General features: G+C 44.1%; 5 protein-coding genes and 2 non-coding genes across 9 annotated transcripts; 2 read left to right on the plus strand and 5 right to left on the minus strand.

Moving 5' to 3' along the window:
- Window positions 1–35,628: 35,628 nt before the first annotated feature.
- On the minus strand, window positions 35,629–36,741 carry LOC120035039 (dCTP pyrophosphatase 1-like). Its single transcript, XM_038981804.1, has one exon. It carries the CDS (start codon window positions 36,645–36,647, stop codon window positions 36,099–36,101), a length of 549 nt encoding a protein of 182 aa, XP_038837732.1. The 5' UTR covers window positions 36,648–36,741; the 3' UTR covers window positions 35,629–36,098.
- Window positions 36,742–36,918: 177 nt separating this feature from the next.
- gatb (glutamyl-tRNA(Gln) amidotransferase, subunit B) lies at window positions 36,919–55,326 on the plus strand. The gene is made up of 13 exons (XM_038981601.1): window positions 36,919–37,091; window positions 38,381–38,534; window positions 38,723–38,836; window positions 42,142–42,340; window positions 42,580–42,702; window positions 47,025–47,138; window positions 49,818–49,902; window positions 50,789–50,833; window positions 51,475–51,667; window positions 52,003–52,136; window positions 53,283–53,361; window positions 53,982–54,116; window positions 54,958–55,326. Exons 1-13 carry the CDS (start codon window positions 36,925–36,927, stop codon window positions 55,081–55,083), a joined length of 1,668 nt encoding a protein of 555 aa, XP_038837529.1. The 5' UTR covers window positions 36,919–36,924; the 3' UTR covers window positions 55,084–55,326.
- Window positions 55,327–56,521: 1,195 nt separating this feature from the next.
- On the minus strand, window positions 56,522–98,813 carry LOC120034915 (protein FAM160A1-like). Its single transcript, XM_038981600.1, has 14 exons — window positions 98,555–98,813; window positions 80,241–80,316; window positions 77,263–77,502; window positions 74,249–74,560; window positions 73,882–74,081; window positions 73,599–73,770; window positions 71,326–71,571; window positions 71,012–71,179; window positions 67,361–67,440; window positions 66,799–67,001; window positions 63,799–64,884; window positions 63,273–63,451; window positions 60,263–60,383; window positions 56,522–59,487 (listed from the first exon to the last, which is right to left on the minus strand). Exons 3-14 carry the CDS (start codon window positions 77,380–77,382, stop codon window positions 59,294–59,296), a joined length of 3,081 nt encoding a protein of 1,026 aa, XP_038837528.1. The 5' UTR covers window positions 77,383–77,502; window positions 80,241–80,316; window positions 98,555–98,813; the 3' UTR covers window positions 56,522–59,293.
- Window positions 98,814–104,118: 5,305 nt separating this feature from the next.
- On the plus strand, window positions 104,119–129,063 carry LOC120034673 (SH3 domain-containing protein 19-like). Of its 3 annotated transcripts, none has more exons than XM_038981273.1 (21): window positions 104,119–104,333; window positions 104,563–104,655; window positions 113,667–113,706; window positions 115,887–115,927; window positions 116,293–116,332; window positions 116,774–116,909; window positions 117,300–117,480; window positions 117,693–118,823; window positions 120,940–121,050; window positions 121,548–121,660; window positions 122,794–122,834; window positions 122,962–123,193; window positions 123,443–123,511; window positions 123,729–123,875; window positions 125,264–125,336; window positions 125,767–125,897; window positions 126,106–126,400; window positions 127,041–127,087; window positions 127,305–127,491; window positions 127,985–128,094; window positions 128,220–129,063. In XM_038981273.1, the coding sequence occupies exons 2-21, from the start codon at window positions 104,586–104,588 to the stop codon at window positions 128,328–128,330; spliced, it is 3,306 nt and encodes a 1,101-aa protein (XP_038837201.1). In that variant the 5' UTR covers window positions 104,119–104,333; window positions 104,563–104,585; the 3' UTR covers window positions 128,331–129,063. The 3 variants fall into 3 exon arrangements, with proteins under 3 accessions (XP_038837201.1, XP_038837203.1, XP_038837202.1); XM_038981275.1 differs by having other exon boundaries at window positions 117,321–117,480; XM_038981274.1 differs by lacking the exon at window positions 104,119–104,333 and having other exon boundaries at window positions 104,367–104,655.
- Window positions 129,064–130,198: 1,135 nt separating this feature from the next.
- LOC120034675 (40S ribosomal protein S3a) lies at window positions 130,199–134,081 on the minus strand. The gene is made up of 6 exons (XM_038981276.1): window positions 133,955–134,081; window positions 133,064–133,167; window positions 132,037–132,224; window positions 131,371–131,579; window positions 130,930–131,039; window positions 130,199–130,361 (listed from the first exon to the last, which is right to left on the minus strand). Exons 1-6 carry the CDS (start codon window positions 134,014–134,016, stop codon window positions 130,234–130,236), a joined length of 801 nt encoding a protein of 266 aa, XP_038837204.1. The 5' UTR covers window positions 134,017–134,081; the 3' UTR covers window positions 130,199–130,233.
- Window positions 130,778–130,909, minus strand: LOC120035203. Its single transcript, XR_005474125.1, has one exon. It is a non-coding gene; the product is annotated as a small nucleolar RNA SNORA17 (small nucleolar RNA).
- LOC120035202 lies at window positions 132,284–132,350 on the minus strand. Its single transcript, XR_005474124.1, has one exon. It is a non-coding gene; the product is annotated as a small nucleolar RNA SNORD73 (small nucleolar RNA).
- Window positions 134,082–144,179: the final 10,098 nt, after the last annotated feature.

Below are 144,179 nucleotides of genomic sequence, written 5' to 3' on the forward strand. Positions count from 1 at the left end.
AATTGAAAATTTCAATAAGCATTTCTCAACGGCTGGCCATGCCTTCCTCCTGGCTACTCCGCAGCTACTCGCCCAAGCCTCCCCAGCTTCTCCTTCACCCAAATCCAGACAGCAGATGTTCTGAAAGAGCTGCAAAACCTGGACCCGTACAAATCAGCTGGGCTAGACAATCTGGACCCTCTCTTTCTAAAACTATCCGCCGCCATTGTTGCAACCCCTATTACCAGCCTGTTCAACCGCTCTTTCGTATTGTCCGAGATCCCTAAAGATTAGAAAGCTGCCGCGGTCATCCCCCTCTTCAAAGGGGGTGACACTCTAGACCCAAACTGTTATAGACCTATATCCATCCTGCCCATCTAAAGCCAAGTTAATAAACAGATCACTGACCATTTCGAATCCCACCGTACCTTCTCCGCTGTGCAATCCGGCTTCCGAGCCGGTCACGGGTGCACCTCAGCCACGCTCAAGGTACTAAACGATATCATAACCGCCATCGATAAAAGACAGTACTGTGCAGCCGTCTTCATCGACCTGGCCAAGGCTTTCGACTCTGTCAATCACAGTATTCTTATCGGCAGACTCAATAGCCTTGGTTTTTCTAATGACTGCCTCGCCTGGTTCACCAACTACTTTGCAGACAAAGTTCAGTGTGTCAAATCGGAGGGCATGTTGTCCGGACCTCTGGCAGTCTCTATGGGGGTACCACAGGGTTCAATTCTCGGGCCGACTCTTTCCTCTATCAATGATGTCGCTCTTGCTGCGGGCGATTCCCTGATCCACCTCTACGCAGACGACACCATTCTGTATACTTCTGGCCCTTCCTTGGACACTGTGCTAACTAACCTCCAAACGAGCTTCAATGCCATACAACCCTCCTTCCGTGGCCTCCAACTGCTCTTAAACGCTAGTAAATCCAAATGAATGCTTTTCAACCGTTCGCTGATCGCACCCGCACGCCCGAATAGCATCATCACCCTGGACGTTTCCGACCTAGAATATGTGGACAACTATAAATACCTAGGTGTCTGGCTAGACTGTAAACTCTCCTTCCAGACTCATATTAAACATCTCCAATCCAAAATCAAACCTAGAATCAGCTTTCTATTTCACAACAAAGCCTCCTTCACTCACGCCGCCAAACTTACCCTAGTAAAACTGACTATCCTACCGATCCTCGACTTTGGCGATGTCATCTACAAAATAGCTTCCAATACTCTACTCAGCAAACTGGATGCAGTCTATCACAGTGCCATCCGTTTTGTTACCAAATCACCTTATACCACCCACCACTGCGACCTGTATGCTCTAGTCGGCTGGCCCTCGCTACATATTCGTCGCCAGACCCACTGGCTCCAGGTCATCTATAAGTCTATGCTAGGTAAAGCTCCACCTTATTTCAGTTCACTGGTCACGATAACAACACCCACCCGTAGCACACGTTCCAGCAGGTATATCTCACTGATCATGCCCAAAGCCAACACCTCATTTGGCCGCCTTTCCTTCCAGTTTTCTGCTGCCAGTGACTGGAACGAATTGCTGAAGTTGGAGACTTTTATTTCCCTCACCAACTATCTGAGCAGCTAACCGATCGCTGTACATAGTCCATCTGTAAATAGCCCACCCAATCTACCTACCTCACCCCCATACTGTTTTTATTTTATTTACTTTTCTGCTCTTTTGCACACCAGTATCTCTGCTTGCACATCATCATCTGCTCATTTATCACTCCAGTGTTAATCTGCTAAATTGTAATTATTCGCTCCTATGGCCTATTTATTGGCTACCTCCTCATGCCTTTTGCACACAATGTATATAGACTTTCTTTTTTCTACTGCGTCACTGACTTGTTTATTGTGTTATTGGCTTGTTTATTGTTTACTCCATGTGTAACTCTGTGTTGTTGTCTGTTCACACTGCTTTGCTTTATCTTGGCCAGGTCGCAGTTGCAAATGAGAACTTGTTCTCAACTACCCTACCTGGTTAAATAAAGGTGAAATAAATTAATTAATTAAATGCTCTACCAACTGATCATCACAGACCACTTGATGTCTCACTGTCCTTAGTTACTGGATTGGTCATTGTTTTTCCTTCATGGTGATGGAAAGTCTACAGGTACAAACGTATATGATCAGCTTATGTACATTTACATTAAGTGGTTTGTAAATATGGTAAATTAATACTGCAGAAAAAAAAAAAATCCATGTTATTTCATCAAGAAAATATTTAATTTGATGTGGATGTTTTGTGTCTTTGGATATAACTTTGCACCTTTTGATGTAGATGTTTGAGGACAGGGTTTAGTTCTTTCTGGATCCCATTAGAACAACAATTGCAGAGAAAGGGACAGGGCAACAACTCTTACAATTGCAACTATTAAGTCCTGCAAGATATTGTTCTTCATTATACAACTACCTTTTTGGCTAAAGCGGAGATGCTGAATAGTTTTTTCTTCTCCAGTCTATATCAGTCTGCTAATACTAGTAATACACGACTTTTGTGAAATATATATATTTTTAAAACCTGTTTTATTCAGGGGGTGCTGCAGCACCCTCGGCTCCCCTACTTCCCACGGCTATGGCCCTGCGGCCTTCACAGTGTTAGCCTAAGATTATAGTCTTGGTTTCTGCAGTTGGAGAGGAACGTTTCCCTTAATGTTATCACCAGGGTGAAGAGGAAGGGCTTTTGGCTCCTGTAACGCTGCACACACGCAAACACGCATACACACACTTCCAATCCATCTCTATGTGAAATTGCTCCGTCTTAATCACAGGGAGATAAATGATCAGTCCTGAACCTGCACCTCATTTGGCCCTGAGTGTATACTATGAGTGTGTACTGAGTGTGTACTATGAGTGTGTACTATGAGTGTGTACTGAGTGTGTGTGTCTGTTCATCTGAATGCCGAGTCGAGACCTTGATTCCCAGTATGTCCTCTCTTATTACTATCAATGTGGGAGCAGAGTGGAGGAGGGGAGGAGATGCCGGTGACTCTCCCATCCCGCCAGCACATCAATGGAGAGGGAGAGTACACATGGAAATGCTGCTCAGAATGAGATCTTAAATCACTCAATCATGCTGTACTCGCTGCCAGCACACACACAGTCACAGAGACAGAGCTGCTTCATCTGTCTCTGGAATGGGAAACATACCAAGTCTGTTTAAAATGCACTGCTGGAAACAACTATTTATCTAGCAGCAATAAGCACGGCTGGTTGGGGGGGGGGGGGGGGACACGTGTGATGTGGCTAATGCACCAACCGAAGTGTCACACAAACCCCTCTCGCCCTTCTCTCACTCCCCTCTCACTCTTGTCCCCCTCCTAGTTATCCAGGGCCTGGGGAGATGGTTGGTTGGAGGGGCGTTGGGAAGAGAGTTGTATCCCACTTAGGGTGCTGGAATCATGGGAAGACTGTGGAGATGTCATTTAGCACCATGCCTCCCATCTTTAATGTCCACTCATCCAAACAAACAGGCACTACAGCCACTTCCTCTCCTCCTCAACCAATAGCAATAACAGAAGACAGCATTCAGACCAATAACAATAAGGATAGTCAGCATTCAGCTGTAGTGATTTAATCAGAATTACATTTGGTGCCTCATATGAATATACACAGCCATCTATATGCAATGGTTTTTGTGCTAGTTTGTCAGTGTGTGTGTACCACAGAACCAAAGTCCCTCCACAGTGCCTCAAACTGGATTCCCTTTCAACTAACGACAAGATGGAGAATGGCGTTTTGTGTTGCGTAGCGGGGGCAACCTGGGGCAAGGATCCATCACAGAGACACCGGCCTGATAAACGCAACCTCGCAATCTCCACGGCCCACAAAAGAAGAACAGCAGCCCCAGAAATCATCTGACAGGATACACTGAAATGTTCTCTATCGCTCTCTCTTTATCTCCCTCTCTCTTCACCCCTCTCACTCTCTCCCTTCACCCCGCTATCTCTCACTCAGGGATATAATTCCATCCGCATGGTTCTAAATTGATTCTGCCCTGTCCAGCAGGATACCTTTGATAAAGACTCAGTGTACAGTATGATTGAGCAGCTTCTTAATGTATTCTCAGTGTCCAGGCATGGACCTGGCTACTTCTACCACCACAGGCACACACACACACCTCACACACCTCGGCAGGGAAAATCAGGGAGGGCAGGAGCCTCAGTGGACAGTTTAACAGGACTTTGAGCTCCAGTACCTCCCGAGGGGGATTACTACTGAACGAGCCTTTTTCGGCCGTGGAGAAGGAAATCAGATTCCTTTTCCAAAAGGGTCTCTTACAGTGCATGGGGGCATTTCCATCGAACAGGACCCATGAGCACCAATATGTGAAGTTCATAGGAGTATGAAATAGGGTGTCAAATGAAGCTAAGAGTCAATATATTTTGGGGAAACCAAGGCATAGATAGATTTTTCAACCATTTCCCACAATTTTTTGGGGCATAAGTAAAGATTTTGATTTCTGGATAAACAGATGGAAACAATGTCTTAGAAAACATCTACCAGAAAAAGTCTTCCATCAAATCCCAATAATGTTGACGTAAAGTCGCCTGCCAACACTTATATTTAGTTTGGGAGAAATTGTTTACCTTCTGTAAGTTTAACATCTAAGGGATGGTATCAAGAATATGCATATCCTTGCTTCAGGTCCTGAGCTACAAGCAGTTAGATTTGGGTATGTCATTTTAGGTGAAAATTGAAAAAAGGGTCATATTTTTAAGAGGTTTTTAAGAAATATTGCCTTGTAATTCCTTACCAAAAACCCTATCTGTAAGATATTTTCAAATGTATTTCCCTCGTGATGGAGGAGGATAATGAAAGTTCACAGAAGTAACAAGAAATGGTAGACCTACCAATTAAAGTGATTTTACTGATATCAAAATGAGTAACGGAATTACTGCAGCTGAATTGGCTACAATGGGAAATCATAATAGTCACCAACCACAGTTGTGCTACTGTCCTCCTTTTGGAGTGGCAACTTTTATTTCTCTTTCTTTTATAGGATGTTCAAACCAAGAGTCTGGACAACAACACCCCTCACCCTCCCTTTCTCTGTCACCAGCTCTTACAGACACCTACCCATCAGCCCCCTCTCTTTGCATTTACTGTAACCAACATCCTCACCCACTGAGCACCAACCGACACAGGACGTCGAAAAGTAGTTGAAATTTGGTCAGTCCAACCTGGCCTTGATGTTAACGTCCACAGACGGACTGGACCAAATCTGAACCTATCACAGACGTATGTTTCACAAGTTTGGATAGAACAGTACAATACAGTAGAACACAGTATAGTATATTACAGTACAATACAGTATAGTATAGTACAATACAGTAAAGTACAGTGTAGTATAGTACAGTAGAGTACAGTATATTGTACTGTATTGACCTATACTCTACTGTACTGTGCTAAACTCTACTGTACTCAACTGTGCTCTGCTGTGATGTCCAAACTTGTGAAGCAGAATGACATTCATATACATAATTATGCATTTCTGTGTAGTACAGATCAGGGACCCATGATCTAATCTAATCCATTTCGCTTACTTTAAATTCAATAACCAAAAGAGATATTTTCAAACTCAAGGTACCATGTCATACCCGACATCCCAGGTGGGAAACGTGGTAGAATAAAAACCTGAGGAAGATTTTACCGTAATTCTGTTACCAAAGTTTGCATCAGCACAATTCTTCCACTAAATTCGTTATTGTACATTTTTCAGTAGTCCTTGTGCATAGAGTTGTCTGGCTTGTTAAACTTTGAAATCAATGTTTTTTGTTTGGCATACATTTTAAAGTGAAATAAAAGTTTAATTCCATTACGGTGAAATTGCCCGTGGGTAATATATCTGGTCTGCTCTCTCCGATGTTGTCAAGATCAAACTGAGTATTTTTTCTTCCACAGTGACAAAAAGCTGTTTCCTCAAAAAAGTAATGTCAAAGTCAACGTACATTAATGTAAGAGCCTTGCTGGCTGCTTTGATGTAATGGCCATATGAAATTGAGCTCCATTAGACTGAAGAAGGCTCGGTGAGGCACGGGTGAGGAATGGGGGAGGAGGGACGACACTTTCTCCCCCTGCTCGCCTCTCCAACATTGCAATATGTGCTGATAAGTTTATCCTTGAATAAGCCCAAATTACTGCAATTAGAGTGCTGGTACATAGAGGAGAAGGGGAGATGGGTAGTATCGATCATGGAATAGAATGGCTTGAGGGACAGACGGTTGATCAGAAGACAGGGTTGGAGGGGTAGGCGAGGGGGTGAGGTGAGGTAGAGAAGTGCGGTGTAATGACTATCGGGGAGTACAGGATATGGGGCCAGTTACCAAGACAGTCAAATCATGTTGTAATGAGTATGATGGGAGACAGAGTGCTGGTGTCAAGCGCAGGGCGCAGCAGGTGTATATTTAGTAAAGGACCACAGGAGGAGGCAGGTAGCTGGGTACAGGGCCAGGCAGTAGGTCATACACAGGGAATCCAAAAAGGTAACAGTACAGGCAGGGGAAAAGGCTAATACCGTAGTCCGGGAGATCAGGCAAGAGGTTGATGACAGGAAATCTGACAAAAGTACAGGCAGGGAATAGGCAAAAAAACATTGTTAGTGAGGATGGGAACTAGTGAGAACTACAATACACGGGAGGACTAATATGGAAATAAATAGAGCTCTGAATAATGATATGGTGCAAAGAACTGAACTAAATAGTGTGTGTAAATGACATACAGGTGTGTGAACAGGTGATCAGAATTCAGGTGATTGGGATCTGGAGAGTGAGCTGCGTTCAGGAGATCTATGTGTTTGAGAGTGTGAGTTGGAAGCAGACGTTACACATGTAACCATTTTTTGTCCTATATTTTTATTTAATTTATTATTAATCCCCGCAGGAGATGTCTATAAGTCTTTGCTAGGTAAAGCTCCGCCTTATCTCAGCTCACTGGTCACTATAGCAACACCCACCCATAGCACGCGCTCCAGCAGGTATATTTCACTGGTCATCCCCAAAGCTAACACCTCCTTTGGCCGCCTGTCCTTCCAGTTCTCTGCTGCCAATGACTGGAACGAATTGCAAAAATCACTGAAGCTGGAGACTTATATCTCCCTCACTAACTTTAAGCATCAGCTGTCAGAGCAGCTAACCGATCACTGTACATGTACACAGCCAATCTGTAAATAGCACACCCAACTACCTCATCCCCATATTGTTATTTATCTTTTTGCTCTTTTGCACCCCAATATCTCTACTTGCACATCATCATCTGCACATCTATCACTCCAGTGTTAATGCTAAATTGTAATTATTTCACCTCCATGGCCTATTTATTGCCTTACCTCCCTAATCTTCTACATTTACACACACTGAACATAGATTTTTCTATTGTGTTATGTTTGTTTATGTGTAACTCTGTGTTGTTGTTTTTGTCGCACTGCTTTGCTTTATCTTGGCCAGGTCGCAGTTGTAAATGCTTGTTCTCAACTGGCCTACCTGGTTAAATAATGGTGAATTAAATTCAAATAAAAGGAGCCCTTTTGGTAGGCCATCATTGTAAATAAGAATTTGTTCTTAACTGACTTGTCTAGTTAAATAAAGGTTCAATAAAAATGTTCAATAAAAAAAACAGCATCTTTCCGTAATTGAAGATGTAAACTACAGCTGTAAAACTAGTAATTGGTGAGTATTACTCATCCTTACCTTGAGTCCATAGCCTGAAAGAGGTTGAGTGGTCATATCCATTGTCCTGATAGTTGTGTTAAGATGTGTACTCTTCCTCAATAATATAGCAACAAGTCATTATATTATTTTCTATCATGAAAGACTCCAAATGACACTTGTTTTTCTGTCCTGGTACATAACATAGTAGAGGTGGATGGAGAGAGAAAGAGAGAAAGAGAGAGAAAGAGAGAGAGAGAAAGCAAAAGAGAGAGAAAGAAAAAGAGAGAGAAAGAAAAAGAGAGACAATGACACAGAGAGAAAGAAAGAGAGAGAAAGAAACAATGACACAGAGAGAGAAAGAGAGGTAAATAGTATTGATGGGCTCTCAGGCTTGCACCCTCCCTGCTGCTCAGTCACATGCAGGCGGCTGTGCTCCCATAATTCAGTCTGATTTAAGGCTGTGATAGAGAGCTTATAGGGATAATAAGCAACATAATTTGCAGGAAGATGTGACCGGAATGGATAAATTAGGCAGTCGTTTTCTGCAGCACGCTTCTCTCCCTCTTTCTCGCTCTGTTTCTCCATCTTTCTCTAGTTGTGTCAATGTTTCTCTCTCTTTGTCGTTCCCTCGTTCTCTCTCTCTCTCTCTCTCTTTAGAAGAGGAGGGTTTCGTTGTGACAGAGAGTAATCACATCTATAACCTGTGTACCATATGTCTCCTTTCTTTCCCATTTATCATGTTTATCCTTATCAAGCCCCGTTGCCGTTTCTACCAGGAAGATAGAAGCAGCATCTGAAAATGGATCGACTGCATGCATCACTATCATCAGTCATACTGACTGATCAACAGGCTAAAACATGAGCTATGAAGTCAGCTAAAAGAACATGATTGAACAAGTCTGTGAGATCTTTGCCAAGCATCTCAGAAATTCATGAAGGTTCAAGATGGAACAGAAATTCCGCTCCAAAGGTCCTCCAATGGATTGTGTTTCTCTCCAAGCCAACTAGGAGCAAAAACAACAGAAAGCAATATTTTGTCAAATTAAATATTGATATTCTACATGTTCAATACTGAAAAAAGTGCACCTCGCCTTGGAGCCTTCAAACAACCATAAGAGACTTGCAGCCAGGCCAATCATGTATTGAAGCAGCCTCTCTACAGCCTGGTCCAAGATCTGCTTGTACGTGTTTGCCACTGCTGACCAAGACAACACAAACAGATCAAACAGTTATGGGACTAGGCCATCTCTCCTCTAGCCCTACAGTGCAAAGCTGAATTGCTGGTCATAAGAGGCACAACAAAATATGTCAACTTTTGATGAGTGTGGGGATGAATTCAAACGGTTAACAGAAGCCTGATGCCCAGTATAGCAAACATTTACTTTTATAGTTGCTGTTGGGTCAACCTACTCATGAATTGACAGTTATTTGTAAGACCCTCCTGACCAATAGTTAAATAACAGTTCAATTAAAAAGAATAACAGCATAACAGGATCAACAATGCTATGGGCTCCGGTCAAAAACAGTTCAATTTATAGGGAAATAGGGACGGAATCTTGGACGGAATCTTGAAAATCCAAAACACCGCACAGCCTCAAAGGAGAAACCCTCGTCAGTATTGTCTGCTTTAGTCCCCTTCAGAAATAAGGCCTACACTTGTAGAACAATATCACAACATGCAGCCTGTTGGATCAGAACGATTAGAGCTCACTCTGCACCATTCGACAGGCACACACACAAACACACTATTTGACAAGCAGGCAGCCCCGCTCGGTGGTCCATAATGAGTGCCCTTAAACTCTACAGTTGCCAATTACAGGGCATCATTAGCATCAAAATCTATTTCAAATCAGGCTCTTTTTGTTAACTAAACCATGGTGGAGCTCCTCGGCGGTGCACGCGCTCCTCGGCGGTGCACGCGCTCCTCGGCGGTGCACGCGCTCCTCGGCGGTGCACGCGCTCCTCGGCGGTGCACGCGCTCCTCGGCGGTGCACGCACACACAGTGTGATCAAGTGCACTGAACCTCACAGCTCGTTCACATTAATTAAGGGGTTTTGAGAAAACATTCCATCTACATTCATGGAATGTCTCAAATCTTTTGGGTTGGGGTTTGTTTGCACTTATGTACACTCAGGAGGACTATGTTACACAGCCACCCAGAACGGGAAGATTCCATGGTTTCATTACCACAGAGGTTTGTGCGTGTTGTGCATTCTTATGAAAAACAGCCGCCAAAAAGTTCCGGGGTGGAAGAAACTGACTGTCAAGGAATGCGTGATTTTAGTAGATCGGTTTAGGGGTTTAGCAGGAGTATTCCTAAAGAGAAGGTCTTGTTGTTCAAGGAATGTCAATCATCTAGGGATTGCAGAATATGCAGACATTTTTTGGGTGGGGCAGGTGGGGGATTAAGTTACTGTATATACTATGTCTGTGGTTAAGCAAGCATGAGGAGTTACACCAGACGGACAGACACACACCATTCAGGATCAGGGAATACATCTTCCTATTCAAGTGCCATCACTCATTCACCAATTAGGCAAGGAGAGAAGATAACGCACCATGAATTTACAGTCTTACAGCAGTACTCCTGTATACCAGGACACTGTGAATGTGTCGGTGGTGAGCTAACCAACACTGGCGCTGAGCGCTAACTGTGCTATAAGCCCTGTGGGCGTCACGCTGGGCTGGCCACACAAAGCCACTGTGTGAACAGGTATTTGGTGTTCAGAATCCTTGGGTCGCCTCCATGGGGAACCCTACCCCCCGCCTGGGCCATGTCTTTCATACAGGCTGGAGCATGTGAGGGAGGAGGAGGTGGTGGAGTAGGAGGAAGAGGAGTACTGTCTGTTTAGAATTTCAAAACTCATCTACTGAAGGAAGATGAAAAGCATAGGCATTAATAAAGCCAAGATGCTTTCAGAAGTCATTCAACCGCCGCTGAGTATGACTACACTGCATTCTACAGATATCCTGTTGGTTGTTTTCTTTCAGAAAATCAAAAAAAGAACCAAAAACAAGAAGACTATGTTATCATGGAGCCAGCTCTCTCCTTAAATGTGTGTGTGTTTTCTCTGAATATGTTGTCTGTGTTGTCATCTCAGTTCCCAGCACAGCAGCAGTGTGAGCATGTGTGTCTGCCTCTCGAGTGTGGAGCAGACATCCCCCCAAACGCCCTGGGCCGTGGACTTCTGAGTGAGGCTTAGGAGTGTGCGTGTGTATGTGTGTGCATACGTATTGAGATTGCATGTGCTTGATCCCCTCCGAGATGAGGTTACATCGACATCGTACGTAAGATGGTGGGTCGGGACACCTCGCCACCCTCCCCTCACCCTTCCTGCTCCTGACAGGAATGCACACGCCAAAATCACACGGTCACGCCAATGACAGGAGCCAATTTCAATGTGATCTGAGCAGGAGACACATTTAAAGAATGTTGTGTTGGGAGAGAGAGGAGAAAAGGAAAAGACATCCTCCAACCAGTCTTGCACATTCCAGAAGGTTCTGCCATATGCTTGTTGTTGAGGACACAGACACAGCTGCCCCGAGACTGATTTTTGCTGGGGTTTTGTGGTCCTGTCTTTAGGCGCCAGTGTGGTTCTGGGTGCTAATTACAATTCCAAACCAAAAAGGAAAGGGAAAAATGAAAAGAGGGAGATGGAGATGGAGAGAGAAAGACGGAGAGGAGGGGATCTTAGCTCAACAAAGGCTTCTGTGTAAGTGAGGATTGGGCCAAGATGGGGAGTTAGTTATCAGAGGGGAGATGGAGGCTGATTGAAACTATACTCTGTGGAGAAACCATTGTTAGGAGACATGGAGAGAAACTGACAACATTGGGATTGTTCTAGCGTTGCTTTTGTCCACCACGTCAGACGTCGATTTTCACACAAACTAAAAGAAACAGAAGCTCCTTATTGATATTCTACTGGTCAAACCTGAGCAACAATGGGAAAAAAGCCTCAAAAGATTGTGATGCAGAAGGGATACTTCCAATCATTCACTAATCTGACTATAGGCCTACAGTACCAGTTAAAAGTTTGGACACGCCTACTCATTCAAGGGTTTTTCTTAATTTTTACTATTTTCTACATTGTAAAATAATAGTGAAGACATCAAAACTATGAAATAACACGTATGGAATCATGTAGTAACCAAAAAAGTGTGAAACAAATCAAAATATAATTTTAGATTTTAGATCCTTCACCCTTTGCCTTGATGACAGCTTTGCACACTCATGGCATTCTCGCAACCAGCTTCACCTGGAATGCTTTTCAACAGTCTTGAAGGAGTTCCCACATATCCTGAGCACTTGTTGGCTGCTTTTCCTTCACTCTGAGGTCCAACTCATCCCAAACCATCTCAATTGGGTTGAGGTTGGGTGATTGTGGAGGCCAGGTCATCTGATGCAGCATTCCATCACTCTCCTTCTTGGTCAAATAGCCCTTACACAGCCTAGAGGTGTGTTGGGTCATTGTCCTGTTGAAAAACGAATGATAGTCCCACTAAGCGCAAACCAGATGTGATGGCGTATCGCTGCAGAATTCTGTGGTAGCCATGTTGGTTAAGTGTGCCTTGAATTCTAAATAAAATCACTAACAGTGTCACCAGCAAAGCACCAGCACACCTCCTCCTCCATGCTTCACGGTGGGAACCACACATTCAGAGATCATCCTTTCACCTACTCTGCATCTCACAAAGACACGACGGTTGGAACCAGAAATCTCAAATTTGGACTCAGTCCAAAGGACATGTTGAGATGTGTGTGTTACTTGAACTCTGAAGCATTTATCTGGGCTGCAATTTCTGAGGCTGGTAACTCTAATGAACTTATCTTCTGCAGCAAAGGTAACTCTGGGTCATCCTCTCCTGTGGCGGTCCTCATGAGAGTCAGTTTCATCATAGCGCTTGATGGTTTTTGCGACTGCACTTGAAGAAACTTCCAAAGTTCTTGAAATTTGCCAGATTGACTGACCTTCATGATGATGGACTGTCATTTCTCTTTGCCTATTTGAGCTGTTCTTGCCATAATATGAACTTGGTCTTTTACCAAATAGGGTTATCTTCTGCATACCACCCCTACCTTGTCACAACACAACTGATTGGCTCAAAAGCATTAAGAAAGAAATTCCACAAATTAACTTTTAACAAGGCACACCTGTTAATTGAAATGCATTCCAGGTGAGTACTTAATTAAGATGGCTGAGAGAATGCCAAGAGTGTGCAAAGCAGTCATCAAGGCAACTTTGAAGAATCTCAAAATATAAAATATATTTTGATTTGTTTAACACTTTTTTGGTTACTACATGATTCCATATGTGTTATTTAAAGGGACTATCAGCAGTTGCTCCATACTGTCACGACTTCCGCCGAAGTTGGTGCCTCTCCTTGTTCGGGCGGCGTTCGGCTTTCTAGCCTCCACCAATTTACATTTCTTTTTCCATTTGTTTTGTCTGTATTGTACACACCTGGTTCCCATTACGTTTGAATTATTTCCCTATTTAACCCTCTGGAGCCATCATGGTTTTGTGCGTGTTTATTGTTGTCAGTTGTCTCGTTTATGTGATTCTGGATTTTCGTTCTCCTTGTTGGAAGATTATTTTTGAGTAAAGTTACTATTATTACTCATCTCTGTGTCCTGCGCCTGACTCCGCCTTACCCACATCATCTAGACTCTGACACATACATTTTTTGATTTATAAATTAATGATATGTACCCATTAATTCTTGAAGAATATAACTTATAAATGCTTCAAGAGCTTAGTTCAACTGTCGTACCTCATCAGTACCCAACATATAAGCTTGTTTTACTCCCATGTTTGTAAACAAAGTCAATTTAAACAAACACTATATAGCCTCAAAACATGCTTAGAAGGATCATTTTGAAATAATGGATGGTCAGTCTTTGCATCCATAACTCGGTCTATGAATTTGAAAGTGGTTACATTTCTCCAGCCCCATCCCTCAGCTCTTACCGAAACAGGGACGGGGAGAACGCTTTGTTATTGTTTCTACTGCTGATTGACGCTTTACGTGAGATGTGTGTGAACGCATGTGTGTGTTGGGAATGTAATATTGCAGGAGGCTAGACTAAAGTCAAGGGCACACACTCAAACCAAAGCCCAGGGAGCCTGACAGAGTCCAATATCCCAGGAGAATAGTTATAGTTATGATGCCAGCCGAGTATCTCTCAATAGTGCCACTCACAGACTTTATCTCTCTCTCCTCTTTCCCATTAGTTTGAGTGAGCAAAGGCAACTGTTTGGAAAACACAAGGCCAGGCATGGCTCCTAAACGAACACACACACACACACACATACACACACAGAGTCGCAACAAGAATCCAATCTATGAGAATGATTGGCTGTGGGGTTAGAATGCAATTCACCACTTCAGAAAACAACACTGTAAATAAAGAGGCCAAACTCCTCAAATCACCTACACACAGGGTTGGGGAGTAACCGATTACATGTAATCAGTTAAAATGTTTAACTTGTTTAACTGATTAAACTTGTCAACTAATCATCAAGCCCTCAATGAGATAAATGAGGTGTGTTTGTCAGGGGCTACAACCAAGGGCTACAAACTGTGTACTGTTGGGGGTACTCGCGGACCGGGGTTGGGAAGCATTGAACTATACTGAACAAAAATACAAAACGCAACATGCAATAATTTCAAAGGTTTTGCTGAGTTCCAGTTCATATAAGGAAATCAGTCAATATAAATTAATTCATTAGGCCCTAACCAGGGGTGGGAAACTCCAGTCCTCAAGGGCCTGATTAGTGTCACACTTTTTCTCCATCCCTAGCAAACACAGCAGATTAATCAAATTGCATTCTAAACTGAAGATCATGATTAGGTGATTATTGGAGTCAGGTGTGTTAGCTGGGGCAAAACTGTGACACCATCAGGCCCTCGAGGACTGGAGTTGCCCATCCCTGCAGCCTAATCTATGGATTTCACATGAGTGGGCAGGGGCGTAGCCATGGGTGGGCTTGGGAGGGCATTGGCCCACCCATTGGGGAGCCAGGTCCAGCCAATCAGAATGAGTTTTTCCCTACAAAAGGGTTTTATTACAGACAAAAATACTCATCCTAATAGAAATAAGCTTTTTGGCATATGGAACATTTCTGGGATCTTTTATTTCAGCTCATGAAACATGGGACCAGCACTTTACATGTTGCGTTTATATTTTTGTAGATGATTACTTCTTGGATGACACTAGCTCCTTATGACACCTTTCTGTTTTCTCAAGGACATTCAATTAAGCCACAGGTGTCAAACTCATTCCACGGGGGGCCGAGTGTCTGCGGGTTTTCGCTCCTCCCTTGTACTTGATTGATGAATTAACATCACTAATTAGTTAGGAACTCCCCACACCTGGTTGTCTAGGGCTTTATTGAAAGGAAAAACCAAAAACCTGCAGACACTAGGCCCTCCGTGGAATGAGTTTGACACCCCTGAATTAAGCAATGAAAAAATAAGAAAGTTTAAGTTTGTTCCACCTGAGCAAGTCTAACCACAAGTCAGAGGCCGCTATGATGACACACAAAATGCGTGCCAAAGCACTTCATGTTTTTGATTTAACCGACCTGGAAGACCAGGTGTGTTGAATTTAGGCAATCACTGAACTGATCAATTAGCTCAGTTGGTCAGGTGTGCTGCCTAGTTGGAACAAAATCCTGCAGCACTCCAGGAACAGGGTTGCCTACCCCTGTTCTAATGCCTCTTAAGGGTGAAGTAATCAAAAAGTAACTGAAAGTAATCAGATTGTTACTGAGTTTAAGTAATCCAAAAGTTACATTATGGGCAATTCCACACAGCAATGTTACGGTCTTCTTAGAGAAGACTTACAGTTGAAGTCAGAAGTTTACATACACTTAGGTTGGAGTCATTAAAACTCGTTTTTCAACCACTCCACAAATTTCTTGTTAACAAACTATAGTTTTGGCAGTCGGTTAGGACATCTACTTTGTGCATGACACAAGTAATTTTTCCAACAATTGTTTACAGACAGCTTATTTCACTGTATCACAATTCCAGTGGGTCAGACGTTTACATACACTAAGTTGGCTGTGCCTTTAAACAGCTTGGAAAATTCCAGAAAATGATGTCATGGCTTTAGAAGGTTCTGATAGGCTAATTGACATCATTTGAGTCAATTGGAGGTGTACCTGTGGATGTATTTCAAGGCATACCTTCAAACTCAGTGCCTCTTTGCTTGACATCGTGGGAAAATCAAAAGAAATCAGCCAAGACCTCCGAAAAAAAATGTAGACCTCCACAAGTCTGGTTCATCCTTGGAAGCTTGTGGAAGGCTACCCGAAACGTTTGACCCAAGTTAAACAATTCAAAGGCAATGCTACCAAATACTAATTGAGTGTATGTAAACTTCTGAGCCACTGGGAATGTGCTGAAAGAAATAAAAGCTGAAATAAATCATCCTCTCTACCATTATTCTGACATTTCACATTCTAAAAAAAAAAGTGGTGATCCTAACTGACCCAAGACAGGGAATTTTTACTAGGATTAAATGTCAGGAATTGTGAAAAACGGAGTTTAAATGTATTTGGCTAAGGTGTATGTAAACTTCCGACTTCAACTTTATCTCTCACTTATAACTTAGCACACACACACACACCAGTACCAGTATCAGACCCTCGATATTTATTGGAAAGTAGCATCAAGATCACTGTGCACTTTCACCACCCTGTGAAGTTATTTAATCTGTAGCCTAATAAACTGCATGGTTTCCCGACTCGTAGTGGGAGGACCACACACCATATCATCGCCTGACTCCCAAGTTTACTTCGATATGTTGTATTTTATATCAATATTTCCATCGTCATCTCTCGCATAATTAATTTTACCAGCACAAAAAGATCCCATCATGTCGAAAGGAACAAATTACCGGTCGGCATTTATAAAACTGGACCGAAACGTCCTGTTTACATCACAGCTGTTGTGATGTTTTTTATTCGGTATGACTTTACTCAAATAAAAACTGTGGACGGAAACGTGGTTACTGGAATGGAACTTTTATATATTCTTTTAATCTCTACCTGACATAAAGGGACACTTCGAAATGAAAGTAGCTAGTTTCTATGAGACGATCAAACCCCCAAATTCACTGACATTCTTGAGCTTTGAGAAACATTTTGGCACAACTTACAAAGAGAGGATTCTTTTATCTCTGACTACCTTCCACCTGAAAGAGAAGCCCTCACTCCATTAATGGTTAGGAACAACAGGGCCAAGGGGGCCATGTTCTTTTGTATTCCCCTGAGTCGATACAGAACATCTCCTGCCTGTGTCGAGTCAGGGGAACACAATATAACACAGCCATGGTGTTCCTAACCATTAATGGAGTGAGGGTTTCTTTTTCAGATGGAAGGTAGTCAGAGATAGAAATGGCATTCCTCTCTTTGTAACTCGTGCCAGAAGGTTTCTCAAAGCTCGAGAATGGCACTGCAAGTACAGACGTGGCAAAAAGTTTTGAGAATGACACAAATATTCATTTTCACAAAGTCTGCTGCCTCAGTTTGTATGATGGCAATTTGCATATACTCCAGAATGTTATGAAGAGTGATCAGATGAATTGCAATTAATTGCAAAGTCCCTCTTTGCCATGCAAATGAACTGAATCCCCAAAAAACATTTCCACTGCATTTCAGCCCTGCCACAAAAGGACCAGCTGACATCATGTCAGTGATTCTCTCGTTAACACAGGTGTGAGTGTTGACGAGGACAAGGCTGGAGATCACTCTGTCATGCTGATTGATTCAAATAACAGACTGGAAGCTTCAAAAGGAGGGTGGTGCTTGGAATCATTGTTCTTCCTCTGTCAGCCATGGTTACCTACAAGGAAACACGTGCCGTCATCATTGCTTTGCACAAAAAGGGCTTCACAGGCAAGGATATTGCTGCCAGTAAGATTGCACCTAAATCAACCATTTATCGGATCATCAAGAACTTCAAGGAGAGCGGTTCAATTGTTGTGAAGAAGGCTTCAGGGCGCCCAAGAAAGTCCAGCAAGCGCCAGGACCGTCTCCTAAAGTTGATTCAGCTGCAGGATCGGGGCACCACCAGTACAGAGCTTGCTCAGGAATGGCAGCAGACAGGTGTGAGTGCATCTGCACGCACAGTGAGGCGAAGACTTTGAGGATGGCCTGCTGTCAAGATAGGCAGCAAAGAAGCCACTTCTCTCCAGGAAAAACATCAGGGACAGACTGATATTCTGCAAAAGGTACAGGGATTGGACTGCTGAGGACTGGGGTAAAGTTATTTTCTCTGATGAATCCCCTTTCCGATTGTTTGGGGCATCAGGAAAAAACTTGTCCGGAGAAGACAAGGTGAGCGCTACCATCAGTCCTGTGTCATGCCAACAGTAAAGCATCCTGAGACCATTCATGTGTGGGTTGCTTCTCAGCCAAGGGAGTGGGTTCACTCACAATTTTGCCTAAGAACACAGCCATGAATAAAGAATGGTACCAACACATCCTCCTAGAGCAACTTCTCCCAACCATCCAGGAACAGTTTGGTGACGAACAATGCCTTTTCCAGCATGATGGAGCACCTTGCCACAAGGCAAAAGTAATAACTAAGTGGCTCGGGGAACAAAACATCGATATTTTGGGTCCATGGCCAGGAAACTCCCCAGACCTTAATCCCATTGAGAACTTGTGGTCTATCCTCAAGAGGCGGGTGGACAAACAAAAACCCACAAATTCTGACAAACTCCAAGCATTGATTATGCAAGAATGGGCTGTCATCAGTCAGGATGTGGCCCAGAAGTTAATTGACAGCGTGCCAGGGCGGATTGCAGAGGTCTCCCCCAATTGCTCAGTTTAGCCAGGCGGCCAGCTATAAGAAGAGTCTTGGTAGTTCCATTTAAGAATGATGGAAAATACTGTGTTCTTGGGGACCTTCAATTCTGCAGAATTTTTTTGCTATCCTTCCCCAGATCTGTGCCTCGAACACAATCCTGTCTCGGAGCTCTACGGACATTTCCCTCGACCTCATGGCTTGGTTATTGCTCTGACATGCACTGTCAACTGTGGGACCTTATATAGACAGGCGTGTGACTTTCCAAATCATGTCCAATCAATTGAATTTACCACAGGTGGACTCCAATCAACTTGTAGAAACATCTTAAGGATGATCAATGGAAAAAGGGTCTGAATACTTATGTAAATAAGGTATTTACGTTTTTTATTTTTTTATAAATGTGCAAAAATGTCCTAAAATCAGTTTTAGCTTCGTCATTATGGGGTATTGTGTGTAGATTGATGAGGAATAGTTTTTTATGTAATCAATTTTATAATAAGGCTGTAATGGGGGGAAAAATGGAAAAAGGGAAGGGGTCTGACTACCTTCCGAATGCACTGCATGTAGGTACAACGTATGCCGACTTCAGGAGTGCTTCGGGGTGGCAGGGTGCAGCCGCCTAAACGGTGCCACAATGCGTTACAATTTTATATATCCTTAGAAGGGCTATGCTCACGTTCATTAGGCACCAAACGTAAGGAAACTGTCTGAAACTGGCTACTCAGCAAATTGGATACAGTCTATCACAGTGCCATCCGTTTTGTTACCAAAGCCCCATTTAGTACTCACCACTGCGACCTGTATGCTCTCGTTGGCTGGCCCTCGCTTCATATTCGTCGCCAAATCCACTGGCTCCAGGTCATCTATAAGTCTTTGCTAGGTAAAGCCCAGCCTTATCTCAGCTCACTGGTCACAATAGCAGCACTCACCCGTAGCACGCGCTCCAGCAGGTATATTTCACTGGTGACCCCCAAAGCCAACTCCTACTTTGGCCGCCTGTCCTTCCAGTTCTCTGATGCCAATGACTGGAGCGAATTGCAAAAATCACTGAAGCTGGAGACTCATATCTCCCTCACTAACTTTAAGCATCAGCTGTCAGAGCAGATTACAGATCATTGCATCTGTACATAGCCCATCTGTAAATAGCCCACCCAACATCCCCATATTGTTATTTTATTTTTTTGCTCCTTTACACCCCAATATCTCTACTTGCACATTCATCTTCTGCACATCTATCACTTCAGTGTTTAATTGCTAAATTGTAATTATTTCGCCACTATGGCGTATTTATTGCCTTACCTCCCTAATCTTACTTCATTTGCACACACTGTATATAGACTTTTCTATTGTGTTATTGACTGTACGTTTGTTTATTCCATGTGTGACTCTGTGTGTGTTGTTTGTGTCGCACTGCTTTGCTTTATCTTGGCCAGGTTGCAGTTGTAAATGAGAACTTGTTCTCAACTGGCCTACCTGGTTAAAAAAAAAGTGAAATAAATAAAAAATAATAACAGGGAGGGACTAGCCTACCACCTGGACTTGTCCAATTTGAAATGCCCGTTTTCCTTTTCCATTGCACAACATTTAAAATGTTTTCCATTGTGTGCCCTAATGAACATGACAACAGCAGTTTAGGGCAGCTTGGAACTTAAAGATACAATCTGGGATTTGTGTTAAAGCTCAACATTAGCCCACCACCAAATATTAAACAGCAAATATCCCAGATTGCACCTTTAAAATCAGAGAGAGTGCTGCGCTGAGTTATGAAAGTCAAAGCTGTTTGAAAAGTAAATACTTCTTCTCCAAACTGCTCTAACAATCAAGGGCTGAACATTTCATCAATCATTTAAAAGATGGATGAGTCATCGTGTGGATAATGTGTTCCGACTACAGACACTATGTCGGACCACATTCACTCTGTTTGTACATTCCATAGCACTAAATGTTTTTAACTGTTTTGGGAAATCTTGAATATTTAACGGAAGAATAATGACATAGTGCAATGCCACAGCGCTCTTGTTAAACCTTTGAAACAGGAATTAAATTAGGGGGAGTGTTTTTCTGTATTTGTTTGAATCTAGTTAAACATTCAACTGTTTTGTGGTCATACGGCTTTTTGCATTCTATAGCATACAGGCGTACGCTTGTGTTCATTCACAAGGAGAATAATAAAGAGATTCTGTACTCTCTCTATCCTACACACACACACACACACACACACACACACACAAAGAGAATACTGTTAATAAAAGCAGGGCAACTGAAAAAACTATGTTATTTTGAATCCTTTGAACTGATTGGCCAGGAGGGGAACCCCAATCTGTACATGCCCTTTTACATGGGCCTTTATATCGTTCTCTTCTCTACACACCATCTCATTCAGGGTTATTGACGGGGGTCGGGCTTCGCCTCATTTAATCAGAAAATCGGGCTGTATCCATGGCACCGGGAGGAGCAGGCAGAGTGGAGGTAGTCCTGAAACACAGGCTGGTCAGAGAGAGAGAGGAAAGAGAGAGAGAGGGTAAACTAGAGGAGAGCCCTCCTGTTCTGCTCTACCTTTCAGAAAGGAGTGTAAGGACCCCCCCCCCCCCCACACACACACACACACACATAATGCACCCCCCCCCCCACTGCCTGTGTGAAAGCAGCGGTGGGAACAGGCCCTCTCTGTGGCACGCCCTGAATAGGGAGCCTTCGCTCTTCAGCGCTCCTGAGTGGGCCTGCCAAAACAGAGGCTTTGGCCCTTCTCCCTCGCCTTCTCTCTCTCTCTCTCTCTTTGTCTCGGTCTCTCTCTTTCTCTCCCTTTCTCTCACAGGAGAAAGAGAATAGGTGTTTGGCTGAACAAGAGGTAAAGGGAGTTGAGGGGAGGGGACCCATCTGTATAGCCCCCCCATCACTGTAATTAGTCATCTCCTCCAGCCTCCTCCAGAGAGACCGCACTTTGTGGAAGGCTGGACTCGGACACACCGAGGTGGGCTTAGTGGTTTACATTCATCCCCTCTCTCCCCTCCTCCTGGTGGGGTTGCTATTGGGCTGGGCTGGGCCTGGGAAGGTCCATTATCTATGGTGATTTGTGTCCTAATGATGCTGGATTTATCTCCCTCTATAGAATTGGTTCAGCCCTGGCTCCACCCCCTACCACAGAAGGAGGGATGAGACACCTAATGGAGGCTGGGTAGGATACACACATTCAAGGTAGACGTTTACAGCATGAATCAAGAGAAAAGGAGCAAAACCGTGTACAAAGAATGGTAAAGTATTGGATACAGTTCTAGACACAACTGCAGGCCTCACCTTGGAGAAGCCCGCAGAGAAATGTTACCAAAAGAGAAACTATAGCCTGCCATGCTTTGCTCACCCGAGCTCCGTTCCCCCCATGCCCGTCAAGCAGAACAGATATGAAACAGCCTTCATCACAAATTCATTTTTCACAGACGAAACAGCTAATGAGGCCGCAGTACTCGGTCAACAGATCTTTGGCAAATGAATAAAAACAACCTCGGAGCGGCAAATCTGGTATTAAACAGAGAACAGGGAGATGTCAAGCTGAAATCGAACATGAAATGAAGGCGGGTAGAACAGCGTAGCCACACAACAACACATAGGAAAATAGGCCAGATGTGCCGAGGCATCATATATAAATGTTGCGAATGTTTTGTTTCTAATCCCACCTGAATCCATACCTCAATTACCTATGTACATTCATTATGTAGCCTGCATTCATTATCATTATATGAAAAGATCCACGGTTATTTGGTTGTCAGCTGATGATAGGCATGTTGGTTCTTTAACATATCCAGCTGTTTTCTTTTCTTTTGAAACTGAATTTAAAAAAGACATACTGTTTCTCTAAATTGATAGATCATAGTATTTAAGCCTAACGTATAACTTTTCCTTAGAAAATACCCCTTCCGGGTCTTCCTACTCTGACAGTATTTGCTCGGCAGCCCAATGAAGATGTATAATAATAGAAATCCTATGTTATCTACAGGGTTTTTTTCTCTCTATTTTGAAGCTGATGTCAGCGTACTGATAGCGCTTCGTGCCACGGGTGGTTACCAATCCAGGGGCATTATTAACGACTACAATCCCCACGAACTGCTCACTCGATGCCGCCTGGAGAACTACGGGATCTTCCCATGGTCCTCCTGAAATATGCATGGCGGGACATGGCTCCATACCGCAGGCTCCATCCATAATCTATGAGCTCACATGTAGGAATGAATTCACATGTTGGCGGCGTGGATTACCTCTGGCTAGTTGGATTGGCCTGGTGTAAGAATGGTTGTGGCATATGTGGGAGGGCTGCACCTGTTTTCCCCCAATGTAAATCTGGCATTTCGGCTGCACCTCAACTCTAAGTCAGTTTGGGCACTGCCTTTTTCTACAGACATGAATTTGGAGGATAGGAATCATCAGTAGAGGGAATATGATTTTGCATGTTAGCATCTTTACTGGGATGTGGTGCAATTGAGACATTCACATTGCAGTCCTAAAGGGCCTGTCTCAGTCCCTATCGGCCAAGACCCAGCAGTGTACCCAGGGCCTGTAATGTGGCAACACCACTCACTGGTGCTCCGTCCTAATCTATCCTAAGCAGACACTATTCAGGGCCCATTACTGTAAGTTCTGCTGGAACTTTCCTGGACCCGTGGCGGTCCAGAGAGAGGTGTCGTGTTAGTGGGAGATGTGAGAAGCTTCGTCCCTATAGTGATGGGGTAAGCGATGACCTGTCAGTGCAGACACAGAAAGGGATGGCGGAAGCAGCTGGACACTGTTACAGGCCAACGTCAAGAGACTCCGAGGTGGTAAGACAAGGATGTATAATGGGACGAGGGACGGAGTGTTTTCAAAACTGTAATGTTTACATGAATTCTGATTATTTCCATTGATACACAACATCCTGAAATACATGTATATGTAGATATCTTTGTTAGAAAGAATGCTATAGTTCCTTTGACTGGGGGATGCTGAATGTGGAAAATGGCTCAACTTACCCCGCTCTCCCCTACAGACATTCTAAGGCGGATCCACCTTCACTCTGTTTGCATATTCCAAGTCATTAAATGTTGAAGTGTTTTGGGAGACATTCTATTTCCATGAAATATTCAACAATTACATTGTACAATGCCACAGCACTCTTGTTAAACCATTGAAACAGCAATTCAATTAGAGGGAGGGTTTTTCTGTATTTGTTTGAATCTAGTTAAAACATTCAACTGTTTTATTTAGCTGTATGGCTTTTTCCATTCTATAGCATACAGGTGTATGCTTGTGTTCATTCAGAAGGAGAATAATACAGATTCTGTACTCTCTTTCTCTATCACTCTCACACACACGCTCACTACAGAATTAGACGTTTATTCACGTTTCTCCAAAAGTCACATTTCAAAGTGTTTTTGACACCCCGGGTTGACTCCTGCTCAGTATCGTTCTGTTTCTCCAAACATCTCATTTTGAAGTGTTTGACACCATGGGTGTGGAGGATAGGAATCATCAGTAGAGGGGATATGATTTCGCTTGCTAGCATCTGCACTGGAATGTGGCGCAATAGTCTTGAGCCATTGCAGTCCTAAAGGACCTGTCTCAGTCCCTATCAGCCAAGGCCCAGCAGTGTACCCAGGGACTGTAATGTGGCAACACCGCTCATTGGTGCTCCGTCATAATCTATCCTAAGCAGACACTATTCAGGGCCCATTACTGTAAGTTCTGCTGGAACTTTCCTGGACCCGTGGAGGTCCAGAGAGAGGTGTCATCTTAGTGGAAGATGTGAGAAGCTTTGTCCCTATGGTAGTTGGGTGAGCGATGACCCGTCAAAGCTGACACACGAAGGGATGGAGGGAGCAGCTGGACGATGTTACAGGCCAACGCCAAGAGGCTCCTAGGTGGTAAGACAAGGATGTTTAAATGGGACGAGGGAGGAAGAGGCTAGACACTGAAAGACAAAGGGGGACAGAGGAGCTAGGGAGAGAGAGAGTACACGTCAGGGGAGGGAGGGAGAGGAGATGTTCGACAAAGGGAGACATGGGGATCTCCTCTCCCAGGTTTGACTACTCTGAGGTAACCACAGACAAGGGAGGGGAGGACGTCGGTGGGATCATGGAGTACAACTCATCTCATCTATATTCTGGGTTCGTCTCACTAAGTGCACCAGGGGTTGTGTTCTGTTCATATGCAGCAGCAGGAGCAGCAGAGCCAACCCACCGCACCCTGTGAGTTATGGAGAATACACACACCCTTAGCAGGGCTTAATGGCAAACTACCGTGTGAACTGGTTTACTGCTCAGTTCCCTTTGAGTGCTGCTAATATGTGACACGAATGCAAAGACACACACACACACACACACACACACACACACACACACACACACACACACACACACACACACACACACACACACACACACACACACACACACACACACACACACACACACACACACACACAAACAAACAAAGGCATCTGTTTCTGACAGTTGGGCCTTAATGGAATTCGTGGAGGTTGTGTTCGCAATAAAGCAAAATTATTAGCATAGACAGTTTTACAATGAGGGCAAACCTGAATGACAACAAAAATCTGCATCAATATAAAACATTTCAAATGCTATGTTCTGCAGGTGCTGGAGAAAACCAATACTGTGGGTCTTCTCACACCGTAACTTTACGGCTTATTCTCAGAGTTAGACCTGCCTGTCAACATGAGTGTGACCTATTCAAAGCACAGAAAAACGGTACACTGAACGAATGCACCTCCAGGCCTGGTCCGAGCTGTTCCACACTCCATCAACTTACAGTTTCTCTACACCATGGCAAAGCTCAAACTGTGTTAAAGAGCTTTTCATAAATGTCTCCTCAAAATGGCACTGGGGAGTGTGCCTTCAAACCCCAGGTAGACTAGAGAGCTAGCTACGGGACTTGGAGAACAGAGCTCAGATCAAAAATGAAGAGAAGTGAAAAAGAAAAGCGTTTATGAAATCTAAAGGTCCTGGTAGTCAGTGACTCATGCAGAGGCCTTCACATTTAGAGTGCCAGTACTGTTTTGGAAGTTATGTAATCATTCACCAACGTCAACAGCTCAAAAGCACTGAACTCAAACAGACGTACTGACCGACGCGTCTTGGCATTTTCATCAAAACAACAGTCAAGTCCTTCTCGGTATCTTTCAATTCCGTTCTATATAAAACTCGGTTCCTTTATTCCTTTCTCTTCCCAAAGCCTGTAAGGCAGCATCGTTCCACCTGTGACGCTGTTCCGCGCAGGATGGACCCCATTGAGGCGAAACAAAGTCATCTGATTCACTTCCCCAGGTTAACCAACCTGATCCCAGATCAGTTTGTGCTGTATGGCCAAGCAGTTGACTATGCAGCACCAACAGATCTGGGAGCAGGCTACAGGCTACAGGTTTGACTTCAACTAGTACATAAAACAGAGAGAAAGGGCTCCTTCTAGTGGAAGAATTGAAGACCTGCAACTTCACTCAGATGACAAACAAGGTAGCGAAATAGTCAGCCTCTTCCATAGCAACAGCCCCTACATAGCAACAACTTCCTTGAATAAAAAAAAGTGCTATTATAGCCTTGATCTCGCTTTCAAAAGAGACAGCTCTTTGTAGCCATCATCCTTGGGCACAAAATTGAATTTGATCCAGTTGTTATGTGAACGACCTTGCGTGGCATACAGCACAGCCAGCATTTCAATGGTGCCCTATGCCGACCTGATATTTAGAGCATGGTGATTCCAATCTATAGTCACCATAGTCTCTCTATGCTCCATTTTGTTTTTCATGGATTTAAATCCACAGTAGCTATGAAGACAGAGGGTCTTATCGATCAATCCAATCTCATCTACATAACAGTGGCAAAGACAGAATCTATAAGTTAGGGAGATAAGTATTCTCCAAAATATAAAATGAGGCACACCACCTTCAAAGCATACCACATCCCTATTGATTTGCGCAACACTCCTGTCCACATTAGCATTTCAGTCAGAGAATTCTCTTTCCTCCGCTCCACTATGGACTTTTTACCCCATTACCACACTGGGATGTGTATGATGAATGTAGGCCTATGATGAATCCCTTCAAAGCCAGAGGCAGACATAATCTCGGGGGGGGGTAGCCTCGGATGGTGAGCCCATGGTGTCCAAACGGTCCAATTGCAGCCCCCACAATGCTGCACTTTGATCAGGGTCGGTTGAGGTACGGTTGATTTAAAACGCCCCTGCTTCTGGCTGTCACTACCGGCCCAGCAGGGAGCTGGCTGAGAATTCTGGGTATTGATACCTGGTGGAAATCAGTGACTGGATGAAACAGACTCCCCAAAGGACGGCATGGTGGAACGACTCTATTGCCAGCTTGTCTGGTACATACTCAGTATATATTAAGAGGAAAAACAGCAGGTGGGACGAAAATGCGGTAGAATATCATCAGGGAACACAAACAAGCAGACTACTGTCCATTTTCACTGGCAGTAAGCATCACCTTTGAATACAGTACAGGCATATGCTGGTTTCTAGAAAAGCATTAGTGTGCTAGGATGCAATTATGCAACTAGTGGCAATCTAATGCCTGTGGACTTGGAACAGTTTGATGCCACATTGGTCTGATGTAATATCGCATCTTGAAAGTGATGCACCCACCACTTCCCTCCGAGGGACCAGTGTTCCACCACAGGCACAGCCCACAGAGAAGAGGCTGCCACAGAGATCCTTATGACAAGTGAAGGCAACTGCCATCTTGTTGTCAAGTTTCCCCAAAACATCCCAGCGTTTATTACTGCGGTTGGTTTGATTTCAATTAGCATCAACCAACAGTTAGCTGCATGTCTTCCTGACTGTCAAAGAGTCTCTGGTAGCCTTGAAGTGTAGCAGTCCCAGCATTGCAGACATACAGTGCATTCGGAAAGTGGCCCAGCCAGAGCCTGGACTTGAACCCGAACGACAATCTCTGGAGAGACCTGAAAATAGCTGTGCAGTGACGCTCCCCATCCAACCTGACAGAGCTTGAGAGGATCTGCAGAGAAGAATGGGAGAAACTCCCCAAATACAAGTGTGTCAAGCTTGTAGCGTCATACCCAAGAAGACTCGAAGGCTGTAATCGCTGCCAAAGGTGATTCAACAAAGTACTGAGTAAAGGGTCTGAATACTTATGGAAATGTGAATATTGTAAATATTTCCGTTTATTATTTTAAATACATTTGCAAACATTTCTAAAAACAGTTTTTGCTTTGACTTTATGGGGTATTGTGTGTAGAAAACAATTCAATCCATTTTAGAATAAGGTTGTAACGTAACATAATGTGGAAAAAGTCAAGGGGTCTGAATACTTTACGAATGCACCGTAACGGCCCAGATGACAAGTTCTCATGGGTTGAATGTATGAAGAAATCGCTGTCCGACTTACACGGTAGTTTTGACTATGAGCTTCATAATTTTGTCAGGTGCGGTCAACATCAATCGTTACCATCATCAGCCTCATCAATCACCATCATCGTCATTATCATCGTCCTGACCTTGCAAAGGCAGGGGGACTAAGAACAAAGTAACCTACATAACACATTTTTTCAATAGAAACTCTTCAGTAAAACATCAGTAGTTTGTGTGCAAGTACCCACACACTTGCGTCACATCAGTGAACAAAACACTACCGGGGCTTTTCGAATTACCTGACATTATGTTACAATTTCCTGATGGAACACTGAATCACTTCTACGGTATAGCATCAATATCCCGACATTTGCGGGGGAGAAAACGTCAGGTTGTTTTAAGCAGAACATTGGTGTCAGCTTTTTAAAAAGAGGGAAAAAAAATATCTGGCTGCTTTGACATTTTCAGCGAGCAGGAATCAAAGAGATGATAAAGATAGTGTTTACTCCCAAATGGCACCCTATTCCCTTTATTCCCTGGTCAGAAGTAGTGCACTTCTATAGAGTATAGGGAATAGGGTGCCATCTGGGATGCACTCAGTGTCTGTCTCTGTCAGAGCCAAACAAACAGAGGAGAGGAAAAGAGAGGAGAGGTAATCACTGTCTGGCCATTAACAGGGTGAGTGGCATGAGAAATCGCTCTGTGTGTGTCTCTGGCTGGGCGATGTGCATCCTGGAGCCTGTCTGGGCGATGTGCATCTTGGCTGTCACCTGGGCACCCCTGCTGAGAAGGATCTGACAGAGGAGATAAAGGAGAACACAGGGGAGCAATGTGGGTGTTTATACAAATGGTAGGCATTCCTCACATCCAATTGTAAAGAAGGTTGTGTAGGTTGGTGCTATGTAGGTCTGGAAAGCCTATCCGCTTCAGCCCTGTGTACATATGGCATCATATGGCAGCCTGCATTGCATTTAAAAAAACATGTTAAAATGTATGGAGGAAGTCATACGTCTCATAATAATGGGGAAAGTCAAGACTTCAGTAAAAATCCCAAGGCAGACTTCAAATCAAATCACATTTTATTTGTCACATGCGCCAAATACAACAGGTGTAGACCTTACAGTGAAATGCTTACTTACTGTATCCCTTAACCAACAATGCTTTAAGACGTGAAGAAGAAAAACGTCAAGTAAAAAATTGATAAGTAAAAAGAAAAAAAGAAGATAAAAGTAACAAATAATTAAACAGCAGCAGTAAAATAACAATAGCGAGGCTATATACCAGTACAGAGTCAATGTGCGGGGGCACCGGTTAATCGAGGTAATATGTACATGTAGGTAGAGTTAAAGTGACCTTGCATAGACACCGCCTTGGGACTTGGGAAATAAGTGTGATGAATAGAAGAAAGATGCATTGCAGAGCCTACTTTTTCCCGAGTCAGAGCTGCATTGTCATTCAGCTGGGGTATTAGTTATAGCTTCAGGAAAGGGTAACAGAAACATTCATTTGCTCCTCATGATTACTCACTCATACCCAATGCTTTGGGGGTCATGAAGAAACAACACAAGGAAACCACAGTCAGTATACCAAATCACAACTATTTCTCAGTTTTACAAATGTAGGCAAGAGCTCTCCAAAACCTTGTCTCAGACAGAGAACTTCTCTTGCTCTGTCACTGTGGCCGCGGGTAAAGACCCAAACTCCCCAACTCTCAGAGAAATAACAGGTACCACAAAGCTGAGCTATAGGGGAGAGTGGGGTAAGTTGAGCCAAAGGGTTAAGTTGAGCAACCCGTGTTTCTAGGAAACCATACACAAAATTAATTAATTGACCAAAAAGGTAATCCTTTCATGGAGTCAATGAAGAAAGAAACCACATGGAAAAAGAGGTAAGCAAGTTAGGTCTAAAAAGTCAAACTAATTTATTGTGTTAGAGACTGCAGGTTTTCTGTTCTACCTGATAATGAATTGCACAAGACTGGTGTCTCAGGTCTAAATCAGTCCCTGATTAGAGGGGAACAATAATAACAAGCAGTGGAACTGTCTCCGAGGTCCAGAGTTGAGTTTGTTAGAGGTTTCATGACACTTTTATCTAAACCAAAGTAGATCATTTTAAGATTGTTCTATACAGCAGCTGGGGTCTCTATAAGCTTCAATATGAGCTCATAAACCTAGCATGAATGTGCATCCTTGTAGCTGTGTGGGCTAATATAGTCAAAATGTTTGCCTTGGGGTAAGTTGAGCCAATGGCCATGTGGTAAATTGATTTAAATTAAGTGTTTTCTTCCCAGGTGTAATGTAAGGCATTATCGCTGCGATATGAGGTAACAACTGGGCCTGGCATATGTTAAAAGTTTGAAAAATGATAAAGACAAAAAGTGATTGTTTTGAATTGTGTTTGGGAAATAGAGATAGACATGTTTTTAAAAAGGTAGTAGTAATATTTCATTCAGTACATACATTTGTAGGTGGCTTAACTTACCCTGTCCCTCAGCTCAATTTACCACATACCCAGGGTAAATTGTGCCAAGGCACCACTTTTTTTGGACAAGGTATATTTACATGGATACACAACCTCCTGAAATATATGTAGATATCTGTTAGGGGCCTCTCGAGTGGTGCAGTGGTATAAGACACTGCATCGCAGTGCTAGCTGTGCCACTAGAGATTCTGGGTTCGAATCCAGGCTCTGTCGCAGCCAGCCGCGACCGGGAGACCCATTGGCCGAGCATCGTCCAGGTTAGGGGAGGGTTTGGCCAGCAGGGATGTCCTTGTCCCATCGTTCACTAGCAACTCCTGTGGAGAATACTATATTTCCCTTGACAGAGTGATGATGAATGTAATTTTTTAAAACATTTAACCTTTATTTAACTAGGCAAGTCAGTTCAGAACAAATTCTTATTTAGAATGTCAGCCTACCCTGGCCAAACCCGGACGACGCTGGGACAATTGTGTGCCGCCCTATGGGACTCCTAATCACGGCTGGATGTGATACAGCCTGGATTCGAACCAGGGCCTGCGATGCAGTGCCTTAGACCGCTGTGCCACTCATTTAATCCCACTCTCCCCTAGCAGCCATACTGAATAGCAATGAAGGAAGCAATGTGGTCGAAGGAACATTACTTCCTGATTCACAAGAGACAACCCACCCCTTCGGCTGTGAGAGATTGATTCCACCCTGCTACCTGCCTGGGACATTTCCACACAAATTGAATAGTACTAGCAAACCAAGAATGTGTCAGCCAGGCCCAGGAGTTATGCTGCTATAGGCTCACACCATGCTAGAAAATGAAAATAAATTGTGCATCGCATCTCGGGAATGTTTACCTCAGGCTATGGGGAATGCTATGGTGCAGCAAATCAACACAGAGTGCCATGGTTTCAATTTGGTCAGTGCTATTTGGGATCCTTGGGAAGTCCCTACCCCTTAACCCTTACCTAACCTAACCTAGCACGGACCGTTTCAATATAGGCTCATCGAGGCTGAACACAATTTGTTTAGAGCAGTTGCTCTAAGGTGTATTATAAACTTCAGAAATCCATAAGTGAAAATACAGCCTGGACCCAGATCTGTTTGTGCGGACTTGGCGTGACTATGACTATAGTAGTTGGCAAGACGGCAGAAACAAATCAGGGACCAGGCTAGTCAAACTAGAAGCCCTAAATGTATTCATATCCTGAGCAAATACAGTCAATTATCAGTGTTGATGGTACATCAACATGTCACATCTGCAAAAATACAGTGTTCACTCTCTGTTCATGGGACTGTGCTCCCACCCATCCAGGACATCTACTTGAAACTGTGCCTGAGGATGTCTCGCAGCATCATCAAGGACCCCACACACCAGCTGTTCGCTCACGTCAAGCAGACGGGATTGGAGCATGAGGTCTGATACCAATCAGGCCCAAAGACAGTTGCTATCAACAAACCATCAGACTGCTGAACACTTGAACGGAACTGACCACCTGCACTGAGTCACAGCACCTTAGCACACATGCATGCACACCTCTTATTTACTATTACTAAATACTGCACAATTTAAACACTTGCCCCCCAACCCCCCCCCATCCCCAAAATGTGTAAATATTGTTATACAAATTGTGCCTTCCTGTATTATGCTTATGCTAGAATGTCCATTCTATTTTACTGAGCCATTTACTTTGTTTGAATTCTTATATTTTATCATTTCTTATTGTTGTTGCATTGTCGAACCTGGAACCTGCAAGTAAGCATTTCGTTGGACGGTGTATACGGTGTGTATCCTGAACATACGACTAATAAAACTTGTGGTTGGGTATACACTGACTTGACACAGACAGGCTGCATCCCAATCCTCCACCCTTTTCCCAAAGTTTGGAATTGTACACTTCTCTACTATTATTCTGACATTTCACATTTTTTAAATAAAGTGGTGATCCTTTACATATTGCGTTTTATATTTTTATTCCGTGTACAGTTGAAGTCGGAAGTTTACATACACCTTAGCCAAATACATTTAAACTCCGTTTTTCACAATTCCTGACATTTAATCCTAGTACAAATTCCCTGTCTTGGGTCAGTTAGGATCACCACTATTTTAAGAATGTGAAATGTCAGAATAATAGTAGAGAAAATGATTTATTTATTTCATCACATTCCCAGTGGGCCAGAAGTTTACATACACTCAATTAGTATTTGGTAGTATTGCCTTCAAATTGTTTAACTTGGGTCAAACGATCTGGGTATCCTTCCATAAGCTTCCCACAATAAGTTGGGTGAATTTTGGCTCATTCCTCCTGACAGAGCTGGTGTAACTGAGTCAGGTTTGTAGGCCTCCTTGCTCACACATGCTTTTTCAGTTCTTCCCACACATTTTCTATAGGTTTGAGGTCAGGGCTTTGTGATGGCCACTCCAATACCTTGACTTTGTTGTCCTTAAGCCATTTTGCCACTTTTGAAGTATGCTTGGGGTCATTGTCCATTTGGAAGACCCATTTGCAACAAAGCTTTAACTTCCTGACTGATGTCTTGAGATGTTGCTTCAATATATCAACATAATTTTCCTGCCTCATGATGCCATCTATTTTGTGAAATGCACCAGTCCCTCCTGCAGCAAAGCACCCCCACAACATGATGCACCAAAGTACGTTCATCTCTAGGAGACAGAACGTGTCTCCTTCCTGAGCGGTATAAAGGCTGCTTGGTCCCATGGTGTTTATACTTGCGTACTATTGTTTGTACAGATGAAAGTGGTACCTTCAGGCGTTTGGAAATTGCTCCCAAGGATGAACCAGACTTGTGGAGATCTACACATTTTTTTCTGAGGTCTTGGCTGATTTCTTTTGATTTTCCCATGATGTCAAGCAAAGAGGCACTGAGTTTGAAGGTAGGCCTTGAAATACATCCACAGGTACACCTCCAATTAACTCAAATGTCAATTAGCCTATCAGAAGCTTCTAAAGCCATGACATAATTTTCTGGAATTTTCCAAGCTGTTTAAATGCACAGTCAACTTAGTGTATTTAAACTTCTGACCCACGGTAATTGTAATACAGTGAATTATAAGTGAAATGATCTGTCTGTAAACAATTGTTGTAAAAATTAATTGTCATGCACAAAGTAGATGTCCTAACCGACTTGCCGAAACTATAGTTTGTTAACAAGAAATTTGTGGTGGTTTAAAAATTTGTTTTAATGACTCCAACCTAAGTGTATGTAAACTTCCGACTTCAACTGTATATACAAAAGTATAAAATTTGTGGATTTGGTTATTTCAGCCACACCTGTTGTGGCCTGTGCGACCGCCGAGTGCTAAAGCGCGTAGCGCGTAACAATCATCTGTACTCGGTTGCAACACTCACTACCGAGTTCCAAACTGCCTCTAGAAGCAATGTCAGCACAATAACTGTTCGTTGGGAGCTTCATGAAATGGGTTGCCATGACTGAGCAGCCGCACACACAAGCCTGAGATCACCATGCGCAATGCCAAGCATCGGCTGGAGTGGCGTAAAGCTCGCCGCCATTGGACTCTGGAGAAGTGGAAACGCGTTCTCTGGAGTGATGAATCATGATTAACCATCTGGCAGTCCGACGGGCAAATCTGGGTTCGCCGGATGCCAGGAGAATGCTACCTTCCCCAATGCATAGTGCCAACTTTAAAGTTTGGTGGAGTAGGAATAATGGTCTGGGGCTGTTTCCCAAGGTTCGGGCTAGGCCCCTTAGTTCCAGTGAAGGGAAATCTTAACGCTACAGCATACAATGACATTCTTGACGATTCTGTGCTTCCAACTTTGTGGCAACAGTTTGGAGAAGGCCCTTTGTTTCAGCATGAAAATGCCCCTGTGCACAAAGTGAGGTCCATACAGAAATGGTTAGTCGAGATCGGTGTGGAAGAACTTGACTGGCCTGCACAGAGCCCTGACCTCAACCCCATCAAACACCTTTGGTATGAATTGGAACGCCGACTGCGAGGCAGGCCTAATCGCCCAACATCAGTGCACGACCTCACTAATGCTCTTGTGGCTGAATTTAAGCAAGTCCCCGCAGCAATGTTTCAACATCTAGTGGAAACCCTTCCCAAAAGAGTGGAGGCTGTTATAGCAGCAAAGGTGGGACCAACTCCATATTAATGCCCATGATTTTGGAATTAGATGTTCAATGAGCAGGTGTATCTCAAGTTTTGAGGGAGCGTGTAATTGGCATGCTGACTGCAGGAATGTCTACCAGAGTTGTTGCTAGATAATTTAATGTTAATTTCTCTACCATAAGCCGCCTCAAGTCATTTTAGAGAATTTGGCAGTATGTCCAACCGGCCTCACAACCGCAGACCACGTATATGGTGTTGTGTGAGCAAGCGGTGTGCTGATGTTATTGTGAACAGAGCGCCCCATGGTGGCGGTGTGGTTATGGAATGTGCAGGCATAAGCTACAATGAACACAATTGCATTTTATCTATGGAAATGTGAATGCACAGATACCGTGACAAGATCCTGAGGCCCATTGTCGTGCCATTCATCTGCCACCATCACCTCATGTTTCATCATGTTAATGCACAGCCCCATATCTCAAAGACCTGTACACAATTCCTGGAAGCTGAAAACGTCCCAGTTCTTCCATGGCCTGCATACTCACCCACTGAGCATGTTTTGGATAGACGTACGGCAGTATCCAGCAACTTCGCAAATCCATTGAAGAAGAGTGGTACAACATTCCACAGGCCACAATCAACAGCCTAATCGACTCCATGTGAATTTGTTGCGCTGCATGACGCAAATGGTTGTTACGCCAGATACTGACTTCACGCCCCTACCCGTTAAAAAAAAAGGTATCTGTGACCAATAGATGCATATGTGTATTCCCAGTCATGTGAAATCCATAGATTAGAGCCTAATGAATTTATTTCAATCAACTAATATCCTCATTTAATTGCAACTCAGTAACATCTTTGAAATTGTGGCATTTATATTTTTCAGTATACTTGTAGCTCATTAAACCATCGGATGTGTCCAAATATACATTGGCTAGCCTTCATTTTGAAGGCTATTCATATTCAATTCATATTGGATCACTAACCATAGGCCTGGAGCCATGAAACACTACTGTTTAACAGACTGCTTATCAAAATGAACAGCTACAAGAGTAGCTCACTAATTTCCCCATCTCCCATAGTAACGTTGTGTGTGTGTGTTAATTTCCCCATCTCCCATTGTAGCTAATTTCCCAGGGAAGTAAATAAGGCAATAGTGATTAAATCTGATTGATAAATGCATTACAGAGTCAATATACATACATTTCATAGCATCTGCAGGACAGCAAGTATAGTTGAAGGCACTTTTACTTTTGGGCGGAAGACTCTCAGTAGCACACATGCATTAAATGTAAAGCAACAAAAGAACATAGGTTCCATCGATCATTGACAACAATATGGATTTAAGAGATTTAAATGTAGTTACTCATACTATGAAAAATAAAATGTACTTCTTACAAGGGCCTATACATTTGACTTTGGGGAACAGTTAAAATGACAAACCATCAGAGGGAAGTCCAAAGATGAATACCCATATAGTTAAAGAAAAACACTGGAATTAAAACGCACTTTATAAAACTAAAAGCAGCTAATGGCAGTTTGACCAACTATTGAGATACAGTAGTGCCCTAAATAAAAGATTGTATAAACATTCTCCATTGCCATTAACTGAAGTTGAACAGTATTTTTCAGTTCTTGTCTAATTTGTAAATGCAGGGGTGTGTTCATTACGCCAATTGGGCATGACAGCATGCAATCGCTCAGTCCTTGTATTCAGTGTACTTCTTAGACGAGCCATGCACCTTGCTGGCAGGGTACTTCAGCCTATTTAGGGCCATTTTGCGCAGCACTGCTTGGGGTAAATCGATATGACATTTCTCGGCCAGCTCAACTAGGTAGATGAGGACGTCGCTGAGTTCATGTGCCAGGTGCTCGCGCTCGGAGTCGGTCCAGCCGGGAAGTCCTTCGGTCACCTCGCCACGCCACTGGAACAGCTCAGATACCTCGCCCACTTCTCCGACCATAGCTAGCAGGAGGTTGCGGGGTTGGTGGAACTGGTTCCAGTCTCGCTCGTCAGTAAATTCCGCTTGCATTCGTCGTATGTCATCGATGGTAGGTTCGGCAGTGAAAGAGAACGTATCAGTTGGGGTTCTTCTCTTAGTTCCATTTTGCTTAGCAGCGTGGATTTCTGCCTCGCCGTTTTCACAGGCTATGTTTGACTTGCTAGGAGTGCCATTGGTGTGTTTAGTTTCAGATGGGGCCACCGTCTCTCCGTTCAGTCCATGCACTCCATCGCCGTTCATTGCCATGTCAATTTTACACCAAACTATTGCACGGATCAACACTTAATTCGCTGTTAAGAACCAACCTTGACAACAATATGGAAAAACTCCCGCCACAAATACGCTGCTCTTGTAGCCGGAAGGTGTAACATAAATCGCCGGAAATTCGAAACATGGGTTGCATTAAAATGTGTTACATTGTGGGGTGTTGAGTTTTCCTAAATGCACTTGCCCTCGGATTTTGTGTGAAACTAAGTTTACTATGACTACAACTACCATAATACCCTAAACAGAAAGGCTAAACATGGCAGGCTCCTCTGCAGGAATGACTGCACTGCTATGTAATATGAATAAACGAATTGCAATATTTTATCCAACGATTACTTACCAAAGGCACAATTGGTGTGTGATAAGGAGAATATGTATGTCTGTCTCCCGATGCCAGAGTCAAGCCCAAACAAAACGGAAAAGGTAGGTTCACGGAGTGAATGCTAACGTTAGCTAGCTCGCACTGATGTGCACTGTTTGTGTATCGTGTGCGCGCCTGTGCTAGTTAGCGAGGATGGCAGTCGCACATCATTCATGACCACATTCCCTTCCGTATTTAGACGTTGCAAACATTGCTGTTAGTTAAAAACCTTCATGCAGTTTATTTATAGCTAGTCGTCTGCATGATAGCCTCCTTTATAAATATGTAAATATTATCCTTCTTACCCCTCTCTGCCTTCAGAATATCCTCACAGGTTGTCTTGACAGGGGTTCTGAATGACTTTGATTAGGTATGATGATGTCACTAAAGTGTTGCTGATATGCCGCATTCAAAACAACTGGGAACTCATGACGTCAGTGATATTTAGGTCGGAAAGTCGGAGCTCTAGAAAGAGGCCCGAGTTTTTTTGTTTTTTTTCACCTTTATTTAAACAGGTAGGCTAGTTGAGAACAAGTTCTCATTTACAACTGCGACCTGGCCAAGATAAAGCAAAGCAGTGTGACACAAACAACACACAGAGTCACACATGGAATAAACAAACACAGTCAATAATACAATAGACTAAGTATATATACAGTGTGTGCAAATGAGGTAGAACAAGGGAGGTAAGGCAATAAATAGGCCATAGTGGCGAAATAATTACAATATAGCAATTAAACACTGGAGTGATAGATGTGCAGAAGATGAGTGTGCAAGTAGAGATACTGGGGTGCAAAGGAGCAAAATAAATAACAGTATGGGGATGAGGTAGTTGGATGGGCTATTTACAGATGAGCTATGTACAGGTGCAGTGAACTGTGAGCTGCTCTGACAGCTGGTGCTTAAAGCTAGTGAGATATGAGTCTGCAGCTTCAGTGATTTTTGCAGTTCGTTCCAGTCATTGGCAGCAGAGAACTGGAAGGACAGGCGGCCGAACGAGGAATTGGTTTTGGGGGTGACCAGTGAAATAGTTCAGAGTTGGATGACTGTTCATATCGATTTTTTTTTTTCCCGATCGGAGCTCGTTTTTCCCCAGTTGTTTTGAACGCACTGAAGTTGGAGATTTCCCGAGTTCCCTGTTTTGAACGCGGAAATAAGTCCAACAGAACTGTCTAAAATGCTGCACTGTAATTAGTGACCCACATCTAAACTCCTATAACAGACAACCCTGGCAGTTAGCTATTCATAAGTCCAGTCTATTAGTCAGTTCAAAAAATGAAATTGTGGAGTTGATATGGTGGCCTCTCATTTGTAAGTGTTCATTTCTCTGACTGTGATTGTGTGCTTCTAGTGCTCCCCAGGAGCTGGTAGGTGTGGTGGGTCTGGAGATCCATGCTCAGATCCACTCCAACACCAAGCTGTTTTCTGGCTCCCAGGTCGGGTTCCAGGCTCCACCTAACTCCCTGGTGTCCTTCTTTGATGCCTCCTTACCTGGAACTCTACCTGTAAGTTATGGTGCATCTGATGATAAACATGCCTCATGTCAATAAAGGCTGTTTGTCTATTCGTTGCATAATATTACAGTTGTTGTCCATCATAACATAATCTGGTCTATGTAACCTAGCCTACAATATGTCAGTGTACATAGGCCTACTCGGTCAAATGACTAAGTTCCTTTCCTCTTCCTCCTCAGGTGCTGAACAGACGATGTGTGGAGGCTGCAGTGATGACAGGCTTGGCCCTTAACTGTACCATCAACAGGAAGTCTCTCTTTGACAGGAAGCACTACTTCTACGCTGACCTTCCTGTAAGTCAACCCGGACCCCATCTATCCTTCAAGCAATCGTCAATCACATTTATTTCTAAAGCCCTTTTTAGGCTACATCAGCAGCTTTTACAAAGTTATTGAATACAGTAACCCGGCCTAAATCACAGAGGAGACAACTTACTCCCCCATTAATAAGTAGCTCTCATCGGTCAAAGCAGCCATCTCTCCCCAAATTAACTTTCCCATTTTACTTCCTCCATGTCCCTGAGCTAGGCTATCATTTAATAGTGACGAGTCTTGCTAAACCGGCAGAAAAGCTTATTGCCACCGATATCTAGCCAAATGACAGCTTCTGTTCCTGCAATCTGTTAGCTGTTAGAAGTCAAGTCGCGGCCAAGTGATATTCACCCTCACCTTGCTGCCAGGCGCTCCTGGGTAATTTTAGTGCCGTTATGACTGACATTTTATGACCTTGACATCAAGACATGTCATTGGAAGAGATTCAATAGCAATTGCCCAACAAAGCCTCCCAAAAAGTTTAATTTTACTTTGGAAAGAAGGGCAGCCCTAGCTTAATGTGACCTATGTAGAAAGAAATGACCCTGACATTACTCTTGACGAGCTTATGATGAGAAATTGTGGACTTAGAAAAGGATGAATTTGAATAATTTAAGTGCCTTAGCGGTATTATACCATAATGGGACTTTCCACTCTCAAGAAAATGACAAGACAGCTAGGAGATTTGTCTGTTACAGTGCAATCCATACCTTTCCTGTATTAGATGAGTGAAGAGTTTAAAAAGCTTCCCTAACTTTGTCCTATGGTCAAGGTCATTTCTAATGACCAATGGAGTAGCTTGTGAGGGTAATTTTGTGGGGTCAGGGAATGGATTGTTGATCGTCGGGTTGCCAGTGCAGTTGTCTTAAATGTTATGGTATGTCAATATCCTTTCAATTAAGAAATGAACTAGATGACATGATGGCCTAAGTCATTCTAGTTCTTTTGAATGAAAGCATATGATCAACACAAGGCCTGCCAAGCCTAGATTGTTAGAAGATTGAGTTGTCTTTCGAACCCAGCAGTCAGATTCATTGGTAATAATGTTATCGTGAGGCTACAGCTGCATAATCCTTCCTCACAGCAGAGGTAGATTATTGATTTCAAAAGCTCCGACATGTATCCCAGGGGTGAAATCCCAGCAGGAAGCCGAAGGATTATTCCCAAACCCCACCTCATCTTGTTTCCCCGTAGTAGATTTTCGGTCCGCTTACTGAGTGTTGCATCACCTCTCTCTTTGGGTTATGTTGAAACGTGCGCTGTTGAAACGATAGTGCCAGTTAAGATTTAAATGTTCACCATGCCCACAAGTGTTACCAATGCTTATAAATATGTTTTTGCTTACCCTGTAGACAACACTTGTGTTTTACCAGGCCCGGGAAATAGACAGGGAACAGGGATGGCGAGTACAAGGCCTGTATTGCATAATGAATCATGCTAATGCGTTTAATTCAGTTGGGAGGGATGTTCATGCTCTCTTCATGATATGTAGAGAGAGAAAATAATAGCCATGATGAGTGAAGCATTAAGCAGCACATTCTCCATGAAATTGTTTTACTAGCAGCCTATTGAAGTAGAGAGAGCGAGGACATAAAAAAAAACATGCATTTATTAAGAGCACATATATGGAGTTGTGCATTATTGATGTGTTCCATGATTACATGATCATTACATGATTTATGATGCGCTTGCCTGACCAGCAGCAGGAATGAATTGAAGTGGCAGGCAGGTGTTATAACAGCTAGCCTCTTCTTAATAACATGCACCAGCAGCTTCACACTAAGCTACTAGCGGATATGCATAATTATACTTTTCTGGAGTGTTTCCTGTGCAGACGTTATCCCTGACGACTATTTAATGACTCAAATGGATCTGTTTGTGGGACGTGGATGTACAATAGGTAGGGCTAGTTGAATCAAGGGTTGTAGAGGGGAATAGTTTGGTGCATCGACTCATGAATCCGTTGAAGGCAGCTTAGATTCAGTGAACTGAATCTGAAAACGACAAATAGGAGTCTATTTGGAGAGAGAGCTCTCGGGTTTGGATTTACTTTCCTGAACCGACCGAGTGCCTTAATACCAGACTGCTCATTAGGCTTTGGGGCTGGGGTGTGACTAGAAGGACCCAGAGGCTTCCAGTAGCAGTCTTTTACCACCACTGGTCTGCATCCAACTTCAGCTGCCCTTCATTATACAAAGCACCAACACCTCTTCAGTGATTATGCCGGAATTGCAAATGATCCACCATTTTGGTGGGTGCTAAGCTAACTAATGTAGCCTGTGTGTGAACAGCAATGCATACAGTATGCTAACTAGGCGGCACTTGCGCTAATGAATAACATTTGCATTGACACTGACAGAGCTCTATGAGAAAATGTATTATTCTAGAAAGGGAGAAATCAGCATCTTTTAATGCTATAATCCTGTATTTATAGTACACCGCAGAGATAAAATGGAATGTCTCCCGTGGTCCATTATGCTCGTGTTGTTGCCAATGATTGATTTGTTGATCAGGTACAGTACAACACACAGATGGTTACGGCTAATTCACTTTTTTCTCTCCTTTTTTTTTTTTGCTCATATTTATTCCTTCCCTTTCTTTTTCTTCGTCGGCATGCCAATAAGTATGATGAATGTTTAATCTTTTCTAGTGACGGTTGCCGTGGCAACGGGACATAGTGCTACCGTACTCACTTGTGGAATAGCGGTAGCCAACACAGTGGCACTTCAGAATAAGAGAACAGATAAAATATTAATTCAGTTCGCTTTTGTGACTTTGAACCCCTCTCAACGAAACAACAATAATATTCCAACCGCATAATAATGAGTTGGGGTAACCAGTTTTAGGGGCCTATTATCCCCCCTAAGTAACTAACTAATGGCTGAGTCTTAGCTCATGTTTAATGCATGGATTGTTATTTTGTTCATAACACTATTGACCCCTTCAAATATTTAAGGTTATTTCCAAGTTAATTGTAATGGGAAATCGTTGATTATGCAGGCCAAGTTTATTTCGGTATTAACCCCATGTTTTCCTATCGTGTCTATAATATAAATGACTTAATTGTATTATATAGTGGCTGTAATTAAATACCTAAGCCTGGTCCCAGATCTGTTTGCGAGGAGTCCTCTATAGGTAATACCTATAATCGTTGTCATGCCAAATGTCAAGTTTATACAGCATATGAGACCAGGCTATTACATATCTGATAAATGAGACACATTTAGACTGCTGAAGCAAGCACACAAAATTGACCTTTTCTAGTTTCATGTGTTTCCTCCATCCAGGCGGGCTACCAGATCACCCAACAGAGGCTGCCCATCGCGGTGGACGGCACCCTGACCTACAGTCACCTGGGGGGCCGTAAGAGGAACACGGTGGTCACCAAGAGTGTCAGGATCAAACAGATCCAGCTGGAGCAGGACAGTGGCAAGAGCCTCCACGATGACTACAGGAGCCAGACCCTTATAGACCTCAACAGAGCAGGTAGATGGAGATTAGCTTCCCATCGGTGTACCTCAACAGAGCAGGTAGATGGAGTTTAGCTTCCCATCGGTGTACCTCAACAGAGCAGGTACCATAGAGTTCAAACACTCATAGACTTCAAGAGGAGTCTACCACAGAGCTCCAACTAGTATATACAGATCTAGATAGAACAGGGACTGGCTAGCCAAATCCTATGTAGGCATATGGGGAGTGTATGTAACATGTCTCTCTCCCTCCAGGTGTGGGTCTGATGGAGCTGGTGATGGAGCCAGACATGAGCTGTGGAGAGGAGGCAGCAGCAGCCGTCCGAGAGATGCAGCTCATACTGCAGGCTCTAGGGACCTGCCAGGGAAACATGGCTGGTGGGGATGCCTGCATTTTACACACACACTCACTGACACACCAGGGAAACATGGCTGGTGGGGATGCCTGCATTTTACACACACACTCACTGACACACCAGGGAAACATGGCTGGTGGGGAGGCCTGCATTTTACACACACACACACACTCACTCACTAACACACCAGGGAAACATGGCTGGTGGGAAGGCCTGCATTTTACACACACACTCACTGACACCAGGGAAACATGGCTGGTGGGAAGGCCTGCATTTTACACACACACTCACTGACACACCAGGGAAACATGGCTGGTGGGGAGGCCTGCATTTTACACACACACACACACACACACACACACACACACACACACACACACACACACACACACACACACACACACACACACACTCACTAACACACCAGGGAAACATGGCTGGTGGGGAGGCCTGCATTTTACACACACACTCACTGACACACCAGGGTAACATGGCTGGTGGGGAGGCTTGCATTGGACACAGGGGCGCCATATTGGGGGGGAAAGTTAGGACGATTGTAAGGGCCTGTGACTGACGGGCTCTAAAAAAATATTAGAACATTAGGTTTAAAAAATATATATATTAAATTATTAACCTATCATCATAAATATAATATTTTATTTACAATGTACTAATACAACTAACAGTTTATTTTTCTTTTCTTGTTTTTGGCAAGAAGTAAACATCCAGAGAGCCTCTATATTGACAGCTGTCTCATACCTTCTCTCTTGCTATAGAGGGCCAGCTGTCTCATACCTTCTCTCTTGCTATAGAGGGCCAACTGTCTCATACCTTCTCTCTTGCTATAGAGGGCCAGCTGTCTCATACCTTCTCTCTTGCTATAGAGGGCCAGCTGTCTCATACCTTCTCTCTTCCTATAGAGGGCCAGCTGTCTCATACCTTCTCTCTTGCTATAGAGGGTCAGCTGTCTCATACCAAACAAACATCTTTCTGGTAAGAAGAGGGGTGGGGGTGTATGCCTTATGATTAACGAGACGTGGTGTGATCATAACAACATACAGGAACTCAAGTCATTCTGTTCACCTGATTTAGAATTCCTCACAATCAAATGTCGACCGCATTATCTACCAAGGGAATTCTCTTCGATTATAATCACAGCCGTATATATTCCCCCCCAAGCAGACACATCGATGGCCCTGAACGAACTTTATCTGACTCTTTGTAAACTGGAAACCATACACCCTGAGGCTGCATTCATCGTAGCTGGGGATTTTAACAAGGCTAATCTGAAAACAAAACTCCCTAAATTCTATCAGCATATCGATTGTGCTACCAGGGCTGGTAAAACCTTGGATCATTGTTATACTAACTTCCGCGACGCATATAAGGCCCTCCCCCGCCCTCCTTTTGGAAAAGCTGACCACGACTCCATTTTGTTGCTTCCAGCCTACAAACAGAAACTAAAACAGCAAGCTCCCGCGCTCAGGTCTGTTCAACGCTGGTCCGACCAATCTGATTCCACGCTTCAAGACTGCTTCGATCACGTGGATTGGGATATGTTCCGCATTGCGTCCAACAACAACATTGACGAATACGCTGATTCGGTGAGCGAGTTCATTAGAAAGTGCATTGACGATGTCGTACCCACAGCAACGATTAAAACATTCCCAAACCAGAAACCGTGGATTGATGGCAGCATTCGCGTGAAACTGAAAGCGCGAACCACTGCTTTTTACCAGGGCAAGGTGACCGGAAACATGACCGAATACAAACAGTGTAGCTATTCCCTCCGCAAGGCAATCAAACAAGCTAAGTCCCAGTATAGAGACAAAGTAGAGTCTCAATTCAACAGCTCAGACACAAGAGGTATGTGGCAGGGTCTACAGTCAATCACGGATTACAAAAAGAAAACCAGCCCCGTCGCGGACCAGGATGTCTTGCTCCCAGACAGACTAAATAACTTTTTTGCTCGCTTTGAGGACAATACAGTGCCACTGACACGGCCCGCTACCAAAACCTGCGGGCTCTCCTTCACTGCAGCCGAGGTGAGTAAAACATTTAAACGTGTTAACCCTCGCAAGGCTGCAGGCCCAGACGGAATTCCCAGCCGCGTCCTCAGAGCATGCGCAGACCAGCTGGCTGGTGTGTTTAAGGACATATTCAATCAATGCTTATCCCAGTTTGCTGTTCCCACATGCTTCAAGAGGGCCACCATTGTTCCTGTTCCCAAGAAAGCTAAGGTAACTGAGCTAAACGACTACCGCCCCGTAGCACTCACTTCCGTCATCATGAAGTGCTTTGAGAGACTAGTCAAGGACCATATCACCTCCACCCTACCTGACACCCTAGACCCACTCCAATTTGCTTACCGACCCAATAGGTCCACAGACGACGCAATCGCAACCACACTGCACACTGCCCTAACCCATCTGGACAAGAGGAATACCTATGTGAGAATGCTGTTCATCGACTACAGCTCAGCATTTAACACCATAGTACCCTCCAAACTCGTCATCAAGCTCGAGACCCTGGGTCTCGACCCCGCCCTGTGCAACTGGGTCCTGGACTTCCTGACGGGCCGGTAACAACATCTCCACCCCGCTGATCCTCAACACTGGGGCCCCACAAGGGTGCGTTCTGAGCCCTCTCCTGTACTCCCTGTTCACCCACGACTGCGTGGCCATGCACGCCTCCAACTCAGTCATCAAGTTTGCGGACGACACTAGAGTGGTAGGCTTGATTACCAACAACGACGAGACGGCCTACAGGGAGGAGGTGAGGGCCCTCGGAGTGTGGTGTCAGGAAAATAACCTCACACTCAACGTCAACAAAACAAAGGAGATGATTGTGGACTTCAGGAAACAGCAGAGGGAGCACCCCCCTATCCACATCGACGGGACAGTAGTGGAGAAGGTAGAAAGTTTTAAGTTCCTCGGTGTACACATCACGGACAAACTGAATTGGTCCACCCACACAGACAGCGTTGTGAAGAAGGCGCAGCAGCAGGAGGCTGAAGAAAATCGGCTTGTCACCAAAAGCACTCACAAACTTCTACAGATGCACAATCGAGAGCATCCTGTCGGGCTGTATCACCGCCTGGTACGGCAACTGCTCCGCCCACAACCGTAAGGCTCTCCAGAGGGTAGTGAGGTCTGCACAACGCATCACCGGGGACAAACTACCTGCCCTCCAGGACACCTACACCACCCGATGTCACAGGAAGGCCATAAAGATCATCAAGGACAACAACCACCCGAGCCACTGCCTGTATCATCCAGAAGGCGAGGTCAGTACAGATGCATCAAAGCAGGGACCGAGAGACTGAAAAACAGCTTCTATCTCAAGGCCATCAGACTGTTAAACAGCCACCACTAACATTTAGTGGCCGCTGCCAACATACTGACTCAACTCCAGCCACTTTAATAATGGGAATTGATGGAAATTATGTAAAAATGTATCACTAGCCACTTTAAACAATGCCACTTAATATAATGTTTACATACCCTACATTACTCATCTCATATGTATATGTATATACTGTACTGTATATCATCTACTGCATCTTGCCATCTTTATGTAATACATGTATCACTAGCCACTTTAAACTATGCCACTTTATGTTTACATACCCTACATTACTCATCTCATATGTATAGACTGTACACTATACCATCTACTGCATCTTGCCTATGCCGTTCTGTACCATCACTCATTCATATATCTTTATGTACATATTCTTTATCCCTTTACACTTGTGTGTATAAGGTAGTAGTTGTGGAATTGTTAGGTTAGATTACTTGTTGGTTATTACTGCATTGTCGGAACTAGAAGCACAAGCATTTCGCTACACTCGCATTAACATCTGCTAACCATGTGTATGTGACAAATAACATTTGATATGATTTGCTATAGTGGGCCAGCTGTCTCATACCTTCTCTCTTGCTATAGAGGGCCAGCTGTCTCATACCTTCTCTCTTGCTATAGAGGGCCAGCTGTCTCATACCTTCTCTCTTGCTATAGAGGGCCAGCTGTTTCATACCTTCTCTCTTCCTACAGAGGGCCAGCTGTTTCATACCTTCTCTCTTCCTACAGAGGGCCAGCTGTTTCATACCTTCTCTCTTCCTATAGAGGGCCAGCTGTCTCATACCTTCTCTCTTCCTATAGAGGGCCAGCTGTCTCATACCTTCTCTCTTGCTATAGTGGGTCAGCTGTCTCATACCTTCTCTCTTGCTATAGAGGGCCAGCTGTCTCATACCTTCTCTCTTGCTATAGTGGGCCAGCTATCTCATACCTTCTCTCTTCCTATAGTGGGCCAGCTATCTCATACCTTCTCTCTTCCTATAGAGGGCCAGCTGAGAGTGGATGCCAACGTGTCCGTCCACAGACCTGGGGATCCTTGGGGCATCAGGACTGAGGTCAAGAACATCAACAGTGCCCGCAACCTGGCCAGGGCCATAGGTGAGTGCTGCAGAGGGCTTTTCACAATAGTGAGCCAAACCAGAGGCGAAGCGAGAAGCTCCACTCGCGTCAATCTGTCCACGCGAGAATACGGCAATAAGTACACCAAGTGGGGATTGTTTTTGTATGGAGGTCTATGAGAGAGTGTCGGATCTGGTAAGAAAAAAAATGTGATAGCTAATTTTGTAAGTGAGGCTTATTTGACCTAATAGAAGTTGCATAATGTTTAGGTTGTTACGAATGTACTGATATACACTACATGACCAAAAGCATGTGGACACCTGCTCGTCGAACATCTCATTCCAAAATCATGGGCATTAATATGGAGTTGGTCCCTCCTTTTGCTGCTATAACAGCCTCCACCCTTCTGGGAAGGCTTTCCACTAGATGTTGGAACATTGCTGCGGGGACTTGCTTCCATTCAGCCACAACAGCATTTGTGAGGTCGGCACTGTTGTTGGGCGATTAGGCCTGGCTCACAGTCGGCATTCCAATTCATACCAAAGGTGTTCGATGAGGTTGAGGTCAGGGCTCTGTGCAGGCCATTCAAGTTCTTCCACACCGATCTCGACAAACCATTTCTGTATGGACCTCGCTTTGTGCACGGGGGCATTGTCATGCTGAAACAGGAAATGGCCTTCCCCAAACTGTTGCCACAAAAGTGGAAGCACAGAATCGTCTAGAACTAGAAGCGTTAAGATTTCCCTTCACTGGAACCGAGGGGCCTAGCCCGAACCATGAAAAAGAGCCCCAGACCATTATTCCTCTTCCAACAAACTTGACAGTTGGCACTATGCATTGGGGCAGGTTGCGTTCTCCTGGCATCCGCCAAACCCAGGTTCGCCTGTCCAGAGAATGCGTTTCCACTTCTCCAGAGTCCAATGGCAGCAAGCTTTACACCACTCCAGCCGATGCTTAGCATTGCGCATGGTGATCTTAGGCTTGTGGGTTTCCATGGCCATGCGGCTGCTCGGCCTGGAAACCCATTTCATGAAGTTCCTGACGAACAGTTATTGGGCTGATGTTGCTTCCAGAGGCAGTTTGGAACTCGGTAGTGAGTGTTGCAACCGAGGACAGACGATTTATACGCGCTACAGCACTCGCCGGTCCCATTCTGTGAGTTTGTTTGGCCTACCACTTTGCGGCTGAGCCGTTGTTGCTCCTAGACATTTCCACTTCACAATAACAGCACTTACAGTTGACCGGGGCAACTCTCGCAGGGCAGAATATTGACACAATGCCTGCCTTTCCGCCTTTCCGACATCTGCTCCCATTGTTAGGGCAGAGACAAGACCATCTCGTCATTATATAGACTATATTATATAGACTATTATAGAGTATCTCTGGCCAAACTGAGCCGAGCCATGCCAAGTTGTATTGAGCTGGCCTGGTTAAAGCCTTCACCATAGTTGCTGGAACCGTGCTGAAAAGGACCATGTGAATAGACAATATCTGAGCCAGAACAGTTTGGTTCAGGTTGGCACAATAGTGTGTGAAGGGTATATCCTCATTGTCATTGGTGGGGGTTAGTGGAGGTACTGAAGTGAAGCGGTCACGACCCAGTGGGTCTGGAATGAGCTAGTTGGAAGAACACTCAGGGAAATATAGACACACACACACAGAGAGAGAACGAGCGAACAGCATGGAATCCTTTTCATGGGCTGTCATCTTTCTGAAACAGTCGTCTGACGGAGGGCTGTGTAATTATGCGTGCACTGCAAGTCAAACTGGGAGTCAAAGATTAGAGACACCATGAGGCACAAACACACACACACACAGAAATTAGGCTCACACACACACACACACACAACCGGCCTTATCTGTCTTCGCCTGTGTAAATGTTCTCTCAGACAACTCAGTGAAGTAACTGCCAAAACTTCCTCTTGTCTCAACTTCATACGTCTTTCCATGATTTGTTCTTTCTGAGGTGTGTTTTATCCCTGAAGGCAGTCGTCACTCTCTCTGCCAGCAGGAATCAGAGAAACAGGCTTTCTGTTGACAGGAACTGAAGATGGAAAGGCTTCGGAAGAGACGTTTAGTGTAGCGGGATAGTTAACATTGACTAGAAAGCATGAGGCCTTTCCTACCCACACAAACTCAGGAAGATATAGAATACAACTTTATTGACCATTTGTTTCAGTGAACAACTGAGCACACAGTCTGTATGCCTAACTTAGGCTAAATTGGCTTTCTACAGAACAATAGATTTCCCATCAACACTAATTCCACTCCTACAGAGTTTCCCATCAAACTTTTTTCTTTTCTCTCCAACTTACTGGAGACAGTGGAGAGTCATAGGGGCCATTGAAATTCTTCACCAGGAGCAGCAGGCCATTAACAGTTCGTGTGATACGAAGTGACTTGGCCGCTTTCATTATTTATCCCAAGAGTAGACTTCCATTTTAGCTTAGTGCAGAGAAGTGATAAAGAGTTTATAAAAGTCAAAACTCCAGCTAGTCGTTTGTCACAGAGAACTAATGAAGCAGCAGTTAGGAGACTTCAGGCGTGGCCATGTGTCATGGCAGATGTTGGGAGGGTCTAACACCGTGCCAGTTGGCTGGATGCTTGCTTCTGATCAGGTGTGTGTGTGTGTGTGTGTGTGTGTGTGTGTGTGTGTGTGTGTGTGTGTGTGTGTGTGTGTGTGTGTGTGTGTGTGTGTGTGTGTATTTTCATCAACAGACTATGAGATCCAGAGACAGATGTTTGTCCTGGAGAGCGGCGGCACGGTGCAGAACGAGACACGGTCGTTTGATGGCAAGACTGGGTAAGAGGCTTATAGAAGGAACCCTCGAACCAAGTCAAGCCGACAAGTCCCATTACGTTACAGTGAGAGTGTTTCTGATAACATGTCAAAAATGTCTATTTCACAGGATACGGTACAATGTACGCAGGATGCGTCTCTTCAGAGTTTTAATAATTATTTGGGTCAGATATTCACCCCCCCATAATTCAACACTGTATTCCCATCTCCTGTGTGATATTTGATCTCAAGACATTCTCTCTTCTGAGGTTGACTTGAAAACGTTTTAGTAACTAAGGATGATGAATGAGGCCACTTGGAGTCAGTCAGTGTCTGGTGTTGTGGACCAGCGTGCTAGCGAGGGTTGTAAAGCCCATGAAATGAGCTGCTCTTCACACAGCTGGGGCCTGCCTCTAATGCGCAAGTTAGCGTTTTTCGTCATGAATCTTGTACTGGAGGCAGTTCTGCAGAGCGGTTAATAGCTGGCACAGCCACAAAGTCATAAAATCTGATTTTAAACCAAACCTTAACCACACTGCTAATATCCTGATGCCTAACACTAACCTTAAATGAAGAACAAAAAGCCCATTTTGACTTTGCAGCTGGCCTATCTAAGGGGAAATTGCTCAGTTCTGCCTCCAGGAGATTCATGACAATAAACGTCAACCTGCCCATAACACCATCGTGTGCTGGGCCTGATAGAGTGTATTTGACAGCAAAGGCCCACAGCTCTGTCATGGTCCAGAAATACACAGAATGACTGGGGGGCCCTCACCTCACACCTGTAGCCCTCGCCCATAGTTACAGCCTCTTCAACATGAACAATCTGCCGTAGTAACTGTTGTAACGAGCGAAACACTATCGTTATACAGTACCTCAAAGCCATAACACGTGTCCCTCTGTTTTACAGACACACCATTCCAATGCGAGACAAGGAGGGCCTTCAGGACTACAGGTGAGCACATCTCATATTCACTTCAGTATGTTCTAGCAGCACAGCCTCCAGCATGGTGTGTGGTATTATACGATCGCTGCTGTAGGGCCTGCATGGAGAGAAGAGGGGGAGCGAGACAGGAGGGAGAGGAGAGAGGTCATCGTGTCTAGGGGCCCAGTAGATGAACATACCGATAAACATGCGCCACCCCGCGGCCCTAACGCATCAGTTAACAAGAATTGTGACGGAGAGTAAGCGTGCGACGCAGTCACACAAGTGTGTGTGTGTTTAGTGTGTAGAGGAGACAGCCCTCTGTCTGACCGTGTGACACTGTCGTCTAAGAGGCCTGCAGAGATACAGCCAGCACTCCACTCTTATCTTTCTCTACTGCTGATAACAGCTCCCTCTCTATCTTCTCTTATCTCACTCCTGCCTCTCTTTCTCGCTCCCTCTCTCATCGGTTGTCTTTAACCGTGCTCGCTCTGGGTGCTCACTCTGTCACACATGCACTCCCACCTCTCTTCTCTCTCCCCTCGCTCTCTCTCGCTCACCTCTCTTCTCTCTCTCACCTTTTCTCTCTCCTCTCTCTCTCACCTCTCCTCTCTCCCACCTCTCCTCTCTCTTCTCTTGCCCACCTATTCTTCCCCCCCCCCCCCCCCCAGGTTCATGCCGGAGCCCAACCTGCCTCCTCTGATGGTGTACGAGGCGTGCTCTACAGCCCCCCCTGGTGTTGCCCCCAGCCAGGTGGTGGTTCTGGAGGAGGTGAGGGAGAGGCTGCCGGACCTGCCCAGCGTCAGGAGGCAGAGGCTGGTGGAGACCTACGGCATCCTCCCCGAACACAGCTTCACCCTGGTGGTGAGTGACTACTACAGTATGTAGGTGTGTCTGTTAACGTCCAACTGAGCAAGTTAATTATAGGAGATGGTAGGTATCTCACTCCATCTCTCTGGCTTTCATCTTCTGTCTTCCTCTCTCCCTCCCACTTTCTGCTCCTCCTCTCTCCCACCTCTTCCTTTATCTCTCCATTGTACTCTCTCCCTCACTGTCTCTCAATTTAATAACTACCCAAAGTAACCTATTCTTGCACAGCCAGTTACCCTGTCTGCACTTCTGCCTCTGTCCAGCAAGGCGCAGTAGATTGTTGTATATACAGTATTATCGAGTGTGTTTCATTGGGTCTCCTGTTGTAGAATGAGGACGGGCTGATGGACTACTTTGAGGCCGTCGTCAAGGAGACCAAGGCTGGACCGAGAAAGGTGATTGGCTGGGTGATGAAAGAGCTGCAGGGCCTCCTCCATCAACAGAACCTGAGTGTCAGCCAGAGGTGAGACACTCAGTCGTCCTCTTCCTCATCCTCTTCCTCTGTGTCCTACTCTAGCCTCAGTCATTCTCTTTCTCCTCTCCACCTCATCCCTATCATTCTTCCTCTACATCCTTCATCTGGTTTCGCCCTCTTCTCCCTTCCCCCCTCCCGAACTCCTATCATGTGTCTCTCCTCCCCTTCCTCCTCCTCTTCTGTTCTACTCTTTTCAGTCTTGCGTTGACTTCAAACCCCATGTTGAAGATCCTATCTCAGCATCCAACATCTTGGCTAGACGGAGGCCTGAAATCGTTTCCATACTGGAAGCATCATTGATGTGCTTTTTCCCTGCGATGTTTCCTATCCATCTTCATGTTGATACCTTCCGGTATTACTATGGCAGGCCATGAATGTGAATAGAGAATACATCTGGCCAATAAGCTGAGTGTTTTGAGTTGTTTTTCTATAATACTGTTTTTATCCTACACTCCAGACTGTTCTGAGACTGATCAAACAGAGTAAAGTGTGATGTGTTTTGTTTTATGTCTTTGTCTGAGAACTAGTGGATGGGTGGGTGTTTGTGTGCCTTTTTGTCCTTTTGAAAAAAGTGAGAGTGGATGTTGACTATGTGTGGATTCACGTGTTTGTTGTTTGTTTAGCCATATTTCCGTTCATAACTCAGTCAGTGTGTATGTGACTGTGTGTCTCTGGCTCAGTGTGTGTCTGACTCGGGGATTCGTGACAGCACTGTTGATCATGTGCCCTGTAGGTGGCAATGGGCTGTCACAGAGAGAGACGGGGCCAAATAGCCTCTCATTATAAGCACAGTGACTCCGGGGTAGATAGACACTGTCACACAGGAGAGGATAGACTGGGTCTAATGACATCTCCTGTGCCTTCTCTTCTCTCTCTCTCTCTCATATCTGTCTCTCGCTCTCTCTCTCATATCTGTCTCTCTTTCTCTCTCTCTCTCACACACATATCTGTGTCTCTCTCTCATATATGTCTCTCTCTCTCATATATGTCTCTCTCTCTCATATCTGTGTCTCTCTCTCATATCTGTGTCTCTCTCTCTCATATCTGTGTCTCTCTCTCTCTCATATCTGTGTCTCTCTCTCATATCTGTCTCTCTCTCTCTCATATCTGTCTCTCTCTCGCTCCCTCTCTCAGTCCGATCTCTCCTCAAGCTCTAGCCCAGATACTGAATCTCCAGGAGAATGGACAAATCTCTTCTTCTATCGCCAAGCAGGTGAGAGATAACAAAATGGCATAACATCCAAAACATTTAATGCAAAGTCCATATGTGTTACTACACTGAGTGTACAAAATATTATTAACACTTTCCATGACACAGACTGAACAGGTGAATCCAGGTGAAAGCTTTGATCCCTTATTGAGGTCACTTGTTAAATCCACTTCAAGCAGTGTAGATGAAGGGGAGGAGAGGTTAAAGAAGGATGTTTAAGCCTTCAGAGGGTGAATGGGCAAGACAATAGATTTAAGTGCCTTTGAACGGGGTATGGTAGTAGGTGACAGGCGCACTGGTTTGAACGTGTCAAGAAGTGCAAAGCTGCTGGGTTTTTCACACTCAACCGTTTCCCATGTGTATCAAGAATGGTCCACCACCCAAAGGACATCCAGCCAACTTGACACAACTGTGGGAAGCGTTGGGGTCAACATGGGCCAGCATCCCTGTGGAACGCTTTCAACACCTTGTAGTGTCCATGCCCTGTTGAATTGTAGCTGTTCTGAGGGCAAAGGGGGGTGCAACTCAATATTAGGAAGGTGTCCTTAATGTTTTGTACCCTCAGCGTATATTATATCATTTTCAATTAGGGTTTAACCTGAGTGTTTCATTGCTCCATACAGGTGTTCCAAGAGCTGTGGAAGACCCCAGGTAAAACGGCCCAGCAGATCGTCAAGGAGCAGGACCTGGGGATCGTCAACGACAGCACAGAGATCCACAGGATTTGCCAGAAGGTGGTGGACTCACACCCAGACCAGGTGAGGCCTCCCTGGAAAAGCGCTGCCACAATGAGGGCAGATAGTTTGCCCCTGGTGATGCGTTGGGCAGACCACACCACCCTCTGAAGAGCCCTGCGGTTAGGGGCGGTGCAGTTGCCGTACCAGGTGGTGATTCAGCCCGACAGGATGCTCTCAATTGTGCATCTGTAAAAGTTTGTGAGGGTCTTAGGGGCCAAGCCAAATATCTTTAGCCTCCTGAGGTTGAAGAGGCGCTGTTGCACCTTCTTCACCACACTGTCTGTGTGGGTGGACCATTTCAGATTATCAGTGATGTGTACGCCGAGGAATTTGAAGCTTTTCACCTTCTCCACTAAGTTCATGTGTCCAGAAGTCCATAATCAGCTCCTTCATTTTGTTGCCATTAGGAGAGAGGATATTTTTCTGGCACCACTCCTCCAGGGCCCTCACCTCCTCCCTGTAGGCTATCTCGTCATTGTTGGTAATCAGGCCTACTACTGTTGTGTCGTCTGCAAACTTTATGATTGAGTTGGTGTGCGTGGCCACTGTCATTGGTGAACAGGGAGTACAGGAGGGGGCTGAGCACGCACCCTTGTGGGGCCCCTGTGTTGAGGATCAGCGAAGTGGAGGTGTTGTTTCCTACCTTCACCATCTGGGGGGCGGCCCGTCAGGAAGTCCAGGACCCAGTTGCACAGGGCGGGGTTCAGACCCAGGTCCCTGAGCTTAATAATGAGCATGGAGGGTACAGGCTCATCGACTTTTTGCTAGTAGCCAGTCTTGATAGAATTCTGTTGATGATCAATAAATGAAATGCAAATGTAAGTATTTGTGACTTATGCTGCTGTTACTGTTCCCCCTACAGGTCCAAGCCATCCGCAGTGGGAACAAGAAGGTTCTGAACAAGCTCATGGGTCTGGTCCAGAAGGAGACTAAAGGCAGGGCTGACCCAGTCCTGGTACGGGCCATCCTGGAGCAGAAGACCAACTAACACTGTCTGTGGCCACCTTGACTGCCTCAACCTTTAAATGCCTGGTGGAATATCAAACTGGTCCAAGAGGCAGGAAACATGACATCTTTATGGCTTCATCATAGTTAACATGTCCTCTGGTGAAGAGGATTATTGTTGCTAAATCAACTGTCTGTCATGTTGTCTTCTGGCACCGTACCCGCCTTTAAGTTGTTGCAGTTGTATTGTAACTTTATTTGTGTACATAAATATATTCTAATTCTCTTTGGAGTGTGCACACTTATCCCCTCTCAAACACACACTTCATCTAAAACTGTCAAGGGAATGGCATACACATCCTCCATGATAATCACACTTTAAGCAGAGCCATTCTGGAATCCCTTTGCAGTTTGGAACACTCTGAACCCACCAATGGCAGAACACAGCTAATAAAGATAAGTCCCATTACCAGGCAGTTTGGGAGTCGTCCCAGAAGTCATCTTTCTGCTTTTATCACTGTCCTCTGGCAGCACTGGAATGAATCAGGAGAGCAGAGGACTATATGCAATGTATCTCCTGATACTCCCTCTAAAATGGATCGGATTAGGAATGATTTAGAGGTCAGTGTTCAGTCAGAGGAGAGAGAGGAAGTAGTCATGAGTAGTGAGCGCCCCCTTGTGGCTGTCAAGTGAAGGAGATACATACTGTAACCTGCAATACTGAGACATATTGGCCTTTTCTCTATCCTTTAGCCTTCTATGCTTGGCTCTCTAGAGTTAGGCATCTCTTTTACATTCAGATGGCTTGAATATTGGGTTTTGTCAAATCACGAGGTAATTCAATACTGGTTGGCTGTGTGCATGTGACTTCAGTTTGGTAACGTAGGTAGTTGCCTCCCATTCATCCCCTTTGTTCCTATTGAATGCCATATGCAGTGACCTATATAAGAGGTATTGTACATAACACAATTGGACTTCTTGATAAAAAAAAAAAAAAAAAAGAGGGTTTTGTGGCTGACTGCTATTTGAGTGCCTGTGAAGAAGACCTAGTTTTGAACAGAAGCTAGGTCACTGGATGAATGGCTGTCAGAAGCCCTGTTTATACCTGCTGTTAACATTTGTCCTGATCTTGTCCGTTTACACTTAGATCTGATCACAATGCGTTTTTTAATCGTCCAAAAATGTGGCCACAATCAGAATTGGACAAGATCAGGACAAAGGCTGCATGTTAGAACCAGGTATGAACAGGGCTAGAGGGGGGATTGTTTACTAAATGAGGCCAGAGGAGTCCACTGAACAAACCATTGAAAACATAACCACTTCTGGGTGAAAGAAGAGGAAGGAAAAATGTGTTTTCCCTGTGTTTTGCATTTCACTTTGCCGAGGTGAAGCTAAAATATACACTTGGGTAGAGAAGCTGTCAAGTCAAAACACATGACATAATATTTATCTGTTCTTCAATAAAAACGTATTATAAAGAATACACTAATACATGTCTTTATTAAAATAATAATTCCTTGGAACCTCTGACTTTGATGACAGAAGAATACACACTGGAGTAACCTGACAAGGTCATCGCTGACATCTAAAATGGATGCTAATAGTTGTAGAAAGGGAGAAACTAGACTACTTCTCTTTGGAATGAAACCTCTACGCAACTGAAGAGAACTGTGCCTCTAAAGTTGGTTGAAATAAAATGTGCTCCACACAACATTCTACTACAAGAAAATATGGAGTACATCACCAAATTTAGCAATGGCAAGAAATGATGCATTCCATAACTGTCCATCGGCCCAATTTGTGGACTAGTTCGAGCAGACAGTGGTATATTTTTGACTTTGCAGGTGCATCCACATTCATCCCCTGGGTCATGTGCACTAGGACGAACCATAGGAAAAAGTTTTGCAACAGAAAACAAAAAAGAGCATTTCTAAATGGATAAGCTCACTTTTATGCATACTGAACATGACCATGCTTAGCCCAGAGTAGACACTGTAAACAAAAGGAGGAAATTCATTCAAAATTCAGGCACCAATTTTAAGGTAGTTCTTCCCTAACATACCGATTTAATAGGGACAGGCATTGTAACAAAATGTCTCCTTGGTTGAAATCAAAACCTTAAATAAAATGAAGTCAATTAAAATCAAGGCTATTTATTTGTTGCTAATGGTAGACCATGTCTTAGTCTGGAATTCAAACTTAAACATTGGTGAAATTCAGGCTACCCATGTCTTCCTGTGAGAGTTGGCCAACACTCAATGCTAAAATGAATGTGCCAAATCATCAATGAACCAACCAACAGTGATGTATTCCAATTTTCCCAACTTAAAAACATACAAGAAACATGCATACCCTAATACAGCAACGAGAAGACAACAACTCAAGTTACAACTTCTGTGAAAAAATATGGCAATAGAACCTCTCTCTACAAAACAGTTCCATTATTGTGACATTAAGTACATTCTGTATTAAATACCCAACCCCATCAGGAAACAAAACGTAATAAAGTACTCTTATACCTCAAAAATCAATAATGATTTGCATAGTGTGCTGCTTCTTTGATTATTTTTCCCAATTATATACAAAAAGTACTAAAATAAGGCTAAGACATTGAGGGCTTCCCAAACGGCACCCATTACCCCATATAGTGCACTACTCTTGATTTATATGGTCAAAAGTAGTGCACTACATAGGAAATAAGGTGTTGTTTTGGATGCAAACATTGAGTGCATCACCCTGATATGGAAAGCTCCTTTTAGAGAGATATCATTATAAATAACGTGCATTCAGTGGACAGGACCTGGTGCACCATGGGAAAGTGGAGTTAGCCGCAGCATTGAGAATTGACGTCAGAAGAACCCAGTGTCCTTAAGTACACCCCAAATTTAAAAAAAACAACTTCTAAGTTGAATATCTAATGTGCATTGAAAACATAACATAATTGAAATAGGTCTATTGAACAAAGAAAGTCTTTGATTTAAGGTATTTAGCGAAACACAAACTTGTTTTGTACAGTGAGCCTGATCGTCTAAGTTACTAGGCCTCTCCTTCAGTCAAGAGTTTTGAACAACAACGACCACCAGATACATAACATTAGGGAATGCCATGGTCTACACAAACTCAGAAAGTAAGTATGAGATGATTGGGACTCCCACTAGCATCCCACTTCTAACGCGCTAACCAGTAGTTTAGAGTGGTGCTGCTAGGGTACTTGTCACTGGTACCCCGTGTTTACAGCCAAGTTAGCGTTACTCATTGTGGATTTATTACTTCTCCACTATTTCTCTATTTTCTTTCTCTCTACATTGTTGGGAAGGGCCCGTAAGTAAGCATTTCACTGTTAGTCTACACCTGTTGTTTACGAAGCATGTGACAAATAACATTTGATTAGTGATGAATACTCCGCAGGGAGAGATCCTGACAAAATAGGCTCCTGATTATCTCCAGTACAGCATGCGACCCCAGGGTGACACCACGGCACCACCAGAGATTTCGGTAAGGCCACGTATAAGTCCCTATTGTACGGTGGCCATCACTACAAGACAACTAGAGCTGGTCACTGGAGAGGGTGTTGCTACCAGGGTATGAATGCAATATTGTAAGTCTAAAAGCCTAAAGGGACAGGTGATGTGTCCTTTGTGTATCATTAATTTCCCATTGTTCCATTCAGCCGGTTCCATTCTATTCAGTCTTTGGTCGATTAGCCCCAAGCTTCCATTTCAGCATTCTTACTGGTTGGTGCAGGGGTTCCACCAAAGGCTTGAAGTAGGTCAGTACTTTACAGTCATTATAAATCACATGACCTGCTCCTTGGATGTGACATAGGCCTATGCATACAACTCTCTGAGGGCAGAACCATATACATATGAGTCTGTCTGAGGGTATCAATGGCAAATGCATCAAATGGGTGAGAGATTCCTGTAAGTTATGTGTTACTGTACATCAGAGCCCGCCGTTTTTATATATTGGTTTGGAAAAATATATTAGCCTCAAATATATATATATATATATATAACCCAATTTAAAAACTACCTCAGGGAGAGAGATCAAAGACAAGTGAATAAATCCAAGAGGTATAGTTTTCTTCATCAAGTAGTGTTGGAAAACATGAAAAACTTTCAAAGAGTCTTTTTAAAATGTTTAAAATGACCCGAGTGGACACAACAGGTCAGGGACAGACACTCACTCCTTCCCTGTGAGACAATGCTACCATAACATTAGTAAAACATTATTATTACAATGTTATTATATCGTTATTCCTCCATAGGGACGTGCGATAGTATCGAGTGCTCCTGCGCAATGGCCGCCAGTTCTTTGAGGAACTCTGTGAAGAGGACGGTAGCGAAGACCTCGGTCCTGGCCAGGGAAATGGTCTTGGGCTGGGGAGGAGGAGAGCTCTTCATCATCCTTCCTGCCTCCAGGGGGGAACATTCTCGGTTGTTTATATCTGTAGAGGATCAGTAAATAGAGATGAAAAATAAGACATTAGTAATAGTAGCATTTAACTGCAGTTGGACATTGTAGCAAGCTCATGTTAGTCCACTTGAAAGAAGAAATTCTCCCTTTTATATCAGTCTCATTTTCCTTTTTAAATCTCATACCAATACATTCCTTGCTCAGAGAGAAAGCTCGCATATAAAATGGTGGGGAGAAACCATTGGGAATGCAGCAGACTAGAGAAGTATGAGAAGAAGAACGTCAGAAGGACCTGAGTTGTTTCTCCATTGCTGCAATGCTTCATGGCCAAGCTGAATATATTCTCCAAGTCCTCGAGGAGGAACCAAACAACACAAACTAAGCACAGATACAGTTTTAATCTTTCAGTGGTGCTTCATTGCATTGCAGTGATTAGAAACAACAGTATTGCTAGGCTCATTACTGCTCTTATGATCTAGGATATTGCCTCAAATCCTCTGGAAGCTTTGCCTGTATCTATTCTAATCTCAATGACCTGGCTATTGGCTACAAAACAGACCTAAATTACATTCTAATGATGCTCATAGGATAGCTCACAATAAAGCTCAGAATTCAACATTGAACAACGTCTATTCAAACAAAACATTTAAACTACCAGTAAGTAACAGTACACAGTTATACGGTTGATATAAACACTATGTATCCCGGCAGGGAAGCCATTACGTTAGCTTCAGAACATCTTTACTAACACGGAACCGGATATGTAGGACAGAGCATTATGGGTACTGTAGTCAATCAAGTCTCACCTTGACCCTTGAGTGAACTCTCCCTGGCCAGGAGGCAGTGCTGGGCGGAGGTGATCAGCTCTGGGAAGTCCTTCTTGGTCGAGGCCTGCTGCTCTATCTGGTTCTTAAGGGAGTCTAGTACCTGATATGGAAACACATATATAGTAACATCAGTAGCACATCAGACAGGAAATACAGTGCCTTCAGAAAGTATTCACACCCCTTGACTTTTTTGTTGTGTTACAAAGAGGGATTAAATATGGATTTAATTGTAACGATCTACACAAAATACTCTGTCAAAGTGGAAGAAAAATGTTTTAATAAATGTTAGAATTTATGAGAAATAAAACACTAATACATCTTGATTAGATAATTATTCACCCACTGAGACAATACATGTTAGAAACACCTTTGGCACCAATTACAGTTGTGAGTCTTTCTGGGTAAATCTCTAAGAGCTTTGCACAGCTGAATTGTACAATATTTGCACATTATTATTCAAGATATTATTCAAGCTCTGTCAAGTTGGTTGTTGATCATTGCTAGAAAGCCATTTTCAAGTCTTAGCCATAGATTTTCAAACCGATTTAAGTTAAAACTGTAACTCGGCCACTCAGGAACATTCAATGTCCTCTTGGTAAGAAACGGCAGTATAAATTTGGCCTTGTGTTTTAGGTTATTTTCCTGCTGAAAGGTGAATTAGTCTCCCAGTGTCTGTTGGAAAGAAGACTGAATCAGGTTTTCCTCTAGGACTTTGCCTGTGCTTAGCTGTATTCCATTTATTTTTATCCTAAAAAAACTCCTTAGTCCTTGCTGATGACAAGCATTCCCATAACATGATGCAGCCAACACCATGTTTGAAAATATGAAGAGTGGTACTCAGTCATGTGTTGTCCCAAACAAAGCTTTGTATTCAGAGCAAAAAGTTCCTTTCTTTGCCTCATGTTTTGCAATATTACTTAAGTGTCTTGTTGCAAACAGAATGCATGTTTTGGAATATTTTTATTCTGTTCAGGCTTCCTTCTTTTTACTCTGTCATTTAGGTTAGTCTTGTGGAGTAACTACAATGTTGTTGATCTATTCTCAGCTTTCTCATTACACAGCCATTAAACTTTGTAACCTTTTAAAAATCATCATTGGCCTCATGGTGAAATCCCTGAGCAGTTTCCTTCCTCTCCGGCAAATGAGTTAGGAAGGACGCCTGTATCTTTGTAATGACTGGGTGTATTGATACACCATCCAAAGCCTAATTAATAACATCACCATGCTCAAAGGAATATTCAGCGTTTGCTTTTTTACATTTTATCTACCAATCAATGCCCTTCTTTGCGAGGCATTGAAAAACCTCCCTGGTCTTTGAATCTGTGCTTGAAATGTATTACTCGATTGAGGGACCTTACAGATAATTGTATGTTTGGGGTAGTCATTCTGAAATCCTGTTAACCACTATTATTGAACACAGAATGAGTCCATTCAGTTTATGTGATTTGTTAAGCACATTTTTACTCCTGAACTTACTTAGGCTTGCCATAACAAAGGGGTTGAATACTTAGACTCAATACATTTCAGCATTTCATTTTTTTATTACATTTCAAAAATGTTCTACTAACAAAATTCCACTTTGATATTATGGGGTATTTTGTGTAGATCAGTGACACAAAATCTCAATTTAATCCATTTTAAATTCAGGCTGTAACACATCAGAATGTGGAAAAAGTCAAGGGGTGTGAATACTTTCTGAAGGCACTGTAGCTGCCAGAGCACAGACAGTACAGGATAAATATTGTATCAAAGCTGCAATGAGGTAGTCTCGTTCGGCTATCCTGATCTCGCGAGCTTACAATGAAACAAGATGGTGGATCAATGAGATCACCATGCTGAATTGTTTTGTTTTTTTGCACACAAAACATTGTATTGTTCTACTGAGAAAAATGAATGCAATGAAAGTGTACATTTGTTTTGACTGAATTAAGCCAACAGGCTTTGCGTACTTGATGACAAGAGTATTGCTATACACACTATCAGGTGTAAAACGGGTAGCTTTTGCATAAAAGCATATCACACGATTGAAAACAAAACCAGAGGCATAAACCAGACAAAACAAGGACATTAAGCAAGACAAGACACGCTGATGATGAGAGAACCAAACCGTATTCATCTCCATGACAAACAATCCACCTCTTTTAATCTGGACCCTAATGAAAATGAAGTACCCAGTGTTTGTACGTCAAACTCTCGCCATCCCCTTTCATCCCCATCCAAACATTCCCTTTAATGCGAGCTTTCAAACAGCCCCATTCCATTTTGATTTACTTGTTTACACATCCTCTATTCAATTATGCATGAATCAGCCAGCAGGAGAGAAAAACACTGTGTTAAAGTCTCACTAGACTTGTTTCACAGCCATTTGGAACTCTGTTTTCATTGCCACGTTAAGTGTACGCCCGCTCATAGCCTGCATCCTAAATGGCACCCTATCCCCTATATAGTGCACTACTTTTACCCAGGGTCCATAAGGCTCTGGTTAAAAGTAGGGCACTATATAGGGAATAAGGTCCCATTGGGGACACAACCATAGTATTCATAATCTCCTCTCTAATTAATACTATTCATAACGGATCCCTCCTCTCTAACAGGTTTTCTGGTTGTTTCATGAGTCTCCAAAGGTTTAAACAGCTTAGAGCGGTGAGGGAGAAAAGCAAACAGTTGTTTGGGGGGACGTTTTTACACCTCTAATGCTTACTAAATGGAGCGGAGTGAAATGTTTACTAAGAGAGTTTTGTCTCTCTTGAGTAGGCGTGCATTGCAGTGTCTATGATGAGTATCTTAACAGTAGGACTATGTCCATCTCTGCCTGAAAGTCATTGAGAGAGAACAAAGGATACAGATAGACAGACAGACTGAAAGTCAATACATAGTCAGAGATAGATGGACAGACAGACTGGCAGAATTATTGGAATCTAGGAGCGGGAGTGGACACTAGGCTGGTGGCAGTTACACTCACAGTCGCGCACACACACACTCCCTGTACCTGATAGAGTGAGCGCACGCTGGGCTGGAACACCATGTTGGTGTTGAGGAGGAAGGATTGCAGCAGGGGCTGGGGGTAGGCAGCCAGCTGGGCCAGTATACCAGTCAGCAGGAGGTTGACATGGAGAGAGTTATCCAGCATGTTCTCCAGACGTGACAACAGCACACTGACAAATGGCCCTACAGGAAGAGAGAAAGAGTCTTTACTCAGATTGTCAAACCTGGTTAAAGATCAAGAACAAGCCTTAATTAAAGTAAGGCAGATAATACTTCAATCTACACAGGAAGAGAGAGAGACTTTACTCAGACTGTAGTTTTATCTGTCTTACTTTAAGACTTGTTATTTAACCAGGTTTGACAGCCTGAATAAAGTCTGTCTCTGTCTCTGTCTCTGTCTCTGTGTCTGTGTCTGTGTCTGTGTCTGTGTCTGTGTCTGTGTCTGTGTCTGTGTCTGTGTCTGTGTCTGTGTGTGAAGATATTGTACAAAAGTTAAGGCTTTTATTCCTGAGGGTGTTGTTTTATCTTACCTGTAAAAGGCACCGACTGGCTCCTAGTGCTCCCACTGCGGCGCTTGGTCCCAAACAGGGACGAGTGCTGCTTCTCCAGCTCTGGCGTATCCATAGAGAAGGTGCTGAAGTCCACCTCGTCCTCCTCCATGGGGGTGACAACAGGATTCCGGAACTCTTTGTCCACCGTTTTCACAGGGCTGCTCCCCCCAGTCCCGGCCTCGTCGCTGCCCAGCGTACGAATCAGCTCCTCGTACTGATCCATGAGGTCGTCCCCCACCTCAGTAGCCGAGGGGCTCTGGAGGTTGGAGTTGTGGTCCGCAACATGAGCTTTGACCTCCTTTGACCCCTTTGTGACCTCCGAGCTGTTGACCTCCATGTTGGTGGGATGGAGGGGAAGACTCAGGCCATTGCTGAGGGGGACCTCATCCTTCTCCTGCAAACTGGATTCTTTGAAATGGTACTCCTCAAGGTTAAATTCCATTCCAGAGTCCATTTCAGATTCCTCCGATTCCGGTAGTTTCTCCCTGCTGGGTCTGCGGCGATCCACAGTATCGCGGGCGTCCTTCTTTGCCACAAGGTCATAGACCATGACATCATCCTGGAAGTCGGACTCCTCGATGTAGGAACCCTTAACCAGCATGATGGCAGTCCTCCTCATCTCTTGGATGTGTTTGGGCGGCTCGGCTGCAGGCGGCTGTGGAGGTCTACTACTCTCAGCAGCAGCAGCCTCGGGGGACACCACCGGACCGGCATCATAACTATCGTCCCACTCCAGCTCTAGTTGATTAGTAGGGGCTGGGTCTGTGGTCTGGGGCAGGCAGGGGGGACGAGGCCGTGGATGTGGATGTGACCTCTTGGGGTTGACCGTCTGGGCTTGGCGTCCCCTGGCCCCAGCCTCCTCCAGGGCACTGGGTTGGTACTCCTCTGGAGGGGGGTCCTCTCCATCGTAGGGGGCCGACCACACCTGGCAGGCCCGGGTGCAGCTGCTGATGCCCAGGCGGGCGTTGTAAAGGTAGTGCAGGTAGTTGACGTCCAGGTAGATCTCAGAGCCGATGACACAGGAGTAGCCCAAGCCATCCTCCTCCAAAAAGGTCTCCTTGGTCTCTGAAAAACAGACAGAAAGACAGGGAGCACTACAAGTCAGTAATGTATCTAACAGTGATAGATAGAGACAGAGACACACAGAGAGACAGACAAACAGAGAGACAGACAGAGACAGACAAAGAGAGAGACAGAGAGAGACAGACAGACAGAGACAGACAGGAAACAGAACAAGTCAGTGCGATGAATAATATAACTAATCCTGGCTGACACACTGCGCTGCATGCGCGCTGCATTCACGCACAGCAGAACTAATGACGTTGACAATTAACCACAGGAGGCTAAACTGATGTAATTGAGATTTCATGAGTTGATAAAAACACTTCCTAATAAGGCCTCTTATGTTATTCATCTGACAACATGAGACTTCATGTAAAGATCATACAGAACCATAACTGATGGATGTTTGAATGACTCCTAATAAGGAATAGTAAATGGTTAGGAATAATGCATTATCAATAGAACACGTTCTACTACGGGGATAGGAATAACGCATTATCAATAGAACACGTTCTACTACGGGGATAGGAATAACGCATTATCAATAGAGCACGTTCTACTACGGGGATAGGAATAACGCATTATCAATAGAGCACGTTCTACTACGGGGATAGGAATAACGCATTATCAATAGAACACGTTCTACTACGGGGATAGGAATAACGCATTATCAATAGAACACGTTCTACTACGGGGATAGGAATAACGCATTATCAATAGAACACGTTCTACTACGGGGATAGGAATAACGCATTATCAATAGAACACCTTCTACGGGGATAGGAATAACACATTATCAATAGAACACGTTCTACTACGGGGATAGGAATAACGCATTATCAATAGAACACGTTCTACTACGGGGATAGGAATAACGCATTATCAATAGAACACGTTCTACTACGGGGATAGGAATAACGCATTATCAATAGAACACGTTCTACTACGGGGATAGGAATAACGCATTATCAATAGAACACGTTCTACTACGGGGATAGGAATAATGCATTATCAATAGAACATGTTCTACTACGGGGATAGGAAACTACATTCAGCCACGGGACCATTTTTGTCCGAGCAAATGGGCCGGAAATAATTGTAATAATTTGTACACTGCAAATTGACCACAACTAAGCGCAAACAGAGATTGTATCTATTTTTTTAATTTGTGGGAATACTTGGGAACAGATTTCCTAGATTAAATCATTTATTTGCTGAATTCCTGGTGATTTTACAATCTTCTTGGGGAGCCAAAAAAAAACTGCCGACCCCTGCAGTACTATATATATATATATATATATATATATATATAATGTTACCTTTCCAAGGTGATGGGCTGTATCATGGATATCTAGACAGTTCAAACACTTTGGCTGTGTGGTTTGTGTTTTGTTGTTTTTTGGTAAATACCACCTCCACAAATTAGGTCAAAGCGCTCGCCACCAACAATGTTATGACTAGTCGCAACTCAGTGAAGGAACTTTTTGTGTGTTGGAGATTTTGTCTCAGCGTAAAGCTCATTGAAGCTGAAATTGTGAATACAGAAGAGAGGGAAGTGTGAATCAGATTAGGATCAAATGTGATCTTAATTCGTTTCGTCTACTCAGACTAAGCTGCAGCACATGGCCTAAAATCCCAAACACAAATATTCAGGCCACTTGAAACAAAGGAAACTAGATTGTCTATCTCTCGACCTATAATAATGAAACCCATTGTTAAAATCCTTCAGAAGTAACAGTTTATTCTCTGAGAATCATTGAGGCATTCAAAAGATCACCTTCAAATAGAAAGCAACTGGTTAAATAGAGGGTTAATTCCACTTTACTTCTGCATGTGGCATGTTACACTGTCTTGTCCTAGTGATAGGCATATATAAAGTACAGAACCAGCTAGACATCTCCAGTGAACCTATCTTACCTATGGTGCCAGTGTTAGGACTGTTGTCTGTACCCTTTGACCAGAGGATGGAGTCCAGCTGTCTGAGGGGTGGGGGGCTGTGTTCGGGGGAGCAGCAGGAGGGTGTGAGCGCCAGGATCTTAGCGGCCGACACAGAGTAGAAGTCTCTCTCCTTCACCACACGCCTCTGGCTCAGCATCATGTGATTACAGGGGATCAGGTACCTGGAGAACCAGAGGGGGGGGGGGGGGGGGGGGGGGGGTAGATCCTGTTAGGGGGGGAACTGAGACTGGGGTTAGGAGGAGGACGGGGGGTTATGGTTGTACCAAGAAATGCAGATGGGTCGGTGTTTGGGTGTTAAGGAGTAAAAGCGGAGTAAGGGCTCATCACATGGTAAACCAATCAGCTGTACCATGATTTATAGTAAGACAATGAGGCTTAGCTGAGAGGAGAAACTGAATTTGTAAGTGTGTGTGTGTACACCTCAACTAGGTATACAGAGAAAGACATCATACACCCCAAATGTTCCATATAATATCATCATGAACATGCATAGAACATGGAACAGGCCCCACCCACTCACCTCAAGATGAGCTGCAGCATCACATCCTCACAGTACAGTCCAATGAGAGTCTGGAACAGCGCCAGAGACACAGTACCCAGCTGGAAAACACCAAGAAGATAAACATCACAAGATGAGGAAACAAAGGCCTCAGAGGACCGGAATACATCACAGGGCTGGATTAACAAGTAAGTGATTACCAAGGCTGAATTTTAAAATGGCTGCCTGTGGCACCTGGTATCATACCTGTTTAAATGTTGCAGTGACCATGGACAGCCTGAAGTCACAGCGTTTGATGATACTTGTTTTGTAAGTATCCCTGATGCAACTTCACTTAGTTGGCATGTAACCAGGTAATAGTGCCCCTAGGTCCTTAATGAGTTATGTTTCAGGCATGGTGTATGTCTTGATTAGGTTGGATCGTGTGGAAACAGGTGTATGCCTATCTGTTGGAGTTGCTGACAGCTGAATAATGATAAGTGTAGGGAAATGTCTGTCCATTTGAGGGTTTGGAATGGAAAAGTAAATAAAAACAATATGGGGATGAGGTAGGTAGCCAAGGCTTTCGACTCTGTCAATCACCGTATTCTTATCGGCAGACTCAACAGCCTAGGTTTCTCAAATGACTGCCTCGCCAGGTTCACCAACTACTTCTCAGATCGAGTTCAGTGTGTCAAATCGGAGGGCCTGTTGTCCGGACCTCTGGCAGTCTCTATGGGGGTGCCACAGGGTTCAATTCTCGGGCTGACTCTTTTCTCTGTATATATCAACAATGTCGCTCTTGCTGCGGGTGATTCCCTGATCCACCTCTACGCAGACAACACCACTCTGTATACATCTGGCCGTTCTTTGGACACTGTGTTAATAAACCTCCAAACGAGCTTCAATGCCATACAACACTCCTTCCGTGGCCTCCAACTGCTCTTAAACGCTAGTAAAACTAAATGCATACTTTTCAACCGATCGCTGCCCGCCTGCCCGACTAGCATCACTACTCTGGACGGTTCTGACCTAGAATATGTGGACAACTACAAATACCTAGGTGTCTGGCTAGACTGTAAACTCTCCTTCCAGACTCCTATTAAACATCTACAATCCAAAATCAAATCGGCTTCCTATTTCGCAACAAAGCCTCCTTCACTCACGCTGCCAAACATACGCTCGTAAAACTGACTATCCTACCGATCCTCGACTTCGGCGAGGTCATTTACAAAATAGCCTCCAACACTCTACTCAGCAAACTGGATGCAGTCTATCACAGTGCCATCCGTTTTGTCACCAAAGCCCCATATACCACCCACCACTGCGACCTGTATGCTCTCATCGGCTGGCCCTTGCTACATATTCGTCGCCAGACCCACTGGCTCCAGGTCATCTATAAGTCTTTGCTAGGTAAAGCCCCGCCTTATCTCAGCTCACTGGTCACCATAACAACACCCACCCGTAGCACACGTTCCAGCAGGTATATCTCACTGGTCATCCCAAAATCCAACACCTCCTTTGGCCGCCTTTCCTTCCAGTTCCCTGCTGCCAATGACTGGAACGAATTGCAAAAATCACTGAAGCTGGAGACTTATATCTTCCTCACTAACTTTAAGCATCAACTGTCAGAGCAGCTTACCGATCGCTGCAGCTGTACACAGCCCATATGTAAATAGCCCACCCAATCTACCTACCTCATCCCCATATTGTTTTTATTTACTTTTTTACTCTTTTGCACACCAGTATTTCTACTTGCACATCATCATCTGCACATCTATCACTCCAGTGTTAATTTGCTAAATTGTAATTACTTCGCTACTATGGCCTATTTATTGCCTTACCTCCTTATGCCATTTGCACACACTGTATATAGACTTTTTCTATTGTGTTATTGACTGTACGTTTGTTTATTCCATGTGTAACTCTGTGTTGTCCTTTTCAAAACCATCAATGTTAAATGGGCTGCAGGTATCAGAGAAGTGTTGTTTTCTACCCTGTAGAGTACAAATCAGCCCAGGAGCGTTTTTCACAGTTGAGTAGTGCTGTGAAGAGAGCACTTGAACGTTTCAATTGACAAGCCTCTGTTTGATGTTAATGAATGAAGCCTTTCCAGCAATTCCCCCTGTTTGAACTAGACATTACATTTCCTAATATTTACTTGCCTTGTATCATCAGTCCAACAACTAATTAGATAGTTATTGCGCATTGCCATGGCAACAATCTGCTGTCTTTGATACTGTCATTTTAAATATTCGTTTAAATTATTAGGAAACGGCCTCTGGGGAAACCATTTATCTCCAAAACAAGTCTCAGTTATTTTAAACATGACTCACACAGCATAGCAGCAAGATTCACAGACAACTTTCTGAAGGATCTCATTTATGTCAGGTTGAGGCGGCCTGGCTATCTACTAAGTGTTACTAGGAGACTCTAGGTTGAAATATGCACAGTACTCAATATGTTTTGCAACTGTATGTGTGCGGTTGTGTGTATTTGTGAGTGCTAGCACGAAGGCTCCCGGATCTGAAAAAGGGATATTGACATATGTGCTGAGCAGGTGCTTCAGCCTGCAGACTCCCTCCCGTACCTGGTGTGTCGATGCGGCTGACCAGCGTGTCCAGGATGTGGACGTTACCTGGTGTGTTGATGTGGCTGATCAGCGTGTCCAGGATGTGGACGTTACCTGGAAGGGTATGTTGATGCGGCTGACCAGCGTGTCCAGGATGTGGACGTTACCTGGAAGGGTATGTTGATGCGGCTGACCAGCGTGTCCAGAATGTGGACGTTACCTGGAAGGGTATGTTGATGCGGCTGACCAGCGTGTCCAGGATGTGGACGTTACCTGGAAGGGTGTGTTGATGCGGCTGACCAGCGTGTCCAGGATGTGGACGTTACCTGGAAGGGTGTGTTGATGCGGCTGACCAGCGTGTCCAGGATGTGGACGTTACCTGGAAGGGTGTGTTGATGCGGCTGACCAGCGTGTCCAGGATGTGGACGTTACCTGGAAGGGTGTGTTGATGCGGCTGACCAGCGTGTCCAGGATGTGGACGTTACCTGGAAGGGTATGTTGATGCGGCTGACCAGCGTGTCCAGGATGTGGACGTTACCTGGAAGGGTATGTTGATGCGGCTGACCAGCGTGTCCAGGATGTGGACGTTACCTGGAAGGGTGTGTTGATGCGGCTGACCAGCGTGTCCAGGATGTGGACGTTACCTGGAAGGGTATGTTGATGCGGCTGACCAGCGTGTCCAGAATGTGGACGTTACCTGGAAGGGTATGTTGATGCGGCTGACCAGCGTGTCCAGGATGTGGACGTTACCTGGAAGGGTATGTTGATGCGGCTGACCAGCGTGTCCAGGATGTGGACGTTACCTGGAAGGGTATGTTGATGCGGCTGACCAGCGTGTCCAGGATGTGGACGTTACCTGGAAGGGTGTGTTGATGCGGCTGACCAGCGTGTCCAGGATGTGGACGTTACCTGGAAGGGTGTGTTGATGCGGCTGACCAGCGTGTCCAGGATGTGGACGTTACCTGGAAGGGTGTGTTGATGCGGCTGACCAGCGTGTCCAGGATGTGGACTTTACCTGGAAGGGTATGTTGATGCGGCTGACCAGCGTGTCCAGGATGTGGACGTTACCTGGAAGGGTATGTTGATGCGGCTGACCAGCGTGTCCAGGATGTGGACGTTACCTGGAAGGGTGTGTTGATGCGGCTGACCAGCGTGTCCAGAATGTGGACGTTCTCGTGGCGGTGGAGGAGGATGAAGGAGAGGAAGGTCTGCAGCAGGACCGGCTCTGACACCGACCGCACGAACAGGTCCAGATAGGCCGTGGTAGTCATCACCTCCTCCAGGGTCAGCTAGAGAGAAACACACAACCATCAGTAGGCTGGATACAAATACGCTGCATCCTTCCTTCCAATCTTCCTGGAAGTAGTGACTGATCTGACATTGATCTGGAATGGTGGATGTAATACTGTGCGATCCATGCTGTGTTTATACTGACCTTGTGGAGGGCCGGTGCCAACACAGGCACCAGAAAGCCATTGTAGATGTAGCTGACCAGCTGGTCCCTGATGCTGGGGTGAGCCACCTGAATGACTGCATTACAGAACTCCAGTGAGTTGAGGAACTGGACCAGGGTGGGCATCTGTAGCCAGTCCTCTCTGTGGAGGCAGTGCCACTCCTCACTGGGCACCTCCAGCTTGGTGGGCAGAGACGAGTAGAGACCGCTCAGCCCCGTGGCCAGCACCTAGAGGAGGGGGAGAGAGGAGAGAGACACATTTAGTGGAACCCCTTCAAGTAGGCTATTGCTTACTTACACCATATAAACTGTACACTGTGGTCTGGTATCATGAGTGTGCATCCAAGTTGCTGGGAATAACTAGGATCTGATATTATTGTGTGTTTCCTTTCATCTTTGCATGAGTTTCCTTTTGTGCATGCGAAAGATAACTATCCACTATCCTCAAATGCCTTGGCAGGATAGAGTGATGCCTCTGAACCAGGGAACTGAATGGGCCTCTGTTCTGACTTCCTGGTACAGGTATATCCTGGTCTCTCCATTGGCTTATACAGGCAGTAGGAAGCTAGGCAGGTAATCCTGTGACAAAGAGGTATTGTAGCCTACTCCTCCTGTGCAATTACGTCAAATACTGTTACATAACTGGTTATCATCCATGCAGCCTGAACAGTCTCTCCACGGTACAGGTGAGATTGAAAAAAATTCTGTTGACACTGTTCAAGCACTGCCAAGCTAGATAGTCAGTTCACAACGGCTTAACAGAAGTGTTTGATAGTGAAGATACTAGTCGCAACAGGACAAGTGTTCTGTGGGGGATACTGTAAAAACTGTCAGATGGGCAGACTGGTGCGTTGAGGATTACACTTTAGAGAGTTATAGCTAACGATTTACAGTATACATTAAATATGAGCATTGAGCAACATACATTAATTATGAGTGTGGAAGTGTGTGGCACAAATTACTTTTATGCATTTGTGTGTTCACTCTGGCTTCACTCTTAGTGGTTTTTATGGCACAGATATAAAATGATGTTTTCCCCTTCCATGCTTTGAGCTGTACTGTATGTTATAAATCTACCAAGTCCCTTCTCTTCATGGTCTCACATTCAAACGACTAGTGTGTGAATCTATGCATGTGATAGGTCAGCTTCTTTGAAACCTTAGTGAATATTCGACCACAAGAAGCTTCATCCCCCCTCCCCCTCCCTCAAAGCTGAAAGCGAGTGGAGCAAGGCAGCATTACTAAAATGACCTCTAGTTGATTTACCTCTAGTTGATCTTGTTTAACCTTTATTTAACTAGGCAAGTCAGTTAAGAACAAATAATTATTTACAATGACGGCCTAGGAACAGTGGGTTAACTGCCTTGTTCAGGGGCAGAACGACAGATTCTTACCTTGTCAGCCCGGGGATTCGATCCAGCAACCTTACGGTTACTGGCCCAACGCTCTAACCACTAGGTTACCCGCTGATTTACCGGTTGCCCGGCTTCATCAATAACAATGGGCATTGACGTATGGCTGTGTGATTTTAGAGTTACCATCCAAAAGCAAGTGATTTCCCTGGTGAGCTAATGCATCAAGATGGTGGCATGGTTTGATAAGTATTCTCATCAACAACACAGGTCAAAGTTACTACATCAGTCTAGTGCAAATCGATTAACATAATTTATAATCATCGACTTAAGTGTTCATCCATTTTGTTTCAAACTAATATTTTTAAATAGTTTACATTTTAAATATACAGTCTAAGATGTGTATAAATTATTTTTTACAGCTGGTCTGAGTTTAGCCTTTTAATAACATGGGTGTGTTGCTTGTTACATTATCAAAAGCATATGAATACCACACGTTTAACATACAACAGCTCCACTCTCCCTCGACCTCCTTTATTATGCATACAGTAGGCAAAGCATATTTGGGCTATGAATATCATACACCTATCAGGGGACAAAGAGAGGTCAGGGATATTAACTTGTCTGGTAGTTGGTACAATGAGTTAATAGGACATTGAGTCAAGGGCAGAACAATCATCCATATGACATGTATACAGAGGAGATAGAGAGAGAGGAGAGAGGGGGCGGGGGGGGGGCAAAGTCTAAACAAAGAGAACAAGAGAAGGGCAAAGGGACAGTGAGACCTAAGAAACAGAAATACAGAGCCATAAAACGAGAGTCACAAATCACAGACAGAACGTGAAAGAGACCAAAAGGAGCAAGACAACAGTATCATAAAGACAGACAGACACATCTCCTCACCGGACAAAAGTAGGTGTTCTCTGCAATGTGCTGGGCCACGCGCTGGTTCTCTGCAGACAGTGACATGATGAGGAGCAGGGCGTCCCGGGCCTGCTGGCCCACCAGGCCCTCCCGGTGGATGAAGGGGATCAGCAGGGAGAAGATCAGGAAGTTGGCTGCCCCCTGGTCCTCGCTGTAATAATAATAAATCATCATCATCATCATCATCATAATAATTGATGGGATTTCTATAGAGCTTTTCCAGTATCTCAAAGTGCTTTACATTGTAAGGCGAGAAACTCACCTGGTATGGAAGAAGAGCTCCAGGACAGACTGGTCCTTGGCCAGGACACAGCACAGTTGGTTGAGTAATGACACCAGCTCAGCCTCCACCTCCGGGCCAGCTGTCCCCGAGCACGACGACAGGAGCATCATTAAGGGTCGTAACACAGGTTTGTGGTGCAGTAAGGGCTGCCGCGCCTGGCCCACGATCATCTCGTACATCTTAGAAGAAGATTACTTTATTGTCAGTTGTCACTGAGATGTTTTTTTCCTTTATCCCAACCCCCCCGAGACACCCTCCTCACATCCTGACAGATTTCCCTGTCAGACCAGGGATTCAACCCCCAACCCTCTAGTTACCGACCACCGTCTCTAACCTCTACACCTACCTTGAGCTGCTCCAGTTTCATTTCATCAGTAAACTGTCGCCTCAGGCTCCACAGGAAGAGCCTCTCCATGACGTTCTCCATCACCACAAACTCCAGGATGGGTCCCATGGCTCCCGCCTGGCCGGCGTCCTCCTCCATGAGCAGGAACAGCATGTGTTCCACGTAGTTCTGCACCGCGCTGGCCTCGTCCGCCGGGATGGGCCCGCCGAAACGCATTGGGCCGCCGCTGGAGAGGCCGATGACACCAAGGGCAGCCATGTTGCTGCTGGTGTTGCTGCGGAGAGGATCATGCTTCTCCAGGATCTTTACCACCTGAAGGGACAACGGGGAAGGTACAGGGTTATGTCCATAGAAATTAATATAGCACCTGTATATCTGTGGTAATTTCACCTTCATTTTACAAGGGAGAAAATCAAATAAGATGAGATAGTTCTCGCAGTGAACTGAATATTGTCTTTGGTCAACTTGAAGTTTATTCGATAACCTCGATAGAGCAAGGTTAAATAAATCAACTAACAATAGAGACACAAAGCTATTACAGTATGCCATTGCTACTGTCATCGTAACAGTTTAAATCAAATTAGCAAGTTATTTCATCGCGTGTACACCAGAGTATAAGACAAACTCTCTCAAACTCTGCCAAAGTGCTTACAATGATGTTCAGGCTAAATTAGATTGACTGAAACATGTTGGTTTGTTATGTTGGTAATATTCTCCTCGGGAGGACTCTTAAGTGACAGTTAATAATCATCATCAGACAGCCTGCTGCTGCCTGTATTGATCTAGATGAACACAACAGTCTCTATCACAAGAGGAAGATCTGAGAGAGAATACAACTCAAGTCCTACGGGAAATAAATCGGGGAAAGCTGATGCATCGTTTGTGATGCAATTTGTATAAATTGGGTTTGTGGTGTTCCAATTCCACTGTTGCCTGCGGAATTCTGTACTGAAATGTAAATGGACAACCACAAATCAAGTGACATCGCATTTATATTGACAGTGAACCATAAACAAAATGAACGCTGACAGCGACATGCACATAATATAAATATAATGATGGTAAATCAGCTTGATATGAAAGTGTATAAGGCTGTTTTGTCCTCTATATGTTTGTGTCTTAGTGTGCAGATAGTCAGTCCCTCTCTAGTAGGACCTCCCTACATAAGCCTCACCAATGAATACAGGACTGTATTCAGTAGGCCACAATGCATGAAAAAAGTTATGTTGCCTGGGAAAAACAAAAATCTGTATTCTCATTGGAAAGGTTCAGGTAGTACCTCCCTGTTTCACTAAGTTTCAAAACATTCCTTTAATGAACACAACCCAGACATGGGAGGAACCATTCATAGAGCCACAACAATGAGCTCACTGTCCCCACCAGGCCCTGCTACCATGGCGATGGGAAGTCCACTGAGAGCAGAGGGAGAGCCAGACTGGCTGACTGAGACAGAGCCCCCAGGTGACTGATTGATCCAGGCATGATAGCGCGATAACCGCACAGGATGAGTGAAGAGAGGGAAGGAAGAGGGAGGGGAGTAGTAATGGGTGTCTTATTAAAGTTGCCACTTCCTTCACTCAGGTCTGTCTACAATCATGTAGGGTATTTCTGGTGTAACAAATAGCTTTGAGGACATAGCTGGGTAACACAGTAGGACTATAGATGATCAAGTGGCCTTTTCTAACCACTGACTGGACTGACTAATAATACATGGAGGTGATGGAGGCATGGAGCCGTCAGGATAATGGATAACATGTACTGGTACATAGAGATACATCAATATAGTTCCCTTTGTGTACTGATATCTGTATAGAACCATAGTGAGGTGAAACAAACTGTTGCCCAGAACATATTATCCTGTCCTGGGCAACCCACTACACTGACTGGATAACATTCAGCTCTCTCAGACATCCTAACAAAAGGACAGTGATTTCACAGGGGTCTGGAGAGGGAGAGATAAGGCTGAAGCCATTGACTGTCAATGAAAGTCTACCTATTTTTCTGAAATGTCAACAGTTTTCCTCAATACAGGGTTCCGGGGGGTGCCTACTTAGCAGGCTGGGCTTTTCCAGGAATTCTAAGACCCAAACTCAATAGCACTCCTATCAGGCTATTAATTAGCCAAAACGTAGCAATTAAGACTCAGCTGGAGCCGTATTGTAGTGCCAACTTGCCTGCAGAGAGGGTCAAAGATCTATAAAATGTCCTATATTTCAGAATATGATTCTGTTGAAACCTTTAACAGTGCACTTCGCAGGCCTAACATTTATATTATCCCATAGAGCGGCGCACATTTGGCCCAGCGTCGTCCTGGTTAGGGTTTGGCCGGTGTAGGCCGTAATTGTAAATAATAATTTGTTCTTAACTGACTAGCCTAGTTAAATGAAGGTTAAATAAAAATTAATAAAAATGCTAAATGAGACACAAAAATGAAACAGATTGAACATAATAATTTCAGGCCTCTTGGTGTTACTGTGTTGTCACTGTTCTACGTCCAGCAACGTGAGCTCCAACCCCATTTTACAGTAAATTACATTTGTGTTTCCAGGCCTTACTGTATTCTATTCTCTGTAGCTGAGAGGGGTGGAGACTCCTGCCAACTCCCTCCCACTGGGGTGAACTGAGGCTGAATAGAGGAGGAAGGAGCCAGTAGACAGTCATTATTTCAGTTACATACTGTAGCCGTTCAGTTACCGCAATGAGGTCTGGGGCTGAGAGGGTTGACGTTCATGGGCGGGATTGTAGGAGTTTAGGTTGTAGGATTTAGGAAATGTTTGTGCTATAGGTTCTGTGGTGGGGTTTGGAGTTATGGTTCCAATTAGAAGAGTTTGTGTTTTAAGAGTTTGAGGAAGAGCTTCTGGGTTAAAGTGATTGGGCTACAATGATATGCATTTAGTGTTCTGAGGGTTTGAGTTAGGGCCTGGGTTCCACGAGATTGAGCTATACAAGTTAAACGAGGGTTTTGAGCTGAAGTTATATCTGGGGTTACAAGACAGAGTTGTGGTTGTGTTTACCTGTGCCCAGTGGTTCTTAAACACGATCATGCATGTCTCTGGGTCCACCCCTTTCAGGACCAGGGCCTCCCCCTGTCTGCCATCCCTGCTTCTGTTGGCAACCATGGAGGCCATCATCATGGTGACCAGATCTCGTGTGGGTTAAACCATTACGCAGGACAGAGAGGGGTAGAGGGGGAGAGTCCTCACTGGAGACCGGCTGAGACCACTTGCACAGGGGGGTGAGGGAACACTGGGGATCTGCAGAACACAGAAAACATCATGTCATCATCCTGTACATGCAGATGGAGAATCAGTAATTTTTCATTGTTCAAACCTATAACAATACATACTATGGCATACTGTAGTAGTAGCTGACAGATTAAGACTACTGTAGCCATAGGACAGATTCAGGGTGATTGATTGGGACATACTGTACAGTTGACCACTAGCCAAATAAACCACAAACACTGCAGCAGCCTGCAACACGGTCTTCTCTCCCCCTCTCCCCCTGGATTCACAGCAGCTAGGCATGCGAGAGACAAGAGGGGGAAAACAATGACAGGGCACAGGCAGAGAGCGAGCGAGAGGGGGAGACACTCAGCCGGTGGCACAACCCATGCCCTCTATTCCTCAGTTCGACAAGTGCCTGCCAAAATGCTTACCCAGGGAAAAGTGGTGATCGCTTTGTAATAATATAAGCCATTTAGCAGACGCTTTTTTCCAAAGCGGCGTACAGTCGTGCTCGCATACATTTGTAAGTATGGGCGGTCCCGGGAATTGAACCCACTATGCTGGCATTGCAAGCTCCATGCTCTAGCAACTGAGCTACAGAGGACCACAGAGTTACAGACGTAACGCCTCGCTAGTACGCTACAATGCACAGTGAATTCCATAAGGTCCCAGTGACACCACTTTCATCACCCACTCACTCATCTTGTGACACCAGAAGAGATTATGACGCATGACAATAGAGTGTGTATTACCAGCTAGTGGGCCCGCGAGAACTAATAAAACACTATTCTTTCCATGAATGGTCTGGAACTGTTTTGGTATGTAAAATATGTTGATTTTGTCTGTAGCCTAAAGTTATGTTGATTCTGTTGGTTTTAGCTCTGTCCAGAAGCGCCTGAGAAAATATGTGTCCCTCACATATCTAGAGAGTGAGGTCAGGTGTTCGTTTCTCACACTGCTCGTCAGTCGGGAACCAAAATAATGATTAAAAGTACTAAAAATAACTTGTCTGTCAAGACACTGCAGAACTGTTCCAGCCTTACATGCTGACCAGACCGGACCCGTCGCATGCGCTAAGGGCTAAAATATAAGTCATTCCTATTTCTGACGCAGATCGCGCTGCAAGTCCTGCCTCTCCCATCTCCTTATTGGTTTATAGAAGCAGGTACCCACGTACCATCTCCTCATTGGTTATACCCACGTGGGTGATTGAAAGACAAACTGTTTTGCCGGTAGTCGTGGTAATTCAATGAAAGTTTAGATGCGATCACCATATAAGTTAAACGATGAAAAAGCCTGGAAGGAGGAGAGATGACTAGAAACGATTCGGTTGGCCATTTTATGTGTGGATTAATTGTCGGAGTAGAGGTCCTTGTGCATTTCAGGTAAAATAACAACTCAATGTTTATATCCCAGGACAAATTAGCTAGCAACAGCAAGCTAGCTAAATAGGACAAATTAACGTAAGCTAGCAAGTGCAATTTAACTAGCTAAATTGCCATACATGTTTAATGCTTTTCGACCTGTCCCCAAATTAATGTCATTGGTTCAGAGTTTGTTTTGATAGTTTAACCTGCGTGTCGTGATCGCGTTTGGTGTGGGGGGGCAAAATACATTTATGCACGATAGCGCACGATGGCAATTGGGTTCCGTGTTTGCGTTTACCTGCTACACTTAAACATGTATCCCCACAGATTGAAATAAAACACAAATACATCCTCTATGCTTATACCAGCACCGATGGAATTTGCAATGCACAGAGCCATTGCTAACTTAAGTATGTGACTGTGACAGTCAGATAACAATAGGTGCAAGCCAGGGTTATTTGTTGCTTCCCTTGTAAAGGAGGTGATTGTACAGGAAAGGTGACCATTGCTCCAAACAAAAGCTTGGCTATCTGCTAACATGGTGTAGTGCAACAGGCCATCTCCCTCCCCGCCCCAGTCCCTGCTCAGGTCAGTTATAAATAGGACTATATCTCAGGATGGAGGATATTTAGATTCTATTATCTTCCTAGAATCCCATGTTTCCGTTCCTCCGGGGACAGTGAACGAAGACTATGGCGGTTCTGAGAATCAGATGATTTTCATTCTAGAGTCTAGTGCTATGTGATGTCATTGGCCAAGTGCCCACATGGAATGGGCGTAATTCTGAGAACAACTGATGTTCAACAGATTATATCCATGCCAACAGATCACACTTTGAAGACTTGATAACAGACTAACAATTGGGACTGACTAGACAGTAAATTAAAAAAACTGGGCTACCGACTCAACCTGACAACAATGCAAACAAACGCACAATACCTAGTTAGCCGTTGCTAGGTACTAGCATATAATCAACCAGGTCAGTAAACAACATTTTAAGACAATGTCTTCTATTGAAGACGTCTTCTTCATACAGTGTACAATAACAACACATGAATTGTAGCCATGCACTGCAGGAGTTCAACTGTAACTGTAATCCTGCTGGAAGCAGAAGCAGCTGCAGACCGTCAGACCACAATGACCAATTAGAGATCAGAAAGGCTGCCCCTCAAATGGCCTCTCAACCAATCACGGCCAAGTCAAACTTTTTTTTGAATGGTTTCGACCCATTTGAAGAGGAGAGACTCAACAACCAACCACAGAGCTTGGCACAACAGAAAGACACTGAAACACTCATGCTAAAGCTAAACACATCTGTTTTTAGTTAACACAGGGAATGTGCCTTATAGGAATGCATGAGGCAGGGTCACCCAGGACAGAAATCGCTGAAATTCCTACCTCTGTTTCACCATGGTTGCTCGTCTTGTATCGACGACACAGAATGTCTCCTCTTTACATCCAGACACACCCAGTCCTGTGGAGATAGAGAGAGAGGGAAAAGTCTAACTTTGACACACCAGAGGAGGTTTGAGAGCAGCACTGCCAGACAGTGTGAATGAGTGGAGTTCCTGGTAATGTGGTATGGAGCAGTGGAATGACTGGAGACTAGGGCTATGTGAGGAAGTGAATGGACGATGTGAGTAAGAGGCTCAGAACACCACTGACTGTAGAGAGAGGGGGGGAGTAACACAGAGAGAAAGAGAGCAATTCAACGACACCCGCCACATCCACACACACTAAACAAGCATGGAGACAACAGTGCCAAACTACAAACTAACATCTTCTGAAAGAACATAATAAATGTCATCATCATTTGTTGAATAATCATGCTACTGTTCACTCCAATTAGAGTTGTGATATAATTGGCGTCTCTGGTCAATCATGAGTCCCCTTCTCCTCCCCTACATGCCATGACCTCTGACACTGTCACAATGAGGCACCATGGGAAACCTGTCACAACATCTTACAGCGCGCAGAAAGACTTTACTTCTACGATGTAACCACTGACCACACTCTTAGAGGGAGGCGCGATCACGGAAGTCCACACACGTCAAATAAAACACAAGCTAAAACATTCTAGGCATTCTCGACCCCACCGACAACCATACAAAATGCACTGCACACCAGTCATGTCCAAGTCGACTTACTCTGTAGCGACAACTCTGAAATGTTTCCCTGAAGATCATATCGGCATGATGTATTGTAAACACTAAACGCAGTCGGAGCTCAGTGTGTGTGTGTCAGCCCCCCACACATCCATAACATAACCATTCCGCTGCCCAGACTGTGGCTGTAGTGCCTCCAGGGACCTGCTCCACCCATGGAGGGGAAGTGGGGGTCCAGGTCCAGCTGGGTCAACGCAAACCGAGAGGGGAGGGGAAAGGAGGAGAGGGGGTGTGCTCTAAAGGAATCCACACCTCCATTCACCTCCATTCATTCTCACACCCTCTACTCTCCCATATAGAGAAGCCATAAAGCACTAAACCTCTCAAGTACAGATTTGTAACAAGTTCTTAGTTTCACACTAAAAAGCCCTACTATACTGCTGCACTGCTACCAACACGACCCATAACTGGACACAAACAATTCACCAAATACCACATTCTCAAAGCTCAGCTTCTTCCTATAACAAGCACTCTTCTCATGGAGTCTGTTGTGAAGACACAACATACTGGAGACAGTGGGAGGTACTATTTACAGTCCTCTGCTTAGTGTCCCAGCCAGATGCATGACCCCCAATTATAGGGTGGAAAGAGAGACAGTAGTAGCAGTCTGTCGGGTTCCTCCAGTTGGCTGCATCTCGGTCTTAATGCCACAGTAATACATCCTCTCCTTCCACAGACAGACACATTACCTCACCAGAGTCTGTGTCCTCAACCTCATGGGGTCAAAACAGGCCTGGTGGTAGATTAGTGTTGTACTTTTATAGTGGTTAACCTACCTAACCTGGACTCAGACAACAATGCACTGGCAACTACTGTGTCCTGGAATCAAACTGAAGATTATGTTTGTATCTTGGTTTCCTCTTAATATGGTTGGAGTATGACTGAGTGGCTTCTAAACTTCACTACAGGGCTAATGTGTCCCTGTATAGCTCAGTACTGTCTGTAGCTTAACACTCCTACATATTATATACAGGCTGTATCACAACCGACTGTCGTTCAGAGTCCCATAGGGTGGCACACAATTGACCCAGCGTTGTCCGGGTTTGGCCGGTGTAGGCCATCATTGTAAATAGTTCTTAACTGCCTAGTTACATAACGGTTCCATTTAAAAAAATGTATATCCTCCCAGTCCCAGTACATTAAGCGGTAACTAACTCTACAGTGTGCCAAGCCTCGAAAATAGTCAGTCAGTGATGAGCAATGTTGACCTCTTTAACCCATCCTAAATGTGTTTTTCATTCCTGTTATAGGAAGCTACTTTTTTTATTAAATTATGCTGGGATTGACACTGAATCATTCTAAAAAACAATTATAATCCCAGGAAATTAGGGGTCAAAAATGTATGACTACAGACTCCACACTGCACACCAGTTGCCGAAAACACCAACAACTAGTAACTAATCTGAGACACTGGAGACAGAAATGTAGCTACTCCCCTCAGTACTTCCTTTCTATGAGAAAAACATGACCTAAATTACACACACGCCCCTACTGTAACCTCACTGCATAGTGCACTGCAGTTGGAAGACATATTGACGATACTACTGTATTGCCTGGAGAGGAAATGCTCCACTTGCTCAAAATAGAGCCCAGCAACATACTGTCAAGCCTCAAAATAGGGCACCACTTCTATAAGAGGAGCACCAGGGAGATGGGGTACCACTTCTATAAAGAGGAGCACCATGGAGATGGGGCACCACTTCTATAAGAGGAGCACCAGGGAGATGGGGTACCACTTCTATAAAGAGGAGCACCATGGAGATGGGGCACCACTTCTATAAGAGGAGCACCAGGGAGATGGGGTACCACTTCTATAAAGAGGAGCACCATGGAGATGGGGCACCACTTCTATAAAAGAGGAGCACCAGGGAGATGGGGCACCACTTCTATAAAAGAGGAGCACCAGGGAGATGGGGCACCACTTCTATAAAGAGGAGCACCAGGGAGATGGGGCACCACTTCTATAAAAGAGGAGCACCAGGGAGATGGGGTACCACTTCTATAAAGAGGAGCACCAGGGAGATGGGGCACCACTTCTATAAAAGAGGAGCACCAGGGAGATGGGGCACCACTTCTATAAAGAGGAGCACCAGGGAGATGGGGCACCACTTCTATAAAAGAGGAGCACCAGGGAGATGGGGCACCACTTCTATAAAGAGGAGCACCAGGGAGATGGGGCACCACTTCTATAAAGAGGAGCACCAGGGAGATGGAGCACCACTTCTATAAAAGAGGAGCACCAGGGAGATGGGGCACCACTTCTATAAGAGGAGCACCAGGGAGATGGGGCACCACTTCTATAAAAGAGGAGCACCAGGGAGATGGGGCACCACTTCTATAAGAGGAGCACCAGGGAGATGGAGCACCACTTTTATAAAGAGGAGCACCAGGGAGATGGAGCACCACTTTTATAAAGAGGAGCACCAGGGAGATGGGGCACCACTTCTATAAGAGGAGCACCAGGGAGATGGGGCACCACTTCTATAAAGAGGAGCACCAGGGAGATGGAGCACCACTTTTATAAAGAGGAGCACCAGGGAGATGGGGCACCACTTCTATAAGAGGAGCACCAGGGAGATGGAGCACCACTTCTATAAAGAGGAGCACCAGGGAGATGGAGCACCACTTCTATAAGAGGAGCACCAGGGAGATGGAGCACCACTTCTATAAGAGGAGCACCAGGGAGATGGGGCACCACTTCTATAAAGAGGAGCACCAGGGAGATGGGGCACCACTTCTATAAAGAGGAGCACCAGGGAGATGGAGCACCACTTTTATAAAGAGGAGCACCAGGGAGATGGGGCACCACTTCTATAAGAGGAGCACCAGGGAGATGGGGCACCACTTCTATAAGAGGAGCACCAGGGAGATGGGGCACCACTTCTATAAGAGGAGCACCAGGGAGATGGGGCACCACTTCTATAAGAGGAGCACCAGGGAGATGGGGCACCACTTCTATAAAGAGGAGCACCAGGGAGATGGGGCACCACTTCTATAAAAGAGGAGCACCAGGGAGATGGGGCACCACTTCTATAAAGAGGAGCACCAGGGAGATGGGGCACCACTTCTATAAAGAGGAGCACCAGGGAGATGGAGCACCACTTCTATAAAAAGAGGAGCACCAAGGAGATGGGGCACCACTTTTATAAAGAGGAGCACCAGGGAGATGGAGCACCACTTCTATAAGAGGAGCACCAGGGAGATGGGGCACCACTTCTATAAAGAGGAGCACCAAGGAGATGGGGCACCACTTCTATAAAGAGGAGCACCAGGGAGATGGGGTACCACTTCTATAAAGAGGAGCACCAGGGAGATGGGGCACCACTTCTATAAAGAGGAGCACCAGGGAGATGGAGCACCACTTCTATAAGAGGAGCACCAGGGAGATGGAGCACCACTTCTATAAGAGGAGCACCAGAAAGATGGTGCTTTGCTTTCACACAATGAATGTAGTCATCTTTATTATTTTCGATGCCTGTGTAAACAACTCAATTTATAATGTTTCTGGGAGAGCATGTGACCCAGAAAAGTGTGTGTGTCTCTGTGTGTTTGTGCGTGCCTCTTTCCCAGGGGGGGCTAAAACCCAATCTCTCCTGTACACAACCCTGCATGCCTCTCCACACAGTCATTATCCAATTATACCAATCAGATAATTATGTTAATGTGTTGCTTACACGTCTCTGGGCGGGATAAACAGAAAAGCTCTGAAGAAGTCTTGAAGTCAGCATCTCCCTTTGAAAACAGGAGTGTTGACTAAGGACCCCTGTTGCGAACCTCAGCCAGACACACACACACACACACTTTGGAGGCACTTGAACAGAGTTGAAAAGAGAAGAAGAGGCATGCTGCTTTAAGCAGGGAGCGCTATAAACATCCAGGTGTTTTTTCTGTTTCGGAGCGAGTCAGTGACTAATCTGGATCAATAATGAATCAATAGTCTCATTGATCATGAGGACGTATGTAGTAACACACTACTTGTGGCGCATTTATTCCAAAAGGAGGTGAAATGGAACAGACCTGCTGTGATCGGGCACAGTGAAGAACCCCTGTTGGGATCAGAGACCTGAGTCACTGATGAAAGATTACGATGTAGCCTAGATGGTGATGAAACTGAATGATGACAACTGCAAGGGATGATGATGATCTCATTCTGTCATTATCTTTCTCCATCCCCACTCTCACAAGTACAAAGGAAAGAGAAACCTCCACACTGCTCTTGCTCATTACCCACTCCTACCGGCACACATAGAGGACATGAATCCACTACAGGAGCTTCCACCGTTTCAAAACACATCCGTTACCTAGCAGCACTATCGAATCTAGTTCCATCCCCCTCTCGCCCACAGACCTAGTGTCATCCTCTAACCATGGTTTTTGCCATTCATGACAAGATGTTATTTCTGAAGGGTTTGGATCAGAGTATACAGGGTGAGATGATTTCCCCTTGGGGTGGAGGTTAACTCCTCAGAGAGCTTCGTGTGAGTGAGGGAATACGGAACAGCAACACCAGGAGAACATCAAACCTGCTTTGAAGCCTAGTAGAGATGATAAGGAACATGGAGAATTGAGAGGAAGAAATAGGCCAACTGTAGCAGTGTTTTAAAGCCATACCACCACAGTCAAACTAGACCGATGATAAATTAAATATAGCAGCATACCACCATATTGATTTTGCTAAGGAAGCGCAGGGGGAAAGGGAAAGAGAGATGGAGAAAATGAGAGAGAGAGAGAATGAGAGATACAGAGAGGGAGAGATACAGAGAGAATGACAGGATGAGAGAGAGAGAATGAGAGAGCGAGAGATAGAGAGAAAGAGAGGGAGAGAATGACAAGATGAGAGAGAGAGAATGAGAGAGCGAGAGATAGAGAGAGAGAGAAAGAGGGACAGAGAAATAAAGTGAGGGACAGAGAGAGAGAGCTTGAAGAGATCAACAACACATTCCCCATGCTACTGCTAAATTCATTCTAAGAACCTGTTAGCCTAGAGGACACGGACCTGCTGACAGTGTTCTCTGTCAACATTGTGTTAGTTTCGCCTTGGGTTTAGAAACATCACTGCATTGACATTTGCTTATATCCTCTTGACATAACAATGCTATGACATAGGCCTATGCCATACATGCTATAACAATCACTGAATGTGTATAAGTGTCTCCTGAGTAATGAAAGTAGCCAAGTACAAAAGACACAGTAGTACCACAGTAGCCTACATCCCTATTCAACCAGTGCATGCCATGTACGTCTACGCCACACAGCGTCCCCAAAATGGCCGTGGCTGGCATCTCTACCAGGTTCCAGACCCCCTGCTGCTAAAATTATATTCTCAGGGTTACAGCAAACGTGTTGGGCTCATCAGTCTGTGTACAGGGAATTAGGAGAGGTAGCTTCTAAACAATACGATTTCTACACAGAGAGAAGAATAACTGAACGATACACTATAGCTCCACCTGAAACTAGAATGGTTTGAACTGAAGTTCAACACCGAATTCTACCAGATGAAAATACCATTTTCTTCATACTGTGTCATGCGTCTTAGTAAAGTTGGTGACTGGTTGACTATACACAAAGCAACACGTCCTAGTCTGAGTTAGGTAGAGAGACCTAGCTAACTGCCAAGGTAAATACATTGAGATAAAGCTATAGAAAGTGAAGGGAGGTCTATCTTGTTACGTCATCTTTTGAACGTGTTATTCAATGAATGGGCTGGGAGGGAGAGAGAGAGGCTTCGCAGGTAACAAAAGATGAAGAGCTTTTCACAGGAGATAACACAGGCAGAGCCACCGATGACAGGATAGAATGTCTGCCTAAGGACAGAGGTTTTGTAAGCATCATCAATGTGTGTGTGTATTCTGACAGAGTGGCTCCGGTTTCTAAAGCTGTGAGATGTAAAATGCGTCTCCCTCTCGGCAGGTGTATCACACACTAGGGCGAGGTTATGATAGATAGCTGAAAAGGCAGCTAGCCACACCTACAGTAGCACTCAAAGCTGTCCTAACTTGCAGTACACTGGCTTTTTTTTTACACTTGCTGAACATGTTGCTGTGCGTGATTCCTACCTCTGAGGCCAGACATTTAACTCTAATGAATTCTAGGTACACATATTGTTACACCCACACAGCAATGAGAACTCTTTTTCACAATATTAATTAGTAGTCGAGTGTCTGCATCTTAAATTAGTTAAATGTATGCATGGCATCTTTCAATACTGTCGACTGATCCACCAACCAATGCATTAGTCCACCACACTCCCATAGCCTGTGCATCTGGACTTTGTGACTGATGAGATCATTAATCATTAATCATTGAGATCATTAAGTTCTATCAGGAAGAGTGACTTCCTGATCTAGGACTAATGGACCAATGGCAGGGCCTGGTCCAGGACAAATGACAGGGCCTGGTCCAGGACAAATGGACCAACAATAGGGTCTGGCCAGGACGAATGGGCTCTGACATTGGCCCTCCTCTCTCTTCTCCCACCGGTGATAGACTAATGAGTGATAGACAGAGGACATTTACAGTAAGCTTGGTGGCCATGGCAACCCCGGTGATAGATGGGCCCCATTAAAGTGACGGTACCTTTTTGAAATATTTACAGGTGCGCCACAACTGGGGTCACAGAGGGAGAGCCTGGCTATATATAGTCTATCTGTCCCCTTCTCCAATGAACAACACAAACATTTACAATCGGAGGACACCATCCAGTGTCATCTAGGCGTCCGTTCTCCTGTAGTCTCTATGAAACAGTTAGGCCTACTGCATTCAAACTAGGAACGCTCATAACGTCACAAATATACATTTCTCTGAAACTCATCTGTGTTGGCTACATTAAAACAGAGTACCAATCAACACATCATTCTGAGGCAACTTCCAATACATCAACAGTCAGTCGTATTTCTGAAATGAAACATCAACATGAAGGAGACTCAACAGCTGTGCCCATTAACAACCTAATACAACAGGGTAAAAGCCATAACGGACCTTATCAGATAGGACTATGATTCTGTGTTAAAGACCAGCTGAAGGTTATAGCCTGAGGTAGGTGCTCAACACGTTGAACACGTGCTGCGTTCAGTCAGTGTTCCCACCTCTGGGCTCAGTGGAGGTTGATTAACATGTTCAAACACATCAGCTCACCTCATTACCTGCTCGGGAGGGAGGAGGCCCGGGTGGGGGGAAGGGAGAGACTGGTAACCAGGGAAAGGTCAACAAGCTGAGTGGATTAGAGCCAAACACCCCAGAGGATCAACACATATTATAAAATGCATACCCAGGCTGAGACACCCAGTGTTCTCTTTCCCACAGCATTAGGTACAGCACATAATGGCACAGCAACATGCTGCCTGCATTTAGAGTGGCTACAACAATCCCTTGAGCCACTGCGTAATAATGACTGCCATGAGACTCTGAGACAGGGATACAGAGAGCTGCACAGCCTGCTACAGTGAGATAAGGCTAGTTGGAATGGTTCAATAACACTGAGACAGGTGAGTAGTAGACAACACAGGAGACAATGGTACAAAATACAGCCTTCAAGTGCAGGTTAGCTTGTCAGTGATCCAGGGAGTGTGTGAAGTGATTCTTGCAGAATGTGTGTATGTGTGTGTAACTATACTTGTGGGGTCCCCACAATAATAGTAAATTAACAGAAATTTGACCAACTGGGGACATTTCGTTAGTCCCCACAAGGTCAAATGCTATTTCTAGGAGGTTTAGGGTTAAGGTAGAATTAGTGTTAGAATTAGGTTCAGGAGTTAGGGTTAAGGTTAGGGGTTAGGGAAAATAGGATTTGAATGTTTATAAATTGTGTGTTCTCACAAGGTTAGTTAAACAATACTGTGTGTGTACTTTCAGTAGAACAGTACCACAGCAGAACTTCCACATACTTTTCCACAGACGTCATCCCCATGTAGCTGTACACAACAAAGGCCAGGAGTCAGGAGGGGAGTAGGTAGATCTCTGATGGCAACATGGATGAATGGGTTTAGTGTGGGAACATCAATCCATATCTCTGCTGCTGCTTCCTCTCTACCTTGTTTGCATGCTGCCGTGCCAACAGGAGATAAAAGGGGTGAGTGTTTGCATGCTGCCGTGCCAACAGGAGATAAAAGGGGTGAGTGTTTGCATGCTGCCGTGCCAACAGGAGATAAAAGGGGTGAGTGTTTGCATGCTGCCGTGCCAACAGGAGATAAAAGGGGTGAGTGTTTGCATGCTGCGACGCCAACAGGAGATAAAAGGGGTGAGTGTTTGCATGCTGCGGCGCCAACAGGAGATAAAAGGGGTGAGTGTTTGCATCCTGCGACGCCAACAGGAGATAAAAGGGGTGAGTGTTTGCATGCTGCGGCGCCAACAGGAGATAAAAGGGGTGAGTGTTTGCATGCTGCGACGCCAACAGGAGATAAAAGGGGTGAGTGTTTGCATGCTGCGGCGCCAACAGGAGATAAAAGGGGTGAGTGTTTGCATGCTGCGACGCCAACAGGAGATAAAAGGGGTGAGTGTTTGCATGCTGCGGCGCCAACAGGAGATAAAAGGGGTGAGTGTTTGCATGCTGCGGCGCCAACAAGAGATAAAAGGGGTGAGTGTTTGCATGCTGCGACGCCAACAGGAGATAAAAGGGGTGAGTGTTTGCATGCTGCGACGCCAACAGGAGATAAAAGGGGTGAGTGTTTGCATGCTGCGACGCCAACAGGAGATAAAATGGGTGAGTGTTTGCATGCTGCGACGCCAACAGGAGATAAAAGGGGTGAGTGTTTGCATGCTGCGACGCCAACAGGAGATAAAAGGGGTGAGTGTTTGCATGCTGCGGCGCCAACAGGAGATAAAAGGGGTGAGTGTTTGCATGCTGCCGCGCCAACAGGAGATAAAAGGGGTGAGTGTTTGCATGCTGCGATGCCAACAGGAGATAAAAGGGGTGAGTGTTTGCATGCTGCGGCGCCAACAGGAGATAAAAGGGGTGAGTGTTTGCATGCTGCGGCGCCAACAGGAGATAAAAGGGGTGAGTGTTTGCATGCTGCGACGCCAACAGGAGATAAAAGGGGTGAGTGTTTGCATGCTGCGACGCCAACAGGAGATAAAAGGGGTGAGTGTTTGCATGCTGCGACGCCAACAGGAGATAAAAGGGGTGAGTGTTTGCATGCTGCCGCGCCAACAGGAGATAAAAGGGGTGAGTGTTTGCATGCTGCGACGCCAACAGGAGATAAAAGGGGTGAGTGTTTGCATGCTGCGACGCCAACAGGAGATAAAAGGGGTGAGTGTTTGCATGCTGCGACGCCAACAGGAGATAAAAGGGGTGAGTGTTTGCATGCTGCGACGCCAACAGGAGATAAAAGGGGTGAGTGTTTGCATGCTGCGACGCCAACAGGAGATAAAAGGGGTGAGTGTTTGCATGCTGCGACGCCAACAGGAGATAAAAGGGGTGAGTGTTTGCATGCTGCGACGCCAACAGGAGATAAAAGGGGTGAGTGTTTGCATGCTGCGGCGCCAACAGGAGATAAAAGGGGTGAGTGTTTGCATGCTGCGACGCCAACAGGAGATAAAAGGGGTGAGTGTTTGCATGCTGCGACGCCAACAGGAGATAAAAGGGGTGAGTGTTTGCATGCTGCGACGCCAACAGGAGATAAAAGGGGTGAGTGTTTGCATGCTGCGACGCCAACAGGAGATAAAAGGGGTGAGTGTTTGCATGCTGCGACGCCAACAGGAGATAAAAGGGGTGAGTGTTTGCATGCTGCGGCGCCAACAGGAGATAAAAGGGGTGAGTGTTTGCATGCTGCGACGCCAACAGGAGATAAAAGGGGTGAGTGTTTGCATGCTGCGGCGCCAACAGGAGATAAAAGGGGTGAGTGTTTGCATGCTGCGGCGCCAACAAGAGATAAAAGGGGTGAGTGTTTGCATGCTGCGACGCCAACAGGAGATAAAAGGGGTGAGTGTTTGCATGCTGCGACGCCAACAGGAGATAAAAGGGGTGAGTGTTTGCATGCTGCGACGCCAACAGGAGATAAAATGGGTGAGTGTTTGCATGCTGCGACGCCAACAGGAGATAAAAGGGGTGAGTGTTTGCATGCTGCGACGCCAACAGGAGATAAAAGGGGTGAGTGTTTGCATGCTGCGGTGCCAACAGGAGATAAAAGGGGTGAGTGTTTGCATGCTGCCGCGCCAACAGGAGATAAAAGGGGTGAGTGTTTGCATGCTGCGATGCCAACAGGAGATAAAAGGGGTGAGTGTTTGCATGCTGCGGCGCCAACAGGAGATAAAAGGGGTGAGTGTTTGCATGCTGCGGCGCCAACAGGAGATAAAAGGGGTGAGTGTTTGCATGCTGCGGCGCCAACAGGAGATAAAAGGGGTGAGTGTTTGCATGCTGCGACGCCAACAGGAGATAAAAGGGGTGAGTGTTTGCATGCTGCGACGCCAACAGGAGATAAAAGGGGTGAGTGTTTGCATGCTGCGACGCCAACAGGAGATAAAAGGAGTGAGTGTTTGCATGCTGCGACGCCAACAGGAGATAAAAGGGGTGAGTGTTTGCATGCTGCGGCGCCAACAGGAGATAAAAGGGGTGAGTGTTTGCATGCTGCGACGCCAACAGGAGATAAAAGGGGTGAGTGTTTGCATGCTGCGACGCCAACAGGAGATAAAAGGGGTGAGTGTTTGCATGCTGCGACGCCAACAGGAGATAAAAGGGGTGAGTGTTTGCATGCTGCGGCGCCAACAGGAGATAAAAGGGGTGAGTGTTTGCATGAAGGAGAGACGGCGGGGGATAGAGGGATGGCGAGGTGGAGGGAGAAATGAATGGAGAAATGGAGGAAGAAGTTTCAAGTTTTATTCATCTTATGTAAAGGATACACATTGTATACACTACTCTGTCCAATGAAACGCTTACTTTCAGGTTCCTTCTCGACAACACAACAACAAAAAATAATAAAAGATAAGAATACGACCATAAGGTAAATGGCTCAGTAGAATAGATGGCAAATGTTTAAATTGTGCAGTATTAACAATAGTAAATAAGAGTCTGGTAGCAGTAGAGATGCAGCGATGAATAGCATAGCATAGCTGTGATGTTGGTAGGGCCCTTCTCAGAAGGGATGAATAGCGCTAGGCCTCGCCACGCTTTCATCCTATCATTAACCAGATCAGAGGAGATAATAGGCTCCATTGGTTTGGACTCAACAGGCACACACTACTGCTGTTGCGCCTGATTTTGAACTGCCGTAGTGTTAAGATCTGAATCTTCCCTCTCCAGTCAGTCTCCCCACTAGACACCATGCTGTTCTATAGATGGAGAGCAGTGGAGGCTACTGAGGGGAGAACGGCTCATAATAATAGCTGGAATGGAGTAAATGGAATGGTACCAAAAACATGGTTTTCATGGGCTTGATGCCATTGCAATCACTCCATTCCAGACATTATTAAGAGCCGTCCTCCCCTCAGCAACATCCACTGACGGTGAGTATGCTTTAGGTCATTGGAGGTCATTTTAGGTTGTTGGAGGTCCTGCAATTTGTGATGTGTCCTGAGACAAAAACAAGCTACGGTGTTTCAGCTTAGTCAAAGAGAAGCAAATTCAAGAAAAAAGTAAACAGGTAGAAGTAAATGTGACTGTAGTTACGTGAGAAGGGAAAAAAACAAACATGCCATGTCAAATACGAGACAAAGACACTAAGAAGCTTGACAGTTTCTTCATACTTCTCAATAAGTGGTAATCAACAGTAGACAATAAGAGGTAGTTAACCGAAAGATCGCTGGTTCGAATCCCCGAGTCGTCAAGGTGGGAAAATCTGCCGTTCTGCCCTTAAGCAAAGCAGTTAACCCCCAACAACAACTGCTCTCCGGGCGCCGAAGACGTGGATGTGGATTAAGGCAGCCCCCCTGCACCTCTCTGATTCAGAGGGGTTGAGTTAAATGCGGAAGACACATTTTGGTTGAATGCATTCAGTTGTACAACTGACTAGGTATCCCACTTTCCCTTTACTTAGTGGAGACTTTCAGTTCAATCAACAGTAGATAATATAGTTACCTAGTGGAGACTTTCAGTTCAATCAACAGTAGATAATATAGATACTTAGTGGAGACTTTCAGTTCAATCAACAGTAGATAATATAGATACTTAGTGGAGACTTTCAGTTCAATCAACAATAGATAATATAGTTACTTAGTGGAGACTTTCAGTTCAATCAACAGTAGATAATATAGTTACCTAGTGGAGACTTTCAGTTCAATCAACAGTAGATAATATAGATACTTAGTGGAGACTTTCAGTTCAATCAACAATAGATAATATAGTTACTTAGTGGAGACTTTCAGTTCAATCAACAATAGATAATATAGTTACCTAGTGGAGACTTTCAGTTCAATCAACAATAGATAATATAGTTACTTAGTGGAGACTTTCAGTTCAATCAACAGTAGATAATATAGTTACCTAGTGGAGACTTTCAGTTCAATCAACAATAGATAATATAGTTACTTAGTGGAGACTTTCAGTTCAATCAACAGTAGATAATATAGTTACCTAGTGGAGACTTTCAGTTCAATCAACAATAGATAATATAGTTACTTAGTGGAGACTTTCAGTTCAATCAACAGTAGATAATATAGTTACTTAATGGAGACTTTCAGTTCAATCAACAGTAGATAATATAGTTACTTAATGGAGACTTTCAGTTCAATCAACAGTAGATAATATAGATACTTAGTGGAGACTTTCAGTTCAATCAACAGTAGATAATATAGTTACTTAATGGAGACTTTCAGTTCAATCAACAGTAGATAATATAGATACCTAGTGGAGACTTTCAGTTCAATCAACAGTAGATAATATAGATACTTAGTGGAGACTTTCAGTTCAATCAACAGTAGATAATATAGTTACTTAGTGGAGACTTTCAGTTCAATCAACAGTAGATAATATAGTTACCTAGTGGAGACTTTCAGTTCAATCAACAATAGATAATATAGTTACTTAGTGGAGACTTTCAGTTCAATCAACAATAGATAATATAGTTACCTAGTGGAGACTTTCAGTTCAATCAACAATAGATAATATAGTTACTTAGTGGAGACTTTCAGTTCAATCAACAGTAGATAATATAGTTACCTAGTGGAGACTTTCAGTTCAATCAACAATAGATAATATAGTTACTTAGTGGAGACTTTCAGTTCAATCAACAGTAGATAATATAGTTACTTAATGGAGACTTTCAGTTCAATCAACAGTAGATAATATAGATACTTAGTGGAGACTTTCAGTTCAATCAACAATAGATAATATAGTTACTTAGTGGAGACTTTCAGTTCAATCAACAGTAGATAATATAGTTACCTAGTGGAGACTTTCAGTTCAATCAACAGTAGATAATATAGATACTTAGTGGAGACTTTCAGTTCAATCAACAGTAGATAATATAGTTACTTAGTGGAGACTTTCAGTTCAATCAACAGTAGATAATATAGTTACCTAGTGGAGACTTTCAGTTCAATCAACAATAGATAATATAGTTACTTAGTGGAGACTTTCAGTTCAATCAACAATAGATAATATAGTTACCTAGTGGAGACTTTCAGTTCAATCAACAATAGATAATATAGTTACTTAGTGGAGACTTTCAGTTCAATCAACAGTAGATAATATAGTTACCTAGTGGAGACTTTCAGTTCAATCAACAATAGATAATATAGTTACTTAGTGGAGACTTTCAGTTCAATCAACAGTAGATAATATAGTTACCTAGTGGAGACTTTCAGTTCAATCAACAATAGATAATATAGTTACTTAGTGGAGACTTTCAGTTCAATCAACAGTAGATAATATAGTTACCTAGTGGAGACTTTCAGTTCAATCAACAATAGATAATATAGTTACTTAGTGGAGACTTTCAGTTCAATCAACAGTAGATAATATAGTTACCTAGTGGAGACTTTCAGTTCAATCAACAATAGATAATATAGTTACTTAGTGGAGACTTTCAGTTCAATCAACAGTAGATAATATAGTTACTTAATGGAGACTTTCAGTTCAATCAACAGTAGATAATATAGTTACTTAATGGAGACTTTCAGTTCAATCAACAATAGATAATATAGTTACTTAGTGGAGACTTTCAGTTCAATCAACAGTAGATAATATAGTTACTTAGTGGAGACTTTCAGTTCAATCAACAGTAGATAATATAGATACTTAGTGGAGACTTTCAGTTCAATCAACAGTAGATAATATAGTTACTTAATGGAGACTTTCAGTTCAATCAACAGTAGATAACAGGTACTTAGTGTAGACTTTCAGTTCAATCAACAGTATATAAGAGGTACTTAGTGTAGACTTTCAGTTCAATCAACAGTAGATAAGAGGTACTTAGTGTAGACTTTCAGTCTAAAAAGATACATAACAGTTGTGTTAAGGTTCAGAGGTATGGGCGACAGTCAGTCATCCCCAGCGGATTAGGTTAAGACTATGTTAACAACTCCAGCAAGTGGCCCTCTCTACACGGCTCCCTTGTTCTCACTGACCCCTCACTGGGGCCGCCAGAGGGGGCTGGGAGGGTAGACAGGGAGGTAAGGGGGGGGTGTAATCCCAAACACGGGACAATGCTGAGCCTGAGCTGGGCTGAGGCCATGGCCAGTGTGAGAAACTGGGAGAAAGGGAGACCGCTTGGTTGGTGGGCCGGTGAGTCGTCACAGCCACCGCTGTTGGCATGGTGGCTGTCCCACACACCTGTTCCTTCCCTGTTCCAGTCACACGGTGGCCTGGGTTTATGCTACCTCATGCTGCCCCTCATGCTGCCCTGCTACCTCATGCTGCCCATGGTTGGTCACTTTGTTATCTGGCCTAGTCAGAGAGAGATGTTTTTCAAAACAAACTTAACCGAGCATGCCCTCTGTGCTTGTTGAAAAAGCAGCACATTCTGCAACGTTAACATCAGCCTGTCAAGATAATCGGAAGGACCTCAAGCTCAAGTATCACCAGTTAGCGGCACTCTCAGCTGCTTGTGCCTTCTGATTGACAGCCATTCATGACGTAGAGAGAACACCAACTGTTCACTGACACACACATAGCTTATGAAGTGTTGCACCATATGTTAGAAATAGCCAATGGGAGTTGATGAGTACACGATTATATTCATATCTCAGTGCCCTGGGTAAACTGTGTTACATGATACTCTGTCCTCTGTCCTATCCAACTCCCATTGAATTAAGTCTCTTTACCTCAACCATATAATCCATAGGGTATAACTTTGTTTGGTGTGTGTGTATATGTGTACTGTGATCTCATGCCATTCACAGATGAACTAACCAGCGATGCGAAGTCACTAGTCTCACCACTACCAGGGCTCTACAGTGAGAGCATTTTCCTCGCATATACGCCTAAATGTTTTGCTGTGCGACCTGGAATTGTTATTTAGGAGCACCAGTGAGCAGAGAAAAATGTAAGATTCTGGCTTTAATATCACAAATCATTTTAATTGTGCTCCTAAATTTCTTTGTGTGCACCTACATTTTTCAACTTAGGCACACGCGTGCGCCTTGTAAAAAAAGTTAGCTGTAGAGTCCAGACTACACTCTGCTCTTACATGAATATCTTGGGTTAGCTCTACTGGTCTCACTGTAGACTGAAGTGGTCAAACCAGACATTCCACTATGTGAAACTAAACCAGCCGGCCTGTGTAATGCTCCATTGACATGCATGTCAGGGATTTAAAAGGGACAACCCTTCACATTGCCTCCTCACTTGACCTGATCACACACATGTGGTTACTTAGCAGAAAAACTCCTTACTTTTCCAGTGCAATCACGTGTTACAAAGCCAATATCTTGCTATACAGTCTCAGTCCCCTGCTATGTTGACATAGTGCTATGAATTATTTGTTTACGTTAGGTATATCACAGCCCTTTCTCAATGCAAGGTGCCTCAGTTGGAGCGATGAGGCTTGTGGGATATGACCTCACTAGTCTGTGTGGTTAAAGATCACGAGGCAGAGCATCTTAAAGCTGTGTTACTACTAGGTCAGTATGAGGGTAAACTAGAATTCTGGAAAGGCCATATGAAGGTGAGGTGTGTGTCAAGTGCAGGGGAGGCTGGTGTGAGGAGCTATAGGAGGATGGGCTCATTGTAATGGCTGGAATGGAATAATTGGAACAGAGTCAAATGTGGTTTCCATGTGTTTGATCTGTTTGATAGCATTCCATTTATTCCATTCCAGCCATTACAATGAGCCCGTCCTCCTACAGCTCCTCCCACCAGCCTCCACTGGTCAAGGAAAAGACTGCCATTCTCATTGGCCTGCAAATCCACATGGAAAATGCACGCAGATGTAAACACAAGTACACAAACAGACACTACTGTACATAATGTAAAATCCCAATTACAACAAGTCCACAATTCAGATTAGCCTAGTTATTCAGCACATACTGTACTTTCATGACATCAACCCTCATATTTACACTAATCAGGACAACTGAGCCTGGTATCAACTCTTCCTACTATTATACAGAAACAACACCTGAGCAGGAAATCAGATCAATTTAATCAGCGTGCTGGAATTAAACATTGTCTGCAACATCCAATGAGAGTTCCCAGGAGTAAATGAAAGGACTTCAAAAAGCGTTGCCCTCTGTGTGCATTTTCTAGAGCCAACTGCCAACCCAACTTCCACAGTGAGTGTGCTGACAGTTTGAAATCACCAAAGCATAATTCAACATTTCTCAAAAAAGTTCACTTCAAATACACTGCATATAGCAAACAGTTTTGACTGAGTTTTATTATACAGAGTAGGGTTTTTGCATCAAGTCAAACTGTGTTCAAATCAATTTGTATCAACACTGATTTTCCTATAACAACTTTGATGTAAAACAATCCCTGTATAGTCCACACCATTGATGTATAAAGAACGGTCCACACCCAACCAAACTGTAAATAAAATATGGCCAACCATGAAACATTGATGGGTGTCTGTTTGAATGTGATCCCATGAGGTAGTAACCCAATACCCTGACCTCTTCATCACAGAAAGATGATAAGAGTACCAGTCCGGTCCAAAACTCATTTCAAAAATACCCTTCATACTACCATGTTTTGTTTCCCAAGTTTGCTGGAGTTGAAAGAGTGTGTGTGTGTCACATATCTGTTAACCTCTGCAGAATGAATAGCAGAAAGCCTACAAATAATTATGAATTATGTTACAGTAGATGCCAAATGTACTTTATGTTCGTGGCTCTGATTAAACACATTCGTCTGGGCCCCACAGCATTAACATGTGGATAACTTCAGCAATAAACTTTTGCAAAATGTCACGTGGATGAAAGGTGACAGATTGTGCCCAGGACAGATGACAAGTCACTCTGATATACATGTTTTTAAAAAGACAACCCCAAGATAACAACCGACATGTAAACGTGTCACATTATGCCTTGACGGAGTCAGACAGTCCCTGTCACTTGACAAGCAGCAAAATACATGAACAATGTTTTGCCAAGTTATTCACTTTCTAAAATCCGTAATTTACAAACAATACATTAGCTGTAGTCTACTTATGTGTAAGAAGACCAACTGAAATATCGTACCGTAGGCTGAGTCTCAGAAGTGCCTGTAGCCGACTTCGTGTAACAACACCGCACAGCTTCAAGATGCGGAGCAAAATCAACCTTTTAACGTTACCCTACTTTCCTATGAGCGTCTTTCCAACACCAAAGTGCATAACCCTCTTGAAAAACACTAATTTTCCAGCAGAACGTTGTTCGATTTCCCTGGTTTAATGTCACCTTCTATTAGAAAAGTAAAAATATAAGCTACTTAGCTAACAAGGTCGCCAACCAGTCAGTCTGCTTACTGTACGTAGTGTATACATAGGTGAGCGTTACGCGCACACTAAGCTTAGGCTCCTCCCTCTTTGTGCCCACAGCAGTTTGTGATGGTTATCGGCATTCCGGCTCTTTTCAGTGAACCGGCTCGTTCGGCACAGCTTACTGAAAAGAGCCGGCTCTTTTGGCTCCCAAACGGCTCTTTAAAAAAATATGTTTTGTATTTTTTCAAGTCAAACAGTTTGCGATAGTTTGACTATGATTGCTGTTATAACAATTCGAATTAAATGATTAAATGAAATCATACTTTACCTTAACCACAATGTATTTAAAAATGCATTGGTTTGTTATGAAAAAGAAAGCTATTAATCATTTTAATGTATATAAACAAAGTGCATATAAATCTAACCATTCAAAACGAATACAATCTGAACAGCATAATAGAATATTGCACCATATCAAAGAAAAATAAATAACAATTTGCAAAACTGCAGCATCCCACAAATTGAAATAAATGTAAAAAAGAAGGATGCTATTACACATGTGCATTTAAAGTATAACTTTTTTAAGGTATATAAACAAAGTGCATATAAATGTAACAATTCAAAACGAATACAATCTGAACAACATAATAATAGAATATTGCACCATATCAAAGAAAAATAAATAATGTGCAAAACTGCAGCATCCCACTTAAAACATTAAACTGGTCCCTCTTTTCTCTCTCTTCTTTATTGTCATGTTATAACCAGCAGCACACAGCAATGCTGACCATATTTTGCTTTTATGAGAGATTTGCATTCAGAAATGCAAGGGGCTCCTCCAAATAGGATCGGACCTCAATTATGGAATCTGCTGAGAGATTCCTTCGTGCTGCATCCCCAGTTGCTCTCTCATCAAACAGCATCCAAACAGCAGATGTTTGTGGCACTACTGCTGGTGCTTCTGCTCCATCTGATCCCTCTTCTTCCTGTTCCTCCTGCTCCATCTGATCCCTCTTCTTCCTTCCTGGTGCCTGAGCCGGCTGACTGCTGGGTCTGTCCCTCCCTGCTGCTGAGGTTATTCTTTGAAGAGCCTCATCAATCGCTCTGCCATCACTGAAGGCTAACTTCTTAAACCTGGTGTCAAGTGCAGCGGTTTCTAATAGCACGTGATTATATTCCATTCTGTGGAACTTTCTGTCCATTGATGGACATAGGGTGTCCAACAACTCTGTCACATGTCCTGTGGTTACATTTGCTTCTCTCTGGTGGCTGGCTGTGATTCGCTGCAGACCCTTACACAGGAGTATCATTTTTGAGGCTGTCACATAGCTGAAAAGAGAGAACAGTAACTTATTAGTTCAGGTTCATGTTTTGTCTACTGATACTACATTCTCATCTACTGCTTATATACATATATAATACTGGATTAAATAATAACTGCTTACTGTACCTCTCTCCACTGATCTCCACAGTGACCTGCTCAAAGGGTTCCAGGACTCTGCACACCTCCTCCACCACCTCCCATTCCTCTTAGGTCAGAGCATCAACAGGTGCATTGACAATGGCCAGGGTAGAGATGATCAAATCAAATTTATTCATATAGCCCTTCTTACATCAGCTGATATATCAAAGTGCTGTACAGAAACCCAGCCTAAAACCCCAAACAGCAAGCAATGCAGGTGTAGAAGCACGGTGGCTAGGAAAAACTCCCTAAAAAGGCCAAAACCTAGGAGGAAACCTAGAGAGGAACCAGGCTATGAGGGGTGGCCAGTCCTCTTCTGGCTGTGCCGGGTGGAGATTATAACAGAACATGGCCAAGATGTTCAAATGTTCATAAATGACCAGCATGGTCAAATAATAATAATCACAGTAGTTGTCGAGGGTGCAACAAGTCAGCACCTCAGGAGTAAATGTCAGTTGGCTTTTCATAGCCGATCATTGAGAGTATCTCTACCGCTCCTGCTGTCTCTTGAGAGTTGAAAACAGCAGGTCTGGGACAGGTAGCACATCCGGTGAACAGGTCAGGGTTCCATAGCCGCAGGCAGAACAGTTGAAACTGGAGCAGCAGCACGGCCAGGTGGACTGGGGACAGCAAGGAGGCATCATGCCAGGTAGTCCTGAGGCATGGTCCTAGGGCTCAGGTCCTCCGAGAGAGAGAAAGAAAGAGAGAATTTGAGAGAGCATACTTAAATTCACACAGGACACCAGATAAGACAGGAGAAATACTGCAGAAATACTCCAGATATAACAGACTGACCCTAGCCCCCCGACACATAAACTACTGCAGCATAAATACTGGAGGCTGAGATGGCATCCTTTGACTCAAGAAACCGCTTCAACATATATAATGTTGAATTCCACCTTGTAGTGCAGTCTTGTTTAGGCCTCAGCTCAGGCATCCCAATCTGGCGTTGTGTAGACTTTCATTTTTCAGAACCTACTGTGCTCCTGTGGAAGTATTCCACAGCTGCTTTCACTTTGTCCACAGTGGGCGTCATCAACTTCAACGCATCTCTTACAATCAGGTTGATTGTGTGGGCAAGACATGGATGATGGGTCCATTTAAAAATGTTCATGGCTTTGGTTATGTTAGCTGCATTGTCGCTAACACAACAGACCACTTTTCCATCTACTTTCCATTCTCTGGCCACTCTCAACAGTTCCTCTGCCAAGTGCTGAGGTGTGTCTGTCGCTGAACTCAAAGCAGTCCAGAAGACAGCTAGACATCGAAAAATCTTCAATGAAGTGACATGTAACCGATATTTAAGAAGTGGTTACCCTTGATGTCCTGCAGTCAGTTGTAAGGGAAACTGCAGTAGCTTTTTGGACTCTTTGGACTCTCAGCCATTTAGACTATTGCTATAATTTCTAAAACCTCTGTCCTCCACGATCGAAAATGGCTGGAAATCGGTGGCAATCATTTTAGCCAATGCAATATCAATTTGGCCTTGTTTTGCTACAGACATAGACTTTGGCATAAACTGGTCCATAGAAGACTGCGTTACTGTGAGTCGCGAAGTAGGCCTACTTGACTGAGTGGATACATCTCCACGTGTGGAGGTGCTGGCTCCACCACTATCACTAGCAGGCCCACTAGTTTCTCAAAGCTCCGCTACAGATAGCTTCACAGTTGGGTGCACAGTTCGCATATGCAGGTGTAGGTTGTGCATAGAACCGGTTGTATATGAGATTTTGATTTGGCAAATTCTACACTGTGCTCTAACGTTGTCTACATTATTAAAATGCATCCAAATGCTACTGTGCTTCCGACTCATTTTCCAGCTGTTGTTTTCCCAGCTGTCCTTCCTCTCTCTCCTCGGCTGCTAAGTGTGTGACTGTGAGTGAGTTGGCTCGACCCTCCCTCACGCATCTTTGGTTCATTGGTTGACACTGCGTGTCTGATTGACAGGAACAACAGGTGAGGCTGTTAGTCTGAGCAGACAGTCAGAACGAATGCTTGAGCATTTAGGCCTATTAAATCTTTTGATTATTCATATCTTAATTTTTTAAATATTTTTATAAATAGATTTGGCTCTTCTGATATGCGAGCCGGCTCCCAACATTCACCTACAAGAGCTCTTAGAGCCGACTCGTTTCGCGAACGACCCATCACTAGTTTGTGAATGTGAGAGCAGTGTGAGAAGTCAATGCACTGTGAGTGATTGCCCTTCACACAATTGTTTTCTATACAAAACAAGGATTTTAGCCCTGTATTTCAACACCTCTTTTTATCCTGCCTAGCCCATATGATCAAAGGACTAGGCTATTCCATCCTAAACAATAATAATTGAATGGCAATGTAAAACCATACAAACATAGACAACTGTGTCCACCCAAATCCTGTTAGGAGATCAACAACCATGACTGAACAGGACTGTTAACAGTGTCACCTGTTTTAAGGAGCTCTGTGCCAGCTGCCATTCTCGTCACAGGGCCCGAGTTGGAGCAGCTATTCGCCGTGTTAGTAGTCTCTGTTGTAAAAACGAGGTAAACCTGTGTTCTTGGTCATGGCAGACTAAGTAGACTTCTCATAGCGGATGAGGAATTGACATTGTAGAATATGTTTATTTGCACATTGTGTATTGTGAAAAGTATATGCACACATGAATCATTTCTACTTTTTTTTTTTAAACATAAAAATACTGTCTATCCTGAACTTTATGGTTACCTGATGCCTTTGTAAACAACCAACTCATTGTGTATTTATTATTACGTTTTATTATTTCTCTATTTTCTTTCTCTCTGCATTGTTGGGAAGGGCTGTAGTATGCATTTTCCTGTTAGTCTACACCTGTTGTTTACGAAGCATGTGACAACATTTGATTTGAACTGTGGCAGGTGCTGGCTAGTAGAAATAAACAAGGTAGATGGGGACATCTAGTGCTTATAATTTGAAGTACATCTCCTGAGAAATTACTCAGTTTACTATGAGTCTTTCAGACAGTCTCAGTGGTATTTCTCTGTCTCTGTGCTGTAGAGAACATATGTGTTTGGACTGTGTGCCAATATTCAAATATCAAACTTGGGGATTAATTAATAGATGTGAAACACCCAAAATAGGATTCAAAATACTACCTCAGCCATTTGATTACCTAGATGCAATGGTAGGCTATACTGTAATAAAGATAGTATTAAATGTATGTGCTTTTTGGTCTATGCTTCACAATATATATAAAACTCAGTCTTTATGATTTTACTCATGATCAAAGGTGTGATGAAGACTTGTCCACTGGAGGTCGACTTTAGGCAGCCATGTCAAAACCAAACTATCATCGTCAAACACAGGTCACAGAGCTGGTTGTGGTGAGTCAGACCATTCTGCTGTAAATGAGTGGTCTTTACTGGCTAACCGTTCTTTGTCTAACAAGATAATACCTGTGGAACTACCATGCCCCAAGGAGACGAGGTGGGAGACTGTCTTGTCTTCACCCGAGTCAGGTGCGAGTCACACACTGGTGGTGCAACAGGGTGGGAGGGAATAGTTCATACAGTATGGAAATCAGATTACCTTGAAGAGAAAAATTAACATTTGCATATCTAATCATTACTTCTAGCTTAAATAACTACAACATTTGTTTTTACACAACTCAACCCAGTTAGTAGGCTAATATGTAAAGTAGTGTGCTGCCTTTTCATTTGTATGTGATTCAACAACAAAAACAGCTCTTGCCAGTCTGCAAGCCGTAACATGTATTGAATGACAGGTGAACTAGCATCATCATTATGGGCGGCCGTCTGGGTATCTATGGGCAAATAGCGGTGCTTTGGATGTTTGTTTTTTTTTTAAATGTTTTATGGATAACAGCTTCCCAAATACGCACAAGAGAACACTGTGACCACTCACTCCGTTAGGCTACAATTCTTTGTTCGGGTCGCAGTGGTTTTACTCAGACATTGTGGTGAGGAGAGAAACTTTTGTTGCGATCTGTCAACTCCACTCCACTCCACTCAGTTGTTCTCAATTCCGGGGCACTATCTCCATTTGTGATACCGCTTTTGCCAGACAATTCAGTTCCTGTTGTTGACATTCGTCTCGGGCTACCGTCGGTGCGGACAAGGTAGGGAGCTATAGCCTAACTACCCCTCATATTCTACAAAATTACATTAACACAAACACAGTTGTAGAAAGTTATACTCTGTGGACGGCGTATGACTACTTAGGGTTTTCTCAACTCGTAAAGATCCAACTTTACGCACCAGCCGAGACTGTTTACAAGGCAAATTAATTTCCCACCTCAGTCAACAGTTTTTTTAATGACACGGTTCTAATTTGCCGGAAATTACCAGGCGCCGCAGTGTTCTCATCTCCTATGGCTGAAGCCAGAAGAGAAGAGGAGGCGGAAGAGTTGAGGGATATACGGAACCGAAATCAAGCAACAAGTATGTCCACTTGTCAACAATCTATCGTCAAGGTCTTGTCATTTTGATACAGCGTCTCCTGAAGTAGGCTACATGTTTGACACTTTGGGGCAATATAATTTCAAAACGTGGACTTTTAACCCATGAACATGACAACTTGGAACAGTGTTCCATCATGAAACATATGGTTAAGTGTGTAGGAAATTATACAATTTAGCAGAAAATTTAATTAATATGACTTATTGTTGTGAAGCAAATGTTATGCAACTCTACAAATTGTTCCATTCCATTGAGCTGAGATATTTTTTGTTGCAGTTTTGAAGCTAATTCTATGCATTTTGCCATGGCTAATGTTGTGTTCCTCTGCTCCAACATTATAACAAAATCAATGGGCATGTGCCTTGAATGCCCAGTTTTTAAAATATGATATTCTCCCTGACTGTCTAGCTTTTATTTGATTGTTAGTTCTAAAATATATTTTCTGCCTGCTTTCTATCTGGTTTTGATCATTTAAGTTGACACTGAGATAAACACTTTATCTGAAAATTACTACTTCCCGATGGTAGAGTCCAATCAACAAGAACAGCTAGCATGCTAACTGTTCTTGTAGACTTCCAGTCATTGCACCAACACTAGTTAGCATTGGCTCGTAAAACTACCTTTATTAACTTCCTTCATACTTGATGCAGAGACATACAATGGTATCAACGATTGTATTCTGTTGCAGTTAGTGATTTTCCTAAAATAATAATTGTTCACATAAAAAAAATCCAAGAAGTATCTATATAATAATAATAGTACGCAAACCCGAGTTCTCTCATGCCTTCTAGCAACAAATCAGTTTCTAGTGCTATATAGAAATAAACCCTAGTTCTGTTCTGCACCAGTACAGTATCCAGCTGCTATGGTTGACACAATGCTCTCACTGCGTCATTCAGTGAAAGTATACTTTTATACAGCAGCTGGTAGCAACTACCTGTGTGTATCAGATACAGCAGTCAGTAACAGTGCTACAACCATAAGGAAATGGGCTGGAAAACCCTGAAACTCTGTCAGCCAGACAGGAAGGATGACACAACAAATTGTACATGTCCCGACACTTAAAATATTCCTCATCTCATGCCAGCCAAGCTGTGTCATTTGGTGCTAACTGTGTTGCTGGAAATGCATCTGGAAAACCACTGGCACTTGGCAGACAGGTTGATCCTGTTCATTTTGGCTCTGTATATTTTAGCTTTTGTCGTTTTATTTCCAGATGAAATCACTTCTAAAATGTGTTCATATTCATATCTCTTATGCCACACAATCATCATGTAGATCAAGAGAAAGGGTTGTAAGTGAATACATATGTAGGCTTTTTCCTGGACTTCCTGACGGGCTGCCCCCAGGTGGTAAGAGTAGGCAACAACACGTCTGCCAAGGCTGATCCTTGGCAGTGGGGCCCCTCATGGGTGTGTACTTAGTCCCCTCCTGTATTCCCTGTTCACCCACGACTGCGTGGCCAAACACGACTCCAACACCATCATTAAGTTTGCTGACGACACAACATTGGTAGGCCTGACCACCGACAATGATGAGGCGGCCTATAGGGAGGAGGTCAGAGAACTGGCAGTGTGGTACCAGGACAACAACCCCTCCCTCAATGTGAGCAAGAGAAAGGAGCTGATCATGGACTACAGGAAAAGGCGGGTGGTACAGGCCCCCATTAACATCGACGGGGCTGTAGTGGAGTGGGTCGAGAGTTTCAAGTTCCTTGGTGTCCCCATCACCAACGAACTATCATGGTCCAAACATACCAAGACAGTCGTGAAGAGGGCACGACAAAACCTTTTCCGCCTCAAGAGACTGAAAAGATTTGGCATGGGTCCCCAGATTCTCAAGGTTCTACAGCTGCACCATCGGAAGCATCCTGACCGGTTGCATCACTGTCTGGTATGGCAACTGCTCGGCATCTGACCGTAAGGCGCTACAGAGGGTAGTGCGAACGGCCTAGTACATCACTGGTGCCAAGCTTCCTGGCATCCAGGACCTATATAGTAGGCGGTGTCAGAGGAAAGCCCATAAAATTTTCAGAGACTCCAGTCACCCAAGTTATAGACTGTTTTCTCTACTACCGCACGGCAAGCGGTACCGGAGCGCCAAGTCTAGGACCAAAAGGCTCCTCAACAGCCTCTACCCCCAAGCCATTAGGCTGCTGAACAATTCATAAAAATCACCACCAGACAATTTACATTGACACCCCCCCTCTTGTACACTGCTGCTACTCGCTGTTTGTTTGTTACCTATGCATGGTCACTTCGCCCCCACCTACATGTACAGATTACCTCAACTAGCTTGTACCCCTGCACGATGACTTGGTACCGGTGCCCCCTGTATATAGCCTCGTTATTGTTATTCTTATTGTGTTAGCCTACTTGGTAAATATTTTCTTCTTCTTGAACTGAACTGTTGGTTAAGGGCTTGTAAGTAAGCATTTCACGGTAAAGTCTACACTTGTTGTATTCGGCGCATTTGGCAAATAAAGTTTGATTTGATTTTAGTCATTGCATTTGGTTTACTATTTTACATTTCAATGGCTGTTGGTATATTGAACTTTCCCTCGCCTTTGAATTCTGGTTCTAAACATGGTTCTATGCCGAGCAATTTCCAATGTAATAATGTGTTTGGGCCCATAGAAGGGTTAGACCTTCCTAGTGTAGTTAGGGAAGAATTAAGCAGCAACACCTGTTGAGCAAACACCTGACTTCCCAGTAAAGACACACCCCACCCCACCCAACATAAGCCTCCATGCCCAGTGTATTAGTTCCTGCCTGGGTTAACTGCAGCTGTCTGTACGGGGAGATCAGGCTGATCCTATGGGCAGGTGGGTTGACTGTGTAGAGAGTGATGGAACAGGCAAACAGGAACTGTTGTCTTGTAACTTGATAATGGTGCCAACTGCCAACTCTACTGCACATGTGTGTAGGCTAGCTAGGCTATATCATATGAAGTTATTTCTGTCACAAGCTGAGATTAGCCTATTAAGGCTTCAGTATACAGTATATGCTTGTCACTTTTTAAGAGTAATATACATGATCTCATATGACTCATATGCCGTGCACCGTATGATGCCATATGTTATCATTGATGATTACTTTGTGCATACTGTTCTTCATCGGCATTTTCAATTGGCCAAAGTTTAATCTCCTTGCATTGAGCAAGATCTCCGTTAGACTGTCATCTCCCCCTAACATCCATGGATGACTCCTCTTTGACATCAAATAATCATGTCTTGACATGAGTCATGTTAAGAATCAGCTCCTGACACCGTGTTATTCATAGGTGACATGATCATGTCTGTCTCCTCTTGTCTGTTTTTCATGCAAGGATAGAGCGCTCCACATTCACAATGTTATGTCTTTATAGTCGTAGACATAATACCTGTTCCACTTTGACTGTTTATTATTCCAAGCAGAATATATGTGTGTGTGTGTGTGTATATATATATAACTTAGACCCCCTCATCTCTCTCTCTCTGTGTCTCTCTCACCCTCGGGTGGCTGTAGGAGTATGGAGGAAGGAGAAATTCATATTTTGTCTTCCTTTGAAGAATCGTGTCTCCCTTAGCTGAGGCTTATCACTTAATACAAATCCAACCATCATTAGTATTTGGCAATTAAACTGTCTATTTCCAAAAAGGCATATTAGATTTTAATTGGCTCGTCCCATTTTTGTCCCGTTGTAAAATATTCGCTTCCCCACTTGACGTCGACAAATTCATTACTTATCAATTTGACTCCACATGGAGGCAGCATAATGACAGCTGTGAAATAACTATTTTCTTTTGTGTGATGAAAAGGCTCTCAAATATTAATGCGGAGCCTGTTTCCCTTGTAGCAAATGAGATGTACATATTAATGTACTGTAGAACCTCAACAGAGAAAATAGATGTGCAGTGCACAAAAGCTGGTATTTCAATATCACCCAGAATGCTTCACTCTTTCTGGCAGAGATGTACATATTAATGTACTGTAGAACCTCAACAGAGAAAATAGATGTGCAGTGCACAAAAGCTGGTATTTCAATATCACCCAGAATGCTTCACTCTTTCTGGCAGATAGTTTATCATTGATTAAAGATAATAATGATAAATTGATGTTCAATAATTGACACACTATATTTCTACTGGCTTGTCCAACTGACCTGTCTTCATAGTGGTTCACATGGAGGGGAGGGTTGTGCTGTGCTCAGTGCAAAACAAGTATGAAAGTGTATGCACTCACTACTGTATTTCGCTCTGCATGAGAGCGTCTGCTAAATGAATACAATTTAAACAAATATATTTCTGCCAGATAGTTTAACATAATAAAATTATGTTCAATAATTGACACACAATATTAACTTGGTTCCTTATTTCTACTGGCTAGTCCAACTGACCTGTCTGGTCCACGGGTTGACAGAACATCTCTCAAAACTGACCTGTCTGGTCCACGGGTTTGACTTCCTACAGAACATCTCTCAAAACTGACCTGTCTGGTCCACGGGTTGACTTCCTACAGAACATCTCTCAAAACTGACCTGTCTGGTCCACGGGTTTGACTTCCTACAGAACATCTCTCAAAACTGACCTGTCTGGTCCACGGGTTTGACTTCCTACAGAACATCTCTCAAAACTGACCTGTCTGGTCCACGGGTTTGACTTCCTACAGAACATTTCTCAAAACTGACCTGTCTGGTCCACGGGTTTGACTTCCTACAGAACATCTCTCAAAACTGACCTGTCTGGTCCACGGGTTTGACTTCCTACAGAACATCTCCCAAAACTGACCCACAATGGCTCTGGATTGGACACAGTTAATGTGCAGCTGTTGTGTTCACCCACCAACCCACTTACCCAGCCATTAACCCCCAGCCCACCCTAAATCATTTGAAACACTCCATTTGAGAAACTATAGGGAAGACTTTGATTCTACCCTATGAGGACATCAGTGTCTGTTCTGCCTGTGTGGGAAGTAGGATACAAGGATATGAAAACCCCTGGAAGTCTTATGGGGTTTTGGGAAGAAGCAGAGATTCCTGCGCTGTATAAATAAACCCAGAATATGAGAGATCACGTTTCCTGAACATGCCATGTTGCCGGGGTCGGGATATAGAGGAAGATGCTTCTTTATGGACTGACTAGGGATGGGAACTAGCTCCTTGTCTCCACACAGCTGTGCCTTCATAGCCTAGCCCCACCCTCCATGGGATGTAACCTTACTTCTGACCTCTCTGGTTGGTTTGAAGTCCTGGGCCTAGCTTGCATATTAAGAGAGAGGCTTTTTTTCTACACTCCCTCTTACCACTTGTTCTGTACAGAGGGCTGCCCCAGTTCTGAGTGATGTTAGCATGTGTCATAGTGAGTCATTTTGTGGTGTTTCTGTATGGGTTCTCTTCAATTGTTATTATTGTAGCTGGTCTTTTAGCAAGCAAATCAGCTTTAAAACCATATCTCTGTTTCTTTTCTCTTTAATGAGTTACAGACCGTTGTTTTGCATCCTCTTGTTTTGTTGCTTCTTTTTGGTGTTAATGATATTTATTTCATATTCAACAGGCTATTAATCTAATCTTATATTTTTATTTATTCATTTATTGTGTCTTTGTCCATAACCTGTCATAACCTGTCCATAAAAAGCCCTCTGAAGGAGGAGTCCATGACCTGGCAAATGTCTCTCTCCCACCACTCAGAGAAAGAGGGTTGAGCCTCTTCACTAAGCCAGCAATAATAAGTATCTAATGAAAGTACTTCTATGGATGGAGTGCTTTTCTGCCTGGTTTCTACAGCTATATCTTATTTCAAATCAAATGTGAAAGTGTGTTTCATAATGGTCGCATGTCCTGCTGAGTGACTTCTAGAAAAGAGGATATGTTATGGCTCAGTTGGCAAAGAATGGCGCTTGCAACACCAGGGTTGTGGGTTTGACTCCCACGGGCGGACCAGTACGAAAAAGTATGTACTCACTACTGTAAGTCGCTTTGGATAAGAACGTCTGGTAAATTATTAATATGATGTGGCGCTATGTCCGGATGTACTATCTATGATGGATTGGAATAGAGTAACAGTTGACTCCACCTTCTAATCCAGCAAAACATAGTCTCACAGTATGCCAAGGTCTTTAATATGTAGCCTACTGCCTAACACTAACGTAGACCGATGACCAAATAATAGAGCTATGCATGTTTCCAGAGCAGGGAGTGGTGCTACAATAGGGAAATACAAGGATCTGGCTAACAGAGATGTAGCGTCAGAATGGGTGTGCCCACCATTAACACCGTGCCAATAGGGAAGACGGACAGAAAGACACACAGTATTGTGCTCTCTCTGACACAGGAAGACATGTTGATTTGATTCTATTAGATAAACACAGGTGTTGGGCTGGAACAAACCCAGAACAACCCCTATAATAACATAAATATGCACTCAATGACCTAGTTCAGTTGGTAACAAGCAACGCCAGAAGAAATCCTGGCATATTTGTATTTTGTGTGAACTGTGCCTTTTCAGATCAGAGCAGAGGGTCATTTTTTTGTAGTGTTCCATTTAACTTTTTCAGTAGAGCAGGAGAGTGACAGTAGAGTGGTACTTCCTGAATGGCCACATTCCATTTGATCACATTGGCCAAGTCAACACACCAGCCAGTAGGGAGAGAGAGAGACCCCTCCCTTTCTCTGTTGTCGTTTGTGGTCATGGAGTTTGTTTCTTTACACAGCAACACACAGCATGGAGAAGTAGGGAGGGACTTGAAGGAAATAATACACACCATTTTGGGGGACATTTGTGAAATGTGTTTAAAACGTTAACAGGTAGGAGCATCTCTTGTTGCTATGTTTCGCTGTGAGATTATGTTGTCAGTACAATTCGCAGTAGGTTATAGAAAATACTTTCAGCAGGGATTGCTCTGTATTCCAACTGACAGCTCGGTAACTTGTAAATGAAGCGCATGTTGAATATTGAAAATCCACTAGATATTGAATCCTATTCATTGTTCCATTGCACTTGCCTTTGACCAGTGTGTATTTGGCGTTGTATCTACCGGTATGTAAATGTCAAAAGATTTCCTCTTGGAAAACCTCTCTCCATTCTGTCTTTGTTTACCTGCCTCTGTCACTGTAACAGTCTCTCACAGACCAAAGTGCAAAGAAATGTGTGAAAATGTCTCTGAGGATTTGATTCACTAACAAACTGTTACTTCCTTTTATCTTTTTTGTTTCATAGTGAGGTAAAAATGTTACATTTACATTTGAGTCGTTTAGCAGACACCCCTTTCCAGAGCGATTTACAGTTAGTGCGTTCATCTTAAGACAGCTAGGTGGGACAGCCACATAGCACAGGCATAGAAAGTACATTTTTCCTCAAAGTAGCTTTCAGTAGAGTCCGTAACATAAGTTTGAGGCAGTAGCATATGGCAGATAGCAAGTGTGGTGTTAGACATTGTAACAGTATTATACTGGTTGTAAGAGAATGAGGCGATGGCGTCAGGTCTTTAGCAGGATGCTAACAAAAATGAGCATCAAAATATTAAGATGGCTTAATGCATGATTTTTAACACAAAGGGATTCTAATATCCTCATATGACCTACTTGTCTGATTTTATTTGAGTTCCTATGGCGCCAAGGCCTCATACACTCATATACTCTAGTATAGTCAAATGAATGTAAATGTTTGCTTAGCTGCTGTGCTCTGTGGACCACTAGCCAGTCCACCTCCTCAGAGAGCTCCAGTCGTGGCAGTCAGATCATCATCTATTGTTTGAGTATGAAAACCTGGTCACTGGTTGAAAGTGAAGGAAATAAATAATACAGGTAATTCAAGTGTATTGTATGACTTTGAACCTGTGATCACTGATGGAGCTGACAGACATGGCAGCTCTGCTTCTAGCTCCTAAGCAATTTTTCAGTATTTCGTTTTTTTTTGTTATTGTTGTGTATTGTTAGATATTACTGTGCTGTTGGAGCTAGGAACACAAGCATTTCACTACACCCACAATAACATCTGTTAAATATGTGTATGTGACCAATGAGAATTGATTTGCTTTGAATTGATCCCACTTCAGAGACAAAAAAGGGTTGGCTACGGTATAGTGGTACTGTGATATTGGGCCTCAATCATACACGTTTTGATGAATATCTAGCCATTGATCAGTATCTCAAATACATACAGCTAACATATCTTAAATCTGATGACATAATTTTGGAATGATAACTGTTCAGTATCTTTTGTGAAGATTTCATATATGGAAATAAGACATGACACATGACAACTTATGACACAGTTATGACACCTGTACAGCATGTCCTGGGTGAATGCTCACTCCATCTGAAATGTGGTTTGTCTAGAAGGCATACAGCTTTTGTCAACATTTTATTTTTCATAGTAGGTTTAGGAGAACCTGCGCAGCAGGTTAGGACATTAACGTAGTAGGTTAGGGGAACTAGGTTAAGGTTGGGTTAGGGTTAGCTAAAATGCAAAATAATTCCACTTTTAACGTCAATTTGACAAAAGCTGTATCCCATCTAGACGCGTCCAGAATAAGCCATTGAATGTGTGAATGAGGGAGAGGTCATTTTAGAATGAGGGAGAGCCATTCTTTCCATACATATTGCTCATGGTCCCCTATTTACATATGATTTTCTTTGAGATTGTAGCTATACAGATCATGGTTCAGATATAATGTCTGGCTTGATGAAATAAAGATGAGAGCATTAACAAAACAATTATTTGTGTTTAGAAATGTTTTTTTTTTAATGCTTTTGCTATTTGCATGTCAATGTCATTCTTTGTAACTGGTTGATCAAGAACAGACTAGAATGTTGAGCCAGCTGAATGTAGTTATTCAAGTTTTTGAACGGCAAGAAGGTATGCAAAGTCCATAGTTATTTTGTTCACTTGTCCTGTGTCGTCGTACCAGCAGCTTGCTTTGTTTGTGTACAAAATGAGGGTATTTTCTTAGTTAGAAATTGATCTTTCAAATGTGACCGTTTAAAAAGAAAACGCTGGTTACTTTTCTTTTCAGATCGAACAGAGAGGAATAAGTCTGAGGCTCTTCATTCCAGGTAAGTTATCCATATCATTGAATTACATATTGAGCATTTTCAATATGTCTGTCTTGCTCAATACAGAGAAGGAAACGTGTTAATATTGTGATAATGTTGCGTGGTCCAGTATAAACACTGGGTTGTTCCAGCTCTACCTAGCCACCTCTGTTGCTCCACGGCTCTGTCAGGACTGCAGTGGCCAGAACACTGTCTCTTTTACAGGCAGCGCTGCTGAGGGAGAGTTGTGAATGGTGCAGGGTAGCAAACAATGTGCTGATCCATCCTCTTTGACGGACGGTTGGACACTGTGTCCACTGTGTCCGAAGGTCAGAGCTTTTTGAAATGGGGGACAAAACCACACTGACTCAGTTGTAGACGCCCCCAGAGCCAAGTTGGTTACCGTCCAGGGTTAGGGTCAATTCCATTTCAGTTCAGTAAACTGACTCCAACCCTGTAACCTTTCTTTCACAACATGGTATACCCTACCTAGATAACTCATTAAAACTCAGCACCTTTTCAATGTCTTCCAAACCAGGGTATTGACACAGAAGGAGGCTGGTGGGAGGAGCTATAGGAGGAAGGGCTCATTGTAACTGCTGGAATGGAATAAATAGAACGGAGTGAAACATAGTTTCCAGATGTTTGATGTGTTTGATACGTCAATTTATTCCATTCCAGCCATTACAATGAGCCCGTCCTTCTATAGCTCCTCCCACCAGCCTCCTCTGTTAAAGTACAACAAACATCAATGTGTTCCAATACAAACCTTTTTTTTGTTGATCAACTATTGGACGTTTAACCTCCCTATTGTTCTATTTGTTTATGGTCTTAGCTAATCGTCCTAATTATCCACGTAGTGCTGTGGTGGGAGAGGCAGGGGGGCGTGTTGCTGTCTTCCTCTCCAGATGGTTTATCTCCAGTTCAGTTAATGAGCAGGATGTGTTGAAGGTGCTGGGCCTATGGGGGTCTGGTCTGGATCCTGTTCATTAAGCACCATACGCAAACAGAAACCTGGAGGGACCACCTGGAATTGTCCAATAAGACATTTTTGTTTTCTGTTGCAACATTTTTTAAAAACATATATTCCATTGTGTGCCCTAATGAACAAGACCCCGTTCCGTTGAGACTGTGTAGTTGGCCCTTCTGGGAACATATTCTGGCACAGCCTGGGAGGGGTGCGGTGTCAGCTCCAACACTACACTAGTCAGGAAGTCAGATCAGACCTGGGTAATCAGATCAGCAAGAGGGGTCGTTATATTGCAGAGGTGCACTTTGGGACACCACACCGGGCTTGGTAGGTGAAGTATTTCGATCATAGTGGTGATCAGCTGGAAGTGATTGTTTTTTGCTAGGATGCACTTTTGGACGCCACACTGGGCTTGGTAGATGTATGTGGTGGCCAGAGGAGGAGGTGTTAGACTTGGGCTATTTCTGAGTCATTGTTACAGTAACAGATGGACGATGCCTAAGGATATTCAGTGGATTGGATCTGCGTCCTGCTGCGTTTTAAGGGTTTTCTGGAGCGGGATTGTGGAAAGTTGCAAGCGGGGTTGAACTCTTCAAAGGGCTTGCTATTTAATGATTGTCCTCTTTCTTGTGCCTGCGTCTCTGGTACTTGTCTCATTCTCACTCTGATTACTGGCGTATAACAGGCGCATGTACCGGAGGTAGGCTCTTCTTTTGGTTGCAGTATGCAGCGGTAGCTGTGTTGTGTGGATTGGAGTTGACGATAGAGTGAGATAGAGGATGTGGCCGTCCCAGTGGCAACTGCAGTGCAGAGAGGACCACTGCAGCTAAAGAGGTTTGATGCAACTATCAACACTGTTGTTATCATCCTTTGGTGTTACTCTGCACTTATTCAGGTCTTTTAGAGGTAAAGGGGTATATATTATCTCTTTTACTTTATCATATAATGAAGTCTAGGATACCTGTGGATGACAATGAAAGGTTTTCAAATGTCAGGATTATTTGCTGAGATTGTCATTTATTTTTGTTGAGAATTCCTCTGTCCTGGTTCAAGCCTATAAAGGTGGCTCGTTGGCTTGTGGATAATTAGCACTGTCTGTCCAGTGTAGTAATCCGGTGGAGTCTGACTCTTGCCAGCATTATACTTTGCTTTCTCAGGTTGTATAAATGTAAGAAATCTTATTGTCCAGTCAAACTCTCCTCTCCTCAATGGTAACTCTTCTCTCTTCCAGCCAAGGACCTCTGTCCTCAATACGAGCTGCCATCAAGCGAAGTGAGTTTCTCATTGTGGAGTTTGTCCATTAGTTGGTATATTCTCATACTTTTATATTGTACCTAGCACGATTAAAGTCTGTCTATAGCAGAGGAGGCTGGTGGGAGGAACTATAGCAGGATGGGCTCATTGTAATGGCTAGAATGAATGGACGGGGTCAAACATGTGGTTTCCATACATTGATGTGTTTGACTCTGCTCCATATATTCCATTCCAATGAGCTCGTCCTCCTATAGCTCCTCCCACCAGCCTCCTCTGGTATATAGCTATTGTACATGATTGAATCCCCCATGTGTTTTTTTATGTCTCTTTCAATTCATTACATATCGGATTGAGAGAGATTAATTTCATATTTTCTCCCACAGCGAGAACCAGCACCCAAAGTGAACAGACCAGAGACAGAAGGTAAAGTAAACAGAGTTTCATAATACTTCATAATCTGTCTGTAGCTCTCTGATTGAATAAAGTTCTACTCTCATTATGCCAAAAACCAAACACCAAATGCTTCAAGGTAAAGTGCACCATGGCAAAGAGCTTGTGCTCTACAGTGCAATATACTGTACATTTTTCCATTTGAAACGTACGGATATTAATGTTGACTTACAGTCCTCGACTCAACTGGTGAATAACCATTAAAGAAAGTAATATGGTCTATAAAATAGCATATTAACAAAAACAAAATGATGGCCACATATGGTGTTAAAAAAGCTATATAATGATTTATGACAAATGATGGCTACATAAGGCTTTCTGTCAACATAAGACAAGTGTCAACAGTCTGTTGCATGTCACGTTTGGTTGAGGTAGTCTACTGTATTGTGCGTAATGGACTTGTTTGTCTTTCAGACGTCAAGAGATCACCATCCTGTCAGCCGAGCCGCTCGCTGCCAACGGCTGGTTCCCAGGTGCTTCTGGGGGATTTACGGCAGCCCCGCCTCCCTCACAACCCATCTGGGGAGGGAGCATCCAATCAGATACCCAGGTACTGTTTATTTAACTAACATCAGCCTCTAATACTAGGGGAGACAGCAGGGTGTGTGTTCTTGGCCTGTTCAATTTGGGTGTGTTCTGCATGGATTTGAACTTTTACCATTTTAACCTTACCATGTTCCTGTGTCTTTCACAGTTTTCAGTGTAATGTTTGAGATTAACTACTTTCAAAGCAAACATATAATTTGGCAGTGAAACAAGCACGGCAGGTTCTGCATGTTGTACTACTATAGGACGTCAATGTAGGACGGTAGCAAGCTTGCATGTAGAATACAAGTTATAATAATCACACCGCTACACATTTGCTTGGTCAACGTGTGTGTGTGTGTGTGTGCGTGTGTGTGTGTGTGTGTGTGTGTGTACCTTCTCTCTCGTGTCTTAGCCACCGCCATCTTATGACCAGGTGATCAAGGAGAAGACCCAGGAGACCGTTGTCACGCCGACCGCCGCCCCCCGGAGATCCACGACCATCGCCACGCAGACCGACCCTGTGGAGGACGACACCGTCGCTGGCCCAGAATGCACTGCATCCTCACAGCCAATCAAGAAGAGACAGTCTACAGGTGAGGCTTGTGAGAATGAGAGTGATAATTACAGATGGGTTAGCTGACAACGTCACGAAAATTCTATAGTTGGCAAATATCATATCCTTGTATTACCACGACTAAAACAATGTAACGTCACTTTTTAGTCAAAGTTTTCATTTGTTTGTTTTATACATCTAAGTGGTGTGAGTATAGGCTAAATGTATTGTTTATAATCTCTTCCTTCTCAGTGAAAATAAAGCCAAAAAAGCCACCAAGGTCATACTTACCCAAGCCTTTACAAAGTGACTCTACCACTGCAACAGCTGTATCTGATTCTGGTCTTATCCAAGTAGACGCCACAGCCACTAACACTAAGAACCAAACTGACCCCAAGTCAGCCGCAGCCCAACCCAGCCCAACAGATTCCAGCTGTGCAATCCCAAACACCCGGTCTCTCTCTCCATCTGTTTCTGTACAATGGGATGGGCCAATAAAACCTTCCGAACCCAGCACTATCACTACGTTCTTAGAACCTACAGTCCCCTCCTCAACAGTCCCAGTAGCCACTGAACGTCCCATCCCGCTTCCTCGTTCCAAATCCTGCAAACAGAGAACCACAGAGGAGGTCAAAGTTCAGACTCTGGTCAGGCTCAGTGACAGTGGTTCCAGCTCTGTAGATGACACAGCAGTCGAGGCTCCTCCCTCGGGGAAGTACCTACAGGAACTATTAGATGTGTTTTGTCCCGAGGACCAATGCGACCAGAACGCTAGTGACAATCAGACACCAACTGACGGGAGCGAACAAAGCGAGGAAGGTGACGAGGACGGTGACATGGCCGCCCTTCACAGCCAACGTAACATCCGGGCCCGGATCCAGGCCTTTGAGAGCCAGGAGGGCGATGGGGAACCAGAGTTTAAACAACCAGAGCCTCTACCCAGGAACGTGCACCTCAAACCCCCTGTGATTTCAGCCAAACCAGCCCCAGCCCTTGCCCCCAAGCCCTCAATCAAGAAGCCCAGTAATGGCAATAACTACCAGGGGGCAATCTCCATTTTCTCCACTCCCTTTATTCCTTCCATCCCAACCCCAGCACCCAGACCCGTGCTCCACAGAAAACCCAGTATAGTCCCAGAACCCAAGGAACCAGAACCAGAGGCTCCACCCCCCGCCAAGACAGCCATCCTTTCTCGGTCGCGGCTCTCCATAGCGGCCAGAGCCAAGAACCTCTTCCCCCAAGAGGAGGATGAACCCAGGTTGGTACCTCCTATCTCTCCAGAGAAGCCTCGCAAGGAGCCGCTGGGCCTCAACCTCAACAACCACAACTCAGCCTCCATCACCACCACAGAGGCAGTGAATGAATACATGAACAACCCCACGAGTAAGTACAGCAGCATGCATTTCACCACTGACTTAATTGGTTAACTTAGTAGTATAAGTGTTCTAAGTATAGTTAAAACACATATAAGCTCATTTATAACCTCTTTATCGACACTACTTTTCAAAAAAACGTCACTAGCCTGCAGTTTTTATTTTTTTTATTTAACTTTTATTTAACCAGGTAGGCCAGTTGAGAACAAGCTCTCATTTACAACTGCGACCTGGCCAAGATAAAGCGAAGCAGTGCAACAAAAACAACACAGAGTTACACATGGGATAAACAAACGTACAGTCAATAACACAATAGAAAAATCTATGTACAGTGTGTGCAAATGTAGTAAGGTTAGGGAGGTAAGGCAATAAATAAGCCATAGTGGCAAAATAATTACAATTTAGCATTAACACTGGAGTGATAGATGTGCAAGTAGAGACACTGGGGTGCAAAGAGCAAAAATAAATAACAATATGGGGATGAGGTAGTTGGGTGGGCTATTTACAGATGGGCTGTGTACAGGTGCAGTGATCGGTAAGCTGCTCTGACAGCTGATGCTTAAAGTTAGTGAGGGAGATATGAGTCTCCAGCTTCAGTGATTTTTTTTTTTTTTTTTTTTTTTGCAATTCGTTCCAGTCATTGGCAGCGGAGAACTGGAAGGAAAGGCGGCCAAAGTAGAACTTGGCTTTGGGGATGACCAGTGAAATATACCTGCTGGAGCGTGTGCTACGGGTGGGTGTTGCTATGGTGACCAGTGAGCTGAGATAAGGCGGGGCTTTACCTAGCAAAGACTTATAGATGACCTGGAGCCAGTGGGTTTGGTGACGAATATGAAGCGAGGGCCAGCCAACGAAAGCATACAGGTCACAGTGATGGGTGGCATATGGGGCTTTGGTGACAAAACGGATGGCACTGTGATAGACTGCATCCAATTTGCTGTGTTGGAGGCTATTTTGTAAATGACATCGCCGAAGTCAAAGATCGGTAGGATAGTCAGTTTTACGAGGGTATGTTTAGTAGCGTGAGTGAAGGAGGCTTTATTGCGAAATAGGAAGTCGATTCTAGATTTAATTTTTTCTAGATTTAATTTTTCTTAATGTGAGTCTGGAAGGAGAGTTTACAGTCTAACCAGACACCTAGGTATTTGTAGTTGTCCACATATTCTAAGTCAGAACCGTCCAGAGTAGTGAAGCTAGTCGGGCGGGCGGGTGCGGGCAGTGATCGGTTGAAAAGCATGCATTTAGTTTTACTAGCATTTAAGAGCAGTTGGAGGCCACGGAAGGAGTGTTATATGGCATTGAAGCTCGTTTGGAGGTTTGTTAACACAGTGTCCAAAGAAGGGCCAGAAGTATACAGAATGGTGTCGTCTGCGTAGAGGTGGATCAGAGAATCACCAGCAGCAAGAGCGACATCATTGATATATACAGAGAAAAGAGTCGGCCCGAGAATTGAACCCTGTGGCACCCCCATAGAGACTGCCAGAGGTCCGGACAACGGGCCCTCCGATTTGACACACTGAACTCGATCTGAGAAGTAGTTGGTGAACCAGACGAGGCAGTCATTTGAGAAACCAAGGCTCTTGAGTCTGCCGATAAGAATGCGGTGATTGACAGAGTCGAAAGCCTTGGCCAGGTCGATGAAGACGGCTGCACAGTACTGTCTTTTATCGATGGCAGTTATGATATCGTTTAGGACCTTGAGCGTGGCTGAGGTGCACCCAGGACCAGCTCGGAAACCAGATTGCACAGCAGAGAAGGTACGGTGGGATTCGAAATAGTCGGTGATCTGTTTGTTAACTTGGCTTTCGAAGACTTTAGAAAGGCAGGGCAGGATGGATATAGATCTATAACAGTTTGGGTCTAGTGTCTCCCCCTTTGAAGAGGGGGATGACCGCGGCAGCTTTCCAATCTTTAGAAATCTCAGACGATACGAAAGAGAGGTTGAACAGGCTAGTAATAGGGGTTGCAACAATTGCGGCGGATAATTTTAGAAAGAGAGGGTCCAGATTGGCATTAAAGGTTTTAAACATTGCTTAGAATTTGTCATATAGTCCTAATGCAGGACTTATATGTTGACAAAAATTGATGAGACAACACTGGCCGTCTCTATCTCTGTCTCTCTCCAGGCTATATCCCAGTGAACCCTGTGCGTAGTGTTGTGGGCGGCGGCGGCTCCTTCAGCAGACAGAGTCTAACCAGAAGACCCACCACCATTAGAGTGCCCAGTAAAGGAAAACGTGAGTCTAGTTCACCTGCTCTACTCTCTGAGTAGTGAGTTATGTGGCATGCTCCATATCCACACATGTATGACCTTATATAAAGGCACTCTGATCTCCATCTGGGTCTACCCAAAATAAAAAGTTTTGACATAAACAAATGATGGATTAGATGGTGTTGATTTTTTTTGCTGGCGAGCCATTTTCTCAAACAAACTGTAGGTGTGGATGTTTGAATGTGTGTGTCTGTGCTTTGGTGTCTTAGTGAGTGTGTACAGTCGACTCCTGATAAGTGAGTCAGTTAATCCGAATTTCAATACTTTATTTACTTCGACACGTAGTTTGAGTATGTGCATGTTCCATCTCAGAGCGTTCATTCATGGCAACACCAAGCCATTGAATTAGTGCAAAAATACAATGATCCCAAACCTTTGCATGGGTTAAGAGTTGACTGTATGGTTTGTACAGTTTACAGTACAGTGTGTCCAGTCTAAAACGTTGACTGTTTTCTCTCTCAGTGTTCGATGGGACTTTGGACAACCCTCCTCCTCTCCCTGCACAGAAGCCTGTAGGGTCACTGCCGTCCCCCGCGACCCGTAAACAAAGCATCTCAACCCGCTTCCCCTTCCAGGTAAGGGCTACCACCTTCCTTCCCCATATACTTCTCCAACAGAAGCACTATTGATCTGCAGTCGGCTACCTAGCTTCTCTTCTACTACTAGAAAACAGGAAATACAAGAGATTACTGACATAGTTCTTCCTCCACACCACCGCAATACTGCACTCTCTCTGGGGAAGCCAGAGCCAGTCAATAGCTCCCGGCCCGGCTTGGCTATGACATAACTGGGCTTTTGTGCAGCAAGAAGGCTTAGCTAAAAGGACATAAAAAGACAAGTCAAAGTGCTACTTTGTATTTTTCTTCAGCGTCACTCATCATTATCTAGTGTCAGTTCATTCATGGTGGCTTGAAAACCAGCCCTGTCAGAAGTAGTGCTAAACCAGCCTGAAAACCAGCCCTGTCAGGAGCAGTGCTAAACCAGCCTGAAAACCAGCCCTGTCAGAAGCAGTGCTAAACCAGCCTGAAAACCAGCCCTGTCAGAAGCAGTGCTAAACCAGCCTGAAAACCAGCCCTGTCAGAAGCAGTGTTAAACTAGTCTGAAAACCAGCCCTGTCAGAAGCAGTGCTAAACCAGCCTGAAAACCAGCCCTGTCAGAAGCAGTGCTAAACCAGCCTGAAAACCAGCCCTGTCAGAAGCAGTGCTAAACCAGCCTGAAAACCAGCCCTGTCAGAAGCAGTGCTAAACCAGCCTGAAAACCAGCCCTGTCAGAAGCAGTGCTAAACCAGCCCTGTCAGAAGCAGTGCTAAACTAGCCTGACAAACCAGCCTTTTACCTGGCCACCGCCAACATTCACCCTCCACCTGTGGTTCTCAACCGCAGACCACACAAAGGGGCCAGTGTAGTGTAAACAATGACTGACTAGTACTGTACAGCTAGCTGTTAGCAGTGGCTAAGGAAGGGCACATTGAGCAGTCATTAACTTGGTTGCTATGGTTGCCCTAGTTGCTGAGCGCTGCGAAGGTAGTAGGCGTAGGAAGTCTGTTTTGTTCAGGGGAGGTCATTCAATCCCATGTGGTGTTAAATGTGATCTGGGAGAGATTAGAGAAGTACCCTGTTTGTCATCAATTCACATCTGTTTCTAGACTGCCACGTTGCTTCTTTGAACATGATAGTAACAACCTTTTTTCTGTTGATTTGAACTGTAGGAGTCCTTTGGTTCTGAGCCCATACCGGGCCTCCCTCCTCGGTCAGTAACATCACATCGTGGGTCATTTTAGGGGATAAAGAGGGGTAAAGATCCATTGATAACATATTAGATACAGTCCTAGACACATGGCTTTAATTAACTTCATACTACTGTTGATCTCTTCCAGGCCTGGTGGAGCTAAGGTCCTCCCTCCTCGCCCACCTCCAGCAAAAGTAGGCCCAGGAAGGCCACCCCCGCCCAGGATAAATGGTCCACGTCAATCCCTCTCCACCCGTAGAGCACCAGCTTCATCAGCAGCTCCATCACCCAAGCAGCCCCAGGCTCAGAAGCCCAAGAAGAAGGGACCTGTGCTTCCCCCCAGGCCCAACCCTGGCCACCGTCTCTACAACCAATACACGGTGAGAGCTTAGAGTTCCCACCCCGCTCTGTTGCTGCCCCCGAGGCAGCCTGCTCTGCCCCTGCCGCCCCCGAGGCAGCCTGCTCTGCCCCTGCCGCCCCCGAGGCAACCTGCTCTGCCCCTGCTGCCCCCAAGGCAGATCCATGGTGGATTTCAGTGGAACTGTTGTGTACTATAGTTGTGGCAAGTGTCACATAGTAAGCCTGTGTATGTTTTCTGAATGTTTTCTTTGTCATGTGTGTTTGTCTAGCTTGAACTTCCCCACGGGATAGCAGAGTTTGACTACTGTGGGAGAGACACAGGGGAACTCTCATTCCAGGTAAATCACTGTCTGCATGTGTTGGAGGTTTTGCTTCTAGCAACAATATCACAATGATATGAGAAAATGTTAATGACTACTGTTTTTAAACCTGATTTGATCACTAGTTTTATGGATTTACTTATTTCACCTTACTGTTTTGTAATATTTTTTTTCTTTAAGGAAAAGACAATTTAGTAGAATTTAATATCAAATGCTTCTTGATTTTCTCCCACAGAAAAATGAGTTACTGCTGCTGATCGAGCAGCTCGACCACAAGACCTTTGAATGTCAAGTGGGAGACATCCGGGGCCGAGTCCAGAAGTCTCACATGAAAGTCATCACTCCTCTCTCCAGTGCCCCAACTAAACCAGCTCTGTCACAGGTAATGTCTTCAACCATTTACAATGAGCTGTCAATCAAAACATGTCTGCCCTCTTACTTTCCAGGCAACTTGACTACCCCCTATTTTGTTTGGCTACCCCTTATTTTGTTTGGCTACCCCCTATTTTGTTTGGCTACCCCCTATTTTGTTTGGCTACCCCCTATTTTGTTTGGCTACCCCTTATTTTGTTTGGCTACCCCTTATTTAATTTGGCTACCCCCTATTTTGTTTGGCTACCCCCTATTTTGTTTGGCTACCCCTTATTTTGTTTGGCTACCCCTTATTTAATTTGGCTACCCCCTATTTTGTTTGGCTACCCCCTATTTTGTTTGGCTACCCCTTATTTTGTTTGGCTACCCCTTATTTTGTTTGGCTACTCCTTCTTTTGTTTGGCTACCCCTTATTTTGTTTGGCTACCCCTTATTTTGTTTGGCTACCCCTTATTTTGTTTGGCTACCCCCTATTTTGTTTGGCTACCCCCTATTTTGTTTGGCTACCCCCTATTTTGTTTGGCTACCCCCTATTTTGTTTGGCTACCCCCTATTTTGTTTGGCTACCCCTTATTTTGTTTGGCTACCCCTTATTTTGTTTGGCTACCCCCTATTTTGTTTGGCTACCCCCTATTTTGTTTGGCTACCCCTTATTTTGTTTGGCTACCCCTTATTTTGTTTGGCTACCCCTTATTTTGTTTGGCTACCCCTTATTTTGTTTGGCTACTCCTTCTTTTGTTTGGCTACCCCTTATTTTGTTTGGCTACCCCTTATTTTGTTTGGCTACCCCTTATTTTGTTTGGCTACCCCCTATTTTGTTTGGCTACCCCCTATTTTGTTTGGCTACCCCCTATTTTGTTTGGCTACCCCCTATTTTGTTTGGCTACCCCCTATTTTGTTTGGCTACCCCTTATTTTGTTTGGCTACCCCTTATTTTGTTTGGCTACCCCCTATTTTGTTTGGCTACCCCCTATTTTGTTTGGCTACCCCCTATTTTGTTTGGCTACCCCTTATTTTGTTTGGCTACCCCTTATTTTGTTTGGCTACCCCTTATTTTGTTTGGCTACTCCTTCTTTTGTTTGGCTACCCCCTATTTTGTTTGGCTACTCCTTCTTTTGTTTGGCTACCCCCTATTTTGTTTGGCTACCCCCTATTTTGTTTGGCTACCCCCTATTTTGTTAGGCTACCCCTTATTTTGTTAGGCTAGTCAAACTAAATAGGAGGTAGCCAATGTTTAGTATATCTAGCACCAATTGTTTTTTATTTTTTGTAGCCACATAGGAACTTTCATTGTAAACTTGGAGTATTTTTTTAGTTTAGTTTGGTCTCTAAATCCCTCTTTTTGTACGTGTTTCTGTAAATTTCACATATACCTGGATGTGTTTTCTCTTCTTACAGGGTGTCAGCACAGTTGGGTCTCGTAGAGGCAGTAGTGGTCTGCAGGTGCAGGTCCTCCATGACTTCACCCCAGGTACAGAACAGTACCTACTCTGGCACACTGACCACCACAACACAACCTAACACGTCTCCTATGTCCTATAGTAACAAACACATTGGCTATTGGACTGTACACCTTACAAAATTTTAAGTCATTTATTAGATTTTAATCATGTCAAATAAATTCCAATATGGCTGGCATGCTTTTACAGCTGTTTTGAGTTCCCCCAAACATGTCCACGCCAAGTAAAATAACTTTTAGAATCTAGAAGAGGCTCACAAAAAAAGTGTTTACAGATTTGAATCACCTCAAATAATTTGCAATATGTCTGGCATGTTTTTATTGCTTAGTTCTATGTTTCCCTCAGCAATTGATATCCACAAAGTAGAGTTCATGCTAGAGTTTGTGTTGTCAGTTGGTGTCAGCAGTGGGATTTGATTGACATGTGTTGTATCCTATCCAGAGGGTCCAGGGGAGCTGGGTCTGAGGGAGGGGGATGTGGTGACCAATGTGGAGCAGGTGGACAGTGAGTGGTACCGCGGCTCCTGTAGAGGCTCCTCTGGCTTCTTCCCTGCCAACTACGTCAAAGTTATGGTAAGACTTCAGTCAATGTTTCAGCTATAGAGATAGGGCTGGTTTCCAAGACTCAGACTCCTGGATGAAAAACGGTTCAATAAATAGTATTTTCAAAGTCTTTTGTGTGAGAAACCAGCCCATAAAGTGGTCTATAGGATGTATACAAATGAGTCCAGCTATTTAATGCGTTCAATATGTTTTGATTATGATTTTTTTCTCTATTTAGTCAAATGCACCAACACCGACCAACGCAAAGAAGGCAAGGCCCCCCCCTGCAATAGTCAGTGGACCGAGGTGTGTGGCGCGGTTCGACTTCGAGGGTGAGCAGAGTGACGAGCTAACCTTTTCTGAGGGAGACGTGATTCAGCTAAAGGAGTACATGGAAGAGGAGTGGGCGAGGGGACAGATAGGGGCCCACACTGGAATCTTCCCCATCAACTTTGTGGATATCATAGAAGATCTTCCTCCTCTGCCACAACCACAACGACAGCAATCATTCCCCACCAAGATGGCACTACCTGGTAGGACTTTTAATTCAAGGCCCACTTCTTAGCTTGAAATGGAATATATTAAATTACATATCACAGACTGGGCCTTTAAATCATTAAGGAACCCCGGCTTGAGATGTGTGTCCCTATCTTGACATTGTAAACATAATCAGAGAACTGGAGACATTGGAATTTTCCCACGGAAGTTCATGTCGTTCCGGCATACTGTATCTGAGGTCATAGTGTAAGGTCAAAGGTGGCCAGGCCACAAACACAGTGAAATATTTATTCTTGGCACGGGGGATTTTAGCTCTATCGTCACGTATCCTGTACCCCTATTGCGGTTTGTCCACCAGTACAAAAGGTTTCTCTAGAACTAGTCTCCAGTGAACTGCCTCCATCTCTCTCGTAATGTGTAGGCTGATACTTCCCTCTGCGGAATGTATGGAATCTGTGCAACATGTTTATGTTAAGTCAGGAGCTCTGTGTAAGCCCCTGTACTAAGACCTGATTATTAATACGGTACAGCTCACTCTGTGTGCTACATGTACTTCTCACTGGCTCTAGCAGTGTACTAGTGTACGCCCACACACTCATTCCCCATTCAGTTTTATGTTCAGCAACTGTCAACACGATATGCTTTCTATCTGAATACCGCTACTGCATTTCTCAGGCATGGTTTCTTCAACCAAGACTCAAGAGGCTGCCAAACCCATACAGGTATGGTTCATGTGGTACTGTTACCAGTCTTTACAACATAACACAAACGAACGTCACGATACAGGTGTATGTTTGTCAGTGTCTGGTGTTTGGCCTTAGCTGTAGTCTGGGGAAGCCTAATGACGTCTGTGTGTATATCCAGTGATTAATGATTAGAGCTTGTGTATGAGACCGTGAGTATGAGAGTGTCCACTAACATGTATATCCCTGTCTATAGTCTGGTTCGTCAGGAGTGGAGTGGGCCGTGGCTCTGTATGACTTTGTAGGCCAGGCAGAAGATGAACTGTCCTTCCAACAGGGAGACCGTATCCTGGTCACACAGCATGTAGACGCCGAGTGGTGCTCTGGAAGGCTTAACGGTAGAGAAGGATTCTTCCCCACAGCCTTCGTAGAGACCAGCTCAGGTAATAATAGGGCATTCTTATGGCGCCATCTTGTGGTAGGAGGTGAATTTATCTGCTTGATATATAAATCTAGGAGCTTTTTATTTTTATACTTAAAATATTTATACTTTTGGTTTAATTCAAATAACTTTGCCGGGGTGATGATTGACACATGACAAAAACAACTATTGATACATTCAACGTAAAACCCACAGTTTGAATAGGCCTATATACCAGAGGCTGGTGGGAGGAGCTATAGGAGGATGGGCTCATTGTAAAGACTGGAATGGAACAGAGTCAAACATGTGGTTTCTATATGTTTGATACCGTTCCATTAATTCCATTAGTCTTTAAAATGAGCCCATCCTCTTATAGCTCCCCCCACCAGCCGCCTCTGATACATACAGATATTCCTGGCCTACTCATAGGGCAGCATAGTAGGACATTTTACTATGAATAAACTCTCATTATAAGGACATTTAAGGTACTGATGATTCCCTTTGTCTCTGTCCAGGCAACTCTCCAGTGTTGGACAGACAGCAGAGTGTGACTAATGGAGAAGGAAGCAGAGGGAAAGCACTGTTTGACTTCACAGCTGAATGTGATGAGGAGCTCTCACTGAAGGTATTTCTGTCAACATTCAATAGTTAATTACCACAAAAGAGTTATCATTCTGTTTGTTACAATCAACAGTCATATATACTACAGGTACTACGCCTACAGTATAACTTTCCTTTCTCTTGCTATAGGCGGGGGATATCATCACCAACTTGGAGTCCATTGACGATGAGTGGTTCCTGGGAGAGTTGAGGGGGAAGCGAGCGTTGGTGCCTAAAAATTATATGCAAGTGCTGGCATAAGTAATCTACCCTTAACAAAGACACTGGGGCACTACGGGAACTACTTTGTGTCTGTGGTTTCATCACGAGTAATGTCTTTTGAACTATGGAAATATGAGAACCTGAAAGATGATAAACTGAATTTTCCAAAGTGCCTTTTTGCCCCACTGGACTGCAGTAGTTCTCTACTTTGAAGCGTAAACTAGATTGTCCGGTCAATCTCCCACAGAAAGCTATTGGGTGTCTTTTTGAATGCAACAGTTTTTTAAAATAGTATTTATACATGTGAAAGGATCACTTTATTTGGATAGTCCATCTGTATGTGGTCATACTATCTGCTGATAAGCAACTGCTTGCGAAGGTTACGGTAAGGTCTGTTAGGATAAGGGTTAGGGCTAGTCGAAATGTTACTGATAGTCCATCTGTAGATGCTCTGCAGACTATTCAAATAGTGTTACCTGTGAAAGTAATGAAATAACTTTGTATGACGATGCATCTGAGAATGGCTGGCTGTAACTTTATTGAACAGGCATTCATGAATTTCCTGCCACAAAACCCTTACCAGCTTTGTTCTAATCCAGATATGCAGTATTTAACATGTTGACCACATCATTGCACATTAAATATAGCCATTGTCGTACAATATTTCCTCAAACTATGAATTGTGGTTCTTACACTACTGCATGTATGTAGCCCCCTAAAATACTTTTCTGGTGGCTAATTGTGCTCCGCTGGTTCATGAAATAAAGATATTTAAAAAATGAAGACTTCTATCAAGTCAATTCTCCTTAACAGGGTCATTCATAACTGAGGAAAGTGTCAAAAGGTTTGACTTTCAGAAAAACATATTGGTCAAGCTTAGGCATAGATTTTTTTTTAGGTGTTTAATCCTCACAGGGTGGAAATGTGGATCGAAAATTAGTGAGCAAGATTACGGTAGCGTATTGGCGAACACGATTAACTTTTTTCAAACATTAACATTTATACAGTTTGGTAATTATCCAAATTAGCTTTGCACCATTGTTTTCCCACCAAATAAATGGACACTTCCTGAATGTGTCATTGTAGGAAGGGGTTTTCTTAACTGGAGATTTACGACAGACGGGGTGGAAAGATCAAATATTTTATGGCTTATGTTTCTCGGAAGTTGATAACACCCGGGGACATGGCAAAACAAACATATCTTGAAAGGGAATTTTATGGATTTAAGGTAAAGGATACCTGGCCTTTTGGGATCCACATTTTACACCAAGATTTGTCCTGAGGACAGAAAAGGCATCACATAGGAATGACCCAATTAATCAAGAGAAGTTGGCTTTTTTCTACAGTAACATAAACCACAATACTGAGAAGGGTATATTTTACCTCCATATGGCAATCAAATAGACCAACCTATATTGCAATACAATGTAATTGAGCACCATGGTAACATTAGTATAAAACTACACTGAAAGTTGTAAAGTGTTGGTCCCATGTGCACAAAATATTTGCATTTCTCCTTTGCCAAGAACTCATTCACCTGATTAAACAGCATGATCATTACAGGGGTACCTTTTGCTGTGGACAAAGGCCACTTTAAAATGTGCAGTTCAACACAATGCCAGAGATGTCTCAAGTTAAGGGAGTGTGCAATTGGCATGCTGACTGCAGGAATGTGAATGTTCATTTCTAAACCATAAGCTGCCTCAGTTTTAGAATCTGGTATTACGTGCAACCGGCCTCAACTGCGTAACACGTTGAGTTTCGCATAGAGCTTTTCTTTTTCCAGATAGAAATCAAAGCATTTCTATAGAAACTATAAATGCTTTGATGTATGCCTGAAAAAGAATAGCTTTACAAAATACCTTACTAAACAACCATCCCATTAACAGAAGACACCAACCGTTGAGTATCATTTACATTTTTTATTAAATCTGTCAGGTGTTTAGACGGTCTCTTGGATGGGGGGCTCGTAGCCGTCGGCCCTATCCACCTTAGCCCCGGTGTCGTCCCCAGAGGGTTTGGCTGCACTGCTGCCACCACCCTCACCGTGGAGCTCCATCAGTTTGCCCACTGAAAGGAGACAAGAATAATCTAAGCACAACACCAGAGTACAACTCAACAGGCTGTTAGAGACACATAGGATAATTTAGTATCCTAGGATGTTTACACAATCCAAATCTGATCTTTTATTTTTATTTTTTATTTTAACAATAATTAATTGGCCAAAAGATCAGAATTGGGCTGCCTGTAAATGCAGCCATATCGGCATATGTTAATTAAGATACAATTATGTCATACAGAACTGCTGCCAGATTCTGGGGAGGGGACCGTACAGTGGCCATGATTAAACCAAGCTCAGTCAAAGGGGACCTTTAATAACCTTGGTTATTTTAGGTTGTTTTTTTTGGAGGTTCTGCATGGTAAGTTTTTGACAAAGATCCTGAATAGGCTTTCTTTCGCACCGTCAATTGTCTAGTATTGTGCCATCTGTCAGAGCCATGATCACTCCAAGTACCCACCGTTCTGGGTCCTTGGCGTAGACATAGCCCTTTCACTCTCCGCCCCTTATGACACAGGCTCGACACATTCAGTCGGACTGCAACGCCTCAAGGGGCAGGATAGGTTCAAGGTGACTTACACTCAAACTTGGGCTTCTTCAGCATCTTAACCTTCCTGACATAGACGTCGTGGAGGGGGTAGATGGACTGGCAGGCCTTCTCAATGTCCTTGCCAACGGAGTCAGGAATCCTAGAGGACAAAGGGAAAAGAAGTGAATCAGTAAGAGGGAACCTGGCTTGGCTACTGAAAATGACCGGCTGAGATCTTAAATTACTGGCTGCCTTCATTGAAAGCCATTCAATTTACTCAGACATCAAAACTTTACTGTAGACAATTAAAGATGTAGGAAAAGTGTTCGACACGTGCAACAATTTTGTTGAAATAAAGTATTTGCTTCATCTAACAGCCAATTAAAATACATGCCCATACATGCACTCCATGTTGCATTTCACATGGACCACATCTTCCCAGAGTGCAGAACATTCTACTGAACCAGCAACAGGACGGCGAACATCCTTACAGCTTGTTGACAACTTCCTTCAGGTCGTTGGTCTGGACCTCACGGGTCATGATCTCCATCATCTTCTTCCTGATCTGACGGACCTGCTGGTGCTGGGCGTACGACGTCTTCCTGATCTGGTTGGTGCGCTTCTTGGTGAAGCCAACGCAGAACAGACGCAGGAGGTAGCCGTCGGTGGTCTTCACGTCCACATGGGCCTCAATCATGGTCTGGTGGGGAGACAGGATAAAGGTCAATTAATAGTTTTGGGTACATTGGGCCCAACACGTGATCAATAACATTACAGGGCAGAGGTTAATTCATAGTGTTGAGATTACCCATAATGGTACATCACTTTTGATGGTGGTGTGACAATATTAGGATACAATGTTGAAATTGTGGTTTACATTCCACGTGTGGTGAGAAAAACTATGAGGGAAAGGCGGTGCCTTTTAGAAAATATTACATCGGTTTAGATGGTATAATGATTCTCTAAACAGTGACAGGGTTGTTTTGTCAAACTGAAATTAGGCAAACTAAATGGCAGAGTGATTTCTGCATATTGCACCTTTAATGACAGTATGACCCATCTCCATACATTTTGTACTGTGATTATAAATGCATATCATAACTACAACATCTCCACAAATCCAGCTGTGTGTTACATCCTCCTGTAGGATTCCTTACCTGCCACTTCTTGACCATGGAGCACATCTTGTCACGGGTCAGGTCCATGCCGTGGAAGTTGGTCAGGCAGTTCTTGCCCTGCACGTCTTCTGAGATCAGCTTGAACTTGCGGAAGGCCACCTCATCGTTCTGCAGGTCAGCGAGGCTCACCTCGAACACACGTCCCTTCAGACCATCAGAGGCGATTCCTAGTAGAACAGATTAGTTGATGTGGGACGCAGTGCGGGGAATGGAGGCCAAGGCAGGGAACATCAGATCTCTTTACCAGTAACCAGTTGCAATCATTGGGCCGAAACAATTTGTCATCATGCATTCCCATTGTGTTAAGTACAGTACAAACAAAACCAAGACAAGACCGACAAGCTGAAACAATTTTAAAGGGAAAACTAAAAGGGACATTACTGACCAACAAACCCATATTAAAGGTAGTTTAGGGACAACTTCAGGACTCTATTAGTTGGGACTCCCCGAGTTATGCATTGTTCTGGTGTTGATGGAAAATAACCCTACCACCATAGTCGGCTTCGCCAAACCAACGCTTCCTGTCAACAAAAGCACATGTATAATCTCTAGGAACACTACTTACCAGACGTAGTGAAATGTGTACCTCGCTATTAAATTAATGGTAGATTTTATGGTAGGAAGTCTCGCGTGAAGTGTGTGGCCTAATGGCAGACCGCTGTCTAACTTGGCAGGAATATGGCGCAGTTCGGACAAAAGTTGGATACTGATGTTTATTTGATAGCGAGGGACATTTCACTTTGTCTGGTAAATTCCTAGAGATTATACATATGCTTTTGAATTAGGCTACCTAGCTAGCTGGTTACAGTACAGGGTCAGGAGTTCACATTTTAGTCACATCACTTTAATCAACCCCTAGTTTCCAAACTGTGCTATAATTCCACAGAACCATGTGGCTCTGTCTGCAGTTATCTTGCTGCATGTTAGTCTTCATACTGGTAGCCATCACCACTGAACCATGTGTTGCTCCATTAATCAGCATCATCCGTTGGAAAAGCAGACTTACTGGTTCCCTGAGTCCTGGAGACCAAGGTCTTGCCAATGTTGCGGATGTTGAACATAGCGGGTGCCTTGACATCATACCAGTCCTTCTTGGAGAAAGGGTCGACACTGGGGGTGGAGAAAGTAGTGTGGTCAATATCAGTTCTGTTAATCTGTTTTGATGACGCAGGCCTATGTAGCTAGCTAAAGAAACTAAGGTTGCAGTCTAGTTTACGCGAAACCAACCAAAGGGCTAATGCTGGCAATGGTATGAACGTCAACTTCCAATACAATCAAACGTGGAAATTCAACAGGCACCTGACTAATCAATAAAACATGACTGGGATAGCATAACGTTAGCTAGCTGGTTACTAATGTAAGGCCCAGCTAACTGGCTAAATGATCTTATCTGACAAAATGTGCCTTTTCTCGCTAACGACTGAAGGGTTGGCACCACGCACATGTAGCCCTGGCTGGCTTGGCTACAATACTTTAATTCTGTTTGACCACACCATTTCGTAGGAAATTCTTCGTCTAGCTAACGTTGTCCACGTTATGTTCACGGATGGCTATGTCTGCCATCTTGTTAGCCACCATAGTTAGGTAGCGTAGCTTGTTAAGACAGCCGATGTCGCTAGATTACAGGCAATGTATGCATTTTGGCACATTTATATAAAATGCTTCACGATATGCAGCCTGTGTTAAGACTGACAGTCTCTTACATAACAGTTCAGTGTTGCTTATGCAAACTCATGAACACTGAATGCGCGGTGAGCCTAGCAGATTAGCAACAGTGACCGGCCTGAGTGCATCCAGTTAAAATCAACCTCATCCTTCACATTTTCAAACTGAAAGTCAATAACCTGAACTTAATAGTGTGTATTGCGTGATTTAATGGATGAATTGCGCTACTTACATCTTCTTTTTGGCACCTTTTTTGCCACCTTTTGTCAGCCTCTTATTCTTGCCGACTGCCATCTTGGCTACAGGGAGTGAAAGAGAAGGAAATAGGAATTATCGCGAGTGTTAAAGATAGAGCTGAGATTTCTCACATCTCACATCTCGCGACTCGCGATATGTTGAGACCTCAAAACTAGCACGTTTTCGTTCACGACTGGCCTAGCGTGATATCGCAGTCCTTTATTTGATACGTTATAACAACATTTAATACACTCAGGAAGTGTTTGCTACATTGTATGATATAGTATTGTTATGCTACAATATTGATATTTCTATCCTGATCCTACTGTATCCACTACAATAGCTGCTGCTTCTGCAAAAGCTAATGCGGATCCAAATAAACAATTAACGTTAAACACACCCACTTTGACAGTTAGCTCAGTTCACATGAATGATTGACATTCATTCTGAGACAGATTGTGTCGTTTGTCTGAAATTCTGTAAATAAATACATAATAATATTATATAATTCATATATGATTTATAATAATATGAATCTCTGTTCCAGAATGAATGAATATATGCATAAACATGTAACTGAGTATAAAATATAAATTAGATCAGCCACTGATTTTTACTGTGGCAGTGAAATATGATGCACCAACACTTTCACAAATTAACAAAATTCAACTTACCGTCGTTGTCTGTGGAGAAATTAGCAGTCATATGAGCAGACCCACGATAATTTAAATATCTTCAACCGAAATATTCACTCACATATTCATGATGAAGGAAAGACTATTCACCTGAATTTCGAGAAAATAAACATAATATTGACTTAACTCAGTGTTTTCCAAACCCGGTCCTGGGGACCCCAGGGTATGCATGTTTTAGTTTTGGCCTAACACTACACAGCTGATTCAAATAATCATAATGTAATGATGCGTTGATTATTTGAATGAGATGTGTAGTGCTAGGGCTTAAAAACAAAACATGCATCCCTTGGAGTTTGGAAAACACTGACTTAACTATTCACAACATGTTATGTTAAACTACATCTTAAATGCATGTTATTATGTTAAACTATATCTTATATGCATATTATTATGTTAAACTATATCTTATATGCATGTTATTATGTTATACTATATATTATATGCATATTATTATGTTAAACTATATCTTATATGCATGTTATTATGTTAAACTATACGTTATATGCATGTATATTATTCTATACTCTGCACTGTATTACACTATTCAGTCAGCCAAGTACACTGAGTGACAGTCAGCCCTAACATGCTGTATTAGTGAACCATCAAGTGAATATTGAATGAAGAAAACAGGTTGAACCTGAATCTCAAACCGTTAACATTCCATGCAGGTGTGTCTTGCCTCCTCCCGTTATTAGGACACTGATACAACTGTGTCATTACAGGGTTAGGGATGACGCCTAGCTGGGCTGAACCTGGTGACAATGTAAACATTGACATACATTCATTCTAGACCTACATTGTCTCTACACTCTTAGAAAAAACGGTTCCAAAAGGGTTCTTTGGCTGTCCACATGTAGAACCCTCTGTGGACAGGATTCTTCATGGAACCCAAAAGAGTTCTACATGGAACCAAAAAAGGTTCTTCAAAGGGTTCTCTTATGGGGACAGCTGAAGAACCCTTTTAAGTTCTAGATAGCACTCTTTTTCTAAGATTGTAAACAGTATCTGAAAGGTACTCTTTAATGTTCATGTTATGCTGATGAATGAGGACCCAAAAGCGACGTAATAGTAACAGAGTCTTTATTCCAGTAATAAACAAATAATGATTCTCCTGGATATTATCAATGGTCAAATCCTCTCGTCAATAGAGAGGAACGACTGGAGACGCGACCACAGACTGCAGGTCGCTTCAGGAAGGCACTGGCCGTAGCTGACATAGACACCTGCTCACACGCAGCATCTGAAGAAGGCAAAGAACACGACAGGGCGGAACAAGGACACAGGAACAGCAAACATCAAACAAGAATCCGACCAGGCAGAAGCGGAAAACAGAGGGAGAAATAGGGACTCTAATCAGAGGGCAAAATAGGGGACAGGTGTGAAAGAGTAAATAAGGTCGTTAGGAGAATGAGAAACAGCTGGGAGCAGGAACGGAACGATAGAGAGAGAAAGAGGGAAAGAACCTAATAAGACCAGCAGAGGGAAGCACAGGGACAAGACATGAAGATCAAAGACAAAACATGACAGTACCCCCCCACTCACCGAGCGCCTCCTGGCGCACTCGAGGAGGAACCCTGGCGGCAACGAAGGAAATCATCAATCAACGAACGGTCCAGCACGTCCCGAGATGGAACCCAACTCCTCTCCTCAGGACCGTAACCCTCCCAATCCACTAAGTACTGGTGACCACGTCCCCGAGAACGCATGTCCATGATCTTTCGTACCTTGTAAATAGGAGCGCCCTCGACAAGGACGGGGGGGGGGGAGGGAAGACGAACGGGGGCGCGAAGAAAAGGCTTGACACAAGAGACATGGAAGACAGGGTGGACGCGACGAAGATGTCGCGGAAGAAGCAGTCGCACAGCGACAGGATTGACGACCTGAGAGACACGGAACGGACCAATGAACCGCGGAGTCAACTTGCGAGAAGCTGTCGTAAGGGGAAGGTTACGAGTGGAAAGCCACACTCTCTGACCGCGACAATACCTAGGACTCCTAATCCTACGTCTATTGGCGGCTCTCACAGTCTGCGCCCTGTAACGGCAAAGTGCAGACCTGACCCTCCTCCAGGTGCGCTCACAACGTTGGACAAAAGCCTGAGCGGAGGGAACGCTGGACTCGGCGAGCTGGGACGAGAACAGAGGAGGCTGGTACCCAAGACTACTCTGAAACGGAGATAGCCCGGTAGCAGACGAAGGAAGCGAGTTGTGAGCGTACTCAGCCCAGGGGAGCTGTTCTGCCCAAGACGCAGGGTTTCGAAACGAAAGGCTGCGTAATATGCGACCAATCGACTGATTGGCCCTTTCTGCTTGACCGTTAGACTGGGGATGAAACCCGGAAGAGAGACTGACAGAAGCACCAATCAAACGACAGAACTCCCTCCAAAACTGTGACGTGAATTGCGGACCTCTGTCTGAAACGGCGTCTAACGGGAGGCCATGAATTCTGAACACATTCTCAATGATGATTTGTGCCGTCTCCTTAGCGGAAGGAAGCTTAGCGAGGGGAATGAAATGTGCCGCCTTAGAGAACCTATCGATAACCGTAAGAATCACAGTCTTCCCCGCAGACGAAGGCAGACCGGTAATAAAGTCTAAGGCGATGTGAGACCATGGTCGAGAAGGAATGGGAAGCGGTCTGAGACGACCGGCAGGAGGAGAGTTACCTGACTTAGTCTGCGCGCAGTCCGAACAAGCAGCCACGAAACGGCGCGTGTCCCGCTCCTGAGTAGGCCACCAAAACCGCTGGCGAATAGAAGCAAGCGTACCCCGAACGCCGGGATGGCCAGCTAACTTGGCAGAGTGAGCCCACTGAAGAACAGCCAGACGAGTAGAGACAGGAACGAACAGAAGGTTACTAGGACAAGCGCGCGGCGACGCAGTGTGAGTGAGTGCTTGCTTTACCTGTCTCTCAATTCCCCAGACAGTCAACCCGACAACACGCCCTTCAGGGAGAATCCCCTCGGGGTCGGTAGAAGCCACAGAAGAACTAAAGAGACGGGATAAGGCATCAGGCTTGGTGTTCTTATTTCCCGGACGATAGGAAATCACGAACTCGAAACGAGCGAAAAACAACGCCCAACGAGCCTGACGTGCATTAAGTCGTTTGGCAGAACGGATGTACTCAAGGTTCTTATGGTCAGTCCAAACGACAAAAGGAACGGTCGCCCCCTCCAACCACTGTCGCCATTCGCCTATGGCTAAGCGGATGGCGAGCAGTTCGCGGTTACCCACATCATAGTTGCGTTCCGATGGCGACAGGCGATGAGAAAAGTAAGCGCAAGGATGGACCTTATCGTCAGACTGGAAGCGCTGAGACAGAATGGCTCCCACGCCCACCTCTGAAGCGTCAACCTCGACAATGAATTGTTTAGTGACGTCAGGAGTAACAAGGATAGGGGCGGACGTAAAACGCTTCTTGAGGAGATCAAAAGCTCCCTGGGCGGAACCGGACCACTTAAAGCAAGTCTTGACAGAAGTCAGAGCTGTGAGAGGGGCAGCCACTTGACCGAAATTACGAATGAAACGCCGATAGAAATTAGCGAAACCAAGAAAGCGCTGCAACTCGACACGTGACTTAGGAACGGGCCAATCGCTGACTGCCTGGACCTTAGCGGGATCCATCTGAATGCCTTCAGCGGAAATAACAGAACCGAGAAATGTGACAGAGGAGACATGAAAGGCGCACTTCTCAGCCTTCACGTAGAGACAATTCTCTAAAAGGCGCTGGAGTACACGTCGAACGTGCTGAACATGAATCTCGAGTGACGGTGAAAAAATCAGGATATCGTCAAGGTAAACGAAAACAAAAATGTTCAGCATGTCTCTCAGTACATCATTAACTAATGCCTGAAAGACAGCTGGAGCATTAGCGAGACCAAACGGCAGAACCCGGTATTCAAAATGCCCTAACGGAGTGTTAAACGCCGTTTTCCACTCGTCCCCCTCTCTGATGCGTACGAGATGGTAAGCGTTACGAAGGTCCAACTTAGTAAAGAACCTGGCTCCCTGCAAAATCTCGAAGGCTGACGACATAAGGGGAAGCGGATAACGATTCTTAACCGTTATGTCATTCAGCCCTCGATAATCCACGCAGGGGCGCAGAGTACCGTCCTTCTTCTTAACAAAGAAAAATCCCGCTCCGGCGGGAGAGGAAGAAGGCACCACGGTACCGGCGTTGAGAGAAACAGACAGATAATCCTCGAGAGCCTTACGTTCGGGAGCCGACAGAGAGTATAGTCTACCCCGAGGGGGAGTGGTCCCCGGAAGGAGATCAATACAACAATCATACGACCGGTGAGGAGGAAGGGAGCTGGCTCTGGACCGACTGAAGACCGTGCGCAGATCATGATATTCCTCCGGCACTCCTGTCAAATCACCAGGTTCCTCCTGAGTAGAGGGGACAGAAGACACAGGAGGGATAGCAGACATTAAACACTTCACATGACAAGAAACGTTCCAGGATAGGATAGAATTACTAGACCAATCAATAGAAGGATTATGACATACTAGCCAGGGATGACCCAAAACAACAGGTGTAAAAGGTGAACGAAAAATCAAAAAGGAAATGGTCTCACTGTGGTTACCAGATACTGTGAGGGTTAAAGGTAGTGTCTCACATCTGATACTGGGGAGAAGACTACCATCTAAGGCGAACATGGGCGTGGGCTTCCCTAACTGTCTGAGAGGAATGTCATGTTTCCGAGCCCATGCTTCGTCCATAAAACAACCCTCAGCCCCAGAGTCTATCAAGGCACTGCAGGAAGCAGCTGAACCGGTCCAGCGTAGATGGACCGACAAGGTAGTACAGGATCTTGATGGAGAGACAGGAGTAGTAGCGCTCACCAGTAGCCCTCCGCTTACTGATGAGCTCTGGCTTTTACTGGACATGACATGACAAAATGTCCCGCAGAACCGCAATAGAGGCAAAGGCGGTTGGTGATTCTCCGTTCCCTCTCCTTAGTCGAGATGCGAATACCTCCCAGCTGCATGGGCTCAGTCTCTGAGCCGGTGGGAGGAGATGGTTGAGATGCGGAGAGGGGAAACACCGTTAACGCGAGCTCTCTTCCACGAGCTCGGTGACGAAGATCTACCCGTCGTTCTATGCGGATGGCGAGTGCAATCAAAGAGTCCACGCTGGAAGGAACCTCCCGGGAGAGAATCTCATCCTTAACCTCAGCGTGAAGTCCCTCCAGAAAACGAGCGAGCAACGCCGGCTCGTTCCAGTCACTGGAGGCAGCAAGAGTGCGAAACTCTATAGAGTAATCCGTTATGGATCGATCACCTTGACATAGGGAAGCCAGGGCCCTGGAAGCCTCCTTCCCAAAAACTGAACGATCAAAAACCCGTATCATCTCCTCTTTAAAGTTCTGATAATCGTTAGAACACTCAGCCCTTGCCTCCCAGATAGCTGTGCCCCACTCCCGAGCCCGACCAGTAAGGAGTGATATGACGTAAGCGATCCGAGCTCTCTCTCTTGAGTACGTGTTGGGCTGGAGAGAGAACACAATATCACACTGGGTGAGAAAGGAGCGACACTCAGTGGGCTGCCCAGAGTAACATGGTGGGTTATTAACCCTAGGTTCCGGAGACTCGGAAGACCAGGAAGTAGCTGGTGGCACGAGATGAAGACTCTGAAACTGTCCAGAGAGATCGGAGACCTGAGCGGCCAGGGTCTCAACGGCATGACGAGCAGCAAACAATTCCTGCTCGTGTCTGCCGAGCATTGCTCCCTGGAACTCGACGGCAGTGTTGAGAGAATCCATAGTCGCTGGGTCCATCTTGGTCGGATTCTTCTGTTATGCTGATGAATGAGGACCCAAAAGCGACGTAATAGTAACAGAGTCTTTATTCCAGTAATAAACAAATAATGATTCTCCTGGATATTATCAATGGTCAAATCCTCTCGTCAATAGAGAGGAACGACTGGAGACGCGACCACAGACTGCAGGTCGCTTCAGGAAGGCACTGGCCGTAGCTGACATAGACACCTGCTCACACGCAGCATCTGAAGAAGGCAAAGAACACGACAGGGCGGAACAAGGACACAGGAACAGCAAACATCAAACAAGAATCCGACCAGGCAGAAGCGGAAAACAGAGGGAGAAATAGGGACTCTAATCAGAGGGCAAAATAGGGGACAGGTGTGAAAGAGTAAATAAGGTCGTTAGGAGAATGAGAAACAGCTGGGAGCAGGAACGGAACGATAGAGAGAGAAAGAGGGAAAGAACCTAATAAGACCAGCAGAGGGAAGCACAGGGACAAGACATGAAGATCAAAGACAAAACATGACAGTTCAACATATGTCCTAATGTTGGTGAAGCCTAATTCGGCCAAATCCCTCATATGTACAGTATACATAAATCATATACATTGTATAAATGAGTCTGTGAATGTGCATGTTAGAGACATGTTGTAACACCTAGTGAAGATTAATTTAAATAGAATTAATAACATTCCTGTCATCTCCTTGTCAGGGATATTCCCTGATCAGGAGAATGGAAGTGGGGGTCTTTAAAGCTCAACAACCATCCAACACTGAGTAAGTTCTTATCTTGTCACTGAAAACGTTTTGAACCCCTCACCTGGCTTTAAAATCAACAGGCGCCCAAAAAGGTCTTACTCTTGTCACTGAAAACGTTTTGAACCACTCACCTAGCTTTAAAATCAACAGGCGCCCCAAAAGGTCTTACTCTTGTCACAGAAAACGTTTTGAACCCCTCATCTGGCTTTAAAATCAACAGGCGCCAAAAATGTTGTTACTCTTGTCACTGAAAACGTTTTGACCTTCTCGCCTGGTTGAAGTCAACAACCAAAATCAAGAGAGGTGCAGCATCCTCTTCTCTCACAACATGCCTCCAAAAACGTTATCTTGATTGCCTGCCATATTGCCTACCTTCTGTAGCATGCTGCTAAAAATCAGCCACCTATTCAGAAAGGCATCATCATCATCATCACAAGGATAAATTTACCCACTGGGCACACACTGGTTGAATCAACGTTGCTTGCTTTCCAAACTGTACATTTTTCCCACGATTGTATTTTGAAATTTGCAAAAGGCAAACCGACAGCCGCATAGAATATAATCCATAGATGGCAGTTCCCATTTAAATCGGGACTGGCAGCCAATGATAGTGTACCCAGGAGTTTAACACTCAAATTGCTAGGGTAAGAGATTCCAAATCCCTTTTATGCATTATATGTCTATGGCCACAATGCAACAAGCTGTATATTTGGCGTGCATGCTGGTCAAATTGCGGTCTCCCGACTATAGGCAACCGGTATCTGCCAAAATAAAGGAAACACTTGAGTAAGTGAGGGATACAAAGTGAATGTTATGGTGTGTGGGGTGCATTTTCCTGGCATGGTTTATGTCCACTTGTAGAATCTATGCCAAGGCGCATTGAAGCTGTTCTGGCAGCTTGTAGTGACCCAATACACTAAGACACTTTATGCTGGTGTTTCCTTTATTTTGCAGTACACTGTATGCACTTTTGATACAATTTAATCCACAGTTTTTGAAACTATTGATCCTCTGTGGCTAAATTATGCTCTCTGGGGTATTTTGAACATTGAGAGCAGGCTCCTGTGGTTGGATAAAAAAAACGTAATTGTGTTTTGTTGGCTCTTGGGCTCAGCCCCTGACTCATGCAATTGACCAGTCACATTTATTTATTATGCAGTTTTTTTTATTAATCGGTTACCCAATCAAGGCAGGGCCCCCCAGTTACCCATGTGGGCCTCATACCTCCTCTCCTCCCCCCATCTGATGATTAGTAGAGCAGCAGCAGCACTCATTGAGAGTGGGCTCCTGAATCCTCCTGTGGTTGCAGTAAAACAATTATAATATATACTGTATATATGCTTCTTGGGCCCCCCACTGGCCTGGGCCCAGGGGCTTCAGCCCCGGTAAACCCCTGCATTAAACCGGACCTGTCCATGTCATTTCAACAAAATGAAATTGAACCAAAGTGGAATAGACCTTGAATTGACATCTGTGCCAAGTGGGTAGTCTCTGGAAAGACGTGTGTAATTCCCTCTTGTCATCATAATGCAACAGCCTTCGCTCAGCTTAGTTTTCTGATCGAATCTGCCCCATGGGGGGTTCAAAGTAAATCCAAGCTTCACGCAGAATACATTTCTTAAAGAAAACAGTCAAGAGGATGTGTGTTCGAACCGTATGCTTTTAGCAGCCTTTATTTGTTCAGGATATATAAAATAAAAAAAGGATATAATGAATGTTCCTCCAATCAAAAGATGACAGGACTTTGGCACAAAGCTGTGTGAGTAGCTGAATTCATTAATGCGTTGTGGAACACAAAAGATAAAACAAGAAAAGAAAATGTTGTAAATTAAATGTGCATTTAATTTACATCATCAAGGTTGCAGTTCAACAGCCCACTATGAAATACAAGTTACTATATCAACACTCTCTCTTACTTTCATTTTGTAGGTTACCCCAGGTAAGCCAGTGCAAAAGTGTCTTGACTTGAACCCACTCAACGTAGCCTGCATGTAAATTAAAGCATTGCACTGTAGTAAGCACTTATATTTCAGGTCACTGCTACTGAGACCAACCTTGACTTTGGCTACGTCCCAAATGGAACCCTATTCCCTTTACAGTGCACTTCTTTTGATCAGAGCCCCCTATTCCCCATAGGGCTCTGGTCAAATGTAGTGCACATTAAAAGGAACAGGGTGCCATTTGGGACGCATCCTCTGTCTGATGCTGGAACTTAACTGACTGCCTTGTGTCCCAGTGTCCCCAGGTAGAGGGACTGCTTGTGAGGTCAAAAGAATTGTGGCGCTGCCTGACTCCTTGGCAACAGCACTAGAACTGCGTCCTAAAATGGCACATTATTCCCCACACAGTACACTCCTTTTGACCAGAGGCTTATGGGCCCTGGTCAAAAGTAGTACACTATATAGGGAATATTGTGCCATTAAGGATGCAGCCTAGGACTGGGAGCCATCCCACATCCCACTGAGCAACTGAAGTCATCCTGTATCAGAGCCTCCTAGGAGATGAGAGGAGACACACATCCTTATGATGCAATAACGATCTTTGTTCAAATACATTGCATTTGATCTTTGATTACATTTCAATCATACATAGGCTGTTCAATATACGTAGGCTAAATGAAATAGAAACGTATCTGACAATGTATCTATTTGGTCTCATAAACGTCTCATTAAACAAGTTTCAAGTTTTAATGTCACATGCACAATTACAGTGCAATGCCTTTCTTGCAACATGGGTCAGTGACTGGAAGAGGCAGGAGAAGCATCGCTGTCACATCGTTTTAATGTCTGGTTTCTATCACCTCCGGTTGCATTACAGCTGTCAATGTTCCACTGCATGGACTGTAGAGAGAAGCATCACAATTTACATATCTCATGTGAATATGACTTACATTTTTTTTTACAGCAGGACCTTATTTTGTCTACTCTTATTTTTAGCAATAATATAAACATGTTTACAAATGTTTCCCCTTCTATACAACTGTAACCATGGTTACATAATGTG

This window comes from Salvelinus namaycush, chromosome 42 (genome assembly GCF_016432855.1).
Source record: "Salvelinus namaycush isolate Seneca chromosome 42, SaNama_1.0, whole genome shotgun sequence".
Lineage (NCBI taxonomy): Eukaryota > Metazoa > Chordata > Actinopteri > Salmoniformes > Salmonidae > Salvelinus > Salvelinus namaycush.

Coding starts and splice junctions, on each gene's coding strand:
- LOC120035039 (XM_038981804.1), bottom strand. CDS start 36,647: ATGGCAATGAACGGCGATGGAGTGCATGGACTGAACGGAGAGACGGTG.
- LOC120034675 (XM_038981276.1), bottom strand. CDS start 134,016: ATGGCAGTCGGCAAGAATAAGAGGCTGACAAAAGGTGGCAAAAAAGGT. Junction 133,168..133,954: donor AAAGGTGCCAAAAAGAAGAT/GTAAGTAGCGCA, acceptor CTCCACCCCCAG/TGTCGACCCTTTCTCCAAGA. Junction 131,040..131,370: donor AAGGAAGTTGTCAACAAGCT/GTAAGGATGTTC, acceptor TTTGTCCTCTAG/GATTCCTGACTCCGTTGGCA.
- LOC120034673 (XM_038981273.1), top strand. CDS start 104,586: ATGGCTGAAGCCAGAAGAGAAGAGGAGGCGGAAGAGTTGAGGGATATA. Junction 115,928..116,292: donor ACGAGCTGCCATCAAGCGAA/GTGAGTTTCTCA, acceptor TTTCTCCCACAG/CGAGAACCAGCACCCAAAGT. Junction 118,824..120,939: donor ATACATGAACAACCCCACGA/GTAAGTACAGCA, acceptor GTCTCTCTCCAG/GCTATATCCCAGTGAACCCT.
- gatb (XM_038981601.1), top strand. CDS start 36,925: ATGGCAGGCTCCTCTGCAGGAATGACTGCACTGCTATGTAATATGAAT. Junction 37,092..38,380: donor GCCCAAACAAAACGGAAAAG/GTAGGTTCACGG, acceptor GTGTGCTTCTAG/TGCTCCCCAGGAGCTGGTAG. Junction 42,341..42,579: donor TATAGACCTCAACAGAGCAG/GTAGATGGAGAT, acceptor CTCTCCCTCCAG/GTGTGGGTCTGATGGAGCTG.
- LOC120034915 (XM_038981600.1), bottom strand. CDS start 77,382: ATGATGATGGCCTCCATGGTTGCCAACAGAAGCAGGGATGGCAGACAG. Junction 67,441..71,011: donor GCATCAACACACCCTTCCAG/GTAACGTCCACA, acceptor GGTGTTTTCCAG/CTGGGTACTGTGTCTCTGGC. Junction 67,002..67,360: donor ATGCTGCAGCTCATCTTGAG/GTGAGTGGGTGG, acceptor CTGGTTCTCCAG/GTACCTGATCCCCTGTAATC.